The 121,896-nt window shown below is 41.7% G+C and overlaps 2 protein-coding genes across 3 annotated transcripts; one reads left to right on the forward strand and one right to left on the reverse strand.

The window, feature by feature from the left end:
- Positions 1–17,883: 17,883 nt before the first annotated feature.
- On the reverse strand, positions 17,884–58,996 carry RCAN1 (regulator of calcineurin 1). Of its 2 annotated transcripts, none has more exons than XM_064471311.1 (4): positions 58,665–58,996; positions 24,287–24,460; positions 23,122–23,281; positions 17,884–20,652 (listed from the first exon to the last, which is right to left on the reverse strand). In XM_064471311.1, the coding sequence occupies exons 1-4, from the start codon at positions 58,902–58,904 to the stop codon at positions 20,489–20,491; spliced, it is 738 nt and encodes a 245-aa protein (XP_064327381.1). In that variant the 5' UTR covers positions 58,905–58,996; the 3' UTR covers positions 17,884–20,488. The 2 variants fall into 2 exon arrangements, with proteins under 2 accessions (XP_064327381.1, XP_009510929.2); XM_009512634.2 differs by lacking the exon at positions 58,665–58,996 and adding an exon at positions 26,546–26,761.
- A 14,262-nt stretch (positions 58,997–73,258) lies between these two features.
- CLIC6 (chloride intracellular channel 6) lies at positions 73,259–106,447 on the forward strand. Its single transcript, XM_064471329.1, has 6 exons — positions 73,259–74,787; positions 100,751–100,860; positions 101,306–101,431; positions 102,516–102,622; positions 103,612–103,793; positions 105,164–106,447. The coding sequence occupies exons 1-6, from the start codon at positions 73,408–73,410 to the stop codon at positions 105,323–105,325; spliced, it is 2,067 nt and encodes a 688-aa protein (XP_064327399.1). The 5' UTR covers positions 73,259–73,407; the 3' UTR covers positions 105,326–106,447.
- Positions 106,448–121,896: the final 15,449 nt, after the last annotated feature.

The following is a 121,896-nucleotide window of genomic DNA, read 5'->3' on the forward strand; positions in this document are numbered from 1 at the left end:
CAGAAACCAATTTTGCTGGTAGTATTGCCAGAAGAAAGAAAGGTCAAAGTGCCCTAATGCTACAGAAGGAGCAACCTGTCCAAATGCCCTCTCTAATCTCCCAGGAATTTGCACTAAATTGCTAGGTAAGGTTGGGAGAGGAGGGTCCTCCATGTGCTAGGAAGGACATTCTCAAAAATGCATCCATTCAGGAGAAGAGCCAGGTCGTGGGGAAAGGGAAGCGTTGTATCCTGAGAAACTAAAGTGAAAAATAAATGATTAAATATATACGCTTGTTCTCTTGCCCATGCAACCCACAGCTTCCTGTGCTTGCACATCATGTGCGGTCCAACCATGCCTGCGTTATCAAGGAAGTCTTTCACAGGCAGCACTAGTCCTGATTTTTTTTCCTCTTTTCTTCTTCTAAAGAAGCTGTGTCTTTTACAGTCAGGCACAGATAAGCTTTTCTCCAGAAGCAGCCGCATGTATCTTCTTGCTGTGCTGTTTTTCCCCTTGAGCAAACACCAGACACAAGCAGTATGAGGAAACTGCCACTCTTCAGAAAGCTCTGAGATCCTTTGTGTTTCTGGTCCACTGACCCATGGCGGAGCGAGAGGGCCAGGGCTGCCCCTGGGATGTGCTTTCTCTAGACATGAAGCTACGCCCCTGCAGCCCTCACCAAAGCACCAGCATGGATTTCCACTGTCCTGAGCATCTCATCTCTCCTTATCCCAATTTTGAATGGATTTAATCATGTTAGCATGAACAAATTTTCTCCCATTTCAGTGTAAGGAAAGTCAGACCTCACTTACTGCCTTGAGGGCACAGCCAGAGCTTTTGCAGTCACTCCTGAAACACCTTCCCAAGCAGCAGCAGGGGAACCAGATCAGCCAACAAGGTCAAGGCAGTGAAGCAGATCTCATCATCACCACACCCCAACAGCTCAGTCAGCACAAAACCTGGCTGCCATCATCCCAACAAGGGTCTGCACAACAGAAACACATAGCGCCTGCTCTCTGGTGTCTGTCCTGCCTTCCTATGCCTCAGGTGAGTGCTGGGCACAGCCCGACCCTCTGGCCATCCTGGCACTCTGCGGTGCATTGGCCCCTCTTACACCATGGCTCTGGCTTCCTTGTCCCTGTGATTTGGAAGTGGTGAGCAAGAAAACTGCCTGCTACTCAGTCCTTCTGCAGAGCAAGGAGGAAGGCTTTCAGTATTTGTATACTAAACCAGACATCAAAGGCAAGTGTGAGCCAAATCACCCATATTTTCTTCAATAGAAGTGATGCCACAGGGCCCTGTATATTAGATATGTAACAACTTGCTTGTAGCTTTATAACCGAAGGGCATGATCATTCCTTGGTTAGTAGGTGAGATTAGTACACGTAGGATATCTTTCTTCTCTGATCCCAACCAAGCAGAAGAAAATGAAGTCCTGAGGCTTAGGAATGGGAAGTACAGAAAAGTCAGTCTAAGAGTGATTTTACTCAACCTGGAGCCAGCATTTTCTGCGGGGTTCCTCTTTGCTTTGACACACACATTTCACAGGAGCTGACTCAGGGAACGTAAATATCGGGGCACTAAGCATCTGAAACGCCTTGAAGCAAAGGTACAAGATGTAATTCTTTTCTTCCAGAAAATGTTGACCAGCTCCTACATGCAAACAGCTGTAACTGGTTGATTCCATTTAGCCCAATATTTTGAGTGGCCAGAGCACATGTTTAGGGAACACTGGTAAGAAACTAGGGTCAAGCTAAGCAGTGTTTGGCACTGTTTTGCAGCTACCAGCAGCCATGGCTCCTTGCACAGCACCTCATGTCTTTAGACAATTCCCTATGTCTTGCTGAAATTAGAAACAATAATCATCATGTGAACTAAGAACACATTAAAATGATCGAGGCATTTCCCTAACCAAAATACATGTAGAAAAACAAACACAGAGGTAGATTGGATAAGCGTACCTCTGGTTGGGAGTTTCTGCTTTGCCGTGACACTGAGCCCACTCACCCAGTATCAGGGAGTACCTCTGGACTGTAAATGCATTGAAAATGAAATGACCATGACCACAGATTTTTGTACAGCAGCACCACGGTAGCAGCTGGTGCTGAGTTCAGATCCATCCCATACAGATCTCACACCGTGCCTGTCCCTGCTGCACCTGAGCACCATTTGCTGTGCTAACACACCTGCTACCCAGTTTGTTCTCTGGTCTAGAGAAAAAACATGTTCTGCAGAGGCTTAAGCAGCAAGTGGTGGACAAGAAATCCAATTTTAACCAAAAATCAGTGAGTAATTCTCCTCCCTTTCAAATAAAATTGGTCTTGTTTAATACCTACCTGGAGTTAGTGTCCCAAGTTGCCTGAGGCTGTGTGAGTGCATGTCAGTGATGCATGGGGGGTAGGAGATGGCTGTGCTGGCCTGGGCGGGAAGCAGCCTTCCTGTAAGCATGAGGCTTAACTAGACTTGTCCTGGGTGGAGGTTATGCAAATTCAATTAATCAGCAGTTAAATCCTTACCTCAGAGCAGGGCCTGCAACGCCGAGGTGAGGAAGAGAGCAGTGAAACAAAGTTTAACACACAGGGTCTACTGCTGGGCTGCTCCGTCTTCAACGCAAGTCCTTGTCTTCCTTGCCTATATCAGCATCATGTGTTAACTGTAACTTGCTTGCAGCAGAGACCTCATCTCTTTCTTAGCTAGAAAACCTCTCACAGAGCTTAGCTATGATGTAATTAGAGGCAATGATGATAATAAGTAATTGATTTTGAAGTTATCATCTGTCTTGAGTGTGTTTAATGAATGACACAGACAGAGCCTCCCAGAAGTGCTAGAGGCTGTAGCTCCACCTAATGACATTGCTAAAAGCGAACCTCAGACACATGCTGGAAGAGATTAATTGTGGTAGATAGGCTGTCAGTGCTCCAGTCAAACTTTTATCGTCAGACATCAGGAGACATGAGCCCAAGGCTACTGAAAAAGGCAGAGCTGGAGAATATATCAACTAATGGCTCATGTCGCTAGTAGTCAAAGGCAGTGATGGGGAAGTAATACTGAAGCATTGTCCAAGAGTTTCATACAAGTCCACCAAAATAAATGCCTTGATGGTTCACAATATCTATACTGCTAGCCTTAAAACCCAGCCCCTCAGTATATTGTCGTCTTTTTTTCTTTTTTTTTCTTTTGTGCAGACATAAAAGAAAAAGGGAGACAGAGATGTATCAGTTGCACAAGTTCAGCAGAAAGCTCAGGAGAGGGAATCAGCTCTCTGAAGTTCAGAAGGCCAGCTGACAGTTGTGATCATGAAAGGCACACCCACATAATTTGATGGCTTTCTGAGAGCTGTGAAACATTTTTATTCTACACCATCAGCTTCTAGACTGACAAGAAAGCAAGAATCTTCTTCTGTTATCAACTCTGAAGAGGGGAACTGTTGGACAATAAAAGCTCTGTCCTGCTTTCACCATCTGTAAAATTTCCACCTGTAAGAAATTCTAGTAAACCCAAGTCAAAAACGTTCCTGTGGGGAGCAGAAACGTTGCACTTCCACAGTGCCTACCAGCTGTGTGTGGATGCTGTGGATCAACGGGCAAGGTGCTGCCCCCGGGTCACCACATTCAGCAGCCCTGCCTGCCAGAGTGCCCCTCCCTCGCTCTTCTTCACCTGGGCTTGTTGTATGTATATTTATATACACATGCTTTAAATATGCACACGTGAACATTTTCTCCACATACTGCATATTTTTGTTACTTTAGGCATTTCTTTTCCTCCTAGGCAAACAAGCCCTCCCAGTTTTTTTTTTAATTCCCTCCCAGTCAAAACAATAGGCTAGATGAGGAGTGAAACTGTCCCTCCTTAAATCAGGCTGCCACACATTCCTCTTGCTTTCAATAAGGGACTATTGCTAAACTTATAATTTCCATTCTTTCTCACTGAACAAGAAAGGCTGAAGCTCATGCTGGCTCTCAGTTGGGCCTGAAAAAGCAACCTCTGTTGCCCGTACTTTGCTTGTTGCCTGCGATAAGCCATATTCAGTCACCCACCAGCGATAACACCACCATGATGCAATTGGTGAGGTGACCTTAATCACAATGTTCGTAGAAGGGTTAGACTTCATTACTGAGATGTGTTAACAAACTACTCTATTTTCCTGCTTTAAAAAATTCCTGGCTGAATCTAAGCCATCTCATTATTAAAAAGCAAATGTCCTCAGAAAATGGGCTGCCAATAAATGAAAAGCTGATAGCTAAAAATGAAATTTCAGACCCAAATAAAAATGCTTTGGAAGACCCAAACTTACTATGGGAACGTAGTTCTTTCATTAAAATCCCAAACTGCTACAAAAACCATGGGCTTTGAAAAAGTCATCACAGCAGAAGCACCAGCACCGTCAATACATTTGAGCTCTGTTAGCTTCTCAGCAAGCCATCCCAGGCAGCAGCGTGCTGCCCTGGGCTCAGCCTGTAATGCCTTTTGCAGATGCATCCCAACCCAGCAAGTCCAGGGACTCCTTGTTGCTGACTCCTGTCAGTCATCTGAGCCCAAATCCTGTGCAACACACAAATGAAGATGCTTACGTGAGAGATGCCAAATGCTCCATCTTGCTAAGGTGAGATCCATGTGGCAAGCAGCAGGTCTATTTTATTTAGAAAACTGTATATAGTTATAGCAAACATTTCCTCCAAACAGCGGTGTTACTTGACAATGCCATTCATAATGCAATGACTAACAGATTTACTAATTTTAAGCCTACTTTTTTTGTGCCACACTAGGAAATGGAAAATGTGAATTCCTGTTGTTTAACTCTTGCACCAGATATAGTACATTATTCCTTTTGTTTGGAAAGTTTCGTTTCCAAACACCATCCATTACTCAAACAGTATTAACGCAACAAATTTACCATCCAAATAGTTTCCAGTAGAACTCACCAAGAGAATGTTTTTCGTGGTGTTGTGACCAGCTACACTCATGTCAAAAAGCTCCACTTGGCATCACCTTTTAACCCAAAAGCTTTTAAACAAAGTAAGTGGGATTCTTGTCTGTTCAGGAGTTTTAACTGCCAGCAATTCGGTACCTGTGAGCGTTACAGGAACATTCTAGGCAGCGAGGACCACTGGAAACTACTCAAATGCTTTAGCACCTTAGTCTAGGGTATTCTATCTGAACCAAAAGCATTTGCTCTGAGTATTGCAGAGCACTGCACACTGAGTCCCCAGCTGCCTGTCCCACGCCACTCCAACAGCAGCTTGACTTCGCTGGGAGATTTTCCTCCATGGCACGTTGATGGGAAACCCAAAGTGATTTGAGATCCCTCCCATGAGTGTTTGGGAAGCACCATGCACACTGTGATTGACGCATGGGGCAGGCCAGGCTGCCCCCGAGGCTGTGTGTCATGGGGTGCTTGTGGCCATCCTGCTTCCAGTTCTCACTGTAGGTGGCTTTCACCAGCTCAGCCACCATGGTCCCTCTTGAAGGCTTAGTATCACCACCATCGTGTGACCAGAGGCAGGTGGCCCTGTGATTGCCCTTGCCGCTCCTGGCCCAGCACCAGAAGCAGCAGGTGTCACCCAGCAATGCAGAGAAGGAGAAATTGGGTATTTGCTATGCATTGCCCCTCATCTTTGTCCTTAACCATGTACCCACACTACAGCATCAGGAATAATGAGGGGCTTGCCATGACAACAGCTGGGAGGTGGAGGAACACTTGAATTGTTTGCATAGAAGCTGCTGTTTGTTTTTAACTCTCCTCTACTCAGCTCTGCTCTAGCAGAGCTGATCTTTAATATCTTTAGCGTTTTTCATTGTTCTGTAATGTAAAGTAATGTAATAATGCTTCTGACAGCAAATTAATTAAACATGTTGACAGCCATGATTTAATTGCTGGAACTAAGACAACCTCTTGAAAAAAAATCAAAGAGCAGTGTACCTTAAAGTAAAGCTTTCTAGGACAAAGCAGTAGTGTGAAAACTATTTTTGCTTACTCTGTCACACTTGATTTCATCTTGTGACTACATTTCAAGTTCAAAGTTAGCCACTTATGTTTCTACAGAGAGAAAAATATTCCCATGGTTTGTTTTCTTTTGAATCTCATCCAAAAAGTCATGCACACAATTATATCAATAAGTGTTTGTATTCTGAATGCTGCTACATCACACTAGTGAATAAACCAGGGCATCAAAATTGCTTAAAAGTAATAAGAAACACAACTCATTGTCCCAGTTCCTCTGATAAAAATGACAGAGCAAGCACCTAACTGGCATATGGAAAAATAACCAAGATATCAACCCCTTCCTTTTTAATTAAAGCTGTAACACCCAAACCCTCAAGTGGGACCAGGCTCCCCTTTGGGTGGGTGCCGTATGAATGCAGCCCCACAGCTCATTCCCCAACACCCAGCCAACAAAATCAGTGATACGCCCCATCCTTTGCCCCCACCACCTGATGTCCCACAAGACACTTTGCTCATGCGAGTCCCTCCCCTCCACAAAATATGCCCCTGGTGAACAAGGGCTGCCCAGACCTCCCCCCTTCTTGCAGCAACAGCAGCACAGATGGGTCTCAGCAGAGGTGGCTTTGTCTCTGTGAGACAGGGTACCCTGGCAGGTGTTGAAGGCCAGATTCATGGCATGGGAAACCAGTTCCACCTCCACCTCCCCTCCAGCACAAGCAGGGCTTCAGATGGGAAGGGGTGGAGAGGCACTGCTCATTCAGGCCCTGATGCTCGGCAGAGCCCCACACCTGCCTACTTCTGCCAGAACCAGAGATCCCTGTGCCACCGCTTCTGCCATCGCTTCTCCCAGGTAGCACCGCAATAACTCACAGCGGCACCCTCACTAATGAGGGGAGCATCCATACTAAGAGGGAAAAACTGATGACTATGACTTTTCATGCATTTGGTCAAAGGCAGTTTTCATTATTTTTGCACTTCCATAAAGTTGGGTTTGGGCTTTTGATGATGTTGTTGTTTTTAAACTAAAATCAATGCCAAATCACCTTGCAAACATCTACACATGTAGGAAAAAACATCACCCCCAAAAGAAGAGTTGAAAAATCCCTCACAACTAAACAAACAGAAGAAACTATATGACAGGTTAGGTAGGAACACAAGTCACTATTTAGGCAGTGCAGTAGTGCAGAATTCATATTTTAGTCTACTTCTAAGGTCACCTTTCTCTACACTTTGTCTTTAAAAATGAACCACTGCATAGCTGGAAGGAATATATGTGTCTTTGGTCGTCTGCTTAGGGTAATGATATTAACAACAAAGATCAGCTACACGCACTGATGAGGCTGCAGATGCTGTCTTTGCAATAAGAACTCCCCATCTGAGACGGCTGGTGATGGCGAAAGAACCTCAGCCTTTAACATATTCCACCGCAGACTGGGTCAAGCTGGTGTACGTTCATCCCAGTGCTGAAGCCGCAGCAATCCTGCCCAAGCGCTTTCACGTGACTTAGTCCTCCTGTTTAGAGGTTTCCTTTCTGCTGTGTGACCATCATCAGATTTTACAGATTATAAAAATACATTTAAAGAGCAGGTATTTATGTGGATTTTGTTTATGAATTGCTGCATTCAGCACAGGCTCAGTGAGAGCTACCTTGCTGCCAGTAGGCATGACTCCCACCAAAATAAAGGTCACAGCCATGCAGAAGAAACTGCCAAGCAAGGAAACGTGGCATGACCAACGTGGCAATCATCGTGCTGTCTTTGTACCAGAGGAACCCCAGGCAGGACACCGGGCACATAAGTATGTCCAAATGACAGCAAGGGCCCTTTACACCACACTTGTACAAACTGGTCCAGGAGTCTAAAATACAAGAAATGATTTTTTTTTTTTCCCCAAGACCCTGAGCTGAGTGTCTGTGCCACCTGCCACGAGGCATGCCTCCTTCAGCAAGCACCCCTGGCCAGCATCCAGGCACCCTGACACCGATCTTTGTAGAACACCTAATGCCAGTCAGATGTGTCAAAGCAAATATTTCTTTTCTTCAAGGTAGGTCAGAATTTACCTACCTGCCCAAACAGAAATCAGTCAACAAAGCAAGCTGCATTCAGAGCAAGGTGAGTGCAAGTTATTGGGGTTTTTTTTTTCCAGCTAAAAAGGCGAAAGTGTCTTTCCTTCCCTGTCCCTCCCAACTCCACCCAGAGCAAATCAAACACACAAGCCTTCTGTTCAGTCTTTGAAGTAAAAATCCCCTGGCATTTCAGTTTGTTTGATAATATGTTGTTAACTGAGGTTCAAACTGTAGAAATATGTTGATTTGGAACACAAGGACTCCAAGCATGCACCTATCACCATTTCCATGGTTGCACATGCACAAGGACATCTCTTCTGTTCCATTTTCTGTACCAACAAACAATTACACAGAAGAGAAAAATGAGACAAAGATATGGGGTAATTCCCATTAAGATGCTCCCAGTCCACTCCTTCACCTGGCAGTGAAGACATTGCAGCCAAAGATGAAAAGGAGGGGATAAATTCTGTGGCTCTAGCCCTGACCCTTTGAAGTGCTAAGAAACAAAGGAAATGGATTTTCCCTGGTTGGGAAAAAATCTTGGGTGAAATTGCCCAAATATCTTTTTAATTCCATTTTTAATAGTCATAGAATTGGATTGTGCTGGTGGGAAGGGCAGGGAGTAGCACTTTGCAGCTCAGAATCTGCAAGCTACAACTAAAAGGCCTTCAAATGGTCAGAATCAGCTTTCGCTACCAGAAAAAAATTTGTTGGCAGCTGTAAGCATGGCTTCGAGTTGTAAGAGCTTGATGCCTGCTGGGTTAAAAGTCCTAGCTGGGGAATCTGAACCTGCCAGGGGCCTGGCAAAGTGTACAGACTCTCCCCCACTCCCTCCCACCTCCCCAAGGGGAAAGTTACATGCTTGCTTAGGAGGTAATGGAAAAAGAAAATCTATGAGCAGCTGTTTGTGCCTGAGGATCCATCCACTGCACCACAGAGAGGTTTGATGCCCGTTTTAAGACACAACACAGGCGTCTGCTCCGCTGATAAAGGAAACGATCACAAGAGGCTGGATGCTCACACACTTGCAAGTTTGGACTTCACCCAAATGAAAAGGCTGGCCTAAGCTGGAGCCAGCTCATTGTGGCACCAGGGCAGCTAGCATGGGCATGATTCAACAGTAGATGAGCTCAGGTGTTTAATGCAGTCGGTTCTCTGATATGTTTATGGGCCTCTGGTAATACCCTGAAATACTGCTGGGTTGCACAGACTGGGACGCAGAGCTTGAAAAGAATTCAGACCTCTGTGAACAGACCTTGTACATGCATTAAAAAGTCATCCTACATTTTCTACCAAATGCTTTAAAAGCACTTTAAAAGCTACACCACTGCAAAATATTGTTTTTACCTGTAACATTGTTAGACCAACAGTCCCACAAGCAGCAGGATAAAGGAGACTTGCTTTCTTATGGATTACCCACTCTGCAGTTGAATTGTTTTTGTCTTCCAGAAAACCTCACATAAAATGGCAGAAGTGGTCCAGGAAAGCAGGACACTTCTTGCGTGCATTTCCCTCCCTCATTTTGCTTCCTAGCTCCACATTGATTTTCTGGCCTTTGACAAAGAAATAGCCTCTATACTCCTTTACCCTCATTAGAGGCACTAGCAGGCATCTCTCCTGCATCTGGCTACTTATCATCTTCTCATGGAAGTCCCAGGTACCTGGCCAGACAGCCAGATTACCTGCAGTATGTGCTCTCCACGTGGTTTCTGTCTGAAGCCCTCTTTGTGGAGTTTGTTTGTGGAGTTGGTGCAGAATTTGCTGCACCATCTGGCAGTGTGTAATCAAGTGGAGCACAGGGAAATTGAGACATTTGGAAGCAAAATAGCTAGCATCTGCAGATAGCAAGCAGCCTCGTAGCCAGCCAGGCTGTGGTGTCATCGGCAAAAGTCTGCCGTTTCCAGATTCAGGCTCGGTGATTTTGCAGTGGCAGCTGAGGAAGCACTTGTTTTTACAACGACTGGGGACCGTGTTGCTGTTCAGATTGACTAAGAGTAGCAAAATGGCAACCTTCTCACTTCCCACTCATCCTAGGCAATAGGTGACAGCTCTGCTAGCATGTCCTTAGGCTATAGTGAGCGACCCTGTGGGTAACAGAGTAAATGCATCTTTTCAGTGTGTTTCCTTCTGTGCCAGCAGACAGCATCTATTTAGATGCACAGGCAATTCTGTGTGACTCAGCTGGCCAAGTGAAGGCATCGACTGGTGAGGAAATGAACAGCACTGGCATCTCCTGCCTACCTCATCCCTCTTACCACTCACCACTCCTTGTGCCATCCAGCCCACAGAGGCAGCACAACTTCCCAGAATTTAGATCAATTCTCATCTGCCCTGGGGTATAAGAAATTGATTTCCAGTAGGACTTAATTTTTTAAGCATTCTCTTATATAGCAATGAGAGCTTCCTCCATGCTTGGGAGCTCAGAGCCAAACCGTAGACCGGGCCTCTTTCTATCAACACCTCACTCCTGCCCAATGACTTCTTTCTGGCCTCCTCAGAGTCTTCTCTCACATGCCTGGGTGACTGGTCCTCTGCTCATACTGCAGCTCAAAGTTGCTTGAGACAGAGACCTTCTGGAGCCTGATATTTGCAAAATCACATGCGTCATCATTAACTTTGGTGAACAACAATTAGTCATAGCTTTTAACCTGAGCAGTTGTTCTTCCCTCCTCCTCACAGCCCACATATCTGCCCCAGCCCTCAGGAACCCTGATATCTGATGAGCAATGTACCCCTAAAACAACACAGCAACACCTTGCTTCCATATTGACATGTTCCGACATGGAAACTGGGCTATGTGTAAAATGAGTCCCAGAATGGCTCTGGCAGCATGTTGGGTGTATAAAGGAGGTAAGGACAGAGAGATCAAGTACTGAGCAGTAAGACTTTGGGAACCTTTAGAAATAGAAGGAAATTACAGGACATGTGGATGAGTTAATTCATTGCTGTGCTCTATGGAGAGGAAAGATTGGTATTTACTATTAACTAGCACAACACTCCCCCAAAATGGTGCTGGTTCCTTCCCCGGATGGTTCCACAGGCTGACACAGAGCATAGAAAGTTCTTGCTAGATGTCTCTCCCACACAACACAGTTCAGCAGAGAGATTAACAGCATAATGCACTGCACCTTCTTTTTAATCTCATGTAAAAATTTTGACTGCCAAACCACTCTCCGTAATCAGCAGCGAGCCGTTAGGGCTGCTCCTCAACGAGTACGTGCTGGAACACCGTGCTCAGGAAGATTTTCGACCTACCTACAGGAGCTATATTATAGCAGGACTAGCCTATAATTTAGGTTGTGTCAATGTTTCCATTCTACAATGCCGCCCTGGAAGGAGAGAGTATCAGAGCTGAAGGTACCTAGAAAACTCATGGTTACTCATCACATTGCTTGGGGCTTTTGTTTAGTATTTTTTTAAAGTATTTTTAAAAATAATATAAATTGTTTAGTACATCTGAGATTTCAAACTGAATACCTAGCTGTGACTCACCCAAATGAATTCAAGACCTTACTGTCAGGTACAACAGCCCCATGTCCCTTCTTGAAGATTTCCCACAGCATAAACTGCGTTATTTTCATGAGCCTGCAGTTTTTCATCTCACCTTTCCTCAAGAGATCTAAGGCAGTAGAAGTCTTCACTCACACTACCCGTCCTCCAGCATAATTATGTTAGATATAGTGTGCTCACAATAAGCCGGGAAAAGCTAAGTGGACTTCCTTACGGTGCAGCAACCCCGGTCCTTCAGATGAGCTCAGCTATATAGTACAGAACATGAGCGTACGTGTACGCTCAGACTGAATTGTCCCTTCTCCTTAGAGCACAAAAACAAACCGCCCAGAAAATGCCTAAGCCCTAGCTTTAAAAATGATCTAAGAGATTACATTCGCTCCTACTTTTAGAAATAATACCATAGTTGTGCTTGGCTGAACCTTGAAACAGAGATCCTGATCAGCAGCGCCATGACTGGTAAGGTCATTAGACCTGTCCACCTGGGTCAAGTGGTGAAGGAAGGTCAGCAAAATACAGATGTGCAGCTGGAGCATAAGAAAGTGGGGACTTACTTGCTGTGAACCTCAAAAATTAGGAGGAAGGTAGAGAGTTGAGGGGTACCTGGTGCTGCGTGAGGAACCTGGCGACACAGAGCATTTGTTTTGGGAGAGGAAGGTGAAGTGCCAGGGGCACAGGTCCAGCTGCTGGATTAGAACTATTATTACAAAGAGGATCAGTGCGACAGTTCCTACAGCAGTAGCATTGCCAGAGGGTATAAAGAACGAGGACGACTCCTGCTTCCACCAGGAGTAGGGATAGGTGGGGGCACTGAGGAGTGGCGGGAGAAGAAATCTGAGCCAAGCTTGCTCCAATGCCTATGTCAAACACCCCGTTTTGGTTCCTTCCTATATGCAGACTCCTCATCTCAGCCTCAGGAATCTCTTTTGCCTCTCGTTTTCCTAATAATTTCATGCAGGCCTGGCACAAGCTAAGGAGCCAGGGCAGGCATCCAGGTGCCTCACACTCCAAGCTGTGAGGTGACCCTCATGACCAAGAACAACTGCAGTTGCTGCTGGCCATCCCAGTCTGGACACATGCAGAAGCAAGAGTGCCAGATGCCAGTGCATGACCTGAGACGCTCGACACTCGGCCACCCTGCTGACTAGTGCAGACAGGTGTGGCAGAGTCCCAGGTGTGGTCTGGTGAGGCCATCTTCTCAGCCAGGAAACAGACTAGACAGAGGGACAGTGTGGCAGCTGTGGTCACCCCTTTCCCCAGATACCTCCCTTACAGTTCTTGAAGTGGCTTGGATCCAATCATGGATCAGACAACCATCTCAAGTAGAGCAGGAAACCAGCAAAAGACACTAGTGACAGCTACTGGTTGTTCATGATTCTCCCAGTTTCCTAATTCCAAATTAGTTCACTTGCTTCTAGGATTTCCTTCTGTCCTCCCTCTGCCTCTTAACACCTTTCCCATCACAGCATACTGTCTCTTCCTTCTGTCCCAGTCTGACTAGCACTTGCTCTTCCTTAACATTTCAGCTTAGGAAATTTCCTGAAAAAAACCCATAAACATCTGGAGCAATAGACTTCAGCATGCAAAAAGTCTTCCTGAAAGCCTTTGAACAAAATCTTGTGCATGGCTGAGGAAATACAAGCCATACATCCAAGAAGTGCATCTTAAGACATTTTGGGCAGCTACCTTGTTTCACTGAGCCACATTACACGGACTGGAAAAGCAATTACAGGCAAGACTTTACCCTGCGGCATTTCCCCCCTCGCCCCAAGAAGTAAAACTCATTCCAGGTGTCCTTCATCACAGACAAGCTCATTTGCCTTCAGCCAGAATACTGCTTGTTATGACATGCAATAGTTCTGACCTTCAGTATCAGAACAAGGAAGATACTGTAATTCCCTCTCACAAGAGCTATATTAGCATGTATATTCCCGCCGCATACTCTCCCTCCTTTGAAAGGGGCACAGGGTACACACAAAGCATCTAAAAAGATATGTTTGAGAAATAATTACTTGGCTGAACAAAAATTTCCTTGACACCTTTAGGGCTCGCTGGCTGGCTGCTTCCGCAATTCTCAAGAGACCACAAACAGCATTTTTAGAAACATTTGAACAGGACATAAGATACCAGAGGGACACTGAGAAGATACTAACAAACACTGCAAAATCTGTTGCTTTCTAAAGAAGTAAATGCACACAAAATCTCCACACATTTGCTCTGGTAAAGTGCCAGCCGACTTCCGATTTGTTCGTTCTTACCAAGCTCAGGATGAACCAAAACAGGAGTGAGTCCCCCTGGCCTACTACACAGAAGTGCTTCAGCACCTGAACCATTTCAGTCACTGCTGAGTACAAAAAGCACCCCAGCACCTTGCTCCTTAAGCTACAGCAGGCCGGTGTGATTATACTCCATTTCACAGAATAGGCAAAAATCTTAAGAGTTGAAAATAAGAGGTACAAAGTGCTGTGCAACTGCTTTTTATGCCAAGTCATGTATTTCCCCAGCTCAAATAACATCAATAAATTGATCATTACTTTACTTATTTTAACAAAGGCTCAATTTGACATGGTTCAGCTCCGATCCTTGAAAGGCCAAAAACCTTTCCCAGTGCTGTTAAAGGTGCTTTACGGAGCTGTTCCTTTTTGTGTTGGCCTGACAGGAACTCATGTTAAGAAATACTTTTGGTTACACTCACCTATTTAAGTCAAATACACCCTGTGAATTAGCATCGCTTTATATAATGGCCACAAAGAGCTGGGCATCTGAACTTCACCTTTCACATTTGTCGCCAGCCAGTTTTCACTGTGTGTGCCCTATGTGTCCCTTTAAAGCGAACTGTTTTAAGAAGAAAAGTTGACAAAAATAGTATGAAATTTTTCTTGTAATACTCCAAACACGTCTAATGGCTAGGTAACACTAGCAATTTTTACTCTCATTTAAGTGGCAGAAAGCTAGGCCAGGGCAGCTGGTAGAGCAAGAGATTACATGATAGAAACAGAACTACATCCCAGATAGAAACTATCTGCTGGCATAAAATCATACCTGGCTCTTGACAGGTAGCTTCACCGCTGGTTTTGCCTCCTTTAGGCTGGTGCACTTGAATATAAAAGGTAACACTAGTTTGGAAAAGGTATGGTATAAAGACATCTGCAAAATTACAACCATTAACCATCACCACAACCCTGCGCTGCAAGCCAGCCTTTTATAGCTTGCTTTTCCTGTTATATGAGCATTGCAGTGATAATTTCTTTTCAGTGACAAAAAAATTCTCTCCACTGAACCTCTACACCCCAGCATAAACAGCCCACATACAAAACGCTTTATCATTTGGATTAACCCCGTGGTACAGTATGCTTGCTTACTTGCATACAGGGATACCCTGATAAGAGATGCACAAAGTTACTCGAGTATTGGAAGCAACCTCGCCGTGAAATACTGGCTACACGTTCAGCGTGCTTTCCAGAGCTTATAAAGCATAAACAGAAACAAGTCTTCAAAACCTGTACTGCATCCTTGTGGCCTCCTAACAAGTTGAGATGTGAAACTAGCTGCTAGCTATCTTCTGGTAGATGAAGAATCTGAAAACGAAGATTTCTTAGCAGGCAGATTCAAACACTTTGCATATGTAGACTTTTCCTCATTAATGATATCAATGAAATTAAGTAGACCTCAGTGTGCCACACTGCAACTTACTGCTAAAATGGCTTATGATTACCTTTAAAAAAGTAACATGCTACTAGATTTCCCATGCATCATGGGTATGTTTCAAATCAACTATATTCAAAGGGATAAGAGACAAGGAATACTGTACTTCCATAATCTAATAGTGAAATTATTTCTTATCCATGTCTGCTATTGTGATGGGAGCCCTAGTTGGAGGTTGAGTTTTGGGTTTTAGCTTTATTCAGTCGCATGCAATGACATTGCTTGATATTTAGCTCCACCTATGGGCACCTCCACATACCTCTTTCAATTCGTTGAAACTAAATGACAGTTTAGTTATGCTTTAAGGCTCTAGTCGCTCAAGTCTCCCCTAAACCCCACCTCCAAAGAGAAAAAGTAGATGCACCATTCTGTTGAGAACTGCAAGGAAGTTAGGATGTAAGTTATTCTACAAATCATACAGCACACAAATTGGTTAATGGAAAGGAGAGGAATCAGGGAAATGGGGGGGTGGAAGGCAACCCAGACAACTGCATCTTAAAAAGAAGCAGCAATAAAAAGATTCAGGATCTCTTTTTAGAGAATATATATGATTACTTCCTTATTTTTCAAGGCATTCCTATTTATTGACTCTTTTAAAGTCATGACAAAGCGATACTATTTTATTTAACTTCCCTGACAAGAGACACACACTGTAAGGAAACAACACTAAGGTGACTTCATCAAAATCTATTTTAAAACCTGTCAGGTTTTGAAAGATGCATTTTAAAGCTTTAGGAGAACTATCAAAAAAATTGAAGAGATCTTACAAATAGGAGACACAAGTTTTTGACATAAGGGAGAAGGGAAAGTAACAGTAAGATTCTGGCAGTATAAACTTTCAACCACTGAAATGCACAGAGGCAGAGAGCTCAAAGGGGAGCTCCAGAACATGCCTAGATCTGGCAGCATCACTAGGCACCCCAAAAAGCACAACATATTCCCGCAAAGGAAATTTGAATCAAATAATGGTCACGTCTACCTGAATGACACTTAAAAAGGACCTCTTTAGCGCTCTTATATGCTTGATATTGGAGAAACTCCAAACATAAATCCAGACCTGCCAGATCCATCCTGTCACCTACTCATCAGTCGAGTCACCTTTGTAATGTAGAGTACCTTGGAGGATGTCTTATCTCTGTTATTATTGGTTGCTTTGTCTTTGTTTTAGACATCCAAATATGAATTATTAAAAGCACTAAGCAGGTATAGTTGTCTGCAAAATGTTTCTAAAGCGTGTTGGGCAAGCCAGGAGAAAAAGCAAAGATGATAAAAGCAGCACAACAACTAAACCAAAGACCTACTAAGTGGATTTCTGAACTTAGTCTATGCCTAGAGTAAAGGTCTACACCTTGCAATCATCTGGTATGTCTGGAACTGGGAGAGGGTTTGGGGCATCCCAGAACAGGCAAGAAAGCTTTATAGATACAAAATCACAATTTCAAGTTAAAGAACTTCCGAGACATTCTTTCTAGTGTGACAAAGCAAAACTTGACCAGGCAGGTGATTATGCCTAGGGCAAAATCCTCGCTGTATCTGTTAAAGTGGTATGAGAGAGTTGCTCGAGTTCATTCCTTCCCCACCCTTGACAAGTCTGGACTACACAGGAAGAACAACTAATACTCTTGCCCAGTATTGCAATTAAAGTTACTACACTTGTTGCTGGTCGAAAAATCAACACCCTGATTGTTTGAAAAAACTTTAGTCTTACATGTTGTTAAATCCACCTTGATAACAAGTAAGGTCCTTATGTAGTAACGCATGCACAAATGCATAATCCAGTGATAGGAATGTGTACCACTACACTGGCAACGAGTCTTGCAAAATGACAAATGCTAGTGATCACTTACAGATTTATGGAGATTGTGCATGCTGTCCTTATGCGGAGGGAAAATAAAGTGTAAGCTATACTTCCAAAAAGAGAAATCTATTATGTAAAGCAGGATGGCTCAGTTGGAATTGCTATTTCACCTTCTATCTTTTGTTAGATCACTTAAAGACCAAGTTATTTCTGTGCTCTATACGGGAATTCCCCTGGATGGTCCTGCTATTGACAAGCAGCAGCACTTTTCTAATGCAAACCACTTCTGTGTATAGAACAATTGCTTACAAACATCAATACTTCCCAGTCATAAGAAGAGAAGAATGGTGAGCATTAATATCAATAACTCCTTTCTGCTGTGAAAGAATTTCTATCCATATGGAGAGCGAAACCTTCGATGCATTTTCGTGTAACGTTTTGCAACACAAAGACTTACAGTTACTAAGTAAACATTTAAATACTGATCTATTTTCATAATCCAAGAACTTTAAAAATAGAATTATTCATGTTGAAGAGAACTGGTAAAGATATTATGAATGCACAGGGATTATTATAGAATAGTAAAAAGTTGTTACCTTTAATAGGAAGCACATCAACCTCAGGCACAGAAGAATCGTTTTTTAACTGCAATATTCCGGACCATAATTTATTCATTAATAGATTCTCATACTTTGATTGAGATCTTGCAAGTCCCTTAAGCAGAAGGCTGGAAAGCTTTTCTCTAAAGAAATTCATTTGGTTCATAAGGATGTGACCTGGGAACATATCCTTACTTTTTTCAAACCAGAAGTGTTTGGAAGCTTAAAGTTCAGATTTTGGGACATAATCTTCAATTAGTTTTATGCATAAATACCAAAGACATTTACAAGAACAAAATATTTTAATTTAAATATGCCCCATACTATACAACCGTATAAAATACCAACTAAGCATTCATTTGAACATTTTAAAAAAAAAAACCAGAACAAAAGCCAAAGAGGAAAAGCAAGCAGCACACTGTAGTAATGATAACAGAAGATGGCACAAGCCAGGATATACAACCAGAAACATGGGCAAGTTACTGTCTTACATCCTTTGTTTACAATTACCATCAGAAGGGGAAACACACTGTAACCATCCCAAGACTTCCATGGTTTCTAGTGCCCACCTTATTAGGCAGATGTCAGTGCACTACAATGGTGAAAACCACGATATTGGTATTTAACATTCTGTTCTTTTTAATTGAAAGGTAGAGCTGCTTTCTTAGGATTGCTAGGAAACAGAACAGCAACTACCTGCGTTTCTAATGCAGAACTAATGCTTTGATTGGTAATCATGGAAAGACGGAAGAAGGACAAAGCAAGAATTACTCCAACAATTTTCAACTGAATGAAGTGAAACACTGAGTCCAGCAGTACTTTGAGAAACATGGAAAAAATCTTGGAAAGGCTTAAAGGCAGTGGTAGCAAACTTAAAGTTTTTCTCCATTTTATTTTGTGTGTTAATAAGCAGTACATGTATCCAGCTGATTGTTACACCTTCATAATACAGAACAACCTTATCCACCCCCATGTCCATAAAACAGGGCTCCAGCAATACATGGCATTAGCTCTTCTTAACCCACTTAAACTGGAGGAAGTGCCACTTGAGTTAGGTCCAAGACAGACACCAAGTACCAGTGTTTGTTTCAGTTTACAGGGCATGCCAATCAAAACAAGATCAGAACTGCAAGCATTACTAAAGTTCAATATAATCCTGCTCTCTGTAGTCACAGGATATCGATTTTTATTTCGCTTAGCATAATGACAGGTCTTCAATAACACCACATTTACACCGTGCCACAGCTTGGAATGGCTTCACTATACATCTTACTTTTTAAAAAATATATAATTTATTTCAAAAACAAGGTGTGAGCCTGGGCATTTAAGTCAATGTTTACTTCAAATGGCACAGAATGGATTTCTTTATATTAACTCCAGCTACAAAACTCATTCTCAGAACAACTGTGGCAAAAGCAAACCAGAGAACTATGCTTTGATTTCTAGAAACATGCTGAGAAGCTTCAAACACCCCCTTTCTAAAACTGTGGTATTTCCCCCCAAATATCAGTTACTATCTCTTAAAAAAATACTGAAACCTATTTCAAAGTGAGGATCTCCATTAAAAAAGAAGTAATAAAATACACTTCTGCCATCTTTCTTCCTCTAAACTTGTATGTCATGAGCTACTGTCTTTAAACATTAACATGTTAAAAAACCCTAAAGCTTCTCCCACATACACCCATTACTTAAGTATGCATCATTACTTGGCATTAAGCATTTCTAAATACCAGTTTATTTTGGAAGCAAAGCTAAGAAAGTTCATATTTATGGACATACAAAGCCAGTAGAAAAAGATACAAGTGTGCAGCTTGTAGAACAGTTCACATCAGGAATGAATGAGGAAAAGGCACTCCATCTCCCTTTGCTGCTCTACACACTCTGTGCAATTTTTCAATCACTGTTAAACCTTTGCTCACAACAATGCAGATTCACATACTGAGTAGAGTTCGCATCTCTCCATTACCACTTTTTCACTGAAAAATTACATTGCTGTGAATATGCAACACTAGCTTTATTTATATACTTAAGAGTACTTTTTTTCCAAGTGAGAAAGTCAAAGCTACCAAACAAATGTTATTGAAGATATAAATTATTTAAACTTAAATAATTTAAAATCAACTTACTTAAACAACTTTCCTATTGCACGTTTTTCCATTACTTTGCCAGATAAAACCTTATATAGGCATTTAAAAGGTTAAAATTTTAAAAGCACAAGTTACATAGCACCAAAATACGGTGCTGAAGAAACTGTACGCCTGCTGGAAAATGAGTGCCAATAAAAACAAATATAAATATATATGTATATACACATCTAGTAGTAAGTCCAGGATGCTAAGATAATAAATACTTTAAACAATTTCCCAGATTTCCAGAAACATGTGAGAAACTATAGAAAATAACGCAATTACTTTAGAAGACCAAGAATACACATGCACAAAATCTATTATAAGAAAAAGGTTTACAATTCCCATACTTTAATTTTTAAAACCACCTCTGTTATCGCTATGTACTCCACACAATGACTAGCATATTAGTCTGAGGATTTATGAGTCAGAACCAAGAAAACTTCCCCCAGTTGCTTTATAATGGAACAGCCTAGAGTACCCACCCGCCCAAAAAATAAAGCCAGTTTGTCCTGTGATGTCTCAAAACATCTTCTTCTGCCTATCTTTTGTTCCCAGTGATCTGGGAATACACTTATGACATCCATCAACCCACAGCATCAAAAATAAGGATGAAACTTCCTATATTTTTTCTGAGCAAACTTATACTGGAATTTCTCTTACTATAACTGCTGCTGTTGCCACCAAACCTGTGAGCTACTGTTTCCACAGTAAATGTTTCCCTTGCATATGTCTACTTGTAACCTTTGGAAAAACAGCAGTTCAACTTAAATGGGTAGGAGTATAATCTGGCCTCCTTGTCTGAATAATTTTTGGTTTGGGTTTCTTCGTTTCTTCTTCCACATCATTTTCCTGGTCACTCTCACATACGTGGACGACAACACTAGGAGTAGTGTCAGTTGCAGCATGTAGCTCATATTTTTCTCCTGAAAGTTAAAATATTAGCAAAACTGGTTAAAAAGGATCCATTCTGTAGAAAAGCATGAAAGAAATTACTAAAAGGAAAGGAATACATAAAAGTGTGTAAGTATTACACAGATGACAGAAGCATGAGCAGTCACAAGTCTTCTTGGTGGGTTTTTGTCGTTTTATAGCATACAAGATTATCTATCCACTGTACCACCATGACTTTGTTTTCCTGAAGGATGGCAAAACCACAAGATCTTCCTTTTCCCCAAAAGCTTTGTGTTAGGAAAGCTGGATGCAGTTCTTCCCACCTCACACAGAGGTGCTCTTACACTGTTCTGCTATTCTGTGGAGCAGCAGAGCTAGACAGCAAGCTTCATGTATATTTAATGTGAAACACTCAGATAATACAGCCAGTGTGTAGAAGTGCCATGATACAGATTTTATTGACCACTAATGAGCAGTTCCACAGAGGAAAAGGCTCTTGCCTCCAGTTCTTCAGAAACACACAGGCCATTGTGCTTGCTCCTTGGTACCAAGTCATCAACTCCACGTTCCAATGAACATCACAGTCAAGAGGCAGGGCTTTTTAGGGCTCAACACTCACAATATATGTGAAAAGTCTTATGGCAGATCACAGATCTGCCAATGAGCATACTGCAGGGCATCTCAGTAACAGAACTTTCAGGTGGAAAAGGACCAACTTTTACTGCTTAGTAAGCCCTTAAGTATTTATTTTAAGACCTAACAGGTTTCTTTTTGGCATTGATAAAACTTAAAAGGAGTGCTTGTAGTACAGAAAGCAGCACCCATGGAGGAAGCTCTGAACTTTTATAAGATCACTTTATTTATTCATTCCACCTGTTTCATCAGAAACAATTTTTATGCCGACCAGCATAATCTTACAGAACTTCTGTTTCAAAAACTGATTTCAGGAAAAAATTTCATAAAAACATTTATTACATCAGCAATGTTCTTGATGGATGGTTTTAAAGACCTGCATGCAGGCTCATCTGCTTAATTTACATTTTCTGAACAAATGATTTGTGGCAGCATTTTATACCTCTACTTCTAACTGTAATATCTTCCCTATAAGTTATTCTTGCCATTATAATTCATACACCATTGAAACAATGGTATTTATTAAAAACTGGCAATAATCTACCCCAATTTTTATGCCAGCATAAGCATAGATTTTTGTCTTTCCACAAACTGCAAAGGGCTGAATTTTCATTGGTAAGAAGAATTCCCCAGTGGTTTGAGAGATGCACGTTATTTTTCACTGGAATCTTTGGATATCACCAACATGCAGTCAACCATCAACTACTACATATGAATCTGAGGCATGAAGACCTAAAAGTTCTGCCCCACCTTCTTCTCCACCCCTTACTACTGACATAATAAAATGTGTTGCCTAAGCTGGTAGGTAAACAGGTATATAAAAATACTACAGTAAAATGATTCACACTTAGTAGCAGTATCAAAGAGAATAAAAACTATAATGTGGCCAGTGTTTTCCTCCCATAAAATTAATAGTACAGTTGCAAACAAGTTAAATCAGAGTTGTGGATTTTGGGAAACAATTTGCACCTATTCTCATTAAGAAGGTTCTCTTAACTGAGGTATAAAATGACATACAGGGATGTGATCGTTAGTCACTGAAAAGCAGAACCATGTTCAAAGTAAGATGTAAAGTTCCACTAAACTGAACTCTATTTCCGGAAGTAGTTATTTGGTTTAACACACAAATAACAGGCAGAACTTTGTCTTATCTGTGGTGCTATCTATTTTTAATAAACAGACCTACAAACAGTCTACACAGCATGGTTAGCTGAAGTGACGAGCAACTTATGGGAAAGCACTAGGAATAAGGGGCAAGCATACATTCTTAATATCTCCTTTAGTTTGGACAGTGGGGGAAAAAAGGGAACCTGATATAAACTTTTTTCCTTTCTAGGGTGAAGCTATCTTGAAGCTTCCAAAAAAAAGAAATTAGAAACAGCAAGGAGTGGCAGAAGCTTCTCCCTCTTAACTCCAAAAGAAAATTAGGCTGATACCGACAGTAATATATGTAGGAGGGAAACTATCCCAGGGGCAGAGGTAAGTCTAGGACAGAGCTACGCAGCTGTTAACTGGTTCATTGACTTAGTCTGAAACAGGACTTACCCATCCCTTCAAAAGGTATGTAACTACAGAGTTGCCACCTCATTTTTAGGAAGCTGCTGCTTGAAAACTCTGATGAACCAGCTAATATTACTGAAGCAACATTCATGCTCTCTACAAATCACAAAACAGATCACATTGTGGAGGTCTGGGCCCTCCAAGTGATTCTGTGGAATTATTGTGTGTGTAAGAAACTTCCGTTTACTAATATTTCTTCTGATATTATTAATTGGTAGATAGTAATTAATTTTAAAAGTTCTAGAAATTCAGAAAGCTGAAAAGGTGTTTTACTCTATCAGAAGTCTAGCATTTCTACTCCTCCTTACCTGGTCCTAACTTGGAGATAGCATATAAAAGGTCATAGTTAATGACTGGAGTAGCATCTTCTACTTGCTTCCAGTCAACAGGTGGAGAGGCAGGAGGTGAAATCAAAAACTGTTTGTCCGGATTTGGTGGTGCCAAATGTGAGCTTCCAATGTGCAAAGTCTGAAAAAAGGATAGAAGTCAAAGCTGTTTCACTATTATCAATGAACCCATCATTCATGACGAATTTTAAGGTTTGGATAGATGTTATGCTGTAACAGGCACTCAAGGTGGCAGCATGTAACTATATTATTGAAGAGATAGATCTATATGAAAGACCCAGTATACAGAATACAGACAAGCCACCACATTCATTAACTCTGATGAAACATGCAATGAAGTATGCACATCTGCAACTTCTCATTATGGAGTTTTACAAAAATTTCACCAGAAAATATCTGTCCTTAAAATACTGAAGTAGGAGGAAGCTGGATATGGGCTTTAAGGCCTAATGACAAATGGTGTTGAAACTCATTACCACAAGTGAGAGTGGTGAGAATTCTAGAAGGTATATAAATAAACTGGCTCCTTCAGGACTGTCCCTAGGGACATCTGAAACAGACACACATAGATTAATTTTCCCATTAAATTTACGGAGGAAAATACACAGCAGCTACCAAAAGCACCCAGATTACCAGAACCTGAGAGTTTCACATCTTTAGCAGACGATTCTAGCCAGCTGTAGAGCTGCACTGATGGTGATCTCCAAGTACAAACGTGTGCTAACTAAACAATTTGCAGGAGTGAGAGCAGGATCACCAGGTAGAGTCCTGAACATGCAGCCCTGTTTTGGATTCCCTCAGATACTACTTGAGCATACATGTGTGTGCATGTGTAGTTTTGGCAGACCACACTTGGCTTCCCCCACCCCATTAAACTCTATCTTTGACTATGCTGATTACTATCTTCTACTCCCTTTCCCCAAGATTATCAAAATAATACAGAGGGAGGCATAAACGCAAGATATGCAACAGCCTCCAAATACTTGTAGCTTTGGAACAACCTGTGATTCTCTAATTGAACTGCAAAAATTAACAGCGTTCATCAGCATGATTGAAGACCTGTGAAAGCTTATCACCAGTAAGTTATGCTTTAGTACCTCGTAAGGATAATCACAGAAAGACTTACCTGAGCAAAATACAGTTTTATTTCCTTTCCAAGGAACTCTGTCTTGTGCAACTGAATTCTAGCATCTGCCGCAGACAAAGGGTTACTGAAATTTATTCGTACTCTTTTGAAGCTCTTAAAATACTGAAAGGTGATATCTCTGTCATATGTTCTAAACAGTGATTCAAATTTGGCCTGAAAAGAAAGAACCAGAGAAGAAAGTAAATATGCAACACTCTACATCTTCTCTAAAGAAACACAGAAACAAATCGCAGTTACTAGTAGGGGCATACTACCACTCTTGAATATTCGATACATTTATAGCAGCTTAGCTTTAGTTTTCTTCTTCTCTCTTTAATAATCCCTATCACTTATTTTCTCTATAGCAGATTTTTTCTTCCTTATTAAAAAATAAATCATTATTAGTAAGTCTTGGACATGATACTCTGATTTAGTGACATAATAGAAACACAGTAGTATTGGTAAGATATTAAAAAGAAATCCTTCTTATAAAATTAGCCTTGAAAAAAGTCTGCCGAGCATGCCTTTGTTTAAGTGTGCAAATTTCAATTAAATCAACACAACAGTTAATAGAGAAAAATTTAAAAAGCATATTTGCAAGCTAAATGTAATTTTCTTCAGTGACTCAGCATGCATAATAAAGTTCATGAACATCTCCTGTTTTAATAGCTACTACTTTTGTTTAGGAAAATTAACACATTCTTACTGAACTCTAGTTTAATAGCCTCTTCTGCTTCTAGTAAGGAATTCTAAAAAGGCTCCCATCAGCTTTCCTAAAAAGTCTCAGTACTAACCATACAGCTCCTCAAGGGCCTTTGACTGACTTTGTTTTGACTGTGTGATAAGAGTAGGAACCGAACCAAAACCTCATACCTTCATAGATCTGCAGCTGAGTTACTTTGCTGTCCTATCTGCATGAAAAGACTGAAGTGCCCTTACCAACAGCTGGCTATCTCCATTCTGCACTTCGGGTTTGTGCTCCTAGGGCACCTATGCAAACTCAATTTGGCTATTTTTTCTTATTATTTAGATGAAGAGTGCTTCCACTTTTACTTCAGGATGCCAGACCAAAGGAGTAGAATGAAGCAGGAGATTCTGAAGCTGCCATGCTCTTGCAAAGTGTTTCAGGCTCACACTGAGAACACAGTAACCAGTCACAAGCCTTATTTCAGTGGTGGCAATAGATAAAGCACTCAGATTTCAGGTATTTTCTTGTCATAAAAACTTAACTGGAAGTTCAATACAAAGCCAAAATAAACAGCTACGTAAAATCACATTGCCTCTTTTTTTTTTTTTACTGTTATGTTTTGAATTACTAGGAAAAAAGCACCAAAGATTACATAAGAAGGCAGCGATTACTTCAAAGTTTCATTTTCCTTCCTGAAAAGCTCTGCTTCACAAACTTGCCACAGCTGTGTACAGAACCACTATATTTCAAAGATATTTTAAAGTATCAGAGCTGTCCCGCTTCTTGCTGAGCACCTTTAAGCTCCTTCAAAATGAGTTCTGAAACAAGACCAGGACCCTCTGCACACAAAGCCTCTTAGCCTCCTGTACTCCAGAAAGGGCTGCATAAAACCACGCAGTCAGTCAAACACATGCTAAATTGGATTTCAATGTTCACATTCAACACTTAGACTCAGAGCAACTGCAAGATTTTGCAATATATATAGTTTTTTAAAATGCGTGAGATTATAGAGGTCTTAAGTGTCGTGCTAGCAATATGACACTAAACAAAATGTTATTTTTGTCCTTAAGGTATCTTACCAGTCGACAGTTCACTATATCAGGACTAGATTACTTAGATTATATTAATTCTAATGAGTTAGATAAAAATCCAAGATGACTTTAGTTTCAACATTATGCTCTTAAGAACAGCACCAGGCAAAAAAAACCCATGAGAAGTATGAAGCGTACTGTAAGTTACATGAACCTTACTACCAAAATTCTAATCTAAACATTTGCTGAAAACACATATGCAAGTGAAGAATACGCCACAGACAGTCAAGGAAGTCCAGAGGTAAACATCTGTTCATTTTCAAATCACATAGCTTAAGATCCAGTAATTTCCAGAGTTACAGCCATTCATATAAGAGGATACTCGTGCAGACCTGTAAGACCCAAGACCCTTACGTCAAACTTTAATTTTCTTACAAACCAAAAAGCTAAAGGCATCTGTATTTTACACAATTTGAAACAGCATCTACATACTTCAGTATTCTAGTAGTTCACAGAAATAAAACACAAAAGAAAGCATACCCTTGTTTCTGCTTGATTGAAGACATCACTATCTGCCACACAGGCAATCAGAGAACTAAAACTGTAGTTAAAATTTCTAAAATGCATTTTGTCCTTTGCCAAATCACTACTTGCCCTTTTGCAGAAACCAATGACTTTTAAGGAAGCCGATGGTACTGCAGGCAACATTTATAAGGGAAACAAGTCCAGCCCCTCAAAAAAAAAAAGGTTTCAGAGCATCCTGTATGTGACAGCGAATTCCTGAACAAAGTCCTGCATGCTTTGAGGCAGTCAGGAACAAAATGTAAGCTACGACTGGAAAGAGGTGACGTCAGCACATTAGTCAGCTTCCCTATGCTAATTACCAGTGCTCGGGAGGATGGAAAAAACAGCTGAGGTTTGCACAGCAGCTGCTTTATCAAGCCTCTTGCAGCATAGTTTCCACTGGTAGTAATTCCATTCAGCACTCAGACAACATGCTCTTCACTGGAATGGGACAACCCATCTTAAGATGGAAAATGTTACTGCTAAAGGACCAAAGTCTACAGTAATAGGCTGTAATTAGCCAGGAGAAAAGTTTCAAGACTTTGGAACAGAAAACAAATCCCTCAGGCCAATAGCTTTTGGTAATTTTGTGGAAAAAAATACAGAATGAAATTTAGAGATTGGGAAGAATTGATTTGGGAAAATACTTTTTTCTCCCCATTACAGTGAGAATTCATTTTGAGGCTTTCTTCAGAGCAAGTATATGGACTAATTACCATTCTCACTTTATTAAAAAACTCATTCCAAGCCTCAAACTGTGTTTTTTGTTTTGGGATGGTTGGGGATTGATTGGGGTTTTCTTTTTAATTTTTAGGGATTGATTTTTTATTTTTGTTTGCTTATGGGTTTTTTGGTTTTGGGTTTGTTTTTGGTTTGGGGTGGGTTTTTTTGGGGGGGCAGGTTTGCTTTTTTTGTTTGGTTTGTTTTTAAACAGGAGCTTCAGCAGAAATCTTCTGGCAGGGTTTTAAGAGACAACCTGAACTACTCACAGCAGCGATGAGGTATGAAACCAACATTTCTGACATTTTCCAGTTTATTTGTACCCCAGTTTCAGAACACTTCCCAAAAAGTAGCACAGGACACAGGTTTTGGGGTTTTCTGTTTGTTTTGGGGGTGGGGTGTTTTTGTGTTTGGCTTGGGGTTTTTCTTTTTTTTTAAATAAATAAATGTTAATGATTTTTTAAATGGTTCTTGAAAGTAAATCATTAAGTTTAAGCTGAAGCTTTTACAAGCTATTTGGAACTCTCCTATGCAGCTTCAGATAAAAAAATTATAATGAAGTCAAAATTGTAAGCGCATTTAGTTCTTTTTACTGTAACATGGGGCTATGACAGAAGCATCAAGTTTCATAAAATACTTGCAAACAATAGACAGTCATAAGTCTAAAACCTTGTTTCATAAATATTTAATCATGCATTACTATTCACATGAATAGCCTTCTCTATTTCCATGGGCTCTACTTACCCGTTTAAAGTTAAGGATCCTTATTGTGCCACAGGCTAAAATCCCCTCTGTGCTATTGTAAAGTTACCTTAATGTAAAAGTTACCTTAGCGTGAAAGAGTACTCAGACCAACTTCCTAGCACCTTTCCTTCGAAAGCCCCCGCTTAAAAATAGGCCCAGCTCCAGAAAAGAGAAGGGGTTCTAAAGGACAACTCAACAACTGGTGTAGATGCTGTCAGTGAGATTAAACTCAAGTCCGAAACAAAGTAATAGGTAACAAGCCTCCAGCGCTCCAGGAGCACCTAACATACTAAGTGTCTGAAGGACAGAAAGACAGGAAGAAACAGCACCTCCTTTCCCCTCCCTGAGCTCCCAGGAAGATGGGATGCAGTGGCTATCCAGCCACTCAACACTGCTGAGATCTGGACTGGGCACATACATACTGAGAACAGGTCTGAGTTCCCAAGCTCACGACCTGTACCCAGAAACACAGATACTTAATAGGAGGATTCATAAAACAGCCATAATGCCAAGCAGTGAACCACCTGAGCTCATGCAGAAAGTCATGCCGAGTATGTCTTGAATCCTGCCCTTGCCTTGGAATTAGGTCGTCAAGTGTCTTAAAGACTTCGGAAGTGGAAGCACCAAGCATGACTCCATAGACCAGCAGTCAGGATGCTCATCTGGAAAATATGGCCGTGAATCACCTGAGCATGAAAGGAAAACAGGCTTTCCACATCCTAGGTGAATGCTATAGCTACTGATAAGAAAGTAAAGAAGGTCCCCCCTTTAACCTGCTACTGAGTCAGAGTCATTTAGCATACTCTGAGGCTGTGGAGGTGACTGCAGCACCTCTGTGGGTGACAAATGAAAAAAAATGTTTCTTTTGTAGAGCCTCATAGGGCCTACACAGGAGGCAGTTTGAGCTGCTCAACAGAATGAAGCCTCTGGCAACCTAGCTGCAGACCTTTATATAGCTAAGCGTGTCAAAGCTTCCTAGCAGTCCACTGATTGTAAAAGTCTTCAAAAGCCCTATTTTAGACTTTACAGCTTAAAGTAGGACAGGTAGATCCTAGGCGCTTGCATTCCTTTGTAACTCTAGACTTATATTTTTATGCCCAGATCTCATGAAGAGTAAGATGTTAAAAATACCTCTGATTGCTATCCTCAGGGCAACCTACACATTACGGGGACCAAAGGAAAATTACTTTGCAAGTCTTGCTACAGCCATCTTTCAAATAGAACTTTGTAATCTAAAAAGGACTACTGCCTGCTGTACTACTGTGTTAGCTGTAAACAAACCAACTATTTTTGAGAACATTTAACACCTCACAAAACAATTTTTTCCACACTGTGTTCTCCAGATTTAAAATAAACATTGAGTCTTCCACTGATACATGCTAGGTTTTCACTTTGCCCATTTAGAAAGACAAAGAAACCAGTCCTAGTCTGTTCCATTTTATCATTAGCATAATTTTTTTTTTTGTAAGGTTGTGTCACCAGTCATTCTTAAAGAAACAGCTCAGGCAAAAAAAGATGGTTGCCTACTAACACAGAATAAACTGAGAACTATATTCTGGGGGAGTGGGAATCAGTTTGAAGTGGTCTAATATCCTTACTGCTACGCTTGATCAGAACAAAAATGCAGTCTCCGATGTCTCAATTAGTGGATTACATAAACTACCTTGAATTATTTAAAAGAACAAACAGAAGCCCTTACTTTCTCAAAAGAAAAAAAATTCTCACTACCCCTGCTTCACTTAACAATGTGTTATTTAAGGCAGCAGCATTATGTTGAGAGCCCTGACATCTATTGTAGAAACCAAGAGTCAAAGTTACAAAACTGCCATTACAAAATGCTGACCGTGTTGCAATGTTTCTTCTGTGATGTTCAGGTCCTGTAATATTTGTTAACCACATGCTAACGAACTGTCTGGAACAAGAACACGGCAAGACTAAGAACTTCTGGATTTGATGTTCTGATGCTATCAGAGTGCAGTTTTTCTTCTCCCTTGTCTTCAGAGAGTTTGCTGCTTTCTGTCTTTTCTTTGAGACTCCCTAGTGACCTACAGAAAGAGAACAAGGGCAAGGAGATCTCTTGCTTAAAGATACATGCTGTCATCTAGATACTGAAAAATGTCTGATGGTAAAGAACACAAACTTCATCAGTGCAATGGGATGCTGCTGTACTTTGGGCAACAAGAATCAGGGAAAGCAAATGGGCAAGAATAGCATGACATGACAACACGGTCAGCCCTCTTTCTCAGGTTTCACTTTTGCCTTGAAAGGTACAGATTCTGAGGCTCAAGTTTTAAAAGTTGAGTTCTAAAAATTGCAGACAAGGTGCTCAATGAAGACCTAAAGTACCCTCTGACATCAATAGCACCTTGACAGATCCTCCCCTAGTAGTACTTCCCAGGCAGTGAAATTTGAGAGAGACCTTTTTTGATTACTTTCGGCAGTGATGGGAAAAATAAGGAGTCAAACGAGCATATGTAATAGTGGGAACACAAAATGATTGAATGCCTCAAGTAGTTCTATAATTTAATCTCCACATACAGTAAAATAGGTAAGGCACAGAAGGAGGAGGAAACGAGACCAGAGAAGTAGGAAAAAAAGCAAGTCACGAAAATGACTGTTCATTGCCGATACCTATGTTCGCAAAGTTAACAGTATGAGGAAGAAAATTAACATGAAAATAAATGTTTTGGTAATTCAGTAAGCTAATAAAAAGATCACCTACAAGCTATAAATCAGAACAATATAGTCCATTCTTTTCTCTCATTCCTGGCAGACTTTTACAATTGCCCTTGGAGGGTGCTCTTTTTGTAATTCCTGTACTCCTACTATGTATACTTGCTGATCTTTTGCTATCAACATATAGTTCCTACTCCTGTCTTCATGTTAATTATCTTGCCTTAGCCCTTACTTATGATGGGGATAAGCATCTTGAAGTTATGTAGGATGAATAATCATACTTACTGGTTTAATTTTCCTAGTGGTGGGGAAAAGAAAGGGAGGGACAGACAGTAAAGTACAGCTTCCAGAGCTATCCATGCATGTCTAGGGTCAGTAAGTTCTGCTCTGTGTGCACTAGCACGCACCTGAATTCAGGCGACCTTCTAACCTGCACTGTTCTGTCAGCACAGAAGCAGGGGTGCTATGTGTGTGCACAGGACCGCCATGCTGAAGAAGAGAATGGGAAAAGCTAAAAAAATGTTCCTTTCTAAAAGTTAATACTCATCTAGAGCATGGCTTCCACACACATTCAGAAATGAAGAGTCCCCAGAACTCAGGCTGACTGAAAAAGTAACTAAGTTTGACATACGAAGGGCTAATGAACACATCCTCAACAGCGCATTTTTTTGCTACTGCCTTTAAGGGTGCTCTGCAAACTAACGCTGCTGTCAGGAGGTAGTAACATTCCCCATCATTGGAAAACCTTCTTTTCCCTGCCTTTAGGATTCAAGAAGCAGGCTGCTTCATGTGGAGGTTTGTGTTGCAGGGTTTGTTTTGTTTTGGAACTTAATTGATAAGCAAGAGAAGTCACATCAATGCCCGCTGGCTCAACCAGAAAGCAAGGAGGGAGGGCAGTGAGTTAAGTCACTTGCCTTAGAACATCTGCACAGTTCTTAGTCTCACTTTACTAGCCAAAAATGAATCCAAACCCTTTCCCCCAAACAAAAAATTCCCCCCAAAACAAAGAAAGGAAACCTGGATGTTACTACTTTTTGCAAGTCTGACAGGATTTGTTAGGAAGTAAAGTTAACTGGCAGATCAATCATACTTGAGCTATACTTTTCTCCTCAAAATCCTTACAAGAGCCTGAGCATTGGGAGACCGGCAACCTTAATGTCTAATGCAAAACACTGGAACAGCTATACACCTACTCACGTAGTCAGGCAGAAACACAGCCCTTAGCCATAAAAATTCCTCCCATGCCAGGCAAACCCAGATCAGAAACACAGGGAGTCAGAATTATTACAAAACTGAAAATGTTAATGGACAGTTTCTTCTGCTTTGTGGTATGAAAAACCCTAAGTTTTTCAAAGTCACATACTCGTTGATTTTATATTCTACACATTCATCAGATCATCAGAAAGATATTACAAGCAAAATAAGTATATATGCTGAGTTAGTACATCAGCAGAGAAAAATCTTCAACAAAACACCTTTTTAACAAGCAAAAAAAGAACCCCAGACTTTAGTATTATGGAATAAACTGTACAAACAATATCTGCAAATTTTTTTACAGTAAAGAAGTCAGAGTCCAGCAGTACAAGTACACAAACTGGTTTTCCAAATTACACAGAGCTACGTGCAGTGTATTAAGTCAAGGTAACACCCACACAATGACAAAATGGAAAAAGGGGCACAAAGCATGGAGTTAAGACTGTCATCATCAGCTCCTCTCATTAACTTTGTTTATGATGTGGAACAGAAAACACATGACCATTCACTATTTCATATGCTTACAAGTATTTTAGTCACTGAATTTCCAGTCATAAAAATAGATAAAAAACTTGTGCAATTTTAACAAAATTTAAGCATCTGATTCCATGTAATAAGGTACACAAAAGAAAAAGCTATATGTATGTACTACATAAAAGTTATGTCATATACTATATAGGAATGCCATTTGAAAAAAGGATTTGATTGCTATAAAACGCCGAACTATTGGACAATATTTTTGTATCTAAAAAGCAGTTCTTCAGAAATAAAGCTTGAATACTTTTCAGCAATATTTATCAGAGCACTAGTTCAGCACAACCATCACTAGCATACTTTGTATGTTAGCGTAGATACTTACTGCAGATAGACAAGGTTAGACTCAGTTGACAGTAAAAATTAAAGGCCATGTATCTGGGGTGCAATGTCAACTACGTTTTAGACTTCTAGCTGTTCCAGGAAAACCTTTTCCTCTTCCAAACAGAAAATAGAGCAGAGAAATGAACGACCATTTTCTAAGATGTTAGGCAAAACATGTAAAAGCAAACAGAAAAGCTATGAAGATTCTGCACCTTTACTAAGATGATACAGATACTCACGACCAAGCCTCAAATACCTTTACATAGGTAAAATTATAGGATAAATGCCAATCAAAACCAGTTTTTAAAAAAACCCTTCTTATTTCTCATGTATTTATTTCTGTTTAAATTCATTAACTAATTTACTTCAATTATAAAAATATCTACATGTAATATATTTACAGTAGAAAGAACATACCATGGAACACCAAGTCTTTTTGCAGTAATTGGGTAGGGTGACTGAAAAATGGAAGGATAAAGTTCTTGCAAGGTCAATCATAAACATTCCCCCTACCCCCACCACAGAGAGAATGTGGTTTCAAATAATCAAAACAACTTTCAAGATGATGAAAGTGTATAAAAATACCTGAAAAAGACTTGTCCAGCAGTATTATAGTTCAATCTATTACATGTTGGGGGTAGGGTAGGGGGCTGCAAGAAAAGACCAAGATGATAATCTAAGACAAAGGTAAACAAGATCATTCCCATAGCCAGATAGAGTTGTAGTGTTGACTCTATTTCTGTTTAAGGTGGAAAGGGGAAAGAAAAGGTGGCAGGGACAATAGTACAGTCTATAAGTCATCACGGAAGCTGTGCACATGCCACACTAGAAAAGGCTAACTATGGAAAGGGAAGGGCAGGAAATCCTTAAACAACTCTTAACTTAAACTTGTTAAAGGCTTCTATAAATATAGATATCTATATAAATCCTTTCCTCAGAGCGGAGATTTAAAAAGGGGAAAGAGAGGAAAATTCTCCAAAGATCATCTATATTTATTACGAACTAAAAAAGAACAAGGGCTTTTAAACAAAAATGTGTTAATAGGCCATTTTACATACTATAGAAAAAGCATCTGTAAACTATTTACAGCAGAACTGAAGGAAGTTATTTGTTAACAAAAATGTTCCCACACTCCCAAGATATAAAGTAGTATCTCATAAGCACTGTGCAACTAAGAAATAAAGGAAGCATTGAGGTATTCTTCCTATCACTATACCTAGGAAAAATCATCAGCAGTCTGACCTTTTCAAGGTTATTTATTTGAATACCGGGGGGGGGGACGGGACGGGACACTACGCAATATAATTAACAGATCAGTGGATTTGCAAGACAAACAATTTCAGAAAGAAAGAAGGGACATGTTATACACATCACCTAAAGAACAAAAATGGCCCTTCAGATAATTATTTCTTGAGTGAGGGGGCACCTTCTGAAGATGAAGAACACTTCGTTTTGTAAAGAGGGAACAGCTGTAAAGTTATTTATAAGTTAGATTCAGCAGAGGGAGATGTCCAGGGGATAGGGCACATGCTTACAGTTGGATTCATGCATTCTTTAAGCACGTCATACATATTCTGACACTTACCACAGCTGGAGCACTACACTCCAATGCTGCCTCTGCACGCCACCCATGCATTAGGGTGAGCTAAGGGGCACTGAGGAAATGTTGGTGCTGGGCTTGTACACTGGTACCTAAAAGATATGGTGTTTGAAGCCTGAACAAGGACAAAGTTTCAGAGAGATAGGCCTTTAGTGTTAACCTACATATATTTAAATGTTGACAGTGATATAAGTAGAACTATCTTCAGCAGCCGAAACAAGAAGTGATGAGGAATGGAAGTTCTTGCATAAAGACAACCACATTGTGACAGCTTACAAGAAAGGATGTAGAGTGAAAGACACAGGAACCAAGTTCCCCAAATCTCTTTCTTGGGAAGAGGGAAAAAAGCCCCGGTAAGTGATACAGCAGTGTGTCACAATCCAGTCCTACAACTGAGAGTATTTTAGTCAAACCCTATCAAATTGAAGCCAGTGTGGTCAAAGCTTCGCAGTTATCTAGATGTTCCAGAAGCACGCACACTTTCAAAATTCCTGCCTTCCACTCTAGAGCTAGAAGCAACATCCACAATATAAATGAAAAACACTAACAAACCAAATCTAGGTTCAGTGTTCTCTGATTTAAAAAAAACCCCAAGCCAATAAGCTGTGATCTCTTTTGATATATACAAGTACAGTGAGGAAGACAAAATATCTTAGAAAACAGGAGTTTTTTAAAAAACACTAAATTTTGAGATGATTAGGCAGGGTTATGATCCCAATGAAAATAAAGACTATGTCTTCTAAAAATATATATATTATAATATGTTAGAGTAAAAGCTTGATGTCAGCAACCTAGTCTTTTAAATATTGCTTAAGGAAAAAGTTATTTGTCCAGCTCTCCGGCTTTATGAAACACACTGATCATCACAGCAGGATTAAAAGACAGGTGGCATTTTTGGTTCAATACGCTTCCATATCTATTGAAACTTTTCTGAAAATACCAAAAGAAGTCAAGATATTTTTATCTCACTTTGTACATTTCAGATAATGAAGGAGATAATGGTAAAAGGTCAGTACAGAGGAGAAAAAGCAGCAGGAATGAATCTGTGTCAGCTTATCCTTATACCCTACTCAACATCTCAATCAAAAGTTACCATTATAAAGCATGAACCATTGCTTATTAAAGCTTCAGATAAACCAATTTAAGAAGCCTGATTACTTTTTCTTTGGCCAACCAAGGTTTTGTTTTCAAATCTGTTCTGAAACAGTGAGATAGTATTTTAGTAGCTTCCAGACCTATGACCAAGGATTTTTGATGGGTATTTCGAATCAACTGGTTAAAAAAAGGAGTTCTAAGGTTCTTTAATGCAAGAAAACTCTGAAGCCAGCTGCCACTTCTACTGATGACTTTGGAGGCTGCTAGGAGCACACCACAAACCTGTGTTTTGGTATCACTTGCACCATTACCTCTAATCCATGGTTCCACAGAGGGCATTGCAATATGACACATCTATAACGTGTTAGCAAAAATTTCAACACAAGTGACATCTGATGGTGGAAACCAAAACCCAGTCATTCCTATCTGATTGTACTCAAACAGAAGGACAGCTTCTGAGCTGCAATGCATCTTCCAAATGTCAGTTCACCGTGGTTAGTTAAACAAAACAGTATAAGTACAGTAAGGAAGGATACAGCAGTATTAATTCCCCAGTTCTACCCATATATTCCTATTGGAAGGTCTTGAAATTCTGCAGTCTGGAGTTTCTCCAGAAGAGATGCATACTCTTCAAGGCTAATGAAAGTAAGAGGTAGCTTGGGCCATCCCTGCAATAAACACTATTTCCTCCCCTAACATAACAGCAAGGTGCTACCTTTATTCAAACCAGTGGTCTTGGTGGTCCCTCCTGCCAGAAGCTATTTCTCAACATTACTCTGGCAGACTTCTGAGAATTTGGGTATAGTCTTACACCCAAAGATAATACACAGGTGTCGTTCCATGGACTACTCCCCTCCACAGATGGAGTACAGCTGATTCAAAATCTTCAAGAACTATTATTACTTTTTTATGATATTTGCTGAAGTAGCATACTTGCTTGCCTACAGTCTGATTACAGCAACTTTGGAGCACTTTCATTTGAATAAAAAAACCTGGAGAATAGTTTGGAACAGTCAGTCGTTCCTCACAGGCCCTCCAAAACCTGAGACTTTTTTTTTACCATTTAATCAATAATTCTTGAAAGTTCCAACTTTATTTTTTCTCCCTTCACTTAATTTCACCTGTTAAAGGCATGTGAATTGCAACCCAGGCTTGCTCCAGTGAATGCCAGTTAACTTACTAATTTTCTTGATCTTAGTTCAACAGCTTTTCACATGACAAGAAGAAAACTTCCACAAAGTTACCTGCATCTACTGCTATTATTTTAAAAGGAGAATAAAGAAGAAATCCTACTCAAATTAGTTCTTAATGCAATAACATTTATTTGAAGTCTGAAACTACAGACTGTGCCCTGAAGCTGTATGTCCTTTCAGCAGAAAGCCATAATGCCAAGGGATCCAGAGTTCTGACCACAGAAGTGTGCATCACCTATGGGTGTCAGTGAGGTTTCTATGAAGCCAAGTGCTGAATTCAGCCATTTCTCTACACACAGAAGCTATCCGCTCCACAATTACTCCACTGAGGGATTAAAAAAAATAGATTCAAATAACCCACTGATGATTTTTTTTAAATGCAGATTCCAAAAGCACTGCCAAGAAGGAAAGTAGCTGGTTTTACTGAATAGCCTCTTACTTCTTTTTTTTAATAGGAGCTTAAAATATATGAACTGTTGTCATGCTTGCATTATGGAGCCTATATATGTTCAAACAGAATATGAAGAGCTGTGCTCTATCACAGAAGGGCTATTTACAGATTCAATGTGTGACAGTTTTCCAGCCAACCATCTGAAAAATAAATACCTACAGTGTGCTTATTCCTTCCTTGGAAAAATCCATGACTTACACTTCCATTTCCAAGCAGTAAACACTAAATTCCTGTTCACTGACTGGTAACATAAAAGAGGTAATTGGAAATTCCGCTACAGAATATTTTAGTAACCAACTAGACTCATTTAGAAAACCTTTTATTAATAAGGCAAGTATATTCCAAAATTTAAAGTGTTTTTTCAACGTATTTCCACGGCTGCAGGAATTTATTCCAATGATCCATAGTAAATGGATCGCAATTTTGCCCTAATTCGAGTAATTTGGAAGAAAAAATTAAACAGCTTTCATACAGTATATTTACTGGCAACTATTTTTCTATTCATATTAAGAACACAATTCCACCTGGAAAAATTACTTCTAAGTGCTAAAAACTAGCATTCAGAAGTTTGCAAAATTGCAGTGACTAAATGGAATCATGGACTTATGGAAAAAAGGTATTTTAGGATTTTATATGCTGAGAGCATTTTAGAAGAGATCAACAACTTCTGTTTAATTAAGTCTGTTTCACTGAGAAAAATATTTTTAATAAGAGGCAAGACCAGAACAAATAAGTAAGAACTGCATAGCACACTGTCAATCCATATGGACAGACTATACAAACAGAGGCTATTCAAATAATCTAACACCTGTGCAAAACAGCATCTTAAACTGATCATGAATAAGCCTGCTGAGGAAAGAACAGAGTCCTCTTCAGAAAAATCTCCAAGAAACCCCTCTACTTTGTTCAAGAGGTAACATTTTGGAACAAAGGTGCTGACCTGAACCGAGCAACCACAAGACTCAGTTATCACCAATTCACTTAATGCCACCCGAAAGCCTGATCAGCACTAGAATTCCTTCCTGCTCATCTATACCTCAAAGTCATCCTGCACTAGGGAGCTACAAAGCATTCAGTCCAGAGTAGCTGGTGTCTCTTTGGAAAACACAAGAACAGAGAAAAGAATATTTATGGCCGCTGTATACCTAGGAAGTATGTTAGAAAGCCTATAAAGTTTGTTTTCACCTGGAAAGCAGAAAACAGTCATTAGCAAATAGCATCTTAAAAGGTCAGGAATGTCTGAGGAACACTATATGTTCACTCAGAGGATTACTAAGAGCCTATAACCCTATGTTCAGACGTCGTTCAGGGATAATCTCCTCAGGACATTACTTAATCTTTTAAAAAATGATCTGGAAAAAAAGGCATTGTGTATTGTGTTTTACTTTGAAAGAGTTCCTTCATGCAACTATAAATTCACAGAAGAAAAAAAGTCTCTTAAAGTGACAGGGAGAGTTTTCTCAAAGTCATCAGACAGCAGGCAAAAAAATGGACTGTCTTGAGCCTCTTAGCAAGTTTCAATCAAGTATGATAGCAGGATAAAGGGTTAAAGGATGGCATTTGTGATAAAGAGTTGTGTGAAAGTATCCGGGACTGGGCAGAGTAGGAAGACCAAGGAAGAAGCATACAGAACTCGGTTGTCAGCTATTTTGCTTGGCAGAAGCCAGCCAAGGAGCTTGTGTGGGCCTCCAGGCAAGCTAGAACAAGTATCAGCACATGCCACAGGATGTAAAGAACAACAAACTCAGAACTTTGTAGAAGATGACAGCCAAGGACACAAATGCAAAGACAGACATTTGTTCCACAATGCGTGAAATATGCTTAGTGCCCAAAAAAATTTGCAAGCTTTAGAGGCTCACTTCATCCACATGCTATAATAAAATTTTAAAAATAAAAATCACTGAAGTTACCTTATGAAAAAAAATTGTCTTGGTTTTCCAGGAGTTTCCAGAGCTCAGAACAGACGTTAAGAATGAGTGAGGGCTAAGGATAATTTAGAAGGACCACCTCTTGACTTGCACATAGAGGCTGAAATGCATACTGAGCAAGCAATGTGAATCTGAAAAGTGTATTTGGCACAGAATGCATGCTTTTGGTTTTAAGAATGAGAGTGCAAAGACCAGAAGTGACAGAAAGTTATGAGTGGCTACCTGGGGCACGGTAAAGTGGATGAAAATTGAGTAGATAAACAGAATCCAAACAGACAGAGTGATAGGTTCAGGCTTGGTTCTGTATACAGAGCAGGGGAGGAGAGTGTTAAGCTCAGTGGTATCTTGTATGGCTAAGAATTAACTTTTAAAAGCCCTTTCTTGTCAACAAATTTCTTCAGATGCATTAACTGAAGATGAGGCACTCATCCACTTCCCAAAGAAATTCAAAGCTAAAGTTGCCTAAGTGCTATTCCTTTACATTGCCTTCTTTCATAAACAGGCCAGTAAGTTAGCAAGACACAGTTCAGGACAGCTGAACAGGGAAAGCGAATGCAGCAGCTTTCACTTACCAAATAACAAAATACGCAACCTATTCCACTAGACCTAACTGGTCTAATCAAGAATACATACATACACAAGCTACTGCTTACAAAAGAAACCCAAAACAAAAGACAAAAGCCCCTAAAACCACACTAAAAAAGTCCCACAGCAAACAAAAAACCAAAACACAAACCAACTTCCTATGCGGCCCCCTAAAAAAACCTGGGTGCAATCATCTTTGGCAGAACCAGCTCTTGTCAAGGAAGAGGAAGCAGCACAGAATGAGACTTGTCAGTCATTCGATACTTACAGCTTCATATCTGTGAAAGGATGTCAGTATGTCCAAGCATCTCCCTTCGAAATACCAAGAGCTATGCTAGGCTTTTGGATCAACAGCCCATGTCACAAAAACTACTGCAGGATTCGCTCCAAGACAGACTGAATGCTGTACTCCCTCACCCCACACACTTTTTTCTGGCATTTCTGATATACCCTTTTAGTCTTGTAAATGCCACAATCATTAACACCGTTCAGATCACACTTGCCAGTGCAAAACGCATTAAAGTTCACACACTTCGATGCATTTGCAAGGGTGCAACACACAGACTGTAGAACTTGGCTGATAATTACACTGATAACATGAAGAGATATATTAATTACCATCCAGTAAAGAAATATTTGGCCTATTTACTACTTATGAGGATACCATTTTCTGCCAGTTCTCTGAACAACAGTAATCAATACTGCAGTGTACATACGTTACCAAATACATAACTTGGAGTACAGCTGCAGAACTGCAGAGCTGTTTCAATTGTGCAGTCTTTGTCTTTGCTTAGTTACCCTGAGAGTAAAAGCCCGACAGTCAAAGGAGAAGACAAACAGCAGTTTCAGAAGAGAGTGAAAACAGCACACACACACACCCTTTCACTCATGCCATCAGGAAAACACAGGTAGAAGAGGCAAGTTCAGGGAAGAAAGTAGAGACGTTCCCTGAGCATCTTAAAAACTTGAAGATTTCCCCCAAAATACCCACACGTTTTATCTGATATTAAATTTCATACTTATTTCAAAATAAGCATTTTTAGAAAGCTATGAGAAAGTAAAAAAGCCACAACTGTTATTGCTTGCTATTCTAACTATAGCTTTTCTTATTTATGCCACATGATTTGTACAAAATCATGGAAAGCTGCACTACTTCCTGATAGCAGAAGGCAAAGGGCGGTCACTCAAATATTTCTTTGACTGATTCATTCCACTGGGTTTTCCATAAGTGATTCATGGCTGTACTCAACTTTCCTGGAAAACAATTCACAAAGTCTGGGCAGTATGTAGAGTAGCATATTCTCATTGTCTAGTTTCTAATTGTGAATATTTGAGACTCTCTCTTTAAAAGCAAACAGTAAGTTTTAGTGACTTCACTCTATCAAATACAATTTTGTTAACTCAAGCACTTCTATACCCAGAATAACTGCCATCATAATAAACATGATCACACTTGTTTTCCTAAACAAGTTACTCCAGGATCACACACAGTTCTACTTTGACATGTTACTAGACTCTACATCCTTTAATAGTCCATTTCATCGTCTCTTGTCCATCCTGATCCTCACATCGCTATTTTGTCTTGATTCTGTTCCCAGTTAAATTTAATGCCATAACATTGCCTCTTCCCTAAACAAAAGGAGGATCAAGTCCTTATCTATAAGCTCCTCTTAGAAGGGAGCAACAGTGCTCGAATGTTGCTGCCAAAATGATACAACAAACCTCCAAAACTATCAATAAATACAGAGTTGCTTGTTTAATACAACTGAAGGTAAGGCTACGAGGACAGATTACAACACTTTGACTTTACGGCAACCTTGAAAGCCAGGGGCTGTCAGCCTTCAGTGAAAATACAAAGAGTTCCCACAAAAAGAAGCCTCAAAGAACAGATGTCAGCAGATCAAATGGCTTTTCCATTAATCCAGGAAGGGCTACTGTGTTAAATAGCAGGACACATTCTCTATCAGTGTATATGTGGGAAGAGAAAATGAACAGTTGAGTACATACACTTGAATCCCAAATCTATAGACACACTCAAACAGAACTGGAGTTTCCAAACAATTCTTCTTGCTTCTTTACATAAGAGTGGTAATTATAAACACTGGCCTGATTCAAGATTTAGGTGAGAAATTCACTTGGCCTCTTAAATGGAACATCTCTGAGGAAGCCTTCTCTGCCAAATCCTCCAAGACCAAAGTCTTGAGAAACTGGGAAAGAAGAGTAAGTGGGCGTGTAACTTGATTTTGTTCAAACATTTTGAAAAGAAATTTAAATGCTTATTTTCAATGCCTATTTCCCCCCAAAAATATTATGAAAAAAACTTAAAATGTATGCACATTTTTCACTCCATTTCCAATATATCCCCATTTACTGGAACTTCAGCCTTAGATACCCTAGGAAACAGGATTTTATTTTCTTACTTTTTTTTAAGGAAATTTAGGAAGAGCCTCTCTGAATACTTGCATCTTCTATGAAAAGTTTGTTCTTTTCCTGGAAGTCACAACACTACAAAGATTTTGTGTACATAGAGGGACTGTGAAATAATTACAAGTTCCCTGAAACTACCTGCCCAGCTGCTTTCTCAAATCCCTTGTGAAGTCAGTTCAACACAGCATACATCAGTGAGGCTGACTTCAGTACTTGATTAAAGTTCTGGTTAGCCTCAGTCTGATCAAGTGCCCGTCAGGAGGGTACTACTTAAACAAATGAGTCTTCAAAGTAGTTCCCAGGACCCTCATCTCCTCCCATTTTCATTACGAAATTTAAGGGAACTTAATTTTGTTTACTATGCAGATAAGCTCTGGATAGAGTGAAACTACATGTAACATTGTTTCACATTATTTATATCTGGGTTGCTGCCTCTGTGCAATTCAAAGGGTAACAGGTTGATTTCTCTCACCAGCCACTCTTTCCTGCTTAAAAGGGGAATGGGTTACCCAATTACTCCCTTCCCAGACATCTGACAAAGGACTGTCACATTTCTCATGACTTGAATATGACTTACAAATTTCATTTTGATGACAGCTTTACAGTCCTTGCTTCAGGCAACTTCTGCTGGACTTCCATTAAGCCCCCATTTGAAATTACCTAAACTGTCTACAACACCCTATGCTCTATTCATTTTTACCAATTTTAGAAACATAGGTTATCACACATTTAAGTAAAATGGTGCTATCAACATAGGTTTTCAATGTTATAAAATTGTTCCTATTTCCCAGTGGAAGTTAAATAATAAAGACATTTCAGTGAGATATTAAATATGGATGTAATTTCTCAGGCTTCCCTAGTGCTTTCAAATTTCTTGTTTACTTGTTCTCATAGTCCCCCAAACCCCATTTTGGAAAATACAGCCGTGAAGGTTTTTCTCTGGCCAAGGAAGAAAGGCAGACAGCTCCCTTCAGGGCGCTGCCCTGAGCTATTCTTAGTCTGTTTGCTATTAATGCCACTCTCCAAGGTATTTCTGAGGAACTTCATTAAGTCACCGCAACAATAACATCCTAGTCAAAGGAAAGACTACTATTGTATACTTCGCCTTTGAGTAAATACAGAAATAAAGACATCTTTCCCATGTGAACAGTTAAGGCTTATAATTTTTTCCAGATGAATTAGGTTTTGATTGCACTACTTCTGTAAAAAAGCTTGGAGATGAAGTGGTTTATTTCACAAGTTCAACTATGAGGAAAACACGCTAATCTGCTCAGGTGTTCTTCATAAAAACAGTTTGTGCATGATTAACAGATACTCTTTTAGCAGAGGTTCATAAACATTGTATTTTTAAACACCACAGACTGGTCACTTCTGAAAGGCACTTGATTCTGACAACCTCTGAGGAAAGCACTGCCTTGGTTGTTTCTAAAGCCAACTCAGAAAGTTCAGCTGACACTTCAAACCTGCCAAGCAGAGCAAAAAAGAGCTTACAACAAGCATTTCCAGTTCTAGATTATGCAGCCTAAATGTTAGAGGGTTTTTGCAGATTTAAATGCAAAACAATTAGTCTTCAAATAAGACAATATGCAATGCAAAGTACTAACCAGAACAGTCAGCACAAAGTGATACTTAAAACAAGCAGGGGGGAGGAGGGGAAGAGAGATTAAAAAATAATGTACAAATACATGAAAAGATTGTGTTGGAAAAAAGAAGGGGGTGGGGAAATCTTACCAGCAGTTCCCTTAAGAAACCATGGTCTTGTGAATTAACACGAGAAGCTACATTGTCAACTACTAGAAAGAGTCAGCTGCATGTTGAGGCTCAGAAACTACCAGTTACATTAAAGATGAATCAGCTTGCAATAACAAAACTTTCCAGGGTATGTTCTTCCTTATAGGGGAGACGGAAAAAAACCAACCAAATCACCCCACACTGCTAAACTAGGTACAATTATCTTTTAAACTGCTCTACTGCACACCGCTTTGTCTGTAATTAAATGCAACTGCAGGATGTAGCAATTACAGTAATTCCTGTTCCGTCTGATATGGATGAGGCTCCAACATTCTATAAAATAAATACAATCAGATCTGTCTGTTCACTAGTAAACTTTGGCGTCCCATATCCAATCTATTAAAAAAATAAGATTATTTGCTTCAAGATTTAAGGCAACCTGATTGGGCTGACACATTAAGACTTTTCAGCACTTCTTTGCTTATGGTCACTCTTTGTGTTTAGGTTTATAGATCCAACTACTATTTCCCCCCAAACCCTCATGAACTGCCAACACAGCTAACTTCTCGGTCTTGCTAGCCTTTACTCCTATTAGACATGTCCAGCTGCTCAGAAAGAACATAGCTGACCTCCCAGGCTAACACCACCTCTCAGTGTAACTGTTCCCAGCACTGTGCCAACTCCTCAGCACCACAAGCAGCAGGTTCTCCTGCCAGAGAGCTGCTCTGGTGCACAGGGTCCCTAAAAAGCACCTCGGCTCCTCTGCTGACACTACTTCAGCTTTTGGACTACCTCAGCACAAGCTGCAGATAGCTTATCTGTAGGTGGCTGTATCGCATTGCGGTCTTGAAGCACTGAAATGTTGCAGCTGGCTTTTGTTCTGTTATTTGGCTTTCACAGGATCATTTAACTCACACTTAAAGCTTGTACTTGAGCCATTTTTAAGAACAAGATGATGGGGCAACTGCCATTCTAATAATTATGGTTGAACTATAGGTCCCAAACACTGCGCTGCATGAGTTTAAACTGGGTTTAATATAAGGAAGAGACATGGAAGCAAAGACAGCACAGACGTAGATCTCAGTAACCTCTACATTCAAAGTGATCAGAAGTTAAATCTTATCATTCCATCTGGGTCTCCTATAATCTAGGATTTTTTAAAAGTTATTTATTAGGAAGTGATATTAGACATTGCTTTTTAAAGCATTACATGCCTTCTGTTTCATTACTTACCATGGCATTTAGAAGAATGCACGTACTACAAATAACTTTAAGAGCTGATTAACTGTGGGAGGGAAACACCCCTCAAAAGAGATAGACACCAGTGTCATCATCTGTTTCCCAGACCAAAGGACTCTCTAAATAGCATCAATTTAGGTCCCAGCTATGCCATACAAGACTTCTTCATCACCCCTGTATTGCAAATTACAGTCAGGCTTGACTGTTCAGTGTTTTTGCTTACTTCCTGCACTATGACTTCTATGGGAATTTACCACAACAAAGTCACTAAAATATTCTTAATTTAATGAAAGTTCACTATTAAATAAAAAGCTAGTTCATTACATTTTCACAGATAAAAGCTTCAAAATTCATGTGGTATTCTGCAACACCTGAACTTCTGTGCATTATGGAGGGGAAAAAATGGACTCATAGCTCTGCATAAGAATTAAGCAGCTATACATAATTTTATACTGGTTAATTCACTTTCACTAGCAAACCTTTTGTATATCTTTTAGGCTTCAAACACTTTTAGGACTGCATCATCTGTGGGGTCAGAGGTTTACTATGGTAGGTATTACAGTAGGTATTAAAAATTTCTTGTCATTTGCAATATCTAGGAGGCAGCTCTTCAAAGTTCCTAAGAAAGAAGCTGGCAATTTCAATTTTGTTTCCACTGAGCATGCACAGATCTCAGTTGTCATCAGCTTTAAGAGTATGTATGCTTGGCATTTTCAGAAGGGAAGGCACAAACAAGAGACAAAGGGGCAACACTCTCACGCAAAGCCAGTTCATTCACGCCAGAATGCGATGATAGGTTTGACAACGCTTGGACAAGCTTGTGCATACATATAACCTAATGCCGGAATGCTGCAAAATCTGACAATTCTAAGGTGTGTTTCTTAGAAACTGAACTGAGCTATTAGAAGCAACTCACAACCCATAGCAGCTATCCAGCTGCACCCTTGTTATCTACTTACCCCACTTCAGAGCCTTCAAAAGCCCTGCCAGTCCCTGTCTTAATGATAAGGGCACTAGAGTGCAGAGCAGCTGCTCAGAAAGAACAGCCTCTTCCAAGACTGCTGGGCTCGTGTTGCCAGGATGCTTCCACAGTAGCCTAACTCATCAACGCTTCACTCATCACACGACAGGAGTAACCTCCTCCTCTCAGTTCTGCTGCTTGTTTTCTAAAAGCAAAGTGGGAGTTCGGGGCACTTCTGCTCATAAAAATATGCTTTGCTGCATGTTGTCAGCTATCATTCTGGTGCACTTAGTATAGCTTATATTTAAAATTCAGTCTCCATATGTGTGCCAAATTTTACCTAAAATAACCATCTTTGTCATTTAAAGGCTAAACCGGGTAACAGGTGAAACTAAACCTAGATATTACCGTGGCTTTTTTAGCAATTTTTTTCTTTTGACCTTTAGCTGTCACTTCCAAGAAGTAAAGCATGAGTTGCCCCCAAAATATTTTTCTAAATTGTTACGGTGTTTTTCCAGCTACGACAGGTACGTGAACTGTCATACTGAGTGAAGATACAGCCGTAATCCTGATGAAATTTAATGAAAAATACTTCCGCAATTAATGATTTACTACCATTAAAAACTGCAACTCTATTACGGCAAAACTATTGCTTGAGGGAGCGCAAAGTTAGAAGGAAGATAAGGACTAAACTGTATGAAAACGGCATATGTTTTGGGGCTTTTTTAGTGACTAGTTCTTTACAGCATGACAACACTATTTAACTTAAGTATGAAAGATATTATCATAAGCAAGTAAAAGTTACAGTGTTCATTTCTGACCACTCTTCTGATACATTCTCTGTGACTAAGGGAAAAACAAAAATCAAGGCGGGGGGGAGATACTCAAACACATGAGTCTTTAGAAAACCACAGTAGTAGTTCAGAAGCAGGCTGGTATTTTTGTGAACTTTAAAGAATGAAATTTTCCACTTGAGTCAGGGAAGGAAGAATGGAAGATAGTTTCAAAATATTTTTAAAGAATGTTCTGGGTGGGTAGCAGAAGAACAATTCGTTATTGTACTTCTAAGAACATATTAAGCATACCTAGAAATTTCAAAAGCATTTTAAAAATATACTAATAAAGATAATAAAAGGAGCCACAGGACAGCAGAATTTTATCCTAAATCATATGCATTTTTGGTAAGGTTAATGTCTAATATACCATAGGTTTTTCAGGCATGTTAAGATAGTGACATACTAGAACTAGATCCTGTGATAAATTATATAACCTGTATTCGCAAACATACTACAATATAATCAATTACAGCTTTTTAACCATCAAATAGCCTAACGGTCTGCAGACTTTGTGAAACTTCCTATGTAACTAACACTTACATTGCAGCAACCACACAATAGCAGCACAAGGGCTGAATTACTTTAACAGCTAGTGGCAATATCTTGGCATTAAAAAAACCCAGAAAAATAGACATACGACCATCTGACCTAATCAGAGATGCCTCGTTTTGATTGAAGGGGAAAAAAGACCAGTATTAGAAAATAACTCCTGAAACCATTATAGCTTCTTGAATATTCAACACAATGGTTTACAAATTTATGCTTCAATTAACATAGAATGAAATGCAGAACTCTGGTTTTCACGAATCTTCTGCTTCCCCCGCTCTTCCTACAGAAATTTTCAGTTTTCACTTTTTTCAGCAGAGGACATGAAAACTCCATCATTGCAGTCTAATATTGGTAAGAACAGAGTTTTATTCTGGCAACTTACTAAGAAACAAGGAACATAGCTGCATCTCAAGTAGTTAATTACGGAACAGTCTCTCCTGAAATCATCTCCTGTGAAGAATTACTGCACTTCATCTGCTATGGGCTAGGTTACTAAAATTGCTTTTGAAGTTTGCTTGGCATATGCCAAAGGAAAAAAACTTTTAAAATGTGTTCAGTTATTATACACCTCTCAGGCAAATGACCTTCTCCCCCACTCCTTTCTCAGGAGAAAAATATCTGACTCCTGATGGGAAGGCTTTATCTATTCATGCCTAATAGGCAGGCTCTATTTAGTGTCCTTAAACTATATGCTGTAATGAGGTGTGAACACATGGGCTAACAGCATTTTTAATAGAAGGCACAATGATTTAACCTAGTCTCTGATCCGATTATTCTTTTGGTTATACAACCCCAGGCAAGAGTTATTCATACTTTCCACTGCCTGCAACAGCAGCTGTTTCACTATCACCCTGGAGCCTCAGGAAAATTCAAGCCCTTAATCACTGTTTCCATTAGCCAACCGATCTTTGCTATCAGCTTGATGCGATATGGCCAAAGGGCCAAGTAGTCTAACTACAGGAAATTGATAAAAAAATAAATCCAATCTGCAAAGAAGTGTCCGCATACCTCAGAAGCTGGACAAATACCACTCATGAGTTCCCACTGATTCCCTCTTGCTTACACAAGCCATGCACATAAGCTTTCACCACAATACTTCATAAGTATGTATGTTCTGGTAGACACACACAAAAAACTCTCTAATGTCACAACCTGCAAGAAATAAATTTTATTTTCTTCTTTTGCCCATATTTAATTTCATCCTCCTTCCTAAACTGGGCAAACTAGTCTGCAACACAGACATTTTCCCATTTTTAGACAAAAAGCAAAACTAAAACTAGCCTCAGCTTTCTATAGTAATGGATGTATTAGGACTGCAGCTTCCTAGCAAAGCCACCAGCCCGGAATAATTATCAAAATTCTATAATAAATACCAGAGATGGGAGTTGTTCCTAACACATTTCATAACATGTATTATCTACATTTGTTGGGTTACAGGCTCCCTTTCTTATATTTTCACTAGAAGACCGATATGTTTTATTTAACTTTATGAGTTATGAACAGCTTCTTCACCTACAAAAACAGGAAATAAAAAAACAATTTATCATAACAATACAGTTTGTGTCTTCTGGCAGTCCACCAGCTCAGTTACCCTGGCTTCCTATCTCTACAGAGAAAGGAAACTGTACCTCTAGGAAAAAAAGAAACAATTCTCCATGCCTTTCAGCCAGTTTTTATTTGGAAAGCATCCTGATTTCTAAGAGGCCTTTTCATCCAGACAGTCCCTTGTTTTGAAGGCAGGCCTAAACCTTCACAGAAACTTCCAGAATGGTATTCCATCAATGAAAGAAAAAAGTTATTTTGTTTTACTTGCCTATACAGCATCTAACAGTCAAAGTCTGATTATTTTTTTTTTAAGGATACCAAGCTTTTTTTTCCCTGTAGAGACACATATGTACACATGTGTGTACAGACACACATATATATCAATCCATTTATCAAACAGTCCTCACCATAATCTCCACTCAAAGCAAATATGCAATCCAGCATATTTACAGCTAAAAGACTAGACATACACTTACTAAAGCATTAAACATTTATGGCAGTTTCTATGTGTGCCTCAAGAAAGCTTTCTGCAGTTTCTCTATAGGGCCACTACAACATAGCTCCCAGGAGAGAAGTGCCAAAAGCACCTTATTCTTCTTGCCAATTGCCTCCCAAATCACTTGAGTTTATCTGGTCAGAAACACCCTTCAGCGAGGCTGAATATAGGCAGGGAGAACTAATCTCAGTTGTTTCAACCCACTTCTACTTCACTCTCAGAATAGGGTAGTTCGGTCACATTTACCACCCCTAAAACCACCGTTGCATCGAAGATATATAGTCTCTCACAGATTATGGTATTCGTAGAGAGTGTGTGTTGCATTTTCAAAATACCTTTTGTACTTCAGGAATAACGAGTAACTAAAACCCAAGTCTTTAGTTTTGCAATGTACTCTCAGCTCAGTAGCTAAGAGTGCATTTTCCCTCCAGGAAGTCAGCCAACATCAAAATAACTCCAAAAAAGAAAACCTCAAAAGGGAAAAACAATTCAAATCCAACTATTAACTTCTCTTCACTTTGCAGATTTTTCCGATAATTCAGGAGAGTTTATCTTAAGACAATGAGGTTACATTTTAACAAATGAAATCCACCGTACACACTATGAGTATTGATAGCTCTGCTTTTATGAGTAGGACCAGTAATAAATAACGACTCACATGATTAACGTAGTTAATGAAAAGAAGAAAGGTACTCTAGTTAACTTGGGCAGTAACAAACGCTTGGAGAAAAAGACAAAAGATATAAACCCAGGTATATATAGACTCTTCTCCCATTTAATCCTGGCACTACCCTAATCCTGGTTATACCCTAATCGCTGTGCTTGACAGATACTACTCATGAATCAGTCCCATCGCTTTTTTTAATATCAGGCTCCTGGACTCCCAAACATTCTAGGACAATGACTTCTACAGTTTAATTATGCATTACACACACAAAAATTAATAAAAAAGCATAGTTTAGACCTCAGTCGCAACATCAGGTTCATTGAAGACAACAAACGTTTCAGCTTCACTAGTGTATTTCCAGCATATTCTCATATTCTGTGAGTACAAAATTCCACAGAGTGGCTCGCTCCCACACCTCCCCTCTCTCATGGAAGTTACAATCCTTTGTGCTTCAAACTTTTTTGGTAGAATTTGTTGGAGAGAAAAAAAAGCAAGTCTGAAAATCCTTCATAAGTACCAGGTTACAATAATTCATACTGCATGAATGATCTCTTCTGACTTAAAAAAATACAGTTACCCTTGCAGGGTAAGGGCAGGTTCTGGCTATCTGAATGGAAAAAACTAACTAATTATGAAGTTATTCCTAGTTGCTTTTACGCCTCTCATCACAGACTAAGTGAAGTGCTTAAGTTACTTACAAGAGTCTCAGTTGGGTCCATCCCTCATATACTTCTACTACCAACTTTATCAACCCAAGGGGGGGGGGAGGGGAACAAACTCAAACCACCCACAGTCTCTCCACAGTCTCCATGTCATGGTTGTGGGACTTTACTCACTGAAAAGCAGGACTTCTGAGTTATCTTACATTTTTTTATAAACTAGTAGATAGAAGACATTAGCTACCTTGACCAAGTCCTTTCTCATTTAGTTTTACCTGCCACACTGCTGTCAAAACAGCTCTTTGATTATTTAGCAGAAGATATAGCAACAGTAACAACAAGAACTTAATTTCTTCTGGCTAACTTGAGAAGGATCGCACAAAGTTTGAAGTATATAACCGTGCTTTGGACCTGGTCATACTTACCGCAAGAGGAAGAAACCCAAACCAACACCAATTAAAACTTAACACCCCAGATGAGGAAGGTCGTGCATCTTTGTTAGAATGCCATTAAAAACAACAACAAAAATAAAACCATACATCCAGATCTCCAGTATGATCTCACACACATAAGAACAAAACCCAAACTACGTCATTTCTATTTAATGTACCATACATGAACTTTTTATAACCATTCCTCATTTTCTGTTTTCAGTTCTTCTGACATTCTGTTATGACACTACAGCATATTCTTTATAAATGACCAGTATTACTTATATTTATAAGTTTATAAACATTGCTTATTAAAACTTGCCCAACCAAATAAGCAATTTCAGTAACAAACTCCTGTAGAATTAAGCTTTCTGTATGATTGCTGCCAAGACGACTGGGGTTTTTTTATCATTTTAAATCTACTCTGCATAGGACAGCCCAGTCATTCCTGTTCTTAATTATTTTATTAATGCTTATGTTATTGAGAGGTGTTTGAGATAAGTTTCAAGTTAGTATCACATATAACATTCTGTAGAATACAAAGAAATGCATTCAGTAGCATTCTAATGTATACTAGGCTTGTTGTTGTGACCATAGCACAGCTATTTCAACCAGACAAAGTTCTTCCAAGTTTCCATTTGATTCTCCAGGAAGATTAAAGCTCTTAATCTTGTTGTAGCACAGATCTTGCCTATGATATTTTTTTCATGACTTTGAACTAATGATTAGAGCATTGAATCATATGGAAATATTTTTTGCTAATATCTCCAACCTATGATTCAATGTTTTTATTTTTAGGTATTTTTAAGCCATCTTACAAACATGCAGCATTACTGAAATTGTTTCTAAACAATGATAGATCTGACTGTTGCTTACTCTTATTTTCACACCATATGTATGACTTACCTTGGCATACTATATAAATATTATGTATTTCCATTTTATTTCTACTTATAAACGTATTTGCATTGTTTGTTCAAAGAATGGAATGATCAGCACACTTAAGACTTAACTAGTAGAGGATTTTTGATATAGAAATGAGTATTTTGCTATTTTCACCTGACCTAGGAGACCTACAGAGGGTCCAAGTGTGATAGAAACCTGAACCTGCTCTCAAATACCTCCTAATAACAACACTCAATAACAATATACTCAAAGCTGCAGCATGAGCATTCTCTGTTATTTTATGAAGGCTTCAACTGGTTATGAAGCACTCTGGAATGCCTTGAGCACAACAAAGAGCTACAGAAATCAAAATAATCCTCCCTCCCTTGTGAAATCAGCCTTTCTACTATAGTTTCATGGTATTAGTTATACTTCTTGTGAAAGTACAGCTAACATATGGACAACAGTTAAAGGAAGCCACCTAAATCACTATTCAATGCCTCAAAGTCCAAGTGTATGAAAAAAAAGCAGTCAAGTAGAGCTTGACCAATAAATTTTATACTGTACAGTCTCTTCAATTCCTTCTACTCCAGCTGAAATAGAGCATTCAGCTCAAAACTTATTCAAATCACCTTTGTAGTTTGAATTTTATTGAATTTTTAATTTTAAATTTATTCAAATCACCTCTCAGCATCCCACATGAGAACTGGGAAAGAGCAACTAGAAAACCTACTCTGGGCTCCCAGGAGAAAAAAGCTACTCAAGTGGGAAGACTGAAGACACCATCCTTAAACTAAACAGGCACACATAGATTGACTATAATTTTAATAATTGATAATATGTAGAACAGTATTCATATTTTAATTCTATTTTCTTATTAAGGAACAGGATAGAAAGAATGGACAAAAAAACAGGTCAGCATCATCACCAAGCAAACTATAAGCACTAAAATCTCTATTTACTTTGAGTCCATAAAGTGTATAGCACTTGTTTTCAAAGTGAGGAATACTCTAACTTCACTCTCTCTGGATATTTCACCTCTTCATAACTATTACTAAGGTTTCCATACAGAATCCATATACAGTATAAAGTGTTAGAACCCTTCACATTATTCATAAAGCATGCTATCATTTTAGACAAAAAAGATTTTTCCAAAGACCCTCAGCAGCTGAGGAAGCTGGGTATCCCAATGACTCAAGAGTTCATGTTTGTCCTCAGATGCAGGGATACGAATAAGTTCTGCTTGTGCACTTGACAGACTGAATGCGTCCCAGGAGCCACAAAACTGCATTTGCATGGTATTATGTTCTACTGTAACGTCAAAGATTATTATGTCAACCATAGCATTATATTTACATGACTTCCAGACTTCCAAGTCACTCAAAAGTCTGCCTTAACCTGTTAATAGCTGCAAATAAGTCTGCATCATCTGAAAGTATAGGAGCTAAACAATTCCAGAATTTTTATTGCAAAAATCTTCATAATGGAAGATTAAAAGATTTTTTTTTAAATCACCCTTAATCATTTTACTGTTCAGTGTAAAAACAGGTTATTGGGATATGATTTTGAACAACAGTCTTAACCCCGGGATTTTTTGGAAAGCAATAGTACAGAAAGAACATGGTGGCAAAAAAATGATTTGATGAAAAACCCTGGCAGAGGAAGAATGAAAACCTTTAAAATATAAGCAGGAAATACAGACGCCCGTAAGGAAGTTTTATGTTCCCATTAGGGAACATTTCACCACCAACAGAGCTGTAGTCATAAAAATATAAATACATAGAAACACTCACCTTTTTGAAATTTACTTTTTTTAAAAAAAAATATGAGATCTAAGAGGATTAACAAACTTTAAGTAAAAGGATTAATGAGGCATGTGACTGAGACAGGAAAAGATTGCCAGAAAACCCAAGTACTATTTTGTAAAGAAAATTTTGTGAATACTCCTGAGAAATCTGACAAACTTCCTGTAAAGTAGAAGTAATTCTCCAAGTACTTAAAAAACACAAAATACATTCACAATCTCATGATTATTCCAGTAGGCTGTAAGTCAATTAAAAATTTCTAAAAGCATGGCTCATTTAACAGCAGCTTTCTTTTCAGATGAGTTCACAAACAAGTTTCTCCATACTGAAACTTTATAAAGCTAAAGAAGGAGTAGAATTTTAAAGCTATGATAATCATTAACAAGATTCAATACACCTGCCGTTACTGCTTTTTCTCTTGGTTATACTACTGCAGAGGTTTCTGGCCTTATTTAAGCCTTATCTTCAAGCACAATTATAATCTGGTTGTTTGTTTGGTTTTTTTTTTTTAATAAATAATCACAGACAGTGTTTCACAACCAGTTCTACTTTTGTTTGCCACTGGAGGTTATGTGAGGACACAGACTTACTGCAGGAGACTGGCTCACTCCTAGTGCACTTAAAAGCAATCAAGCAAAGTCTATTTAAAAATCCAGCTTCCAGTGAAGTTTTCCCTAGCAAACTCCAGAGAAAAACTATTATCACAATATAACAGCCTGTTTTCGAGAGTTATCTATGAATGCAAGTTTTCATTAATTACAGGAAACCTTCTGCTACATTTATTAGTTTGCAGTAACTTGCAAGAGTTAACTATCTATAATTACCTTAATCTGCTAAAAGTAATTTAAGGAACTCAACTTGTTCTATAGAAAATTATCTGCATGAAAAATCTTTCTTCTCAGCCCTAAGAAAGAATTCTTCTCTCAGTAGCCCAAAGTTGAATACTTTCTCAATACTCTTCATGTTCCTCTTTTACTCTTCACAAATTAAATGAGTGATACTTGTCTACAATTAAGCTGAAATGGAAATCTGACAGTTAGAACAGACCTAGGTAACCTACTTAGCAAGTCTACCAGGGCATAAATGAAGTTATTTAGCCCCCCTGTGGCTGTACTCAGAACTTTAAAGTCATCAGTGAAGTATGCCACATCCCTTCAGGATTACAAGATACAAGCAGGCATATTACCTACTGGACTTGCCATTTGACAGTACAAGTTCTATAAAAAAAAAACCCCTGAGTGTCCTCTACTGACATAAAAAGGCTCTTAAAAATTGAATACCAGTTGAGGAGGATGGAAATATGCAAAAGCATAATTGCTGGCTCTGGTAATTAGCTACTGACATTATTTTTTTTTTAAACTAGTACACAGGAATACAGTTACAATAGAACAAACTCATGTGGGTGTTGTATGAAGAAATACTGTTTTTCTCCAAGTAGGAATTACAACTCCTCAAGCATAGAGTCAATATTAAAACTACAAAAAAGCTGGGCGTCAGAGGTAGAAGACATTTCAGGAAATCAGAACAGCACTTTTGCAAGTTAGTCAACTTGAAGATCATTTAAAGGGTTTTCATTTAAGATAACTTCTTGAACTTCACTGAAAACAAAAGAGGATGCAGAATCTAAAGGTACTTTTCTAACCGTGTAGAAAAACTTCAGAGTGTATTTAAGTGTTCTCTGGAAGATTTTGGAATTGTCATTGAAAAACTAGCCAGGAGGTATTTAAGCAAGTCAGATTCTTTCTTATGAGAATAAAGCAGAGAACAAACTGTCATTTACTAGAACTATTACCTTACTCGATAGGATGGTCTATTTTTAAGAGATTGATCACAAACCCAATAAAAATTCAGATTTCTCAGCTGTGACATCAACACCTCTACAAGACAAAAAAGAGGAAGAGGAATTGCAAGAACACAAAACCAGCATTTCAAGGGCAAATCATTGTTTGAGAAAGGGGAGGGCAAAATAGAAATAGTTGTTAGCCATCGCCTAGCTGTCCTATCTCACCTTTGATTGGATCAACCCTCCTCAAATAGGGCAATCCAGGATTATTAAGGGGCCTACTGAAGAGAAAAAACCCCCTAGCTATGTAGACAAGGTATTTTAGGAGTGTTACATATACGGGAAAAAGTAGGAAGTTCACAAAATGGAAGAAAATACGTTGCACACATCAGAATTCATAAAATAATTAGTGTCTGGTGACATTATATTTTACAATACCTTTACTCATTCCTTCACAGAAACAGAGTTCCACACAACCATTTGCTTGCTACACTGATAAGAGCAGGTTTAGATTTTTCTGTATACACTCTGTAGCAAACTAAGTGAATCTTCTCAAAATTAACTTCCTAACAAGGTGTGGCCTTTCGAAATTATTTTGGAATCACTTTCAGATGCTAACGTGTCACTCGAGACCGAAACACCTTCATTTTCTTGGACACCAGAATCAGTAAGTGCTAAGGTAAAACTGGATGCATCCATGCATGGAAGACTGCAATCTTTTCCCCCCTTTCAATATAACCTTGTTCTTTTCACACCATCCAACAGCAGTATGCTGAAAAGACCTTTCACACATCCAGACAGTCTGAGATCCAGCCTTAGTGCCTCATCCCATCTTTTCTCTCTTTGCAACTACCTGACATTTGGCCAACAGAACACATTAAAAATGTATCCAATCCATGAATTTGCGGTTTTCCTACACAGCAGTTGTACATTTCCAGCTTTGAAGAGTTAGCTCTTGTCATGTCTATAACTGTATTAGCTGAAGCTAATTATGTATTTCGATGGCTGAGATTCAGTTGGCAAAAACATAAGCTGTTTTTCAATCTATTAAAAGTCTGTGTACACCTACCACTTTTATAAAACACCAGGACCCAAGCACCTCAAGATTTTTTTTTGTTTTATTTTGCATTATTTATAAAACATTGAGAAAGATTCTTCTTCCCTCTTGGATACAAATGATTATTCAAGTTCAAGATAATCCTTCCATTCGTTGCCTTCGGAATTTAAATTTTAAAAGCAACAGCTATGCTGCAGTAACTGTACATGCTGTCATCCATGGTTAAGATAACACAGTATATGCTGAGATGCTAAATAATAACAAATTAATTTGAGGTTAAAGCCATCTGCATTTCTCCCTGCTGCAGCTCTTGGCAAGAAAAATAAATAAGTAGTTAAAACAATTTTTTATTTTTAGTGTTAAGGATACCTAAGACTTTGCCCTGATCTAAATTAAGTGTCTGGAGACCGAGATTCTTTGAATTAAAAGAGACAGAAAAATGGTTTAAATGTTCAGATACCTCCTGGTCTTGGATGGAATTATGAGTGTCTCTTGTTGTCCATCTAACTGCTGTTTCAAAACATGCACTTCAAGATCACAAGAATACACCCAAGAAAATATTACTACTACATGCAACTGATTACAGATGTTTTCCTAAGCATACTTTGGAGTGAATTTGAATTAAATACGGTAAATCCCAGTAAAGGTGTCATTCCCATCACACCTACAGGTGTCTGAAGTGATACGTAAGTGTAGTGCCATTAAAAGTTGTATAACCTTAGAAACTAACTGGAATACTACGTAGCTGCATCTCCAATTTCCAGATCATTTTTAATGCATTATAACCGTTAGCAGGGTTGAGTTGTCAGACTACTACTACTACAACTCTAAGTTGCTTTTCCACAAAGAGACAGGCAATTATTTTAATATGATTTTGAAACAGTACACTTATTCCCTAGTTTTTAAAGTCCATGTTGTTTAATCACAATCTGTTTAAAAACTAAACACCTCCTTCAGCAGCAAAGTCACTAGAAAATAACAGCTTGATAGCAAAACAAAATTATAAAAGCCAAGAGAAAAAAGTTAGCTTCACTCATTCTTTAATCTTGGGCTGAGACAAACAAAAGAAAGATGAAAGATTAAGACTGATTTTAATTCCTTCTTCATCAAGAAGGCCACAGATAACACAAGTAGCAATTCTGAAATATTTATATCCATTTATTACACCTAGAGCTGCAGTTTACAGTATTCCTGATAGCTTTTTTTTTTTTAATCAAAGCAATCCTCAACTCCGACAAGCGCTACGGACCTGCGGGCGCTACCCAACAGCTCCCTTTAGCCTGCCTGTAGGCAGCCAGCTTCTGCCTCCACCCGGACCCCTGCCTGCCATGCTCTCAGGTCTCCAAACGCTGGCTTCCGTCTCCTCTCTCGCCGAACGCCTTCGGCTGCATCAGCAAGCTGCCGTCCTCGCTAAACCATAACGGCAACGCTCGGAACGGGGCGGCCGAGGGCAGGTTCCCCGCCCCGCCCCCGGCCTGTGCAGCTCTTCGTCCTGACCTACGGGTTCAGGTCAACGGATCCGCCGGGCTGAGCCTGGGGATCAGGAACGAGACTTTCCACCCACACGGCGCCCGCGGAGGGGCCGGCCGGGGCAGAGCCGCCGCGCCTCCCCCCGACACCCGCTTCGCGTCAGGAGAGCGGGCGGGGACGCAGAGCCACAGCCCCGGCATCCCCCGCCGCCACCTCCTGAGGGAGGGGGAGGCCACGGAGACGCGGGGGGAGGCGGGCCGACCCCTGTCTCACACACACACCCGCCCCCGCCGCTCCCCACACTAGCAGCCTGAGGCGGCCCCGGCGGTCCCGGCCCCGGCGGGCGGCAACCGGCCGATGCGAGCGGCGGTTCCCCGCCGGCAGAGGGAGCCGGCCCGCGGCCCTGCCGGCGGTCTCCCGGCGTGGGGCGGGCCTGCCCGCTGCGCTCACCCGGCACGGGCCGTCCTGGAAGACGCGCGGGTCTAGGTTGCAGGCGATGGTGGCGGTGGGCAGGTCCCGCAGCGCCACCGCTTCCATCTCGCCGTCAGCGAAGCTCCAGGCCGTCTCGGTCTCGGGCGGCGGCAGCAGCAGCAACACCTCCTCCTCCTCCGCTTCCCCGGGCGGCAACGGCTGCTGAAGCGACGGCTCCTCCTGCCCCGCCGGGCCCCTCCCGCCGCCGCCACTGTCCATGGCCGGGGGCGAGCGGAGCCCCCGCGGGGCGGGGCCCGGCGGCGGTTTCGCCCCGCTCCTCCCCGCCCTTTTTGTTTCCTCAACCCCCGCGCCGGTTCAACCGCCGCCTTCCCGCCCCCCGCCTGCAGGGCGCACGGCGCCGTGTGAGCCAATAGGAAGCCGCCGCCGCAGCAACAGGTGGCCTGCCCGAGCTAGGCGCTGCTTCCGCCATCTTGAGTGAGGGCAGCGGGGTGCGAGGGAGCCCCTGGGTCGTGGGGCGGCGGCACGCCCGTGGGAGGCAGGAGCTGCCGCTGCCCGGGCGATCGGGGCGGGGTGGGGGCGAGGTGAGCGAGCCGCCGAGGTTGGGCACACGACGGGTGAGTGGGGCCGTCCGTCAGGGGTAATTGCAGGGACCCAGGGCCAAGGTGACAGGACAAGGCCTGCTGCAATGGCACAGCTGTGTTTTGCAGCACGGTTGGAGCACAGAACAATGTGTCTGGGTTTAGAGAACAGGGAATATTGTGCAACAAGCAAATACAAAAAAACCCTTACTCAAACACTTCGAAGTCAGCATTGTGTACATGCTGTTTCTCTTATCTGCCTTAAGGACACGCCAACCAACCCTTAATGTCCTGCAAACAGTTCACTGAACAAACAACAGAAAGGAAGCCTAAGGAAAAAAAAAAAAAGCTGTAGCAGTGTTTGGCCAGTTGTATCTCCTCTTGCTGGGGAATGATGAAACTAATCTTTACCCTTTCTTTGTACTTTTTTCAAAGGTATCCTATTTCTGGGCCAAGACCAAACATGTTTTAACTTTAAAATTTGTGAAAGAGGGCACGTAAAGCCATGTCTCTGTCCTTTTCTACTTACTTTGAACCTGAAAGATGCATTTTCTTACAGCCTTCCTCTTTTCCCTGTGTCAAAAGGCTGTAAAGGACAATTGCACCTTCCCTGGCTACACTCGAGGATCTGCTTGTGTCAGACGTTCCTATGTAGAAGAATAAAATTTATCTAATGTGCTTATTTGTTTAGTCCAACCTAACTAACCTAGACGAACACTTTTCTTACATATGTCTACGTAGCATCACCTTCTAGGAGAAGACACAAAAGTGAGCTTCAGAGGTCGCAGGTTTTTTATAAAGTTATTGTGACATTCACCCATCTACCTCAAACGTCCTATGCCAATACAAGGATAACACAGAATAGTAAAAGGCGGTAAGGAGGGGGAGGATGCTAGGTAGTAGTTGGCAAAATACTAACCAAATATCCTACCCATGCAGGGCTGTGTAAGAAAGAATGAGGTCTGAAAAGTCATAAGCCTGTTTCTCACCTAAGAGCTGCTCAAGACCAATAGGAGGCTACTAGTGAAAGGTACTTGAATTCCGGTAAAGAATGAGGGCTGGTGGCAAAACATGGGAATTCCTTCTTATCATGAGAAAGCCTCTGAGGGCCTAATCCTATTGTCATTTCCAGTTACAAGAAACTACTCAAAGGCACGGGTGAGGAGATATTTGGTGTTTATACTATAGCTTAGAGTCCCAGGGCTTGCTTAGAAAGCAACATTTAATCATGCATAGTGATTTTGTCATCAGGCATCATATGTCCAGAGACTGAAAAAAAATTATTTCATCTCATAATGTCTGGTATTCTAGATCACAGATTTTTAACTCTGTTTTTGTAGATAATACGTGTTAGTATGTACCTGGAAAAAGTTACTATGCCAAATACAGGATTGAGTTTTGTAACCAGACTATAAACATATTGTTGCAGGCTATGACAGGTCACTTGTTCAGCAACATTAATAAATTACTTAAAATATGGTACAGCAAATATTATGGCAGATGGTGTTCAAAGTAGAATACTCTTACAGATCTTTCCTTCCAAAATGCAGCAACATTTTGGTGAAGTAAAGAACTTCTGAAAAACTAATATTGACAGTTGGGAATGCTGTATCACCTACTGATCTGCAGTGTGCAAAGTTTAAAGCTGAGGCAACAGCCCCACTCCTCAAGATACTGCTGTTACCTTATCTTAAATTAGCACTGCTGACCTTTTTTTCCAACAGATCAGAGACTTGAAACTGATTAATTACTTGTCTCAGCCAATTTTAATGAGATCTTGCAGGGTGCAACAAGGAGAAAAATGCCACGTGGAGAGATAATCATTTGCATTCTGCCTCCTCTTCTGTTAAAAGTTTCTTCAGACTCTATAATCTGTTTTGAACCATTTAAGCCCTTTTTGTAGAGATAAGCTCTCATCTTAGACACAGGATATTTTCATGATCAGTTGTGCCAAGTGACATAAGTCTGCATGTTCTCACAGCAGTTTTCAGAAAAATTCAGACAAATGGTATCTTAAAAGTCACATACATGAACAAGCTGAAACTTTTTAATGCTAAATTAGCATTAAAACCTCCAGACGAGGTAATGACTTTTTAAACTTTATCCTTTGATCTCAGATTTGCTTCCTGACAGGAGTTGTGACACGCCTCTTTGAGGAGAAGCTATCTGTCTGTATCCTCTGCACCAAGAGCTCTATACCCACTACAGGAATCTTACCTGAGGGATCTGAATGGAAATCTGGTGTTACATATATTTAAAAACTTGCAGACATGAGGCAAAACTCGCCAACAACAAATTCTGGTAATTGCAGCCTGCCATCTTACTATTATGAAAGCTGTTGAAAAATATTCATCTACCCATCACTGGTCTAATGGCATAAGCGACCCCCCAGCTGGTTATTGTAACTTGGGTATCTGATTCATGAGTGAAAATAAGTTATTAATGATATTCATATCATAATAGCACTTAAAGCTCAACTGGGATCATTATTACATTGTACCAACCGCTGCAGTACTCCACAGATGAAGAACCAATCTGCCCTTGGAGCTTAAAAGTTCAAATAGACAATTCAGAGAAGGCAAGCATTGCTGACACTCTACAAATATGGCAAATAAATAAAATATGAAGTGACACCACCCCCCCAGCATTAATTCAGTCATAACACTTCAGCGGAAAAATCAAACCTGGGGTTTAATGACAGACAGATCTTTTCTTTTTGTTACATATGAAGGGAATGCAACGTATGCTTTTGACTGAAGGAGCTGGTAAACCAAGAAGAAAATAGATTTTTGCTCCAATGCTCAGCATTGGGATAGAATACATCTTTCGATGTAAGTGACAGTGATTAACAATAATGATTACTTTACACACAGGAAAAAAGATTTCTGGGATAAATCGCTAAATGCGCACTAGAACAGTGCCATGCAAATTTTTTAAACAACACACACTACCATCTAGTGGTAGAAAGAAAAGCATGAAGGATCTCAAAAGGCTACTTTTATTATGTGCATCTGCAAAAAAAATTCTCGCTTCTCAAGTGAAAAGTAGCTATATAATCAGCACAAAAAACCATCAAACTACACAGAACTTGATTATAGCTAAATGAAAAATGTTTGGAGATAGACTGAACATGTGGTCCTATGGGTGACTTCACTTCCTAAACACGCATTTAAACAGCTGACTTATTTAATATTCCTCAGAATAGGTTTTCATTGCATCTCTTTAACAGCTACACGTAGGCAGATGTAGTTAGCAGTTTAAACACATGGCATTGGGATCAGTGACAATACTTAAGAAGATTTTGAGGTTTTTCTGCATAGAAGCTTATTCACAAGACAGTTCTGCAATCATTCATTGGCTGTAGGCTTTAAAAAAGACTATGCATATCTAAAATACCCATATATTAACATTGAAGATTAATTTTGGCTATCAATAACACAGTTTTCATTAAAATAAATTTTCTGTAATTACCCCCATATCCTGCAAGTACAAAAGCACATCCTCAGTTACTTCCTCGTCTTAATGTTGAATTGTTTGTACCAGCTGTTATTTGCATAGGTGTAACAGAAAATCTTTTATTTCTTAATCCTTAACCAAATAACCCCCTAGATTTACAATAACAAACGTCCAACATTTTCACAGACTTCAGAGCTCAAAGCAACCCAGTCATCCATTTGAATCTAAAGGATGGTCAAAAGAACTTGATCCATACTCATACTTTCCCCACAGTCAAGCACGGCACACCGGTGTATGATATGGCAATTTAGGTATTTACTTCATTTATCTCGTTAGATCATACAGACTTCATGAAAGCCTGACTGGTCCAACAACACTGACTTGTGAGGATCTTCTTTGGGGTCCAAGGAAGGGGTTCTCAAACTCCTATGTGGAAGGGCATACCTTAAGTGTGCCAGTCACTTTTTAGTTCATTTGCTCCAAATTCAGTTCTTCTGTTGGAGGGGAAATGCCCACCCCTGATTCATTCCCAGAGCCAGGAGGCCCCTTCCACACAGTGGTGGTTCCTTCACAGGATCCCCAAAGAGCTTTACCTCTTATGTTTCTTATAGCCTCCTGAAGGCCTTGTGCTCTAGGAGGTTTCACTAAAAATCCTACTCATTAAAGTCTTCAGTTGACGTCTTTCAAGTGCTTATTATCTGCCAAGCCGCCCCTCTGGGTTAATTTCTCACAGACAGACTTATTTCCCTTGAAACGGCCTCCCATAGCCAGAGGGAAGTCTGACCCTTTTTAAGGCAAGCCAGTCATCTTAAAGTGAATATATAAAGTACACAAAATCTCACTACTTTAAACTCAGTTTGAGCAAAGCATATGCCCTGAAAAGGAAACAGATATAAAGAAAATTCCCAGTCTTATTTAACAGTTTGCTCGGGTGTTAAATGCTGTTAATGGTACGTTTTCTTTCTAGCTTAAATTTGCCTGGTTCTCACTGATAGCCGTTTGTTCTAGTTATGTTTTTCTCCACTGCAATAAAATGTCTCCTGGTGCTTGTTGTTTTATGTTGGAGTCCCTCCTCACTATTCTTTTTGTTCAGCTAAGCAGAACCAGTCCTGCAAATCTTTCAAGACTGTTTTTCCTCTTAGAGCTGCTGGTCCAGGTTTCGTGCCTGATCTGTGCTTCTCCCAGTCATGCTCCCTTTCCTTCCCTTGACTTAATCCAGACATCCTAAAGGATTCCCTTTTCAGAGTGTCATCACCCTTGCCCTCCGAGTGTCTGGAGGCCATCCAGTGCTGCTTGCCAAGCTCCTGCCATACATATGCAGCACCATGCCCCCACCCTGCCTTTCCTTCTGGATGCCCGCAGTCTCCACAGCTGCTTGCTTAGCTCGGCCTCTGTCCACCGATCATTGCAGCAACCACGGTAACCAGGTGACCTAAGCGCACTTACTCCAGTTTGATAGCCTTCCCCAAGCCTTACCAAGTCAAACATACATCTTAAAACACCATTACCACAGGTTTGAATTTTGTTGACTTAGAACAATTTGTATAGATCACTTTTCTATATGTTTTTTGGTCTTTGTAGCCAACAGCACTCAAGCTGCAGCCTGTTTCATATCAACTATCTACATTAGCTATTTCCAGCTGTATTAACTGAAGACACCTCATGACTCTGGCTCTCATAGCAAAATGTCTTCAACAGCACGACTGCTGTTTCTGATAGCAGTTTGGTGCACTGCATTTGCCAGTACAACACCCCATCCTTTTGTTTTGTTTTTTTCTTCTTTAACTTTTGCAGACTGATCCTTTGTCTCAGAACCACAGTAGTGAGAATGAGAAAGCAGAGTGATAGCCTTTCTGTCCCATATTGTGTAGATGGGTCTTTTATAGAAGGACCTGGCACCCACAGGAGAGGTGGGATTAGCTGGAGTGTTTTTCAGAAGAATTGCTAATATTTGGAAGAGTAGTTGTTGTCCCAGGGCAGAGAAGAAACATACAAATAAAATGCTGTTAAATAAAATAAATACAGTGAAGCTACGGTTTTGTTACCTTGGTGTTGGTAGGAGGCTATAAAAAAGGCTTAAGGTGCAGAAGCTAAGGCTTGTTAGGGAGTCTTTAAAGTGGTAGGTAAAGCTCATGTAACTGATTCAGATCAGTTGCTTTGTTAGATGTCCAGCAGCACAATCTCTTCTCTTTTATATGTATCTCCCCCTTTGCCCACGGTTCGTTATGCTCTTCCCTGCTGCTGTTCTCAGTAAGACGGTAGGTTGCTCTGGAATGCATCTTTATATTTGCATTGTGCCTGGCAGGGTTGGGCTCCCAAGGTCACTGCCACCTTTGGATGCCACCCCAGATCTTACAACAATACGCGCTTCATTATAGTAACACAGCAGGTTACCGTGTACCTCTTACTGATTTTTAAACTACGCTCTGGTAAGTCAGCTCCTAAATTAGGTAGAAAAGAGTAATACAGAGGAGAGGTAAAAGAGCCGTTTATTTCAGGAGCAATCAGTAATAAGCCTGATTACTGATTTACCATAGAGCTCATTTACAAGTGCTGTAGAACAAATGGGTTTTGTCGGTAAGCACTTTTGAAAAGGAACAATATATTTAATACAATTTCAACGAAACCTGTGTCAAAGCTGTTAATAGGAGGAGTAAGGCTGGATTCTTAATCCTGAGGAAAGAAAATGAAAAATAAAAAAAAAGAAAAATAGGTAAAAGACAAAGGAATGAAAAAGAAAAAGAAAAAGAAAAAAAGAAAAAGGAAAAGGAAAAGAAAAACAAAAAGAAAAAGAAAAAGAAGAAAAAGAAGAAAAAGAAAAAGAAAAAGAAAAAGAAAAAGAAAAAGAAAAAGAAAAAGAAAAAGAAAAAGAAAAAGAAAAAGAAAAAGAAAAAGAAAAAGAAAAAGAAAAAGAAAAAGAAAAAGAAAAGAAAAAGAAAAAGAAAAAGAAGAAAAAGAAGAAAAAGAAGAAAAAGAAGAAAAAGAAAAAGAAAAAGAAAAAGAAAAAGAAAAAGAAAAAGAAAAGAAAAAGAAAAAGAAAAAGAAAAAGAAAAAGAAGAAAAAGAAGAAAAAGAAGAAAAAGAAGAAAAAGAAAAAGAAAAAGAAAAAGAAAAAGAAAAAGAAAAAGAAAAAGAAAAAGAAAAAGAAAAAGAAAAAGAAAAAGAAAAAAGAGAAAGAGAAAAAGGGGAAAAAAAAAAAAGAAAGAAAGAGCAAGAGATTGTAGCATAACCTGCATGCGAATGAAATAAAATTAACATTAGTGAAAAATGGATCTGGGCCCATCCAGAAAAAACTGTGTGTAATTCTATCCCAAGGCAGATGGTGCTTGCCTTCTTCGACAGTTTCCTGCCCTTTATCAACACTTCTAGAGCATTATGCACCAAAACTAGCTTCATTAAACACCTCCTCAAAAAAAAAAAAAAAAGAAAGAAAGAAATGAAGAGTCGGCTGCATAGATGTCATTGGGTTTCCACATTCAAATTAAGCAAAAGGAAAGTAAGGCTAAAGAGGCCCTTTGAGATCACCTATTGCAGCCTCTCACTACAAGGCTGCAAAAACACCTATTTCTTTACTGATGATATGAAAAGCTATTTTCAAGGCTATTATTATAGTGTATAAAAATATTTCAGAAAATTCTGCTGAAGTGAAAGTTAAATATTAATTTATAGAGAACTACATATAGATGTGATCTATTTTTTCTAATGAACTGAGGAATCTAACACTAAATGTAACAGTCAAACTACAAATAATACGACACTGGTAATAAAAGACAAATTATCACTGTACCTCTTGACTTCACTTGTAACTTACTTCCATATCAGGTAGGCATTAACTCAAATAATTGTATGATTATTTTGAAATCTTTCAAGTTTTATTCCCCAAATCTATAATTATTTTTAAAGCTATAATAATTTTAAAAGTCCTCTGAGTTTTGCAAAGAATTGTATTAAAAGCCAACTTCAAGTGGAAATGGTATAGAATGTGCCTTTGTTTTACATGGGAAAAAAAACCTGTTAAGACCTATGAAAGGTAAACTGAAATTTAAAACAGAAGCAAGAGTACAGAAAAGATCAAATGAGCTGTAATTAGGGATTATATTTTAAGAAATTATTTCAAGATGCATCAGGCACAGTAAAATAGGAAACTAATTTAAAATAAATGACAGTTTAATGTAGTAGGAATTAGAATAATAGAGGAGTTCAAGAAGACCTAGACACTTTATTAAAAGTGAAGAAAATCTCTTGGACCTTAGAAAAAGCTTTGAGTTATTTCCAGGTTCCACAGTAAAATGCTCTGATGGATCTAATTAGGACTTCATATACAATTTTGTAAACCAGGTCAATGTGAGAAAAGCAACATTTATAACACAGAAAACATGAAACACCAAATGTAGTTTATCCATTTAGTTTTGAGTATATGTCCTGGGCACTTTGCAAAACAAGTAAAGGCATGTTTTCCTCTCTGAAAAGCTTTTATATTAAGGACTAGTTTCCAGATGCCTTGAGCAGATGAAATTCAGCTGAAGTTGGAGCAGTTTGTCACTTTTGAAAGCTCATGCCCCAAATTCTGTGCCACAGTATGTGTCAGAAAATAGCGGGAGGCAGGAACGATGAGGATGACAATAATGAAATCACAGTTACTTAATAAGACCCAGATCCTTGCAAAGACTCTTAGCTTTAAACATATCAGTAATCCTATTGAATCATGTGCAAATCAAGATGGGCCTTTAAATAGTGGGGTGTGCACACCCTTCCCTAAGCAATGGTGCATGAGGTAGGGAACAGGAATGGTTGAAAGGCGTTTGAAAGTGACGTAGAGGGGGGAGTTCAGCAAAGTAAGTTTGATGGGGATTTCCCAAGCAGAATCAAAAGCCTGGGCAAAGGCCTGGAGTTGTCCAAAACGAGAGCAGGTTGACTTCAAGCCAGACATACTGTTAACGACAAAGTGAGTGCTGAGCTGGTGTTATTATTTAGCTAGCAAGGAGACAATATAAGGCTCCAGGACAGTGATCAGACTTTCTAGGACCTTGATGCTTCTGAGGCACTTCCAAAGTTAATTCCAAACCACTACTTATTGAATTAGATGTGATACTCGACAATAAAAAAACACATAGAAAGCCTGTTTGTTATCTGGACTGCGGCACATGGAGGACATTATTGCTTTATTAAAATAGTACTGCTTTACAAAAATAAAAGATAAGAATAGGAAAGTCAGTTAGAATGGAGAATGAACAGGTTTTAAGTCCTTGAAAAAAAAGTAAGCAGTACAGAGTTTATTTTTCAGAAAGCTTTCTTATTGATAGTCTTCTGATTTTTTTTAACACTCGGCAGAATGATTCTTTCAGAATTTAAGTACAGGCTGCTTTGGCCCCTGCAGCTTTGTGGAATGCTGGGAATTTGGGGAACTGAGTAACATACAGAAGGAAGAGACGGACTGGTGGTATCTGGCAAGAAGGTGCACCTACTCTCCCTCTCTGCTTTTTCAGCCTTGGTTAGAGGTAGCTTGGCTTTCTGGGCTTCCTAGCTCAGCAACCAGGGGTTTTCCCCCCTTGCATGTGTACATCCCTACCTTCTTCCCAAGCAGACTGCCTCTAAGCAGCTGGGAAGGGAGCCGATTGCCCCTAATCAGCTTAGTGCTGGGAAGCTCAGAACTCTAAATACAGATGGCATCACCGTGCCCCCCCTCCCCCCCGCCCCAACCCCAACATGCAGCATGCCACTGCGATTTTCAGCGAGGCATCTCTCCCTCTTAATTTTGTTTGGGTGGACCGAACACCCTCTCAAACACAAAGCAGCAGAATGCCACACTGACTTCTTGACAGAATTTTAAGAAACCAGGGACAAGCATAGTGAATATACATGTATTTTGAAAGTAGTAAAAATTACAGTCCTCCAGTACCATTTTTCACTTGCAACTTTGTTCTTTTCCATATTTGAAATAACATATTTTAAATAGGAGAATACAGAACTGGTTTACAAACAAATGTTAATAGTTTTGGGTTTCCTTTTTTCCATCACAAAGGGCTAGGCAGTCATATTCTTATATGGGATAATGTTTTATACCACAAGTAATTTGTGGAAATTCCAGTTAAACCACCAGCTGCAATAAAAATAATGCAGAAAAAGTAATCAGGATTTGGCCCACTGTCCATTTTCACATTTCAGTCTGCAGGGGAATCACCTGGGACAGGATTCATCTCATATTAGTTTAGAAGTGTCCAGCACAGACATCATCCCCTTGAGTCAGTCACTCTCAGGTCCTTCTACAGTCAGTATAGAGAAATAGGCACTTTTCTGTCAAGGATCAACCGGTCTGCTTTAGACATCTATCTTGGGATGAGAAGAATCATTTCACTGACTCTGCTCATTAGATCTCTGTTGGCTCTAGGGTCTGCAGACATGCAGTTTGTACCTGTGTATGTTTGCTCTGATCAATCCCTCCCTCCATCCCATGGTGGAGTACCTAATTAAATGCCACCCGATTTCCAGAGGCTCTGTTCACCCCTATTTCACACAGAGTTCAGTGCAAAATACCAGTTACTCAGCATCTGGCAGAAAAAAACTAGAATTCTAACTATGTGCAGGCAGCTTTTGGCCTGGGGATATGTAGCTTCGCTTCTGAAATGTGGCAAACCCTGGGAAAAGCAGATGCACACACTTGAAACAGCTCAACTTCAGCCAGAGCAGGCACCAGGGAATAAGCAAAGCAAGCTTCTGTGGAGAGGCAGTGACCTGCACAGGGAGGCAAAAAAGCCTTGCTGGCTCCGTTACCCCAGTTCATTTAGGGCAAACCATTAAATATTTGGCATTTGTGTATTTCGCATTGCACAGGACTGTGAACTGTAGTTGCAGAGGCATGAACAAATATCCTGGCCTGCTCCCTTTGCGGTAGGGCTGACCTGTCCCTGGAGTTAGGCAGGCTTTCGGAGACCCTTGTAATGCAAGATGCATTTTTTCCTTACCTCAGGCTGCCAAAACTACAACCTTGATCTGCAACTGCCTGTAGAGTCAGGGAAGGAAAAGAAGTTATGATAATCCAAGCAAGTACAGCCTTATTGATAACCCCCAGTGATATAACTTGTTTGCTAACAGCATATAAAGGGATCTCCATGTTGTCCACTAATGTCTAACATCTGTGATATTTAATTACCTGCACTCATCTTTTAAATGAAGAAGGTGTGCATTAACCCTTCCTGAAGTTGAACTGAGAAAATAATATTTATTAGCTGAGGACCTACTTTAGAAACAGATGGGGTGTAAACAGCTTGAAGGTAGTGTACAGGAGTGTGAAGCAGGAGAGATTAAATTGTTAAGTAATTGAAGTAGAGGGGAAGAGTGTTGAATGCAGAGAGCGCAGAACAACAGAGGTCCAGCGCTCTGGAATTTCACTGGGACAAATTTAATTTTAATGGTGTATTTCCAAAACTGCCTTTGTGTAATCACAACACTGAAGAGCGACAAGGAGCAACGTTGGGCTGACTGGCCAGCTCTCCTCTGAACTGTGCCCACCCCATCCCTCTTTTTACCCTGTCTCTCAGCTCTCTGACTTCCTACTTTGCCTCACTTGCACGGGGACCTCACGGCATAAGCACCAGCAGGGTGACCTGCTAAAGCAGCAGCATTAACCCAGTGTCTGCACACGTCATTGCTAGGTCTCAACTCCAACAGAATTAGAAAATGTCTGTTCCTGTAGAGGAAAAACACAGCAAGCAAACACACAAACTATTCAGTCATTACTGCATAAAAATGGCAACTGTATCAAACACTATAAACTTTTCTCTATCCTACAAAGAAAATTAAAACTTGGCCCTGTCCACTGTTAGTCATTTTCTGCTTTGCATTTGCAGACTTCATGCATATTTAAAGAGCTAATCTTTTGTTATGCTTAAACATTGTCCAATATTAATAATCAGGTAGTGTTTATCACTGAAAGGGTTTTTTTTGCTGGCCTAGAAATCCTCACCTTGTTTTGTACTAAAAGGTACAGAGCAGGGAATAGACAAACAAAGAAAAATAGGGTACTGGTGTTAATGAATAAGCTCTGCAATGAGTAAGTACAGGCGAGAGACAATCGTCTCTCACGTAGCTCCACCAGACCAGCAGGATGCAAGTCCAGTGCCAAACTCACAACCTGAACAAAAACTGAAACCAATACCCAAAGGAGGTATTTAAAGAAGTGTGCACATCCAAGGGACAGTTGAAAAGAAGAAGCACATAAGAACAAGCAGCTCCAGTGGGCCAGAGGAGGCTGTGCCACATGGGGCTGCAGAGGGAACCCAGCTGTCGGGGCCCATCAGCCACCAAAGCTGAGCAAAGCTAAGCTCATGGGGACTGGGAGCAGGAGGGGGCTTCTCAAGGGGTGCAGCTAAACACAGTATTCATATAAATGTAGCCAGCTGACTTCAGTGGTTGCATCCATAACCTTCAACCATTTCTCCTTCAAAACTCCCACTGTTTTTATGCCATGGATGTTGCTTTGCTGTTCATTCCCACCATGAAAACCTGAGGTGAGCCTTCTTCCTTCCAGCCAGTGTCCTATCCACCACTGGGCAGGAGACAACATGGTAGCGCTCGTGGATGGTCTGCACAGTTGAAGACTGCTCTGTCTTGTATCTGAAAGCTTTGTAAGATGGGACTTGAGTTGCACCTGGGGGATGTAGCCAGCCTTCAGGCCAAGGGTTAAGAACCCTTCAGGAAGGGTTAGGACAAGTAAACTCATATTATCCATCTAGAAATAGAGATGACTGAGATGTCTCATTCTACTGATGTCAGAACCCACACGAAAGAAGTGAAATAGTTGCCTTACGATGGGTCCAGCTGCAAGACCTCCATTGCCAGATGCTGAGCCTCCATTGCTAAATCTTCAGGAAACTTCCCTTCTTACCATGACTGCCCCTGTCCTTTTGCCTCACTGGCAACACATCTCTGGGCAAGCATAAATTTTATGAAAAATACCTGCAGGATTGTTTATTTATTTGCCTGTTTGTTTATTTTTATCAGAGCAGGTATTTGACCTGACAGAATGATTTATTCTGTAGTATATCCCATCTCCTGATGGCTACGTCTTCTCCCTTCCCACCCATTCCAACCCCATGTTCAGTCTGTCCTCACTCTTTCCACTCTGAAATACAAAAAAGTGTTTTTATATACACGTACATAAAACTGCTTAGCTGCGTGTTTTTTAAACACGATACCTCATTCCCGTCAGCTAACTTTTCCATCCACTGTTCTCTCTGCACCTAGAAAACTAGGACTATTTTCTGATCCAATAGCATAAGTAATGCTTTCACATAAATCACTTCTGAGAAGAGAGGGACTAGAGTGGGCTGCATCTCCTAGAAAATGACTTCTTGCCTACAAGCAAAACTACTGAAGCTTATCCTCACACTGGAACCTGCTGATTTTTTTGCGTGTGTGAAGTACTTCCATAAGCCAGAGAAATTACCAAAAGTGTGAAAAGGTTACTTTTATCTGGGACAGAAGAAGGCCTGTGTGATGAATCTGCAGCTGCCTTACCCAAACTACAAGTTACCACTTCTTTCACACCAGCTGCCTGCTCTGCTCAGAACACGGTATTTCTCACCCCGTTTAAATGCAAACTCTAGCAGAGGTGCATTGTACTTGGCATGGTCACGTGTGATGGAAAGCTACTTAAAAGTATTCAGATTTGGCTTTTTTAGACAGTGTTCTGATGTTCCCACTTACAACTTTTGCAAGTTGATACGGATACCTTTTCTTTCTTAACGAAGTTTGGTGCAGCCCGGAGAGGGTTTGGGAATACATTTCAGACACTGTATAGCTGCTGAGATGAAGTATTGGTTCATCAATATTTTTAAGAAACCGTGCAAGACTGTCAGGGCTCTGCCATTTTCAGTGTATCAACAGCGTTGTGGGGATCAGTGGTTCCCTTTGTAAACCTGGATTTGGAAAATGGCATCCCTCTCCTTGTTCTGGAGGCCAGCAAACCCCCAGGGACTGGGTGGCTGCCAGCGGGCCCAGGGCTTGTGGGTGCCAGGCTGGTAGCTGGGGAGAGGAGCAGGGCGTCAGAGGGGTGCAAGAGACACAGCGCCTGAGGCCGTGAGCAGCAGCGAAGGGGAAAAGCAAGGGCAGAAATGGGGCTCGGGGGGCTTTCGGGTGGGAGGTGAGGCCCGGGCAGGGCAGGCAGCAGGTCCTCGGCAGCTGTGCCCAGCCAGCCGCGGTGGGGCCGCTGGAAGGGGCTCGGGGGGGTAACCTTTTCGGCCACCCTTTCCAAAGTCTCCGGTCCCGGCTGAGCACCTGCAAGCAGCCGGCAGGCAGCCAGGCGATGGCCGAGGGGAGGCCTGGCAGCGCTTGGTGCCACCACGGTCATGCTCTCGCCGCCTCCTCCCGTGCCAGCTGCAGCCAAAATCAGTGGAAAGGAGATTTACCGGGGCGGAGAGGTCTGGGCCGGGGGCGGGGTGGGTGGAGCGAAGGACACGCTGGCCTTGCCCTGTGCGGGGGAGACGCGGGAGGAGGAGCGCGGGCACCTGTGGCTGCCGCCCCGACGCACACACACCCCCACACCCCCCACACCCCCCACACCCCCGCACACACGCGCGCCCCCGGGGGCGGCCGTGCGCAGGCGCCGCCGTCCCCGTCCCCCCCCGTCGGTGCCGGGCGCTGATCCCCGGCGGCGGCGGCTCCGCTGGTCCCCGTTCGTCCCCGCTAGTCCCGGCGGCCGGACGCGCCCGCCCCGCTGCGGTCTTGGGCATGGCGGAGAGCCCGGGGCGGCCCGGCGCCCCGCCGCCGGAGGGGAGCGACCTCCCGCGGGAAGGAAGCGGCGAGGAAGCGGCGGCGGCGGGGGAGCCGCAGCCCGGGGTGTCCCCTGAGGGGACGGTGGAGCCCCCGGACGGGCCCTCCCCCGGCGAGGCGCCGCGGCTGAGCGGGGAGGCAGCGGCTGGGCAGGAGCCGGCCTCGGTGGCCGTGCCCCCCGGGGACAGCGGCGGGACAGGGAGCGGCTTCTCCGGGGGGGCGGCGGAGGCCTCGGGTGGGCCGGGCACGGAGCAGCAGGCTCCGGCGGGGGCTGAGCAGCGAGACCCCGCCGGGGCCGCCCCGGCGGGCGAGGGTCTGCCGGGAGGGGAGCCGGCGGCGGCGGCCGCGGGGGTAGACGCGCCCGAGGTCTCCGCGCCGGCGGGGGGAGACCCCGAGGAGGCGGCGGCGGCGGCCCCGACGGGGACGGAGACCGAGGAAGCAGCGCCTGTGGGGACAGACCTCGAGAAGGCGCCCATGACCCTGACGGGGACGGAGTCCCAAGAGGTGGAGGCAGCCCCGGCGGGGACAGAAACGGAGGAGGCGGTAAGGGAGGCAGCCCCAGCCGGGACAGACCCCGAGGAGGCGGCGGCGACAGTCCCGGCGGGGACAGACTCCGAGGATGCAGTGCGTGAGGCAGTCCCGGCGGGGACAGACCCCGGGGAGGCGGCGACAACCTCGGCAGGGAAAGACCCCGAAGAGGTGGCGGACACAGAGCCCGAAGAGGTGGAGGCGACAGGCCCTTCGGAGACGGACCCCGGAGAGGCGCTAAGGCAGGCAGCCCCGGCGGGGACAGACCCCGAGGATGCGGCGCGGAAGGCAGCCCCGGCGGGGACAGATCTCGAAGATCTGGTGCAGGAGGCAGCTCCGGCGGCGACAGTCCCCGAGGAGGCGGCGGCGACAGTCCCGGCGGGGATAGATCCCGAGGATGCGGCGGCGGCCTCGGCTGGGAGCGAGGTGGCCCCCGGGAGCCGCAGGGAAGCGGAGGTGGCGGTGCCGGCCGGCGGTGCCGCCGACGGCGGACGCCAGTCGCCGGGCAGCCCCGAGGGCGAGGACGGAGCGGAGACGGTGGGGGCGGAGTGGGGAGCCGGTGCCCCGCCGGTGGCGGGAGCGGGGGGCGCGGCCCCGGGGCCAGGGGAAGGCGACGCGGCGGCGGCGGCGGGGCAGCGCGGCGGGTCCCCGGGCCCCGAGGGGGGCGAGTGGGACGCGGCAGGTCGGAGCCTGAACGGTGTGCGGGGCCGGGCAGAGGAGGAGGAGGACGAAGCGGGCTCGCCGGCCACCCTGGAGGAGGAAGAGGAGGATGAGGAGAAGCAGGAACATGATATTTCACTCTTCGTCAAGGTAAGGTGTGAGGGGCTGCTGGGGAAACATGGGTTCGCGACCCTCCCCTCCTCTGGGAGCCCGGGGCAGCTCCTGTGATGAGTGGCATTTACATCTGGCACGCAAAAGTCCAGCCTGGCTAAGGTGATTTGGTTATTAACACCCAAAATAAACCTGCCTCTGGCTCCTCATTCCTTCTGCGGGCAGCAGGCAGGACAGGACAGGGCTTCCCGCACAGTGGCGAAAGGCCAGCGCTGCCCGTCCCGTTGGCCCTGGGGGCTGGTGGTACTGCTCAGCCCAGAACCCAGAGAAGTGCAGACCTGACCTGCAAGGTGGTTTCCCCATAGTTGTCCCTCATGTGCTCTGTGCTGTGTTACTTGAGAGTTCTCCAGGTTTAAAGGGAAAGGGTATACAGGGATCTCCGTTTCAGTGGAATCGGGCTCTCCTGTGCCCTCCTCACTGTGGGGCTGGGACCCAGCAGCATCTGTTTGGAATCACTAGCTGCGACTTGTGACATAAGGGATTTTAAGGTCTTCAGAATACAGTAAGAAGGGCACACAGCACATCATGGGGGCTGAGGTGGAAGAAATTGGAAAATATAATTTAAAATGCAATATTGGGATTTTCCAACATGAGCTATGGTCAACGCTTAGATAATTGTCCCAAAGCTTGGCAAGGCTGGAATCAGAGAGTCAGTAAACTGCCCAGCAGTTTGGCATCCCTTGTGGTTGTCCAGTTTGTGTATGTTTGGTCAGGGAAGGTTTATGTTAGAGGGAAATGGACAAAAAAGATAAAAATTGTAATGGTGTTAAAACTGATTTCTGGTATTTTATAGTACAGAGCTTTAGAGTTTCTTCCTAGCCTGTGCCTGGAATCCCACCAAAATCAGTGGGACTCAGCATGGAAACAGCATCTGTCCACGGAGGCAAAATATCAGATGTGAAACTTCTGTGTGTAGAAACCATCCTAAGGTGTTTTTCTTCCCTCTTCTCTGACCTCTCTGAACTAAATGAAGTGTGGAGCAGGGTGGGATATTTTTCTCAGAGTAGCCCTGAAACAAAGGAAGTGAAACTAGTGAAGCAGAGGGCGTTTGGGACCTTCTCCACTACAAGCCATACCTCCCATGCAAATAGTCCACCTCCTGAGTTGGCCGAGGCTAATTCTGTAGCAGCTGGAATTAACAGTGAAAAAAAAGCTCAGTGCCAGCCCTTTGGGTGAGAGGGGGTGGTTAGGGCTGAAACGATGTTTGTACCTTGATTTAGCCCACCTCAGTGCACAATCGTTTTTTTTCAAGGCTGAGCCTCTGAAGTATTTTTACTTGAAAAAGGCTCAGGAATGCTTGGAGGCTCACCCATAGCTGTGTCGGACCTGCTGGATAATGCCATACTGGAAAGATGAAGGATAGTAACAGCTGATGTTGGTGAACACTCCCCAGCCAGTCCCCAGTTTAAGCAATTCCTTAACACACAGGCTGGGATGGATTCTATGGTCTAAAGGCAACTCTGTATGTCAGGTTGGTGTACAGTAGCTAGATGATAACGCTGGAGCCAAAATCTGTGATTTGTGTCAAACGGCAGGAGCTGTTACTGTTGAGCCTGGCAGAGATGACTTATGAGCCTTCTGGCTCACAGATCAAGAGTCCCCTTTGCAAGGACACTTTTTTAACTTATTTATTCTCTTTTTATGCTCTTATATCTATCAGGGAATACCGGAGGGCTAAAGTCATAAAGGCTACCTGTGCATTATTGCACCTGGTGCACACTTTATGGAAGAACAACATGGCCAAAATTGGAGAGCAGACTATAATAAGAGCATCTGTTGTGACTCTGTAGCCCCCAAGTATTAGGATTAAGAATGTTTTTGAAAATATTTATGAATTAATAGAGAAGAAGGATCGTTTTCATGATTGACTTAGCATTAGTAACTTAAGAACACCTTGAAAATACTACAGCTGCTTTTCTGATGATTTTGGTGGAGGAGTGTTACAAAGCTTTTACCTCACCTGGGGCTAGATTTTTTTTTTTTTTTACTTTAAGATTGGCACAAGTTCCTCCAGTTCAATGCAAGAAAAAAGCGCCTACTGGAGAGTTCAGCATCTCCCCACTCACCAAAATATGCTGGGGCTGCAGTGCTGGGAAATGAGAAGCACTTCTCTTTCCTGCTGTTGGGCGAGTTCATGTTTGTGCTGCTCTTGCTGTCACCTGGAGACATGCTTGTGGAGGAAAGGGGATATAAAAAGGGGGAGGTTGCAAGTTCTCTGTGGTGGCTTAAAGCAGTTTTTAAGAGCACATGCATAATGCTGTGCCTAAATAGGTGCTGATGTATTTTGATGGGAAAAAGGGGGAGAGTGGATTCCAACCTGGGACAGCATGATCTCTAGTGTTTGGGGATTATTGAGTGTATATATCTGACCACAGCATGTGGTTCACAGATATGATGCTCCTTCGTTAGCAAGTGCTAAAACTCAAGTGCTAAGGAAGTGAGAAGACGATCCAAACTGAATGCAAACATTCATTTCCAGCCTGAAACACTTCCCTTCACATGCGTGATCACCTCTCTTATGCTCTATCACTATTCTATGCTTGCCTATTAGCTCTTACGTGCTTTTAAGATATTGACACCCGCCTCTACTTTGCAAGTGCCACTGACCTCTTTTCACCCTTCTGCTGCGTTTCTCAGCAAGCGCTTGTCTACTTTCTGCCATGCAGCTGGGGGCGTCCTTGTAAATATATTATCCATCAGCTCCCTGACCTTCTTCAAACCTCTGTTTAAAACAATACTCTTCTGTAATGCCACTGGAAACTGGGCAGTGATGAGGCTGTTTAAAATACCGAGATCATTGTTTGTCCTGTTCAGTACGACCCTAATCTCTTTGTCATCCCTATTTCTGTTTGTTTCACCTGCCTCTTAATTTTTGGCTTACTTGTAAATGGTCAAGGTGGGGATTGTCTGCCTGTTATCTGTGCCTGCATGCACAGTGCTAAAGATAGGAGGTCTGTGCCACGATTTGATAACACTATACAAATACCGAGAAGTGTTAAAAGCAAGTCCCATAACAGGAGAAAACTCACAAGGAAATAATACAGCAGTAGTGATTGAATGATCCTCTCAGTTTCCTTGCTAGGGACTATTACATTAGGCTTGGCAGACAGTAAAGTACCTGGTAGTCTTTCAGTAATAACATTTTGAGAATAGGCAACAGAAGCATCACCATCAAAAAGAAACTTTTCAGATATAACTGTATGATGAGCAGTGTTCCTTGTTTTTACTGTTGTTGATAAAGCTTGTTCTTTTCAGAGGTTTTTTTCCCCTCCTCTTCTGCTTCCTGCTGCTTTGCATTGGTTCATTTAATTTTGCATGTATGTGTTTGAATATTGTGAATATCATGTCACCTCGTGTCTCCCATGGTGGGGTGGGTGGCAAAATTCCTGCTAGCTCCACAAGCATGGGTACCAGCAATTGTGCTTTTAAGCTGATTTGGATTGCTCTACAGTGCTATTTAGTTTGAAATCAGACACCCAGGGTTCAGTACTGAGATCTGATGATACCTCAGATATTCTAGCACTTAGCAGGGTCGGCAGCACCTATGGGTGACAATGTCCTCCTGGACCAGCAGCTCAAAGCTGGACAGGCTACAGTGAGGCATCTCCAAAGACAGCAGACATCTGTGTTTGGGCGTCCGAACTGTGCCCTTAATGAAGTTGAACTACGTAAGACTCCTCGGCTGTAAGAGCAAGGCTGTATCAAAATTGCTTTGAAGGTTTCACTGGGTACCTATTTAATTTCCATATTCCCCATGAAACAACATGTACCATGTATTTCCTTTAGATAGTAATTTTTGACGTTTCTGGTGTTTCAAACTCAAATGTTCGCAAAGGTCATCCAGATACACTTTCTGATCGGTCTTTGGTAATTCAGCTAAGTATATCAGGCACTTTGGGTAGGACACTGTGGATATTGAAGCTTGCTAGCTGGTCATCTAAGGTCAATGGTATATGTAGGCTTTTTTTTTTTTTCTTGTGTGGCAAAAGCCCTTTATTTGTCAGAACATGTCTGTAAATGACATAAATTTATCTTACTATTTGAATATAGTAGAACTCTCACCAAAATGATTCAGTTAATTTTAAGCAATTTAAACATTTATGTAGGACTTAAGAGTTTATTTCTTAATTTAAAAAAAAAAGCCTCCAAGGTTGCTACCAATCAATTTTAAATTTTCTTACAGACAGAAAACTTAAACACCAGAATCATAACTGTAGATTTCATCATTCCGAAGATTTCTAGGGATAGTGATTTATCTGTAAGTGTTGCACACAAACAGTTGGCCAAACAACCCAGCTTCAGCACAAGGCCTTCTCTGAGATTGCTCATCTTCCAAAACAATTCTTGCTTAGTTTTTAGGTTAAATGATATGTAGTAAAAGCTGACCATAAACCTAAGGTAATAGATTTTATCCAGATAAAAGTAATAGGGTTTATTCAGTTTTGTGATATTCTTGGTCTCTAAATTGAAGTAATTTATTTTGCCTCAGAGAGTTATTTCATTCCTACCAGGGACCAAGGTTACTTTACTTGCAGCATTCCTGAGATCTGCTTGACTGACTTGATATACTTAGAGGTGTGCTGAATTATCAAAAGTGCTGATAAACAAGAAAGAAAAAGCCTTGCTGTGAGTAGAGACATAGGAGTAATAGGTACTTGCATCTGTGCCTCCAAACACCACAGTTAATATATCCAACTTAAATGGTAATGGGTCTTTAGAGTACAAAAAAGAATCTCCTTTTCTGTGATGTGATGGATCTGTGGTTTATATATACCATACATTTAAAGTATAAACTGAACTTCTGGGCTTTGAGTATTGTAGCTGAGAAATCCATGGGCAGATCCCTGGACAAACCTCCTAGCCTGTATGCCCATTCAGTGGACACTGTGCTGTACCTGATGCTGGTTGTAAACATTTACAATATAATCACTGAGTAGGTATTTGTGCTTAAGATCTTGATTTTTTTTCTCATTGGTGCAATCAGTCTGTAAATCAGTTAGGTGAGTATGGTTTATAAGGAGAACAGCTGAAATCCTTTATCAAAATGAAAATAGACAGGTATTTACTGCCCTTTATAGTGTAGATTCACTGTAGGAGCCCCGTATTTAGATGACCTCGGGAAGGTGAAAGTAAAGATATGTGTGTGTGGAGTTAACACTAGCTTTGTATTTATGGATTAAAAACAGTTTTTGGGAAAATTTGGGTACTGGATATTTATCCAAGCAAAGGCAACTACCCAAAGCTTTCCAAAGGTGAGCGCATTGGATTTGTGTGAGGCTACAGAAGGCCAAAGTGTTGTGGAATGAGCAGGGAAGCATTTGGTATGGTTTGAGCAATGGTAGGAAACAGACAGCTGCTTTTTCCCTACCAGTGCTGCTGCATTTCACTTTCCATCAAAACCACACTGTATTTTCCCTGATGAACAGATCTGCTCCTTTCTCTGTACTCTCTGGTTTTCTCCTTCTCAAGCTACATTTTGTGTACCTTCTTCAAAAGTAGGAGCTTTCCTCAGGTGCCACATTGCTGCCACTAAAATCCTGTCCTTTTTTCATATGCTGTTTCCCGCCACCATTCTTTCAGATACTGTGTTTTCCAGTTGGCTATGGGACCTGTCTGCTTTTATAACTGAGTAGTTATGAAAGTTATCCCAGAATAAGGAAAAAATCATTCAGGAGAAAGCCCATTTCCTGGAGCAGAGCACGAGCACCATGGAGGCTAGATCTGCTGAAACCAGAATCAAACTGAAGCTGGTCAGGACTGAGCCTTGTGGGGCTGGCCAGCAAACCCAGCATAGCCCTGCTTTTCGGGCTGCTGGTTAATTATCTCTTTGTATGGTGATTTTGATTCTTTGACTGTATACAGCTGTACGCAAAGTACCAAATCAGCCGAGGTGTGTTTGTTCAAAGACGTTTTGCAGTTTTGTTCCCTGTTTTGTCATACGAAGCAGAAAACTGGCTCCCTTCCCATGGGTGTTTGCCCTTTCTCAGCTACTTTTTTTTTTCAGCTGGAATATGGGAATTTCGGGTTCCCTAATGCAGCTTAAGAGGAACTGGCATTACAGATTCCTTTCATAACTCTTCAGGTTATTGTGCATGCTGGGTGCACCTGCAGCAGTTTTTCTGGGAGCCGAGTATGCTTCCAGCAGTCTTCAATAAAACTGTGCTTGGGAGGGTTTGGTTTGAAAGGCAACATTATCAATCTTTTTTTCTGGAAGAGCTATGCAAATATTTTGAATGTGCAATCTTTTTCATTTTTACTTCTCAGGCTTTCCTTTCTGGTCTTCAGGTTGTCACCTTTTCAGAGCTTAGACTGCTAAAAAGAAACAAGATTCCTTGGAGCCTTTGACTAAGGAATAGCTTTGAAAGCTACACTGAAAGTAGTTTTGCTGCTTTGCTCCTGGAGGGATGCTTAATGGAGCTGTGGTGTCCTCTGTTTGCTTATACCAGTGTCAGTTCTGACAACAGACAGCTCAAGTCCTGTTCCAGAAAGACACAAACCAACAGGTAGACGTAAGTGATCAGAAGTGTGAAGCTGCATCTAATTTTTTTTTTTTTTTTGTATGATCTAGTCATACTTCTTGGAGTCATCTTTTTGTCCATGCTTTGGAAGTCCTAAAATTGCGTGTGCACATAGGATTGTACAAGCTTCAGTCATCTATTTTTTTCTCAGTTTGACTGCAGATCTCTGTGGTTTGCAGGCTTTTTTTGCCTAAAACATGTTTTGAAATAAAGTAAATGTCTTCCAAGGTACATTCCTAGACCTTTTCCTATTTTTATTTACTGTCAGTAAAGCATCTCACCATGTCTTTTACTTTAAGCACAAGCTTAAAGTCATGTGCTATTTAAGCCCTTCGCTAAACAGGGGACACTTTCCTGCTTCGGTCCTAGGCCACAGCCTGTATTTCTTGATGGCTGAAACCAGCAGAAACTTCAGATGAGATCAGCCTGCTGCCAGAAATTCAACCATACTGCCTCTGTTCCTTGGCTTTTGTCTTCATTAAAGGCTGATCTTACCTGTGATCATCACAGACCAGGGACAAGGATGGAAGTTTTCCCTGTCTGCTTTCTGCCTTTGGTCCCTGGTTGTCTGAAGTGAATCTTCATTTCATAAATCTTGTTGGAGTGCTGCGGCCTTCTTCAGAAACGATGGTTGCAGCACGAGGTGATTCCCATGCAACTGTGCCTGGGAATTTTCATGCTGTCTGCCTGTTTAATTTGAGGCTTGATTCATATTTGTATATAGATGAATAACAAACCAGTCTACAGGACTCATGGCATTCAAAAATATAAAATATTAGAGTGTAGTTAATGACTTTCTGGGCAAGGGGAGGAAAGACATTTGGACAATTAGTTGAAAAATATAATTACACTCAAATTATTAATAGATTCAGGTGAAATTTTAGCAATGGTCTTCATGAAATAAAAATTCAGTGCTTTTTTTGAGGAAATGTTACCTGTCAGTGTTAGGTCTAGATTTGTTCACAAGGGGTTTAGGCACAGTTGGCAAAATGGAGGAGGCAGCAGTAGCTGCATCATTAGCCCTGTACTTAGGACACTGGTGTGGGTTACTGAGGTTATGATGTTACCTGGAGCATAAGTGGAAGATCAGTGTGCATCCTTCTCCCAAGCCAGTGCCATAGACACAGGGTTAGACTTATTCCTGCTCTCTCTTTGACGCTATCAACATATAATAATTACCTGCAAAATAAGACAGCATCAGAAAGGTAGAATGCAAGAAGCCAAGCATATCCAGCAGCCTTATGGTTAGGCAATATATGGTTTATTTGCTGTTGTTTCCTATCTAGCAGTATGTAGATTTTAAATGGTATTCAGTAGTCTCTGGTAGTCTCTGGCTCCCATGGATTTTTGGATTGCTCTTATGCTTTGAAACCAGAATGTGGTAGGCATTAAAAAGATGAAAAGGTATTGTGTCCCCTTCCCAGCATGGGTATAACAAATCATGCCCAGTCCACTTGAGAATCTGGATTTTGGTTTTATTAACAGTAAAAATAAACAATTTTTTGTTGACTAAAAAAATAATTCTATTTATTAGATATCTTTAATGCTGAACCAACTTTTTCTTCCATGTCTTCTTCCATTTGAAATCAGTTCTCTTCAGCACTTTGCTGCCCTGATCACAGGAAGAGGATTAGGCAGCCTTGTGATTGCTCCACTTCCACAGACAATTCCACCTTTTTGGGCTCTTTGCCTTAACAGGCTCTAGCCAGGGTTAGTCATCCCATTGACTCTGTGTTTTGGCCTTTCTTACAGTCTCGTATGGATCTATGCAAAATTATATCTATGGTTCTTTTTTAGAAGTTAGTTTAAATATTGTGAAGCAGAAGTGGTAATGGAAATTATTAATATGACCACAATTTTTTAGGATGCTTATCTCAGGTGAAGTCGCTTTAAGTTGGCAGCTGTACATTTTTTGGCAAGAGGTAGGCCCCTCCTCTTCGGAGATAGTAAAGGGAGTAAGGTAATGAAATATTATACATATTTTATGGAAGAGGAAGTGAAGCATGGAGATTTACTTCATGTGCCATTGCTGACTATTCTCTGTGTCTCTCCTAAAGAGGTCCTACTGCTTCATTTAAAAAGTAAGAAATTGCATGTTCCTCTGACTCTGCTCAAGGAGCATAAGTAAATGCCATGTGAAGGTTACATGATTATTTTCTTGCTCAGATAATAAAATGTCACGCTGCGAGAAGGACTTGTATGCATTTCCATTTGCAATATCTGCTTATTTACTGATAAAATCCTGAACAAGTTGAGTGACTCCATTCCAGTTGCTTTCAATAACACCCACCTTGTCAGCAGTAAAGTCTTTTAATTCCTTTATAAAAATATTTAGCTTCTCAAAGCACACAGCAGCAGCTTGTACAGCCTGCCACCAACACACCCTTTGGAGGCTTTCCCCGGGAGGAGGGCGCCCGTTGCAGCCTCCTCCCTGTGAGGAGCCTGGGGCTGTCACGCTGGCCATCTGCGGGATGTGCCAAGCACAGGGAGATGGTTTTTGTGAAGCCTCACAGACAGGCGGGAGTGCAAAGGGGATATTTCCCATCTTGGTTTTTCCCTTTTCATCTGCTGAAATTTTAGCATATATTTGAATATTCAAAATAGACTAGGAATATGGTTGTTACAGAACAAAGTAAACTACAGCAGGACTGGAGTCACAAATGCATGCCCTTGCCCAGGTTATTCAAATGGCGTAGTTACAAAGAAGTTAAACATTTACTCAGATTTCAGAAAAATTCTCATTTGTGTCTCAGAGAATCATTGACGTTCACCTGGTAGTAATTTTTGAAAGTATTTTTAAAAGCTATTACAGAACCTGAGCATTTTGTAAAAAATCAAGTTTCTTTCCATGATGGTGTTAGATGAGACTCGAAACAGTATCCAAATATACCCTAAAAACTTAAAAATTTCAGGTCATATGCTGCCTACAGAAACAAACATGCTACCAACCCCCCTTGGCAAAACCATCAGCCTCCTTTTTGCCAGAAGCACCGCAGGGGCCTGGGACTTCCTGGGGGCTGGGACCTCAAGGACGGTCCTTGTTTTGAGGAATATCGGTGTTCTAGCTGTAGACACTGGGGCTGATTGGTTTGCTGTATGATTCATGCAATATATCTTTCTTTATTTAAAAACGGTATTTTAATTAGCAATACTGTGTTTCTCATAGTTTCCCAAAACCTGTGAATGGAAGCAAGATGGTGGGGAGAGCAGGATCAAGAATAGCCTTGAATTTTAATTTAGGCTGGGAAGGAATAGAGTCCAGCCCCCTCTCTGTCAGGCTAATGGGTTTTTGCTGGTATTTGTGCCCAGTTTTTAACTGCACTTTCAGGACACGTCTTTGCCAGTTCCCACTGGAGCTGACAGGGTTTTTTATGTAATATTTTACTTGGTCATTTGAATTATTTTCTACTTGGATCAAAATATTACATACTGTTACTGGGAAAAAACCCCACAAACCCAAATCCCTCTTTTCATCTTTCACCTTCACCTCTTGATTTATCGTCAGAGTTAGGAATACCATTGGCAAATTATTTTCTCAAGCCTTCAATGACCTACTGCCTGAAGCTGCATAAAGTAGCTTATTTATTTGGTTATTTCTTATTTATTTACTTATTTGTATACAACACAAATCACAGATGCTTTGTATATGTGCATACAGTTTTTGCTTTTAGGTTGAAACAGCACAGCTGTGTGTTGCAGGTTAAGTATCATATGGTGAAGTGTAAAACAGGATGTCATTGAAATACTAGTTAATCTGTTTTCCCCAGACCTATAATGTGTTCGAGAATATAATGCTCTTTTGTTGAAGTAATTCCCTGTAAGAATTTAAAAAGGATATAAGATTTTTGTCTCCGTGTAGAATGTTCAGCTGGCATCTTGCCATGTTATTAAATACGGATTAGAAATAGCATTGAGGTATTTAAACATAATTCTTGTAACAGGATAAATGGCTAATAGCATTTGGTTTGCTGCTTCTGCGCTTGTGACCTGGTAATGTTCCCATTAACACAAACACTGACGGCATCAACTCTGTAGGCAGAATTCACAGCAGAAGGAAATTCATTTTTTTAACTAGTTTGTATAAGATTAAAGCCAGTGATCTGTTACTGGGTGGTGTTTCCCAGCTCCGATTTTCCCCTGTGTTCAGTTAAAAGGCTCTCTGTTTTCTTACACCACTGGCAGGTTTTTGAAAATAATCTTGAATCTTAAAATTAAAGAATGGGTAAGGATTAGGGGGAGTGATCTTTTCGAGGGCTGTGTATTTTTATCAATTAGCTGTCATTTCTGCTGTGGTTAAAGAGGACGATGGCATTCCCTCTCCTCGCTTCATGGGGAGTGGAGCAGGGGCACCTCTGCAGCCATTCCCCTTTGCCTCTGCCTAAAACCTCTTCTGAATGAACCACTTGATTATTTTTTTTTTTAACAAGCAATGGAGATTTTGTCACACCTCCCATTAAAATAAAATGGCTTCCATTTTGAAGGAATGGCAGTGATTACTTACATTGCTTTGAAAAGTCTAGGTCACTATATGTAATACACATATTATTCATTACCGTCGTGTACTAAAACAGTAAACAAGTAACGATGACTGAAAGTAACGCTATTTAGAATGAGGCATAAACCAAGTATAATTCATGCAATATGGCAATTACTTGTGTAGGAGAATGATATTCCTAAATTGGGCAAGATTAATTTAAACCCTACTAAATTGTAGCTGAAGTTTTTCAGTCTTTGCTAGCTGCAAGTTAATTATCCTATTTTTTTTTACATTTAATTTGCCTTGCCTCTCTTCTCCTTGCCATGCACAGTTCCTGGAAGCTTGCTTATCACTCTCGTTGAAGTAAGCCTTGTAAAATAAGAGATAAGTAATAATGTATTGATAATTATGGCATTAAGTACTATTTGTTGAAATAATTTTCCAAGCTGTTTCAGGAAAAAGATAAACTGTCACAAAGGGTTACTATATTCATGTATTGTTGCTGGGGGCATCTGAAAAAACAGTAGAAAGCATGTTTACTTTGCCTTGAAGCATTTAGTATCTGGCCAGGAAAAGGCTGTGTGTGATTGCTGCTGCACAGTGACCTGGAGATGGAAACCTGGGAAGATGCTGACTTTTGCCCAGCTCTCTACCAGGGCTTGCTGGCCCCCGTCCCTCAGTGCCCCGCTGCATGAGTTGTGGCGCGGGAAGCAGCATGGGCCACTTCCCTGGCGGGCATCCCTGGCAGGAGCATGAGACAAAGATCTCCCCCCAGAGCCGAAGCAGCCCAAGGGAAACCTCTTCCTGATGCCCCCCAAATGCTGGTGTTGCCACAGGAGGATCTGATTTCCCTTTCCCGCTCCCCACAGTGCAGCGTGAGAGGATCTGCTCATGCAAGGAGCCTCCTTCAGACAGCTCTGCTTGGGGTGGCCAGGCCTTATTACTCAAACTATTTACTAATTACTTAAGCAAATTATGAGTTTGCAAAGCAGTGGATTCCTGGTTGCTGATCACTTCTGCATTATTACCACATGCATATTGTGCTGTGGATGGCAGGTAGATAGATGTAAGCATCCCCTGTGTTTAATTAGTTGCCTTCCCATCATGAGAGGCACCAATAGTTCAATTCTGAAACTAGCCTCAGCACTGTCCCAGGCTACGCTAAATACTGTAGCTACTGGAGTGACTTTATTTGCAGGCCAGGTAGAGGTAGCTGTAAAATATATGAGGAAATAAATCTGTAATTTGCATTTTTCCTTTGTAATTTAATTTGATTTTGAGATTTTTTTTCAAGAGCACCTGGTGACTGCCTGTTGACTGCAGAGAGCCACATCTGTAGCTGAAAATACCTGTGACAATGAGGAGGGCTTGGCCCCAGGCTAGCAACAGCAGTGTGTGCAAAATTGCAGAATTTTCGCTTTTGGAGAAGTGCATACACACATAAGTTTAATCTTTATTTTCTTTAATGCAAATAAGAGTGAATATTAGTGAAAACACACCCTCTATAAATGTATTACAAGACATTACACATTTTAATTTTCACCTGCACTATCTTGTGTTTTGTTCACTTAATAGATTTATCATTTAATGGTTCATTTATTTATAATCTTATTTATAAACTGGAATAATTATAACTGGAATATATATAACTGGAATATTTATAAAGTTATTTATAAACTGGAAGGGCAGGGTGCAGGCAGACCCACTGCTCAGTAGAAGTACTGGGCAGACTGTGATATTGGAATAAAAAGTAAATGGATATTTCATCTAAGTAACAGCGGTGAATTTGGGCCTTTTGTTTCTTCATTATTTATAAAGTAACTGGACAAAAGTAAAAAGTTTATTGCCACAAAGTTGCTTCTTAATGAAGGAAAATTTCTTTCTATGCATCAAAAGCATTTACTTACTTACTAAGTAATTAAGTTAATTTCAGCAATAATTACTTACCCAGCAGACCGTGAGTAAGTAAATAATGCAATGCAAGTTAGAATAAAGGAGGCTTTCTCTGCTCTGAAATGGCTGCTGGAATGTAGGGGAGAGAGAGAACTGAAACCAGAGGAAATTACAGCTTCAGACTTCTTTTCCTTTCTGTCATCTAGAGAGGATTAGAATTTCCAGATGTATATAACCCCTTTAAGCTGTGACCACTGCTGACTACATAAAAACAGGGTCAAGGGAAATATCCCATAAAGAAACTCCAACACACTGTTAATCCCTCAACATGAACTGAGGACCAAGAGCATTCAAAGAACCACTTCTAGCAAAGGGCCTTGCTGAGCACTGAATTATGAAATCTAATAAAACAAAATAATCATAGTCAGTTAATGCAAACACAGCAAGAAGGAAAGTATAGTATAATTTCAGAAGCCAAACAGAATGAGAAAAGCCTTAATAATGAAATTGTTAGAAGATGTTATGAAATGCTAATAGGTGGCCAGTCCAAGAGCCATAAATCTTGCCCAAGCTTAGAATCATAGAATCGTTAATGTTGGAAAAGACCCTTAAGATCATCAAGTCCAACCGCTAACCTGTCACTGCCAAGTCCACCACTAAACCATATCCTCAAGCACCACGTCTACCCTTCTTTTAAATACCTGCAGGGATGGAGACTCCACCACCTCCCTGGGCAGCCTGTTCCAATGTTTGAAAACCCTTTCGGTGAAGAAGTTTTTCCTAATATCCAACCTAAACTTCCCCTGTGCAGCTTGAGGCCATTTCCTCTCATCCTATTGCTTGTTACTAGGGAGAACAGACCGACCCCCGCCTCGCTACAACCCTCTTTCAGGTAGTTGTAAAGAGCGATAAGGTCTCCCCTCAGCCTCGTCTTCTCCAGGCTAAACAATCCCAGCTCCCTCAGCTGCTCCTCATAAGACGTGTTCTCTAGACCCTTCACTAGCTTTGTGGCCCTTCTTTGCACATGCTCCAGCACCTCGATATCCTTCTTGTACTGAGGGGCCCGAAACTGAACACAGAACTTGAGGTGGGGCCTCACCAGTGCCGAGTACAGGGGCACGATCACCTCCCTGCTCCTGCTGGCCACACTATTCCTGATACAAGCCAGGGTGCCAAGCTTCAGATGTGAAAATGTGAGGGAGCAAGGGTTTTGTTATTTCTGCAGGTGGAAGCTCAGCCTGAACTCACATTCAGTGCCAGAAGAGCTCTGCTCCAGGACAGAGCCCATCTTTTATTGCTAATAATAGCTAGATAACTAATAATGAGATGACCACTCATGTACAGCTGCTTCATGAAAAACACAGTAGACAGGTATATCTAAATTGTCATCCTGTTTGTAGGTAGCCTCAACCTTTGGCCTACTACTTATAGTCTGTGGTCCCACAAAAATGGCGTTCTGTGGTCAATTGAAGCTGTGCAGGTGAAAAGTTTATTTCTTTTACCACCTTGCACCTACACTTGTTTCCTTTCATTCTCTTTCCCTTGGCATCTCTTTTTGGCCTGGCTTTGGCTAAAAGCCTTAATCTATACAGCATTTTATAAAAAGGCTTCCAAAAATACTTTGGCATTCCCACTTCCCTGCTAATGGTCTACATATAAGTTTTCTACATATAAGTTTTCTATTTGTTTTTTTTTTTAAGTTAGGAGCAATCTTTTAATTCCATATTTGTACAGTACTTAATTTATAGTGCCTTGATGCTACTATAAAGGTTTATGTTTCCCTGTCTCCATCAGGAAAAAAGAAAAGCTGGGCTAAGAAATCCTCCTGTCTGAGGAACCCAGCCACACCTTTTCCATAGGTCTGTATTTGCATCAGTTTGGCAGCTGGTCTGTGCCCTGGAGCTTCACATCCTGACAGCACTTCTAGGCAGGACTCCTAAGATACCGTCTTCATAGCCTGTTTTGTGGATGGGCATTAACATCTGATGAGTACAAACAACTGCTGATTGGTTTCAGCAGTTGATCTGGCTCTTTGTCAAGGCGATTGACTACGTGTGTGCTGTGCCCCAGCAGTGGCCATCCTCAAGCACCCAGACCAGCCTCATGATGTCTGGCCCAGGCACTCCGCGACTTAGACTTGTCTGAAAGTTACCATTCCTTATCACCAGCCTTTTGATGGCTCATAATCTTCCAGGTATGCTCATCTCTAATGTTATCCATTGCTGCTGCTGTTCTGCTAGATGGCATTCTGATACCTGATTATCCACAATCAGGCCAGCCAGTGGCTGAGATACCTCCTGAGCCCTCCTGTACTCCACTGGGCCTGAGCTGCTTGGATGTCCTCGCTGTCTGAGAGGATGCTGCTGCTGCATCCACCCTGGGATGCGTTTGGATCTTGTAGCTGCCTCAGGACTTGTGTCCCATTGCAGCTAAGGCCCTGTTGCCTTTTGCCAATGCTGTGTGAGGCTACTGGGCCAAGGAAAATATTTTTTCTGTTGCCATCCCTGGGATCCTTGCATTGCTCCTTGTACTCTGTAAATTGAGCAGTTGTACCTGGCCAGTGGATGAATACTGGCACATACTAGCATGTGTCCATCCCTAGTTGTAAGCATGCATCAAACATACAGCATCAGTGGTTAGATTTGCAGTGATTTGCTCAAGCCACTTTAAATAAAATGCCATTTTGTGCTAACTGCTTTCCTGTTCTTCCTCAGAAGAGGATGACCTCTGGCACTATTTAATTTTTGCTCTCTGGCTAATCTTAACATGTGGACTCTCTTAATTGCCAACAGCATCCTACCCTGTCTGGTGCCTGGTTGGAGCTCGCTGTCAGAGATATCATATCCATCATCTATTTCCTCTTCCAAGAAATCATTCGATTATTTTAGAGCGTAAACTCGGTTTGGGATAGCTGCTACGTTTACTGAGCAGTACCTTTCCCTTCCATCATTGCCCCAGAGTTTGCTACACACGTTATTTTCACTTGGACATGTTCAGTGGCATGGAATACAAAAGCGTGGCATTTGCCATCATCTGGTCCTTGGAGTGATGTCCATGTCACGTGCAAAGAAACAACAGGCAGCAAGGAACCTTCCAGTGGAGAATAAGTCCAAGTCCCTGCTGAAAGGGATCAAATCTCATCTTGAGACAAGATTTTTTTCCCTCTTGTGCTGTCACATATGCATGTATATATTAATACACCTGCTAATCCTACTGGAAACCTGGTTCTAAGCCTCGTGCTGTGGTGGTTAGGAACCCTTCTAACTGTCAGCTAGAAATGTTCATTACCAGTTTGTAGCCATATGTTTTTGTTTCAGCATCACCCCCAACTATCAGGGAAAAAACTATACTTGCACTGAGTAATCATGTCTTCCTTCAGTCTTTGTTTTCCAAATTTAAACAAGAATAGATTTTCCTGCCCTCTGTTGTAAAATAGGTTCCTCATTTTCACTGTCATCTTAGTAGTGCTTGACTGAGTTTGATTTAATCTTGCATGAAGGCAGAGGACCAGATTTTTGCAGAGACCTCTTCAGGACCATGTACAGTGTCTTGTGCTGTGGCATGAATGCTGCCTGCTTCTATGGAAGTGCCAGCTTTGATGTAACCTAAGGCAACATCACCTTTCCCCTACAGCTCCATCAGGCAGTTGGGTCAGACACGCTGGGAATAATGCATTCTGGTCGTCTTTTTTTTTTTTCAGCAGTTATCCCTACTTGACAAGTAGCCTCCAAGGGTGGGATTCAGCTCACCTAAGTTAAATTAGATGCCTAAACTCTATTGGGCTATTTAGTGCTGTACTCAGAGAAAGCAGCACTACCACAGCATGTCATCCCAAGTGGGTGGGCAAGATGATGAATCTTCAAGAAGTGGCTCTCCTTCTCTCTCTCTGTGTATGTATGTCTGTCTCTACTAACCAGAGACCAGTTTCTTTCTGGCTAACCCTGTGCAAGGTGGCTTCCAGCTTCAGTGTGTAACATAAGTTTGTAACCATTTTTTATGGCTTTTCTGTTATTCCAGCACTCAGGGTTCTCACTTTGTGAGGTATTCAGTCTGTTCCAAAAAGCACTGGTGGTGCTGCTGCTGTTCCTACCTCCTGGGTTGCAGGCTCCATCTGCATGTCTTGTTGCCATCATTAGATAATTCTCTAGCATCTCTCTGACTGAAACTTGCCCTTATGTTTGCTGAAATGCCAGACAGGTCCTCCAAGGTTCCCTCTTGGACCAGTGCATTTTCACTTTTGTGAGGGCGAGGAGGGGGACAGGAAAGCCAGCATACCCAGTGATTTGAACCACTTCCAGCTACTCTGGTGCTCTAGAAGTCATGTGCTTTTTGGTTAATCGCATTCTGTTCTGTGCAATGCAACTCTCTGCACTGCTGCCTCTCCCTGTAGCACATGGCATCCATTGACCTGGATGGAGACGGCTTCATATTTCTGTAACAAAAACAGGCTCTTCCCTCCGGGGTAGTAGCAGGTCACGGTCAGGCCAAGTGCACACAAATTGAGTTGTTGGTTTCTCCTCCAGGTTTCCTTCCTGCAGTTCTGCCTGTACCTGCCTTCAGGTTTTGTGCAGTTTGCTAATTTGGGCACCTACCCTTTTTAACAAGCCCTTTTCCTCAAGTGCCTCAATTTGCAGACTGGATCATTGAGTAAAGTCAACTGATGCTCTGCTTTGTCATTTCTCCTCCCCTACTGAGTGCACAGGACTTGTAATGGAAGTCTGCTTTATTCTGACAACAAACTAAATCCAGTTGAGCTAATGTAACTAGCTGCATTTCAGGTTGTCATTCAAGAGGATATTTAGCAGATACAAAATATAATGGACCCGTCCTTCTATTTGCAGTTGGTGAGCCAACTTGCTTGTTGAAAAGTTACAGGCACACCTAAATGCATTGACTGATTTTCGACTTGAAAGAGAGGTAGGAGAAAGGGGAGAAAGTGGAAGACATCCAGAGGTCCCAAGGTCCATTTTTTATCTGACTGTCCAGATTACTAATTTTGCATGCCCTGTAAGATCTATTGCAACATGTTGGCATGGTTTAGTTTAGATGGGTGGTCGTGGGGATCCTTTCAGTTCTGCTTTGAATGATCTCACTACTGGGACCGTATCTTGAACCACACAAACACTTGCTTGGGGAGGGGTGTACAGAGTGAGGACTTGCCTGTGATGTAGCTGAAGGCTGCAGCTGTGATAGTCTTTCAAGCCCTAACTTGGTCCTTCTTATGTAGGGGGTGATGGGTAGAGAAGGGGATCATTGCTGCTCAGATGGAGAAGGGCCATGCTTCCTACAGGGGTGGAGTTCAACATGGACACTCTTCTGATTGAAGACTCGGCTACTCAACTACTAGAAGCTGTTTGCACTGGAAGGAGAGTGCTCAGGGTTTGTTCCCAGTTGCTTTTGAGTCAGCAGGGGCAGAATTCCAGCTTCAGCAGGAAAAAGGGGCCTTACAAGTGCCATCATAGGAGAGGATGGTGAAAGTCAAATCACCCCTTCTTTTGTTAGAGAAAACATTTTAGTATACTTGCTCCCTCCTTCACCTGCATGCGTTTTTGTCTTAGCACCTTAAAAAGAGGAAAAAGCTATTTTTAGCAGAATGCCTGTAGTTATGTTTACTGTTACCTCCTTAACCTGAAAGCTTAATTAGGGTTTAGGACAAAAAGTGTGTTATTGAATTTCTGTGTTCAAAGTTGTAATCCTTTAAGTATGTTTGGTGTTCTCTGGACCCTATAATACTGCTCAAGAGAAACGACAGATGTTATTAATACTTCTAAATATAAAATAGGATATATTTCTTTTTAAAACAAAAATCCTTATGGCACACTTTCAATATCAAGGTGCTTATTTTGCTCTTAAAAAAGAGAAAAAGGGAAGGGGAAATTAAGTTTTTAACCTGAAGGAGTGTCCAATTGCTTTTTAACACAGCTTCCTCATTGAACTTCACTACTGCAGACATCACACTGGAGACATCTGTTTTAAGTGTTGGATATTAGTGGATAGGCAGAGCTACATGACTGCTTAAAAGTATTAGAATAATAAGTGGCAAAATTTTTACTTTGTCCATTAAAATGTATTTCAAATTACAGCTATTTTATCTAAAAACTTAGCCTGGAAATACAATTTCTGTATTTCAAGTACTCTTAATAGTGCCATTAGGAAAAAGGAAGGCACCTAGCTGCGCAGGTGGCTCCAAGGCAGAACCTCTCATGATGAGATGTGGTAAAGTCTGAGTCTGCCACTGCTCATCGCTCCAAGAGCAGAACTCGAGATTTCCATTTAAAGTCCAGTAGGTGGCATCAAGAGAGTTCTCTAAAATTCAGCGTTTGGGTGTTCATACCCTAGCCCTAGGCCACAGAATGAACACAGTGCTTAGACAGAGAAAATTCCAGGTAATCTGTCACTTCCTCGCAAAAAGCTTTGGTTTGAATGTGATCCGACACAAATTACATGCCTGTGGTGCTTCTGTGCCTAGCACAGAATATCATATGCTATTAGGTGCATTATAGTTTCCTTCAGTGAACCAAAATGACTTGTAACTATATTTTATTGCATTCATAACAGACGTAATACTGCCAATTTTGTTTTCTTTCAGTGTTGTGGCACTATAGGAATCTGCGTGAATACTGTAGCAGGCATCAGAATGTAAAACACACTTTGTATCCTCAAGGAGTAGGTGCTGTTTTTTAAATGAAAACAATATACCTGTGACAGCACACTAACAGAACATGGTTATGTCTAGAAAACAGATATTTGCTAGCGTAGCTGCAGTCAAACCCATGTGCTTCTCACAGCCTGTTGCCAAGGCTGAAGGATGCCTTTGTGCTAGTGGGAGCAAGGGAGTGCCAGCATACTGCTTCCCTCTGCCTTTCTGCCCATGATCTTAAAAAAGGCACTTTAAACAAATGGCTTGGGGACTTCCTAATAAACCAGAGGGCAGTGGGATTTCCTCTCAGGGGTGAGGAGGAGGGGGGAGGCACTGGGAGGTCCCCTCCCCTTTCTCCTTGGCCATTGTGCAGGCAAGTTCAATGGCTGGTCCCAGAGGTGCAGCAGGGCAGGCAGCAGAGCTGTCTACCACAGGGGGCTTTTCTTGCATTGGTACTATGTGCGTAGAGCCAGTGGTAGCTACTCGTAGCAGCTACTGCAGTCAGGCTGGCATTGCAGGGCTAAGTTCAGGGCAAGAGTTGGTGCTAGGAATGCAGTGGGCTCAGTTAATCCATGCCAGTGCAGAACAAATGAGTCTGTAGAAGGAATTAAAGCAAAATAGCTGTTGATCTTGAAAGTCGCACCCAGCCTCAAAGTTGCTTCCCACAGGCGGCCCAAGCTTGCGAACTCCTTGTAGTTCTTCAAGCAGTAGTTTTGAGCTGGTTGCTGTGGTTCCTGTTCTTTGACAGGAGATCAAATGTGTGGTGAAAAAGGAGAGGGGAGTTGTTGGTGTGGTACGAGAAGGAAGAGCACACAAAAACTGCCTGATAGATGAGGATCGAGTAAAGAAGTTTGGAGGAAAGTCCCAGTTCAGCCTGAGACAGCCAGCTCTGCAGAACAGGCAGAGGCAGATCCATGATGCTGGTCCCAGCTGGACAGTTCATTGTCTCACAGTAGACAGTGGTTCTGCTCCACTTGCTGGATAAACCTGCCTCTTAGCCAGAATAAATATGGGAAAAGAGGTAACTTAGCTCCCTCATGTCAAAGAAAGAAAATGGAATTGGAGTTCAGCTTTTGAAAAGAAAAGTTATGCTCCTTGTTCTCCTTTTCATTGTAGCTTCAAAAGGATTATATAATTATATGAAAACAAATTAAAAATTCTTCTTTGCTTCTTCTGAACCGTTTCTTCTGTCCTTAACCTTCAAAAGGAAACAAAAAGTCCAGGAAAAACAAATTCCACTCATCACAATTTTGAAGGCACAGAACATTTGAGGACAATAGAAGAACCTGCAAAAACCTGGTTCCTGAGATGTTTGGACAGAAACGGTTAGAAAACAAATTCTTACAAGAGCTCCAGGGGCAGAGCAACTCCAGCTCAGGGAGGGGCCAAACCACTGGCTTAAGAATGACATATGGTGTGTGACTCCTGGGTAAAGTCACTATAATTATCCTCTTGCTATGGATGAGGATGTGGAGGCAAGTGACCTCTTCAACGCCATTCAGAAAAGCAGAGCTGCTGAATCAAGGTGGCAGCAGCAGCTCCAGAAAGTGAATATAGTTCTTCTGGGACCCTCTTTAATATTTTGTGCTTAAGGTCTTGCTGCCTAGTGAACTTAGCCTAAGGAATGGTGGTGCTTCTACCTGTGAGCTTAAGCAGTAGTGGAAAGAAGGGTGTGGAGAGCTTTTTCCTTTCCCAGAATCTTCGAGTGAGACCCAGAACAACAGCAAAAAAGACTGAAGAGAGTGGAACAGTGAAAAATGAAAGAAAACGGGGAGTATTGTAGGTTAATAATCCCTGTGGCACATGATTACGGAGAGCTGTCATAAGTCGATACTGTCACAATATACAATTGCTGCCTATGGCTCGGAAGGCTCTGAATGAAAGCTTCTATGCACAGCCTGACATTTTTCTCCTCTGCAGCAGTGGCTGTCTTAATTGTTTGATTAATGAACTCATTAAATCACAGTATTACTAGAAAAAAGCATATGGACCTTCTGACCAATAACAATTAAAACATAAATGCCACTTATTCAAGACACTGGTTAACCATCTATTTAAGCAGCAGAAGAACATAAAAACCAGCTTTGTGTTTTGGGGATTTGGCCCACTTTACCCACAAGATCAGGATGTTAAAAGAATGTCACAACAATTGCAGGTGGAGGCCAACTTGCAGCATTACCTGAAATTACAGCAGCATTTGCCTGGTTATTAAGATCATAAGCAGTCTGGAAACACAATCCTCCATTGAATCAACAGCAAGAGACTCTGACAGACTTCACCGGAGTTAAGATTTCACCCTCCATCATCACTAAGCACAACAGTGAGGAAGCATAATTAAATTATGTGTGTTTACCAAGCACAGCTCAAAGTTACACATTCCTGAGCAGTGTTATGGACAAAAATGCAGGGAGTTTTGCTCCCAGGCTGCAATGCCCCTAGCTGCGCTATCTTCCTGGGGCTATTAATACAGGACAGGCGGGTCTTTTCTGGTTCTTTTATTGCTGCATCACATCCCTGCAAGGTAAGATGTCGACACACATTCTCATTTCTGCAAAAAGGCCACCCTTGCTTTGTTGGAAAGTACATTATAGTATGATGATGGCACACTTCAGCTATTGTTGTGTTGCTCAATACGCAGCTATAAAGCTATTTCAGTGTCCCAGCTCGTGATTTTTGAGTGGCTGGTGTCATCATGGCAGACCCTCTGGAAACTTGAACACCTTCAGCATGTGTCACTGATGCTTTTATGTCTAGTAGGAATTGTAGCTCCCCAGATTAGATGAGCTGAGAGATGAGAGTTGTCTCCTGTAAGCCAAAATGTAAGTTGACATGTCTGAAAGCATTTTAGCTAGCTGTTTTCTGCAACAGGCCAAAACATCCACGTTCTGGGCTTTCAATTAAGGTTATAGGAAACTGTAGTGTCTTTGAGCTGCCAGGTCAAACCATGTCAAGATCTGAATTAGATTTGGTGTCCAAGGTCTTGCAGTCACTTAAGACTGCTGGTCACTGTTACAGTAGGGAAAGGTTTAATCACTGCTTATGGTGTTGTGTGGGTTACTGTAATTTGCCTCCAACTCTGCAGAACTGAAGGAAACCTGGAGGTATCCACCACTAGCCCTGGTATAGCAAGTCTAGAGATTTGTCCTCCCTTCACCTCTCACCCAGAGCTCAAGCCCCTGGGGACCATATGGCTTTCAGCTTCCTAAAGCTCGATGTGGTTCACCAGCTTCCCAGTTGTCCCTACCTGAATGGCTTCTGGGTCCTTTACTGTAGGACCTCAGCAGCCAAGGCATTTGACTGAGTAACTCCAGAAGATCTGCCTGTTGTTCTCAGTCACAGCAACCCTAGAAGACACCGCCCTGTCTTAGACATCAGGATGTACTACACAGCCTGGATAGTACTCTAGGGCTTTTAGAATAGGTTTATATTAATAAAGTACACCAATGATTTCGCAAGGAAACTGCTCAGAAGTTTTCCTCCTTAGCCTGTGAGAAGGACTGTGGTCACATCAGAAATGGGGAAACATCCTAGTCTCCGTGAATTTATTTTCTGCTGTAAAAGCCAAGAGCTTACCATAACAACTTTTTTTGTGAAAGGTTGCTAGCGTGCTGAGAGGCATGAAGGTAAAAGGCTGAGATTTGCTGTTTGCTATTTTATCCATTGCAATGTAGAAAACCAGCAGTGCTGTAAAAAATTTTCCTCCCAAGTAAGTATGTACATTAAAAAGTTTGCACTCACAAACAAGACAGGAGGTTGCTTCTGTAGCATCTCTAGGGCTGCCAGTGTCTCACCTTCCTCGTTGCCTATATGCCACTCCAGTTAAGGACAAACTGAGACTCAGTGCCTGCTTTCTGCCTGTGTTTGTCATGGTAACACATCTGTCCTGACCTGGGTCTCTGACTCTACCTATGGATGTTTCCCCAGAAGAGCAGGCTGGGGCTGCTGCGTCCAGCTCCCTGAAATGTACTGTCACCAAGGTGATGGGGGATGAAACGAAGCAACAACCGTGTTTCCTTGGCTCTAGCAGTAAAAGTTAGAGGGAGCCAAAATGTTGGCATTTAGTGACCACCAGAAGATAGTAACTGATCAGGAGAAGTTCACCCTGCTGTCACTCTTGATCACATACCTGTCCTTGAGCGCAGGGCTATCTGCAAAGTCCTCTGAGCGGTACATGAACCCTGCTGAGGAAACTTAAGTTTTCCTGTCAAAGGCCGAATGAAAATATCAGATCAGTTGTAGGAACTGTTTTGTCTGGACACTTGTTCTTTCTTTCCCCAGACCACAGCAATCCGCTACTGTAAGATTATTTCTTCACTGACTTAGGTTGATGGTTTAAATTCCTCTGTAATAAACTGCTTAAGACACCAAAGCACAGGTTGGTACCAGGTTGGGCTGCTGTCCCCTCAGTGGGACCTTGAGGGGTTTCTCTGAGAGCCCATCTCGGGTGAACAGCTGGCTGTTGGCAGCACAGCTGGTGTGAGGGCAGGGGCTGGGATGTGGTTGTGGCAGAGAGTGATGGGCCGCTGGAAGGAGCTAGCGGGAGCCAGCCCATCGCCAGACATATCTGCCTGCCTCATCCAGACATGGCACCTCCAAAATTACTTCCCCTGACTGCTGCTTCTCCCCTCAGTGCAGCCTAGCACTAAGAAAGCGTGGGGTACCCATTTAGGGGTCACAGTAACACCCTTCACCCCGTTTTTGCCTTGTGGGGTAGGTAAAACATGACATAAGAGGTAGGACGAGGCAAAATGGTGTATTTAGCTCCGTTTTAAGGACATGCTAGCAGCATTTATAGTCTTGTTCTCATGAAATACACAGTAGTTTTCTGTCTTCCTGTTGCTGTAAACTGTACAGCACTGGAAAGCAGTGCTCTGAGTAGGAGGAAAAATACAATAGTAGCATTTGACCAGCTTTCATTTTTGCCACCTACGAAACAAGACTTTTCTAACACACCAGTCCAGCTGTTTTAGCATTTCCAGAAGTTTTCATACCCTGGCAGTGTTTAAGGCAATAGGCTATTCTGGTTTTCATTACCAAGAAAGCCAGTGGTTGTCAAAGTACCAGAGGCAGAAAACAGCAGAGTTATTGGAGGAGGTACCCTTTCAGCTGATATGGAGAATAAAACGGTTTATCAAGCTGCAGGAGTGTCCCTCCTCCTGCATCCCTCAAGCTCCATGACAGAAACCTGCCTGCTCCAGACCAGGTGCTCATTTCCAGACATAGAGCTCTTTGTGAAGGTGAGCATTGTAAAACTATCCAGCAGCAATGTTTGTTTATGGAGAACTTTTTACTATATTTGAGATTCACTTGATAGCATTGAGGAAGGTGAAAGAGCAAGCAGAACTGGTTTCACTAATGTGTGTTGTTTGGTTATAAGGTCTGCAAACCTTGATGAACTAACCCATTAACTAAGTAAATGATACACCTGGTTTTTCACTCCTGCGCCCTTACATTTAATCTTAAGTTTTAAAACTGCGCTTTGGGAGAATCAGATGAAGGGCTTAAAAATCAGATCTCTGCTCTCTTCCAACAGCGTTGCATGAAGCCTAACAACCAAGACTTTGCCTCATTTCAACAAAGCCTCTTAACAAAATGCAATACAAAGTACATGAGAGCAACACTTCTGTGATGACATGTACAGTGTGTTGCATCTCTTGTGGTTTACGGTAACACCTGGTGATTTATTTAGCCAAAAACGGAAGACCATCATTATAGGGGCACATAGGAAGAGTCTTTGTGTGACTTGGATACAGCCACACTTAAATCTTAGAAGTGGGAACCCTTGGTCTATAATGAGGAGGGATTAGCCAGGGGGACAGGGCACTTGTGCTTCATTAGTCCTCAGTTCAGTAAAGTACAGACGGATGCATTCAGCTGGAGCAAGGCTACTGCCTAATTTCCCTCCTTCTCTGGGGCACCTACAGTTATCTAGTTTGAAACTCTTAATTATTTGATTTATTCTATTTATTCCCTTAAGTGCTTTAGACGTTACATCTCATTTTATGCTGGTAAATCTTTCTCTGCTTGTTTCCTGTGATTATAGACTGATTTAAACTTGTTTTAATCTTGCAGTGACTTAGGTAGATTTATGTTCACATCGACAAATGAGATGGAGGCTATTGCCTTTGGAAGCACTGCTGTGATTTCAAGTTTGTTTTCTAACTTATGGCAACATTCATTATGCCTTTTAATGAAAAACTACATCTCCAAGATTACAGGATTCTTCATCATATCTATGTGCATGTTTGGAGAAGGATATAAAGAAACTTTGCATGAAAATATGTATTAGTAGAGATGAGTAACGTGCTATATGTACTCATAGCAGATCTGGATTTTCTGCTTTCCTACTACATCTGCTATCAAAATTTGCTATCATCACAGAAGTATGTATACTTTTTTTTTTTTTAATTGTAGGCTGGCAGTGATGGGGAAAGTATTGGAAATTGCCCATTCTCTCAGCGTCTCTTTATGATTCTGTGGCTAAAAGGTGTCATATTTAATGTCACAACCGTGGATTTGAAAAGGTGAGATTGTAACCGGAGTTCTCATTTGCAGAACAACTTTTCCCAAATGGTGATTTTAAAGGGTGACTCTTTTCTGATTTATTTGAAATGCACACCATGGCTTGGCATTATGCTAACGGCCTGGATGTCTGATTCCTCTTTAGGGTTCACTAGTATAAAGTGGACTAACTCCTTTGAAGCAGCTGAGATTTTAATCTGTTTTGCAGGAGGTCTCTGTAACATAAGACAGAAGTTTGGGGGTTTTTTTTAAAGTGTTTCAGAGCACTTTCAGATACAGGCTAGTGAATTCTCACACCACCAGTGTGAGGTGGCTGGCTAAGTCTTTCTTTGTAAGAAAGATGTAGAGTAGCCTGCTCTTTTAAAGGTGAAACAATTCTTTGCAATTAAGTAGAAATTGCAAAAATGGTTCCTGGTGTGATTAACCCCATCTCTTTCCTCCTGTCAGAAAGCCTGCTGACCTGCAGAACCTCGCCCCGGGAACAAACCCCCCCTTCATGACATTTGACGGCGAAGTGAAAACCGATGTCAATAAGATTGAGGAGTTCTTGGAAGAAAAGCTAGCGCCACCCCGGTACTGTATTCCTGTCTGCTTTTAGCCCCTCACAGCCCTCGACAGCAGTCAGTGACCAAACCCCCTTGTTTTCAGTGGGTCAGGCCCTCGATTTAGTGCACATGTTATAATTGCGAGGCTTAAGTCGGGGCTGGTCTGGCTGCTGTGGTGGAGCTTTCTGATAGGGGTGACTCTGACTGGAGTGAAACAGGGCTGCAGCTGAAGCCCGGCACTGTGCAGCTGATGTCCCTGGGGTGTCCCCGAGATGCCAGCTGTGCTCCTCCCGCTGCCCTTGTCTTTGCTCCGAGTTCACTGCTGTGCCACTGCAGCCATTCCCGAGGCCTGAAATCCACCCTGCTGCAGCAAGCGTCTGCAGAAACCTGCGTGCCACTGCAGAAATCTGACCTCTTTTCCTCCATTAGTGTGTGTTTGAGGTTTCCCTCTTCACACAATACAAATAATTATGCTTACTGGGAGCAGGTAGTTGGAAGAAAAGAGCAGTGAAAGCCTCCCACATGGCAGATGTGCTAGGGCTCATTTTGAGTGGCTGGGCAGGCCCATCTTAGCACGCAGTGGGGTCTGGGTTTTGGCCTTGTCCTTCCCCACCCCAGCAGCTCTTCCCACCCCTCCCCAAACCCCGCTGTCCCATCAGCAGCATTGTGTCCCCTACCCACACACCTTCTCTCCCCCGGGACAGCAGCCCCCTCCGCAGTGCTCCCTTCTTAAGCAGACAAACCTAACTTAAACTAGGCAAGCAGCTGCTCCCTCCACTTTTCCCTTCCTATCTGCCCCGGCAACAACAGCTGCTGGACCGGCCGCTCTGCGTTTGCTCACACACGAGGGGGCCAGGCAAGGAGTCTGGGAGGAGCAGCAGCTAGTGCGAATAGGGTCTTTCCCTCCTCTCCTCCTCATGGCAGCAGCCACGCTCCATGCAGCCTCACCTCCAGTGGAGGAGGCCTGGGAGAGGCACTGGGCTGTTTGGGCAGTGTTTGCCGCCACAACAGTTGTTTCCCATCTCCCTCAGGAAAAGGAGGTCATCCCCATGGTTTAACTGTGGTTTAAATTTGCACTTGCCAACTTCTTTTTGTTTCTTTTAACTCCTCAGGTATCCCAAACTTGCACCGAACCACCCCGAGTCTAACTCTGCAGGAAATGATGTGTTTGCAAAATTCTCTGCATTCATAAAGAACCCAAGAAAAGATGCTAATGAAAGTATGTGCTGCAGTCCTTTCATCAGCCCTGGTAGTTACTGAGAGAAATTAGAGCTGTACAATTCTAGCACACTGTGCTGGAGATATCCTATTTATAGCTTAGGTTAAAGAGTCATTTTCCAGAGCATAAAGGCTGTGGAAATCTGCTCCTATTCACTCCCTTATTTGAGGATTCCCAAAGCTAGTTTACGCAGATGCCACTGTCAGCATGGGAGCACCAGCTCCAGCTCCTCCTCGTTTCTTCAACTCTCAAGCCCATAACACTGCACCTTCCCCACAGCTTTGCCAAAAGCATAGCCTGCTTGAACTGAGACCTTACCTTTCTACTCAATTTCTGTAAATACTGAGGAGTCTAGCCCCATGGCACTTCTCTCTAGACCAGGACCCTCACTCCCACCATGCATTAACTCATCGCTGTCCTCCAGCGCTCAGCTGTGTTCCCTTTGCTATTCCTTTCTCCTCTCTGTGGCACACAGGCACCACCACCAACCCACGAAAACCCCAGCCAACCCTCACCAGCCCCTGCTCCCCTGACCTCACTCCTGTGTGCTAGGCGAACATAGGACTCATGGACTAGTTTCCTGTACACCTCAAAGCAGCATCCTGGTGGCTTGCTGTCATTGCTCCCAGCCTTGCCGTCCTGTCTGTGGGCAGGCACTTGTCCCACGGCTCCCAAAGCAAGAGTCAGTGTGAAGGCAGAGCCACTCTGCTTGGCCACTCTGCAAAAGCACACTCAGCAGAGGTGTGTGAGGAGCCATTTCTGGTAACACAGCCCCAGTCTGGTTTTTCTCAGAACACCCTTTAGCTACTTAGAGCTAATTCCCAGCATTAAGTTTTAAGCTTAGGATAAAGGAATTGCGGGAGTTGGCATGGCCGGGTATCTGCAACTTGGCTTGGTGCCAGGAGACAGGATGCAAGAGTTGCCTTTCTGCTTGGTGTCAGAGAGACCTTGGTACAGGCTTGAATGACCTTTTTATTGTCTTAACCTAGATTTGGAAAAATCTTTGCTTAAAGCCCTGAGGAAGCTGGACAACTATTTAAATAGCCCCTTGCCTGATGAAATTGATGCTTACAGCACTGAGGAGATCACTGTTTCCAGCCGGAAATTCCTGGATGGAGATGAGCTCACCTTAGCGGATTGCAACCTCCTACCAAAGCTCCATATAATCAAGGTTTGCATTTGGTTTTTAGCTTCGTGAAGAGAAGGGCGACACAGAAGCTCAAGTTCTTTTCTGAAAGGCAGAGGAAGCCTTTATCCATTCTGAGGCCATGCAGTAGCTGTGTAGGGACACTGAATGCTAATGCACAAGGCCGTTTCATTACAGCACAGCTAGGCAGATATTCAAACTGTTGAGACTGGAGCTACAGTATCTGGTTTCATATCTGGACTGTGACTGCACTCACTAAGCCTCTCACAGGTATGAAATCAGTGCTATATTCAGTGCTGCAGAGAAGTGTTTTCATTTGCATTTCATATGCAAGGTGCCCTGGGCCAGTAAGGTTAAATTATTTTGTCCATGCCAATTCAAGAAGCTGAAATTCGAACTTGTCTCTCCCACCTTTAATCCAAAATTCCTGCTTTGCTGAATATCACTAGTACCAATAATACTGGCAGGGTAGCCACCACCCACTGCCTTCCAGCCCAGGCTCCCACCCTCTTCTTACAGGGCTGTGGAGCACCCACACACAGTCCCAGTGACTGAGATGTCTGGGTGTTGTCGCAGCCTGTCCCTGGGCTACTCTGGAGCCAACCAGGCTCTGAAAGAGAAATGGCTACACTGGAAATTAATCGGTTTTCAAACAAGGTCACTTCAGAAAGTTTCCTTTTTGACTACTATTTTGTCAGAGGAAGAGTGGATTGAATTGCTTTCTTACACCTCCACAAGTGAAAACTTTCCCCAGAGGTGTCCTGGTTGAACCTACTCCAGAGAGAGCAGCAAGGGTATAAGCCCTTTCCCATGCCCATGCAAAGCTCAGGCACAGCAAAGCGTGAGAGATAGCAGGGTCAGCAGAGCCAATGCAGGGAAAATCACCTTATGTCAGGTGAATGTCTGAAGGATGATGGAGGATGAACGTCACACCATCTTTGCTGGCCAAACGGGGAGGGATTGGGTATTGGCTGGTAGTTGTTTTCCCTAGCCATTTGAAATTTAGTATTTTAATTCAGGTTTTCCCTTTCTGTTTCATTGAAAATATCCGAATGTGGGCCAGTTTATTATTGTAAGATTATCCTGTTAATTTTCTTTTATGCTAGCTCCTTTGCTGTTTGAAGCTGCATCTCCTCCAGGTGTGGTCTACTGGTCCACATAGCTCTACATAGCTCTAGCAGAGCATTTATACCAAATACATAATTTTAAGCGAGTTAGCTTGTTTGCTAGCTTTCTTCATCCCATGTCTTCTGGGGTTTTTTGTCTTTCCTTCTACGTTGCATATAATGACAGACAAATTGAAAATTAAAAATGTGCATAAAGAGTAGATTTGGGGTTTTTTTTTTTTCAGATATGTGTGTAATGATATTTTTCTTCTTTTCTTTTAATAAAAGGTTGTTGCAAAAAAATACAGAAATTTTGATTTTCCACCTGAAATGACAGGGATTTCAAGATACTTGAACAATGCATATGCAAGAGATGAATTTACAAATACTTGTCCTGCTGATCAAGAAATTGAGTATGCATATTTGGATGTTGCAAAGAGAATGAAGTAAACAGAAGATGCCTCCATTCTTTATTACTTCTGAGATGTAGATGGGCACCAGCTGAGATGGAAAAAAAGAAAGCCAGCATACATTCTGCGTATAATTTTAAGTTCTGCTATTGGCCAATCCTTCTTTTATAATGATTGTATAGCATTATTTGCTCATTCTTAAATTATATATCTATATGTTTGTGTGTCTGTACAGATGTCTGCACACATGAATGTCTGTTGTGCATTGCAAGTTAAAGGTATCAGTCAATATTAAAGCATTTGTTGAAGTTAGGAAGATGGTGTAGGTCACACAATTACAGCAATATTGCAGACTAGTGACTTACGCTGAATTGCTGAATTTTGAGAAGAATTAGCCCTGTTTCTAACACACATTTAACCTATCATTATCGCTGCCTCTGATTTCTGTTTCACAGTTGTTGCCAAACTTCACAGTTACCGGGAGGGTTTCTGTTTGCTTCTCTGCAAGCCTTGGTGGGCTGCAAGCCAGCAGCTGGTGCCCATGCAGCACCCTGGTTAACCCAGGAGAGGGGCCAGCCTGTAGGTCAGACCACGCCTGACTTCCCAGAAGCCCTCTCCTCTGTGCTAGAGACCTGCAGGGCAGGTCAATGAAGAACAACTCCTTTTCACATTGCATGAATTTTCTTTGAAATTAAAAATAAATTAAAATGGCTAAAAATAGCCTTTGTAGCACCTATATCCACAAAAAGACTGTTGTAGACTAGTCATTCGTCCTTGTCCACGTCAAACATGGGCTCGCTTTCTAACAAAGCATTACTTAAAAATAATAGTTGGTGTCAGATACATTGTGTCTGTGGTGTCGTTGTCTTGCACACTACACAGTTCTGATGCAAATGCGCTATCTTCACAATTATTTATAAGCCTCATTCAATATGTAGTTTTAGTTTGCCTTTAGAGAAAACAGACACAATACCTTTCCCCTCCCACCCTTAATTGTGAACTCTCATATTGGGGCTGATAACTGCACAGTCACTCATCACATATTACTAACCGTTACTTTGTATTTTCAAATATATATATAAAATATATAAAAAATGAAATATGTATGCTCTTTTCATATGCCTTACAAATTTAAATAGAAAATATGCAAATTCATAACTAATTTGAACAGTGTTCTGTCTTTATTTCCTTGGTAATTTCCTTATATGGTGCATGGAAACAGTGGCCTGGATTTTAAGAAGTAAGAGGCAAAATTTAACCCAGCATTGATTTTGGAGGAATTGTGTACGCTGCGGACCCACAGTGAGATCTTGGGAGCAATACATACTGGCTGTGCTCATTACTGCTGAATAAAAACCCAAAAGGCCAGGGTGTAATCCTTGACCGCCAAGCCACTTAGCACAACTGTCCCACATCCATGCTGGTGTGGGGCTGGCCACATCTGTATCTGTTTGTTCCTGGGGAGATCAGCTTGGGATGATCCAAAGATGCCAGGGACTGTCCGTGCTGCTCAGCAGCTCTTGCAGCAATGCAAATGCATGAGCCTGCTCCTAGCCCTCTTGTTTTTCGCCATATACACAGTAATGGCTGTTTATCAATAAATAACAGAGCGTCTGGGCTGCTGTTCTCTGGCCCTGAGAGCATGTAGCAGTGTGTGGTTCACATCCATATGGCTCTTTCCTACCTCCTGGAAACATGGTGGCCATGCTGGTAGTGGAGGACAGTACCTATCTCCAAGTCATGCCTGGATGTTGGTGAGAGCAATGGTCTTTGGCGCAGGTCAGAGTATTTGTAACACAAGTCTTGAGGTTGGTGAAGATCAATGAAAATGTTTGTGTGAAAGCATGAGAAGAAAGAGAAACAAGGGTTAAAAAAAGGAATAGGTTAATCACTACAGGGCACTGTAGAAATAATTTCATTCAAAGGACCTGATAACAAGAAGGTAAAAAAACAAACAACCCTCATGCTAAGGTAAAGAGATGAGGAGAAACAGGAGGGGAGCCATAAAACATCCTGATAAAGAAAACAACAGAACAATGGGAAGCAAGAATTTTGCCTTTGACTTAAAGGTGCTGACAGAGCCCTAGGGAGTATAAAAGGCACATCCAGAAAACAGCTTGTTGTTACCAGCAAAGAACAGAAGAGCTGTGCCAGGACTCCACAGCCGGGGGCACTGGCCTGCCACCTCACACACAGACTGCCTGGGCAGGAGTCTGGGTGCAGATAACCCATGGGACACTGAAAGTGAGTAAAATACGTGCCATTTAGAATAAATATCACCCTTCCTTTCCACAGGGTCCCACTGGCGTCCTTCCCCCTGGACCCATGGTAACAACCATGCCATGGCCTGGCCCTGCCTGCTTTCCCAACTCAGACACAGCACCCCTGTCTGCATCTGGAGCCAGCTGCAGCTCAGGAGCTGGTGTGCCAGGGCTCGGTGGCAGCCCATCACTGTTCATCCTTACTGACTGAAAAGTTGAAGAACCATATCTGCCTGAAACACCACGCTGTTATGTCCATGTTTATGGTTTATAGACACTATGAAACTTCTTTTTGGCTCCAGATCTTTCATTTAACCTCCCTCATCCCTTCCTCTTTTTCTAAGGCTTCATCAGAATCACATGCCTGCACTTCCAGTCCTGTCAGGTGAAAGGAAAAAAAGCCTCAGACACTCAGTAAACCGGTGTTTTCCTTAAAGTCTGACATTGCTTGGAAGGATATTTGATTAAATGCTCATGGCCACTGATAGTTTTGAAACCTAATGTTTTGTGGTTTCCTTACTCCTTACTCATGCAAAAGAAGTTCATGGCTCCAGTCCTCCATGACCAATTGTTGGGCACACAGGATGCCACCTAAACCAGCACATTATGGTTGGTGTTTGCATATTTCAGGCCACACAGGGAGAAACTGTGGGTAGAGACATGACAGAAATGACCCAGCATACCAGAAAACTGAAGTCACTTCATTTGTCCTGGGATGGGGTGAGCCAAAGTGTCCGCACAATCCCACAGTAAATGAATCCACATCTACTACGCATTTTGTCCGAGTCTGGCCCTTCTCAAAACACATTATTTTAAGAAAATACCTTTGTCCATATTTGAGTTACTCTATTTGTAAAAGACCATTGAAATATATTTTTAAACAATTTACTGGAGAACAAGTTAGATGAGACAAAGGGAGAGAGAAAGCAAGCTGTGTTAATGGTATCAGCAGCTGTCTGAGTAGCCTTGACATGCAATAAGATGTAATATATAGCCACAGATTTGTAGCGTTTGATCCCATGCCAGGGCAGAGATCATGTTTCATTATTTAAAGGCATGTTTGTGGAGATAAAGCTACTTATTTCCAAATGCTTATTAGCACAAGTAGTCTTCTGTGTGGTGTTGCTTGTACGAAAATTGTTTTTATTATATTGTAATTCTAAATACAATCTTTACATGTCCCTTTTAAACACCTATTAAATGCAAGACAAATATGTTCAGGCAGTTACTTAATTAACTACTCTTCAATCACTTGTGTAGAAAACTCTTCATGATTTGAAGATTTCTTTCTCAGTTTCAGTATCTTAGTCTTCAGCATGACCCATCAACTTGAAGGTTAAACACTACTTGCGCTCAATGCAGTATTTCCAAAAGCAAGCTGAAATAAAATCAAATGCAGGGTAACTAACTAACATATTTCCCCCAATTCATTATTTTTTTAAAAAATAGCTTCAAAGCAATGAAAAAATAAACCTTATGAAAGCAAGTCAGTATCCCTCATCTGTATCAACATGCTATTTGTTTTACTACAAGCAAATAACTACATTTCACAAGCTCCTTACAACTGGTTGAAGTTTAGTTTAAAAGCCAGTTTTTTTCCCTAGGTTATTAGAAAGGTTATTTCTAAGCTGTCAAGAACCAGTTACCAACTGCCAAGGTGAGGCACGGTCCTGAAAGTTCAAATCAACAGAAACTATCCACAGCGTGGTAGAGCCTTGACTAGGCTAGCAACTGCCCTCTAAACCAGCCACCCCAAGTGCTGGTATCACCCAATCGCTGCCAGCCACCCAGATGCCCCCATGGACCCTTAAAAGCTACTTAAAGGCTCACAGCAGTTCTGTGGACATTCACCGTGACTTTACTGACCATGCACGGGAGCTGCTGCCCTACAAACTGAGCTTCCTGGTTGGAGATCCTGAACACCTGGCAGGATAGGAGAGCAGAGGTTTGCCACACGGCTCACTGCTATGTTCTCATGTCAGCAGTACTAACTGGCGTTGTATGCCTGAACAACTTTTAGTTGTCTCATGTGACAAAGACCCAAATGCAGGCCCTGCTCATGAGCGATGGCGTAAAGCAAGCTGGTTGCTTATGGACGGCTAGGACCAGCATTCAGTTTTCCTTCACTAGCAAACTGCAAAGAAGTGAAGGAGTAAGGTTTTTCCAGGTCCTGGCCTAAATTGGACTCCTGCTGATTAAGATGTTTCGATTGATGAGCAGAATGCAAGCAGAAAAATATCTTCTGGAAATGAACTAAGGGAAACAAAAAACTTATTTCAAAATTTGAAAATTGTTCAACTTTTTGGTTAAATCAAACCAATCAGCTGAAATGAAAATAAATGTTCCTTTTCCAAAACTGAGGGCATTTTTTTCTTGGGTTTCTTCCTTCTATCATTCCCTTCCCTTTTATTTCTTTTTTTTTTTTTAAGTGATGAAAGGGGGAAAATGAGAGCTAGAAGTGCGAGAGAAGACAAGAAAAAAGACCACAGAATACCAAACCTTGGTTTTCAACTCAAGATTAAGAAGTAAAACAAAACCTAAACTAAACCTATATCTTCTTTTGTTGAAAAATATTTGAAAAGTTGCTTTCATCCATCGTCTTGTTCTTCATTTTGAAAACATAAGGATCAGTAGAAAGCTACTAAAAGTTTCACTCCTCTCAAGTGATCTGCGGTGAAGACGAGGGGTCTCTAGAGGTGAAAACTCTGCTGCTCCTTTGCCTATAGGAATAATCACAGAACAGATCTTCCAGCTCACTCCATTGTAGGACACTGAAATAACTGTAAATTGCTCCAGGTAATGAAACTATACTCACGTGAGAGGCTACAAGGATTCGGACCACACACAGGTTGCAAGGAGGATGCTGCATGTCAAATCCCACTGGCACAAAGTACAGGCTCTGTGTGCCTCACACGTAACTGCACTGTAGCAGAGAGTATTACAAGCCCTTCTGTGCCTAAGGATGCCTGAGCTAACAGGCTGCAAGGCCATAAGGATGTGTTCATACAGTAAGAGATTCATTATAATACCTTGTGATGTGGATAGAAAGTCCTACCATTGCATCAGTAGGAGTCTTCCTGGAGGTTCCTCCCCTGATGGTATCAGCAAACCCTCCTCTGGTAGAGCTCACATGACTGTGGATGTAATTTGAGCTAAATTGAAGGCCTCCCCCCACCTCCTCCCTCCCTCTCCCATCTCATTCTAGATAAAGGTTGTGCCTTGGGAAATGTGGTAGCAAAGGCACACCCAGATAGCCACATCAACGAACTGATAAAACAGGCAGCCTGCTGAATCACAGCTGCTGCAGAAGTGAGAGCAGCTGTAGCAGCTAACCATGTTCCTGCGTCCTCATGAAGACTGTCACCTTGGCTCTGCAGTCTTGTTCTCGAGGGCACTCGAACTTGGTTCAGCTGTCCAAAGTTCCTAAGTTACCCTGATTTTCTTCATCAAGATGCTGCTCTGTCCAGGTTAGAGTACCCTGCTTCACAGTGGAGCAGCGGTATCCACAATAGCCTGCTTGTATCACGTGGACACATCCCTAATACCACGGGAAGGTGGTTCTCACCTTCTTAAACAACTCTTAAAGTTGTTTCTAGATAAATGTAGAAAGGCACTGGAAAGCTTTAGTCTCCATCCTCTTTTTCCTTATTCAAAGAGTGGGTTTCTTGCCCCTGGCATAAGCAGCACAGAGTCTCTGCCTATGGCATGCAGAGAAGCTGCTCACTCCGGTCTCGTGCCAGCTGGGACTGAGTGCACACCCTGAGCTAGAGGTTCTCCCAGGGCCCACAGAAATATAGACCAGGTGAAACACAAATTCAGTTGGCCCTACAGTGCGACAAGCAAGTGAGACGAATGGCTCATGTTGTGCTTGAACCCCACTGTTGGTCCCCACACAGGGACAAGAATCAGCACATCCCACCCAAGGACAGGTTTGGGCAGGACTGAGGGGTGCTCAGTGTGCAGAAAGAGGCACCAAGATGTAACAAGCTTCAAAACATTACTTTGTCCACTTTAATTTATAAAATGGGTTTTTGCTTGCTGCTTGGCTTTTTAAATCTTTCAGTATATCAAATGTGTGTTATACAATGTTGAAGTACTGTTGAAGTACATCTACCACTATCAATCTTCTCAGCTGCAAAAATCATGAATTAGACCTTTGGAAGAATGAAGTGTGACAGACCGAAGAGGTAAGTGTTCCCTCTTCTGTTTTGCCTGCTTTTCTGTGCTACCAGAATGATAATAATTAATTACAAATCGTAAAAAAGAAAAATGTGACTTAGGATCCTCAGTCTCACTCAGGGCTATGAACTGCTAGTTAGGTACTAAATTACTGATTTATATATCTACCAGGAATATAAATCCAAAGCACAGGAATTAGAAGGGACAAGGAGAGAGAAGTAGAAAAGGAGAAGATGAAGGAACAATAATTTTAAAAGAGGTAAACTGAGACAAGGGAAGGGAGGTGTTCTTTCTGAGGAACAGGCAATGTTTGTACCGCAAGTACCTGGTATAAACAATGTTTTATATACACACAGACAGAACGCTGTTAAGGTTTTGTGCTCCGTCGCTCAGTCAGAATGCAAACCCCATCTATCCACCTGTCTCTGGGAAGGATATGCCTATAAGTGTTCAGGAACAATATTTTACTTTGTAAGAAATTACATGACCAAAATAGGAGTGGGAGAAGTTGTAAATGGAACACGCTGCTTCTCCCCTGAATTTAAGAACTTGCCATTAAATTATATTATAAAATCTAATGGGGGATCCGTCAAAATAATTAATCTGGATTAAAAACAACATCTCATTTGTAAAGTTGACATTTTAAAAGGTTTGAAAGCCAGTTAAAAATAAGATGTCTTTTAAAAAATAATCTCAGAAGATTTCATGCCAAAAAAATCTTGAAACAGTTTTAACCAGCTTCCTATCTCACTACTATTGCTGTAGCTTTTGAATCCCTCAGAAGTATACTCACATCCACAACACCCTTGTCACAAAAGGAAAGCTGTTATTCTCATTTCATACCCACAGAACTGAAGGAGGCACAAAGAAAATGCTTCTGGTCGAGAGACATGAGGCAAACTGTGGTGAAGTGAGGTCTCTCACACTCCAACTCCAACCACCTGAGAGCTTTCCTGAGAGAGACTTTGTTATAAGTACATGGGGAGCTGCACATTTGGCAATATAAGGTCAGATCTGATTCAAGTTGGTAATGGCTAGAATGTCTATGCTCTAGTTACTGTTCAGTGGTTTTCATGGCACACATAGATTCCTTTTTGTTGTGGGCCTCATCAACACTTGGCATGATTAGCATTAATCCAGAGTTTGGATGGCCCTAGAGCCTGAACTGATGTTTCACCTTTGTACATATGTTAGGAGAAAGCGTTTCAGCATAAAAGCTATGGTTTAAATTAGACGTTTTTTTAGTCACATACCTCTAGCACCTTCTACAACACTAGCCATGGTATCAAAGTGACCCAATAACTAGCTAGACAAGGTACAGCATCACTCTTTAAGTCCCACCTCTCTTAATTTTCCAGGAGGTCAGCAGTGAAGGCTTCCAGAAGTTCTTCCCATGTAAAGGACTTATTTCCAGGAGGTCCTTGCTCAGTTCAGATGGAGAATCAGACGGACCTTCATTTACACCTTCCTGTCCAAAACAGTACAAATGTAGGACAGTGTCAGTGAGGCAGCCTCCAGAAACCGAGAATACCAGCAGCCCAGGAGACACAAAACAGAGCATTGCTTACTTTACTGAATATTGATGAGAGCTATATGGGTATTAGACAACAACTAGAGTAACAAACAAGAGAAAACAGAGCTGCCTGTTCTCACCGTTTCAACTTTCTTTCCATACGTCCTGGTGTAAGCTGAAATGCAAAAACGGAACACAGTTAGAAGCTGTGTTAGATGATGGGAAGGGATGATGAAGGGAACACAGTTAGAAGCACAGTTAGATGATGGTTCTGCTTCCTGCACACTTCAGAGTGATCCATCATTTAACAAGATGCATCCATGCAGAAAATCAGCAGAGCTGGCTCTTCCCACAGCTTGGCCTTCCATAAATGTAGTATTACACTGTGTCCGTCAAAGGGCAGCTTCACCTCCAGCATCACTTCTGCCCCTGATTAGAGTATGAACAACTGAGTTGTTGAGACTTTCTGAAGTGGATAGGTGGCTGCTTTGACTTCTTTACAGTACAATGAACATTTTACTACTTGTATGAAGGTTCAGACTGACAGAGGTCTTGGTGACTGGATGCTTTTTGGAGATTCACACCACCGTTGTGGCTCAGATAGGAGACAGATTTGACCCTGAAAACTCTATTCTTGAACAAGTGCTCAAACCACTAGCTACTGCTACACACAAGCAGTAAAAGTCCCCGTGCAAATTTTCAAGCAACAGGAACACCAGGTCTGTAAGTGCCTAACTACAGATAAGGTGTTACAGTTTGAGTCTGGGGCTCTCACTGGTCTGAGACACCATCACAGAGGGCTTATTTTCAGTCTGAGGCCCTTGCTCTGTATTTCCATTATTGTTTATGAAGGTAGCTCCCTGCTCAGGTAAATTTCCAAGCATGTAACTTTTTGCAGGCATTAGTAGGAGCCTGAGCCCTAACTCAGGCTCAGTAGGCAACAGGGCAGCCAGGAGAAAGGCACTGAAGAGCATACGTATATTTGAGGCTCTTGGTCAACACCTCTGCTTGCAGACAGTGGACCTGAGAAGAGCGGTGTCAGGTGTGTGTTGCGTGAATGTATCCCTACTCCTGCTCTGCACAGAGAAGCACAGGCATCCAAGTCTGCATTAGCCAGTGTTGTGGATGAACACTGCCTTGCCACTTTCAGCCAGAACCAGCAAGATAGGCAGCAGACCACAGAAGACTGAAGAACACCAAATCAGACATACAGAGGCAAATTTATGTTTAGAGCCTTAAACCCCTTCTTAAGAGATGTCACAGTCATCTAGACATAATGTTATGCACAAAGGCACAAAAGACAACACCTTCAATGACAGGCAGAGGCTAAAAAAATGTTTGCTAGAATAAATGTCTAGCAAACCCAGTGTAAGCACTTGCGGAATGTATCTACTTGTTGCTGGCTGCGTGAAGAGAGCTCAGACTTGGAAACCTCAGCAGTTCATGCTATATGTGTGTGTCTAGGAGAGTGATGAGCTTTCCAGATCCAACACATGCTTGATATGTTTGCAGTTTCAAATTGCAAAGGCACTGAGAGAGAAGAATATTCAGCCCCAGTGCCATGAAGCACCTGCTGAGTTACTGTCACACAGCAGTTTCAGGTAGTGCTCCCTGTTTTGGTGTGCTCCAGGCTTTACAGAAGCTGCACAATTTTGAACAAGATGCTTGTTTCTACCCCAAAGTTAGTTTAATGAGAGCATTTTAGACAAATCCACAAGGAATCCTTGAGGAGACAAAAAAATCCAGTTTAGAAAACAGTTAGAACTTCCCTTTCCCTGAAGATAACTCAAAGGGGACAAAAGCTGGGAACAGGAAGCAAATAATCTAATAGTATATATCCAATGTCTCAACTTCACTAGACAGTGGAGTGTATTCACTATTTACTTATGAGTACATCATGTGGGTGTAAATAGTGTGTGCAGTGAGGATATGATGGTCCAACTCCACAAACAATATTGCTTAAAATGCAACTTTTGAAACAATATAGATGCACCTGACAGAAAACTGCCCACAGTATACTCCAAAGCAAATACTAAATCAGAGGGCAATTAACTGAAAATAGAGATGGGGGTAGAGGGTAACTGTATTCTTCTGTGCTGAAGCAGTTGCTTTGCAACTGTAAAACCTCATCCATTTTTTCCACTTATGCAAAAGCTGCCTTTCAAGATACACATGATGGTCTTGAGTCTCCAGGAAAGCAGTTCTGTGCTCTGATGGGATCTTCAAAATTGTCCTTGCACAGAAATAGGTCACACAAGCATAAACCCAGATTGATTCAGCCTGAATTGCCCACTCACGATAAATACCTCTGTTCAAAAACACTACTAGGCACTGTGGCAGCTCTAGCAGTGACAAGGATCACCACAGTCTAATTTGGCTGACTGCAGAGCAGTGGGGCTTTTTAGATGCCTACAGACAAGGCATAAAATTCAGATGAAAATCTCTTGTGCTGAGACATCCACTAAATTTGCCCTGAGAAAGCTGCAAATCTCTCTCTTTCTTGGTTTGGGTTTAGTTGGGTGGTTTTGTTGCACAGAATTTGTCTTGTTTATGGAGTACTGAAATTTAATGCTGGTTCTCACAGCAGCATGTTCACGCCATGACTTGGAACAGCGTTCAGTGCTCACAGGCTTACGTTCTTTATTTAAACATGTCCAGTTAGTCACAAGTTTAACATCAACTGCACGCATAAATCCTGTTCTTTGTTTCCATTTGCACACTTTCAGCTCTCATTAAGTTAAAATGGATTCCCTGTTACTTTGTGGAAAAGTTTTACGAGAGGGCTATGGACAAATATTGAACCTACACTAAGTTTATAACTGAAGTGAGACCCTTGTTTAACCAGGCAGACGGGAGACCTGACACACCAGAATCTAGTAAGGAAGCTCTCGTTTATAACATGATACTATGGTGTACGTGAATCAAGTTATATAGCATTTACCTTTTGAAGCTGGAATGTGACCTACAAGTGTTAGTAAAAGAAATTATTTAGCCTCTTCTAAGATTTAAAAGCAAAAGATCATTGGTCCAAATAAAAGTCAATGGAAATTCTGTGGCTTGTGTGTTTGTTTCTTGTTTAAACCCCACCACCTCCCTGGGTGTGTTTTTGCTTCCAGTTGTACTGAACCATGACCTCTGCCCTGCAGGTATGATCATTATCTCTTCTGTATTTGACTCATGCTGTGTCACTGGTGCTGAATGACATGGCAAGTTGTACTAGAAGTAAAACGTACAAAACCAACATTAATAAATGAGGTATCCTTAAAATACTCCAAAACATTTGCAATGACATGTTCCTTGCAGTAAGCTTTTTCACAACTTGCTCTCCTCTCCATTTTTGGATTTTGTCATAGACAAATATCTCCAACACTCTGAAAACATGCACGCCTATGAGGTCTTTTAGTGGAGACAATGTTCTCATTTCACCTCTCCTTCCCCAAAAATCTTCCTATAACACACAAACATGCAGGTACCCCTTCCTTAAAAAAAACACATTTAAAAACAACATTCAAGGAAATAAGGAAGAACCTTGGCCCATTCAAAAAAGGTACCTAGTGGTTTTTGTTACCCAACTCTTACATACTTCAAAGAAAAAAGGCATACACAGAATCAGCTGTATACAACACCTTGTCTCTGCAAAGCCATTAGAGGATTTGCAGGTTTGCAGACAAATTACTTTTTGGCAGTTACCTTTGATTCCACTGATTTTAGGGTCTGCTAGGGGAATGGCACCTTTTAGTGCTTCATCAAACAATGACAAAAATTTCAGGATCTTTTCTTGTTGATCTGCTATAGGGATCTCCAGTGACATCTGCCTCTGAGCTTGGCTGGGGGAAATAAAAGTGTTACAATCTTCAGTGTCATGTGTAAAACTCTATCTACAGTTTGGCTGGATTCACACCTAATTTTTGTTCTTAGATATGTTCATCTCATAAAGGTAGCCTTGCATTTACTGAAAATGCAGATCTCTAGTACAGTTCAGCTCAATGATAGTTTGCTGTGAAGTACATGGCTTTAATACATAAAATAGTAATGAATTATTAAATCATTAAAAATAAATAGAAGTAGATAATTATATTATTAAAGCATAATAAAGAATTGCATTACTTAATTTAAAAGAAAAATATTAAACAATAAAAAGGACTTACTAAAAGGAATGCAACATTTTTAGCAAGCGAGTTTCCTCAGTGGAGCTGAGAGTTACTCTACCTGAGACTATCTTGCTTTGTATCTTAGTAATCCCTCCCATAATACAAAAAATCTTCTTTTCATTCTTTTTCCTTACCTCTGTCAACTTGTGTTCCAACTAGCCCACTTAGCAATTACACCCATGATATCCTGGTATCCTACTGCGACATACCACAGGACAGCACTGTGATCCTGCACTAAAGCAGACCCTACCTGTTGGATGCTGTGGCTTTGCAGGCACAACTGGAGAAGCAGCTGCCAGAAAACCATTTGAAATAACTGCAGTGATAAGAATATTAGCCAACATGTTGGTTGCCATTGTGGTGAAACAGGATCTTCTGGGTGCTGAAGCCTCTATCTACAAAGCCTGTCAAAACTTCTTCATGCACAATTTCTCTCTGGTTGAACAAAGCATCCCATCTCCTGCCTTATAAATCCTTGGCCGTTCTCCATTATTCACAGAACAAATTCTACATCCAATTTCACTTTAGCGATCTGCGTTTTGACATTTGGTGATGCGTCTTTTTCTGTTTTCTGTGGTTTGCTTTGTGCCACTCTAATAATAGAGTCACCAACGTCAGAAGCCCTTTCTCTGCCCAAGCAAACACATTAACTGAGTGCTATCACTGCTTGAACAGGAGAATGTCAAACATGTATGCAAACTTTGGGATTGAGCGCAGTCACTGCTAACAGCAGCACAGAGGCAACCTCCTGGATTCACATCGTCAAGGCGCAGAGAAGAAATGGGGCTACTACTTCAAGAGCCAAGATTTCAACACGGCAGTGACGCCAGCTGTCAGCACAGCAAACAGTGAGGAACTGAATAAACAGCAAAGCCTCCAAACTCCGTCATGTGCTCCTGGGGACTAAATAAAAATGTGAGATAGGGGGGAAACCGGCCTGGATGAATCTGTCAGATGCAGGGCTAAATCACTCAACTGCTGGCAGCCAAAGGTGGAATGGGAGTGATATACCACTGGTTCAAGAGCTTGCCTCAGCTTGCAGGGAGTGGTAGCCAAGAGCTTTCCTCCCGTGTGTCAGAAACGTTTGGCACTGGAGGAAAGGCTCCAAGGGACATTCTCAGTAGCAGAATGGTAGCTGAACTTCACAGTACACCCCGGGCTGTACTTCCCCAACGTCCAGGCAGTGCAGCATGTGGGAAAGAATCCCAGAACCACACTGGGGAGAGAGCAGCTGCTTGGAGTGAGCACTGACATTTGACTGAGCAAAAGGGTGCCTTTTGGTGCTGGCACAGGACTGCACTGCCCACCACAAAGTGGTATGTAGCTGACTCCATATGCACACTTAAAGGGTTCCCCCACTGACTCATGGGGCCTCTCTGCTTCACAAACCACAGCTTTCCTGCAGGGAAAGCGTTGCTGAGGCTCAGGGAAGAGAGCCTAGACCCCAAGTGAGGTTCCCCAAGCACAGCAAAAGGGCTGAGAGCAGTTCTGGGAACAAAGAGCAGCTCTCTTCTCCCATACCTTCCCCACAGAATCGTTTGTTTTGTTTTGTTTTGTTTTGTTTTGTTTTGTTTTGTTTTGTTTTGTTTTGTTTTGTTTTCCCAGCACATGTAAAATGTATTGCAAGTGCATTGCTGGGGGAGAGGACTGGTCTTTTTACTGAAAGAGAAAATACTAAGCCATTCTGAAATGATGCACTTGACCTAACATTCCCTGAGGAGGACACCTGGTAGTTTCATTCTGAAGAACTCCCTCAGTCCAACACCTCCTCACCCAAAATACATTTGTAGTGAGGAAATAGTACCTTATCTGGCCCTGCGTTTCTCCAAATGATTTCCATGGCTATTTTGTCATCCTTTTGTTGGTGGCTGGTCTCAGGTAAGCTGACGTTTCAGCATGACTCTGCCTCCTGTTTGTTGGCAGTTTCTTGAAACCAAAGCTTGGGCAAGCAGTCAGAGCTAAGTATGGACAGATTTTTGCTGTGCTTTTGGCTAAGGAAACCACAAGAAAGAGACTAGTGAATTGTTTTGACAGCCTTCCACATAGCCTGGATGTAAAAAAGAGGCTGAAGCTGCTGTTTGAGGCCTTGGGCAGGGAAGGGCTTGATAAACTTAATTTACTTGTATAACCCTTCTTTCAGGACTTGACTGGCAACAAGGGCTGAGTTCAAATCCTAGGGGTCACGTCTAAACCCAGGTGCCCATCCAGAAGCTTGGGAAAATTACAACTAAACTTTCTAGTTCTTAGCAAGCTAATTTTCTTCACTTGCAAACATGACTCAGTTGACTTAATAAACAATGTTTTATTAATGGAAGAAGAAGAAAGGTACATAAACAGCACAGCAGACAATATTTAACTGCCGGTACTATTTGACAGTTGTCTGTTTTGGGGAAGCTGGTAAGCTCAGCTCTCAGTTGTTTCCCTACCTCCTGCAGCAACACCCCACTTCCAGCTTGGGTTGGTCAAATCTTGCTGAGCAGCAACGTCTGATTCAGGCTGTGGGCTCCCTTAACATTCCCACTCACCAGTCCTCACTCTCCAAGCTAACACTGGAGACAATTTCCATTTTTCCAGCTCTTCAGCTGCATGCAACGTCCCAGATTACCCACATCCCTGTGCATTCAGAAAACCCTTCACCCCATTCTTGTCTCTCACTTTGGAGATCACTTCTAAACAGATTCTGCCCCATTTTACCCTTTAAAGAAAACTTTTAATCAAAGCCTTTTTTTTTTTTTTTTTTTTTGCCTCTCTGCCATTTTGGTTTTGGTTTGTTGCTTTATTTTTTTGAGGCTATAAAATGTTTGCATTCCAGTTCTGGATGCTACTGCCCTGGTGAGGGTGACCAACTCACCCCAGGGACACTGGAGTATAGCTCCTTGGCCCAGACTTCTATCCTTGGTTAGAATTACAAACATTCCTCTGCTTAATTATGCTCCTTTTTTTACCAGAAATGCCTCCCAAACATATTAAAGTAATATGTGCAAAGTAAACATGTCTCAGGCCTGCCCATCGGTTCCTTTCATTTATCTCCCCTCTTCTCTACCAGAAGTCAATGAAGTGCTTTTTAATTTTTTGCATTTCCTTGGAGTGGTGAGACCACTGCTCTCTCTTTTAGGCCGCTTTTTAAAGCAAGACTGACAATTGTCAAAGAGAAAAAAAATCTCCTGACAACACATCTGCAAACAGGACTGTACAGCCAGGGACTATTTTTGCTGCTGGGCGGATAGCTCAGGTCAGCAGCATTTCCATGTAGAAACCTCAGCACTTTTGGAACCTCCTGAAGAGGAAGCTGCCCAGGCCTGCATCTTGTATGGCTCTGGCCAGCAGTAAGAGTTGCTCCTAGTTATTACACAGCTATCTGAACTCACATCGCTTAAAATTATGGTTCATGTGTATCTTCTTCCCAAGACAGCAATGAAAATAAATGCATTAACGATTCTGAGAAACCTAGTTTGCTATATGTTGAAGACAGGCACATCTAAGTGAAAGAGAGAAGCAATTTCAGCATGCAGTAGGTATGTAAATCTTTGCTTGTTAATTTTTTTTCTACCATTAAAATATATATATATTCTCCTGTGAAAACATGTGGAATTGAGAAAATGCACTTGGTTTATACCTTACTGTACAGCTTCTTTTTCAAGGCCTGGACCAAGCCAAAGAACACACGCTTACTTTCATGCACCCACCATTAGTCAGACTACATCTACATTTGGAACTGGTTAGGGTTAAAAGTTAAGCATGCCAATGAAGCACAGCATCCCAGCTCAATGCTACCAAAAGAAATGTGGTCTGCCTTATGGTACTGGCTGGCAGGGTACCAGTACACTCCTTTGGAGGATTAGGTCTGTACCAGGGTTTAAGACAAGAGGTATAAAGGGTTCAGTAAGAAACCCTGAAGGTTTTTAAAATTTCTTCTGTAGACACCCTGGAGGTCACCCAGCAACAGAAATATTAGGTCCTGCCTTTCCTTAGTGCAATGTTTATCAGGAACAACACTGATGGCTAGCCCTGAGCATGCACCTTCAGACCAAACAGCAAGGATCTTAGGAAACTGGGTGGGAAGACCTCAGAGGGCTTGCTTTACTTTTAGGTCCCTCTGCGTACTACAGGCTAACCTCATGGGTCTTTTCACCACACTACATAAATATAAACACGTAATTTGGGATACTTGAGTATATCTACATTTCCTACTCTAACCTGCCAAAACCATGTTGTATTAAGATCACAACCTTCTTTCATTACAATGTTATGATTCTCACTGTGTAGCTTTATTAACTTCTTCAGGATTTAATAAATCTTATATTACATTGAATTTTAACCCTTAGGAGAGAAAATGCTTGATGACTCCAGAGACAAGCAAGTTCCGGAGAAGAACCTGGTCAACAGCAGTAGCAGCTTCCCTCACTCAGTATTATTACTCTGCCTCAGAAGGCCTGGCCAAGTCATGAACAGTTTAACTTCCACATCTGGTGAGCCCTTGACCTTTCTGCAGAATTATTAGTTGCTA

This window comes from Phalacrocorax carbo, chromosome 1 (assembly GCF_963921805.1).
Source record: "Phalacrocorax carbo chromosome 1, bPhaCar2.1, whole genome shotgun sequence".
In the NCBI taxonomy this organism is placed as follows: domain Eukaryota; kingdom Metazoa; phylum Chordata; class Aves; order Suliformes; family Phalacrocoracidae; genus Phalacrocorax; species Phalacrocorax carbo.

Coding starts and splice junctions, on each gene's coding strand:
- RCAN1 (XM_064471311.1), bottom strand. CDS start 58,904: ATGGACAGTGGCGGCGGCGGGAGGGGCCCGGCGGGGCAGGAGGAGCCG. Junction 23,282..24,286: donor TAAAACTGTATTTTGCTCAG/GTAAGTCTTTCT, acceptor TCCTTTTTTCAG/ACTTTGCACATTGGAAGCTC. Junction 20,653..23,121: donor TATCTCCAAGTTAGGACCAG/GTAAGGAGGAGT, acceptor TTTAACTTTCAG/GAGAAAAATATGAGCTACAT.
- CLIC6 (XM_064471329.1), top strand. CDS start 73,408: ATGGCGGAGAGCCCGGGGCGGCCCGGCGCCCCGCCGCCGGAGGGGAGC. Junction 100,861..101,305: donor ACAACCGTGGATTTGAAAAG/GTGAGATTGTAA, acceptor TCCTCCTGTCAG/AAAGCCTGCTGACCTGCAGA. Junction 103,794..105,163: donor CAAAGCTCCATATAATCAAG/GTTTGCATTTGG, acceptor TTTTAATAAAAG/GTTGTTGCAAAAAAATACAG.